Source organism: Eschrichtius robustus, chromosome 8 (assembly GCF_028021215.1).
Source record: "Eschrichtius robustus isolate mEscRob2 chromosome 8, mEscRob2.pri, whole genome shotgun sequence".
NCBI classification, from domain to species: domain Eukaryota; kingdom Metazoa; phylum Chordata; class Mammalia; order Artiodactyla; family Eschrichtiidae; genus Eschrichtius; species Eschrichtius robustus.
In genome coordinates this window covers 59,362,214-59,506,392 of record NC_090831.1, presented here as the reverse complement: position 1 = coordinate 59,506,392, position 144,179 = coordinate 59,362,214, and the positions used below count along the sequence as shown (strand labels likewise).

Sequence of the window (144,179 nt, the reverse complement as noted above, 5' to 3'; positions counted from 1 at the left end):
TCTTTTTTTCTTAATTCTGAGCATTCAAGTTTTTAATAAATTAACACATCAGTATATTCCTCAACATGCCTACTTTTCTTCCCTGGCAAAACCATGTATGCTGTGGATTGTACTGTTAGACTGAAACAGAATAGTGCATTTCTAATGCTAACATGAGGAACAGTGCTAAAATAAATGCCTAACTTCTGGCATTCTTGCTTTTTTTTTCTTACTTTTCCCATGAAAGGTCTACATATTATCTACATGTCCTGCTCATCTTGTAAACCTTGAACCTCTTAATACGGTGTCTGGCAAACGTTAGGTTCTCAACAAAAACAATTGTTGAACATTTCTTAAGGCTGAAGAGATTTCTTTTTTAAGTTCTTTTTTCCCCATTCTTCAAATAAGTACCTATTGCAAATTTACAGATCTATTTAAAGAGAATTGGAAGGTTCCAGAGTTAGCTGTCACATAGATGAATTTTCAGGTTGGCATTTATCTGATCTAACATTGAGTAAGCACCCTTTACCAACCTAGCTTTGGGACATGACATTGCCAGTTTCCCGAGCTCATGCTTCGTAGACACAGTTCCTGCCAATTGTTGTAATGTTGATATGAAAAAGGCAGCTACTGGATTTAGCAACTGTTCCAGTAAATCATTCTACAGCTGGCTGAGAGACACAATCCATAGTCTTAAATAGATATATCTGTCATTAGTTTTATTAGCTTCTGTTTTATATGCGTCCTCTGTTGGTTTGGGGTATAGAAACTGGTGTGGGCAAATGTTTTTCTCAAAATCCATTTTTAAAAAAATGCACCGATTCATTTTTGTTCCACAAACTCAGAATTCACAAGCAATTTTGTATTTCTACCTATATAATCTTTCACATTACTGAATGTTCATTTTAGATCCCAGAGTCCAGCCGAGGCTATCTGAGATGGATAGAGGTCTGTTTGTCCTGTGTCATTTCCTAGTTGCCTCTAACAACTAGGGAAAGCCTCTAACTGTTGGAGAAACTGTAACTGAGAGTCTATTTTCATCAAATTGCGAGAACAAACGATTGACTGACTAACGTATATACAATCAACTTAATGAATTTGAGGTTGTTTCCACTCTAAGCCCAGATATGCTGACTTGAAATAATTACAGAAAACAAAGAGGAAGAGGAGAAATGCTACATTAAGAAATCCCAGACAGGAAAATGTATAAGACAAGACACAAACCTTAGTTCTGAGCTTCCTACTTCACAAGGGGAAAAGAGAAACATGATGATTACTTCATTCTCATTGTTTGGAACAATGACCCTCAAATTGGTCCTCCCTGAGGAAGGTTAAAGACCACCAGCCAGGACCAGGACCTCTTAACCCTGAGCCAGCAAGAACAGCTCCAGTCACCTGCTCTCCATTTTGGGATAAGGCACGGGCTTTAGATAGACCACAGTCTATATGACTTTGTTTTCTTTTTTAACTTGATAAATGACTCATCTAATTTGAGGAATCATATAGTTCAAGAGAAGAATTTTTTTTTCCTGGTTCAGAGTTCTAGGAGTAATTTTCCAGCTATGGAATATTAAAAAATCTATACCAGTTTTTCATAAAAACACAGAGGCATATACAGTAACTTATGTCTATTCCTAAAAGTGTTTCTCAGTAAAAAATCCATGGCATAACATTGAAGTGTGGTCCTGTAAAACAATTCCAATTTGCCTTTATTTTTGTATTATAATAACCTCCTAACTGGTCTTGTCTTTTCCTATTCATTTCCAAAATGCTACCAGTTATTTTTCCAAATATAATTTGTACAATATCATGGAATTCATTAATAACTACTTAGTGAAAATCTATGGACCTGTGAACCTAAAACTGCTCGAAAAAAATAGTCTTATTTTAAAAAAATGAAACCTGTGGACCTCATAGACACAAAAAAAAGCTTTGCCAAAGTTTGTAAGTCGCTTTATGCTCTGCTCCCAGACTATTTTTCCAGTTTCATTTGACAGTGATTTCCCCAGGATAAGTAAAGTTTTTTTTTTTTTTTGAAGCCAGGCTGCCCCTTCTAGACCACGAGCTCCAAACAAACATCACAAATTAATCACAGCAGACTTTCACATGACCAAGGATATAGCTTCAGATTTTTCATTAATCAACTATTGCTTCCAAGTACTTACCTACAAACTCATGGGAATTTGTTCGTAAGATGCAGAATATTTGGCAGCCCATTTATGCTCTCTCCCACTTTTTATACCACGACATTGAACCGCTTGTAATTTGAGGAACACACCGTGCTTATTTATGCCACCCTGACTTTGAACATGCTGTTCCCCTTACCTGGAATTCTCTTCCCCTTTCATGTCTTTCATGTAAATTCATATTTCATCTTTCAGATGTTTTCTCAGGTGTCACTTTTTCTTTGTGATTTCCATGATACCACTCCATCCCCATAACCCTAAGGAAGCTAAACTTGTTCTCCTCTGTGAATTATAATTATCTATATGTTGACTCCTCAACTAGATTGAGTGAGCTTTTGAAAACAGGAGATGTGCCATATTCATCTTTGTCTTCTTAACACTTAACAGATTTCCTAGGACACAGGAGGTTCTTAATAAAGACTGGACAATTATTGAAATACGCAAGAAAACACATATCTGTCCCTAGTGTATCCCTTCACCCTCACCACAGCTTCCTTGACTAATTCATTTTAGTTGTGTATAAAGGGCAGAACAAAAGTCAGGTCCAGGCTTAGTCTTTACTACCAGTTAAAATAAGATTTAAAATGTCCACAATGGATTAAACTGGTTAATTACTAAAGCATTCTGGCCTAAAGAAATGAGCAGAATCCAATTAATCTATAAGAATATCCTCATTTCATCAATAGGAACGAGTTAGAAATACAACTTTAAGGACCTTCTAGCCTTTCTTTCCATTTCTTTTAAAAAGAGGTGAGGAGATTAGGCTGTAAAACATGGAAAACAGATTTAAATTAGGCAGAAAGAAAGAAACATCCCTTTAAAAAAGATTTTTCTATCACTAAGTGTACATAAACCACTAGGTCTAAATAGGATTTTCTCATAAACTTGAGAAGTAGAAAACATTCTCTGCACAGGCTATGGGCTTGCCATTCTAATGATGATGAGAAACATGCATTTGAAAAACAATATAGATACAATATACTTTGCCTGATGTCTCCTCTTTGTATTTGACTAGCAGTGTAGTCGGAGGAGATCCATGAAATGTTGACGATGAAGTTGTCAACACTGCAAGAGTCTTTCCCTTGCCCAATTTAAGGTTGCCAGGTATTTGATTTGAACTTGGTTATATCGATAAATAAGGATCTCCATCCAAATGCTGAACAATTGTTCTGATTTCCTATTCCACATCACCAGCAAAGATTCTATGTTCTTAAATAATCACCACAGGTACAATCTAAATTAATATATACCCCAGTGTGGACTTTTTTTCTTTACCTACTCTTTCCAAGTCTCATATTTTTATTCGTCATTATTTCCTTACTTCTTAAACCAGGGGTCCTTGGGACGAGTTTATGGTGTCCCTAAATCCCTAAAACTGCATACAAAACATTCTACAAATGTTCATATTCTCCTTGGTAAAGGGTGCAGAGTTTTCACAAATTTTTCAAAGGTTGTGTGCTCCTAAACCATGAAAAACTACTCCATGGAAAGTTGCTTTCCTCTCAGTATTCCCTCCTGAGCAATCTTCACTTTTTATTTTCTGTTCTCTCTGTTGAAGCTTTACAATTGTCAGAGCTTCATTTCATATTTCTATTTGGATGACATCCTGATTCATAGCCATTAGCTACCAGGCCCTAACTCACTCTTAAGCTTTAGATCTGTATTTCCAAATGCTACTGGACTGACCCCTTAAACTCATTATGTCATTCTAAAATATTGATTGAAGTCCCACTCACTGCATTTGGCACTGGGAAGACAGGACAGTCTTGAAAGACATTTTTATCTATATTTTCATAACTGTCATTTCCTGAGCATGTAATATGTTCCAGGTTTCACCTGTATTATTTTATTTAATTCTCATCACAAATCTGTGAGGTTTACAGATGAGAAGACATAGTCTCAGAGAGATTATATGACCTACTGAAAATTACCTATCTGTGTAGTTGGAAAAACTCACTTTGAACTGGCATATGTGTCTCTAGGATCCAAGTTTCAGACTACCTTGTTACACAGTCTCTATTATGGTATAATAACAGTTTAGCGTTGGAAGCAGATCACTGCAATAACATATAAAATATGATAAGCACAGGATCATTTACTACTTAAAAACACTCTATGATTTCCAGTGGCCAGAGGATTAAGTCCATACTCTAGCCCAGTTTACGCTGCCTCTCAGTTCTCGGTTGTCACCACATTCCCAACACATTCTGGCATCTAGTCACACCAAACTACTGATCCTTTTCTCAATACATCATGCTTTCCTCTTGTACTTCTCTTCCTCTTGTACTTCTCTGCCTTGTATGCCATTCAGTTGGCTGGAAAATCATTTGCCCGTCCCTCTTGTCTTCTTAGAAGAGTTTTGTTTTATTCTCAAGATCTATTCATTGAGTGCCACCTTCTAAGTAACTCCCCGAGACAAAACAAATTTCCTGTTCTCCTCCAACACTTGTGCCCCTACCACAGGGCTAGAATGTAATCTTATGTTTACTGATCTTTCTCCATTCCTAGCTAAGTCCCTTGAGGAGAGAAGCTGTGTTAGAAGCTTCTCTCCTCAAGTCTTCCCAGCATCAGTGATGCTTGTGCCATGCTAGCTATTCAACAAATGCTTGTGTACTGAATGGTATTCAATCTTTATCTGCCTTTGAGGTTAAGCATCTTTATGTACAGAAGAAACCACAACAGAACATATATTTGATAAGGCCATTTTCCCTCTACACATATATAATTTAAATAATATCACGTAAATGCTCCATAAAATATAGTTATTTTAAAACTTTAAAATTTACACTTATTACATTATTTTCTTGAAGTTTGCCTTTAACTCTTTGACAAGCTGGCACAAATCTGAAGGGAAAATGGATTGTTATAAGGGGATATGAGTAAGATGATATTTCTTAACTTGTTTACTTGGTGTGATAATTGTTTTGTGCAAGAGATAAGATTTCAGAAATGTCTAAATAAAAAGTAAGAGAAGTCTTGGAAGTGATATGAGAAAGCCTGTGTAAGTCTGTTTAAAAAGAAGACAATGACTTACACTGGAGGGAGGATGCCAGCACAATTCGATGGGGGAAAGAATCGTCTTTTCAACAAAAGTGCCAGGACTCCTGGATATCCAGACGCAAAAGAATGAGGTTGGACCCTTACCTCACATTATGTACAAAAGTTAATTCAAAGTGGATCAAATAAATACTGAAGTGTAATAACTAAAACTATGAAACTCAGAAAAAAAATACAGGGGCAAATCTTTATGACCTTGGATTTGGCAATGGTTTCTTAGATGTGACACCAAAAGCATAAGCAGCAAAAGAAAAAATAGACTAATTGGACTTCATCCAAATTTAAAACTTTTGTGCATGAAAGGACACTATTAATTAAGATAGTGAAAAGGCAACCCACAGACTGGAAGAGAATATTCTCAAGTCTTATATCTGATAAGAGTGTAGTAGTCAGAATATATGAAATGCTCCCATAACACAACAACGAAGTAACCTAATTAAAATGGGCAAAGGATTTGAATTGACATTTCTCCATAGAAGATATACAAACGGCCAATAAGCACATAAAAAGATGCCTCACGACATTAGTCGTTGTGAAATTAAAATCAAAACTACAGTGAAACACCACTGCATATTTTCTAAGATGGCTACAATAAAAAAGAGCGGTAATAACAAGTTTTGGCAAGGATGTGGAGAAACTGGAACCTTCATATATTGCTGGTAGGGATGCAAAATTGTGCAGCCACTTGGGAAACAGTTCCTCAGAAAGTTAAACATAGAGTTACTCTATGACCCAGCATTTTTACTTCTAGATATATACCCAAGAGAAATGAAAACGTTATGTCCACACAAAAATTGTATGTGAATGTTCATAGTAGCATTATACAAAACAGCCAAAAAATGGAAGCAACCCAATTGTCCATCAACTGATGAATGGAGAGTCAAAATGTGATATACCAACACAATATGTTATTCAGCCATAAGAAGGAATGAAATATTGATACACGTAGGGCGTGGATGAACCTTGAAGATATTATGCCAAATGAAAGAAGTTAATCCAAAAGGCCATTTATTGTATGACTCCATTCATATGAAATGTCCAAAATAGACAAATCCCTAGAGACAGAAAGTGGATTAGTGGTTTTCTAAAAGCTGGTAAGAGGGGGAAGGGTGTGCGACTGATAATGAGTCCACGGTTTCTTTTTGGGGTGATGAAAATGTTCTGGAATTAGATAGAATTCGTGGTTTCATAACCTTGTGAATGCGCCAAAAAGCACTCAATTGTACACTTTAAAGTGGTGAATTTTATGGTATGTAAATTTTATTTCATTTTTTTTAAAAAAACACCCGTTTCATAGGGTTGTGTAAGACTAAATGAAAGGAAGTATGTAAAATGCTGAGGGCCTATATCTGATAAACACTAATTTTCATCTTTTAAAAACTGATTAAATGGAAAAGATAGATTTTATTCATTGTTGAGAATTGAAAACAATTGTGCTTTACAAAAGCTATAGAGAAAGTGAATGCTACATAGAAAGTTTTAAAACTTTTTAATCAAAATACTCCTTACAGAGCTAATAAATCCAAAGGAAGACAGTGGGCCATTTAATCAGCCTTTTTCTGACTAGTACAGTTTGTACTAACATGAATGCATCAAGCTATTCATGCTCCTTGTAAGTTTCATCACAATAACAAAGACAGGTCATTGGCTTGCGGATGGACACACAACACCCCATCGAACAGATGAGTAAACCAATTACTGAATTCCCATTATGACTAATATTTTGGTTGCTATACATCACACAACAGATATTTAAAAATAGAATGTAATCACAATAATCATGTCAGAGTTTTATATCATCATCAATGGAGCCCCTACCTGTAGCAAAAAAAAAAAAAAAAAAAAAAAGTTCAAAATTATTAGAGCTAAATTAGGCCAGCCTGTAATGTCTTCACGGGTGCAATACCTCGTGGTGAGCACGTAAACAGTAGCACGGCACATTGTAAAAGTCATCTTATGTCATAAGAAGTGTATATAACTAATTGTTTATGATTCTGCATTCTTGAAAGATGTGTGTGCTGCAGTAAATGTTTTATGTGTTCTTGACCAAAGGAGAATGCGATATTAATTTTGTTTTGATGACAAGTTGACTCCATACAGAGATAGGTAAGCAACTTAGCTAAGTACAAAAGTTTTAGGAAATACTGCTCCCTAGGTTATGGGATATCTAAGGAACTTTCCTTTCTCAAGAACATCGTTTCAAAGAACATTCTATAAACGCATCAAAGTGGAATGATGATGAAACACAATAAATTTTATTCAATTTATTGGGGAGGTACTTTGGAAGTATATCAGAGATTAAAATTCAGAGAAGACCGCAATCATGAAATGGTTCACAGTTTTAGGTGAATGTAAAGTGAAAAAAAATAAAAACATACTTAATTTCCTAAAACAATGTGTTTCTTCTGATTCCAGGTTTAGCTTTGCTCGTTCTATGACAGGCAGTTTATAACACTGGGAAAAGAAAGAAAGAAAGAAAAAAAAAAAAAAGGAAAGAGGGAAGGGAGAGAGGAAAAGGAGAGAGAAAATTATGTAAAGGGAAAAATAGAATAAATTAAAAAAGACAAAAGAAAAATCATAGGAAGAAAGACTAAAGAAAATAAACTAAGGCTTTGTCTAAAAAAACAACTATAAAACAGTTCATGACAGTGTGACTCTTCTTTTCCAACGTAATGGCTAATGTCGGTTTTGGCAGGTTTCTAGTATATAATAAAACTGAGAAGAAATGACTGACCTCACCAAGACTGAGATCATACTGTCATATTGCTGTGTCTTAGGCTACATATATAGCACATAAAACAGAAGGAAAAGAATTTTTCCCTTGAGAACATTTTAGAAATAATAATTGTTAATGAAATATTATTTTAAAATATATTATTCTCAGTATGTTCTTTTGGTTTGAGGTAATTTTGTTAGATGTTAAGATACGAACTAGAATCAAATGAAATCTGAATCAGAACTGAATATAACAGCAGAAAAATGTAAGTAATTAAATAATTTTGCCTCTGTCTTTAAACATCTCATGAACCTAGCAAGACTTTCCTTTCACTGCCTTCAGACCTTGCACCAGGTTTTTTCTGACTTCCTCAAGCCCTGTTTGCTGGGTAATGCCTGGTCTTCAGCAGTTTGCTTATCACTTCAGAACCCCTGAGGTTAGACTGGGCATCCTTTTTACATGCTTTCAGGGTACCTTGTGTTTACCATAATCCTCAAACTCATCACACTGCACTGTGATTTCCTGTTCACTCCCCTCACCCCAATACTCAGTATATTTTCTGAAAACGAGGCAAGGACCATGTCTTATTCTTGATGCTATCCCCATTACTCAGTGCGCTCAGGTACTTAAATATTTGTTGCATGAATGCATCCTTTATGCCTATCAAATAAATATTATACTGTACAATTAATGAAATGATCTGGCTTCAGCATATAAACCAAATTACCTAGATTATCTCGAATTACAAGCAATATATCAAACTTGTTATTGACATCTGAAAAAAAGAAACATTGTAGCTGAGAAAACTTGACAGTTACCAAACCAATAATTAAACACAGCATGAATGCAATGTTTAGGTTGTTTAAGTTCAACAATCAAATGTTCAGGCAATGTTGTGTTAAGTATATAAATTCAACTCAAACACATATTGATTAAGCACTTAACATTTCACCAACATGGTTTTTAATTGCATGAGAATTATGGCTTATTAATGAAAAAAATTATAAATAATATGATAAAATTAAAAAGTTAAGGAACAAACACATGGCACAAGCAAGTACTTTATGAGATTGATAGAATATTCTTCAAATCAGTTACGTATTTCCTGACTTTGCTACATCACTCTGGTTTCAGCCTGGCTCCTGACTCTTCTCCATTTCTATGTGTGTCTTCTTCTGTGCCCTTGAGACAGACAGACAGACACACACACACACACACACCCCTATACATCTATATATATATATAGATGAAACTAGGAATGGTTTTGATCCCTCATGACTTAAATTCATTCACTTGGACCTCAGTTATGATAAACACTCTCCAGTTCTCCCCTAAATGTCCATCGACAGATGAATAGATAAAGAAGATGTGGCACATGTATACAATGGAATATTACTCAGCCATAAAAAGAAACGAAATTGAGTTATTTGTAGTAAGGTGGATGGACCTAGAGTCTGTCATACAGAGTGAAGTAAGTCAGAAAGAGAAAAACAAATACCATATGCTAAGGCATATATATGGAATCTAAAGAAAAAAAATGGTACTGATGAACCTAGTGGCAGGGCAGGAATAAAGATGTAGACATGGAGAATGGACTTGAGGACATGGGGGGTTGGGGAGAGGGGTAAGCTGGGGCGAAGTGAGGGTAGCATCGACATATACACTACCAAGTGTAAAATAGATAGCTAGTGGGAAGCAGCCGCATAGCACAGGGAAATCAGCTCGGTGCTTTGCCAAGACCTAGAGAGGTGGGATAGGGAGGGTGGGAGGGAGGATCCAGAGGGAGGGGATATAGGGATATATGTATGCATATGGCTGATTCAATTTGTTGTACAACAGAAACTAACACAGTATTGTGAAGCAATTATACTCCAATAAAGATGTATTTAAAAAAAATAAAGAATACTCGTGCCTTAATGGTGGTTTGGCATGTGGGCTGGTTTAAAGATAAAAGGTCTCTTGGCTCCACAGATGCAACAAAAACTGTTTCTGGGGGGGAAAAGATGATAAAAAAAGATTATTTTCTTACTTTAGAAAGTATGAGGTCAGAGAGCACAGAGCAAAATTTTTCCAAATCTTCTCAAAATCTGACAGACATAGAGTTATGTCTGTCAGTCCGTTTCCACTTACAGAATCATCATAGTGCTTCTGATTATTATGATAAAAATGTAACAATAACAGGAAAATATAAAATTGAAGATTTTTCATTTCACTTATAAGAAAGGTATCATTCAAACTCTTGGGCATTCTTAGGACTAGAGACTTAGAATGTCTAGATACCTATAGAATGTGCAATTGCTGCTCCTGTGTTATTTGCCCAACAGAACCAATATTTCACAAAATTTGTTTAAACCAATATTATCTGAGTAAAATTAATGACAGGAAAATACCATAAGACATTTTTAACAGCCGCTTGTCATGTCATGAATACCCATTTTTTTTTAAAAAAAAAGGAAACAATATTAAATACACTTAGATAGTACAGTTTGGTTTTCTCAAAGACCCTATGAGGTTTGAATGAAATTTGCATACGTGTGTATCAGGACAGGAAACAGAATAAACTCCAGGTTCTTTAAGTAGATGGAAACTAAATACAGGGCGTTAAAAGCTTACAAAATAATTGGAAAGGCTAGAGATCGAGGCTCTAGGCTGGGCATCCAGAAATGTTTCCAGAACATGGCAGAACTGACCTATTAGGGGAACCACTACTTCTGCTTCAGTCAGGAAGGTGAGGAATCCAGAAGTCACTACAGAATTTGAGTTCAAACGCGCACCGCTGTAGCTACAAGTAAGGAATCAGGAAACCACCACTGCTGCCACTGCAACAACCTCTCAAAACCCATGAAACGCAGAACTTGGATGCTGGAACCTATCACACAAAAATCACGTCTTCACAATCTTTATTAGCAGAAAACAGTGCAAGCAGCAGGAAGATGACCTCCACTTGACTTCTGCCTTCTAAATCTCAACAAGGGCATCTAATTGGCTGAACCTAATTTGCATCTGCAACTTTAATTGCGCAGGAATCTGGGAAGTGCAGTTTTTAGCCTTCAAGCTTCTGCAGTACAGAGATGCACACTGCAAAGTAGACAGTGGTTTCAACCAGCCACATCCACCTTAGGCGATTCGAAGATTTTAGAAATTTCTTATCCAAGATCGCAGAACTAGCAAGTGCTAGAGCAACAAACTTGAATTCAAAGATTTTTGGCCACTTGCCCAGTGCCCTTTCCACTACATCAGTCTACAGCACTCATTACTCTCTGAAGACATTTGCCAAAGGAGACATATTTTCAAATCTTGTGCTAATTATATTTTCAATGAAGCATTAATTCGGGCATCTGTGAATATTGTTACCTTTTAGTCTTATGTCAAATCTAGTTCTTCTTCCAAACTAAGACTTAATCTTATTTTACAGTACTTACAGTTAAACCAACACTGCAAGGGTTTAATACCTTTGAGTATTTTTCTCAGCAGGCTTGCTGCTTAATCCATTTAATGTCAGAACAACACAAACCTTCTTATTAAAATGGGGGAAAGGACATCGTTAGAATACATTAGTGGCTCTCTTTCTGCTGGGTAAGACAGCCAATATGGCAATATTTGTACCTCATCTTTATTTTAATTTGCATTTTCTGCTAACGGTGCAAGGAAAACATTTAAAAAGAAAAGATATGGGGTGCTAAATCCTCTTGAATTTTAATCATGCATAAAAGAAAACTAGAAGACTGAAACTCCTCTTTGAGAAGTCTTCTTAAGTGTATACTTCAATATTGAAATTAAAAATATGGAATATGCAAATAAAGTACTTGGACAAATGGGAAATTTTTAATGTATCTGTAATATCTCATTAATATAAATTAAATCACAACTTTCATTCCAAATGCTTTTTAAAGCAACTTTGGGAACATATTTTTATATGCACATTTAATGATATAAGTACAGAAATTTCTTATCTATACATTAAAAGAAAAATATAAATTACTAGATAACATGTATATTTAGACTTGATAATACTAGGTGAAAATTAAGAGAAGGGGTTAAATTCATGTTACTACATAAAAAATCATTCAGTTCTTGCCCAAGTTAGCATTTAACTCTGAGCTGTTCAAGAATAAAAAGAGTTAAAGTTTGCGTTTTTTATCTTTCATATGCTTTTCATCTACTGTCAAAACACTCTAGCAGGATTTAGATTGGTATTTTGATTAACACAGGTGTATGTTTTGGTGCTGGTGGTAGTGATGCTTTGCTTCAAAGAATCATGCAAAAAGTTGACATAAATCTTAGATCACAAAATCTTAGTTTAAATAAGTAAATATGGAAAAATATAATGTTTAATAAATTAAATAATTGAAAATCCTATTTCCTGAAGAGTTTAGATAAGGATTGTTTACATTATAAAATAATCCAGTTGGTATTCCATCAAATACCAGTGTACTCCAAAACAATTATTGATTTCCATGCTTTTTTTCAGAAACACATTTGCTTTATGTGATTCTTTATTTATAGACCCAGATAACCAGAATGGATTCAACCTGAAGTAGGGACGAAAAGAATGTGCAAGGTTTATCCAAAAGCTGGGAATAAATTGAATCCTTCTAAGCCATTCACATCAGGACTCCTTGCCACTCTAAAGGCAGCAGGATACAAAATTAATGCACAGAAATCTCTTGCATTCCTATGCACTAATACTGAAAAATCTGAAAGAGAAATTAAGGAAACACTCCCATTTACCACTGCAACAAAAAGAATAAAATACCTAGGAATAAACCTACCTAAGGAGACAAAAGGCCTGTATGCAGAAAACTATAAGACACTGATGAAAGAAATTAAAGATGATATAAACAGATGGAGAGATATACCATGTTTTTGGATTGGAAGAATCAACATTGTGAAAACGACTATACTACCCAAAGCAATCTACAGATTCAGTGCAATCCCTATCAAAGTACCAATGGCATTTTTCACAGAACGAGAACAAAAAGTTTCACAATTTGTATGGAAACACAAAAGACCCCGAATAGCCAAAGCAACCTTGAGAAAGAGAAACGGAGCTGGAGGAATCAGGCTCCCTGACTGCAGACTATACTACAAAGCTACAGTCATCAAGACAGTATGGTACTGGCACAGAAACAGAAATACAGATCAATGGAACAGGATAGAAAGCCCAGAGATAAACCCACGCACATATGGTCACCTTTTTTTGATAAAGGAGGCAAGAATATAACATGGGGAAAAGACAGTCTCTTCCATAAGTGGTGCTGTGAAAACTGGACAGCTACATGTAAAAGAATGAAATCAGAACACTCCTTAACACCATACACAAAAATAAACTCACAATGGATTAAAGACCTAAATGTAAGGCAAGACAGTATAAAACTCTTAGAGGAAAACATAGGCAGAACACTCTATGACATAAATCACAGCAAGATCCTCTTTGACCCACCTCCTAGAGAAATGGAAATAAAAACAAAAATAAACAAATGGGACTTAATGAAACTTAAAAGCTTTTGCACAGCAAAGGAAACCATAAACAAGATGAAAACACAGCCCTCAGAATGGGAGAAAATATTTGCAAATGAAGCAACTGACAAAGGACTCATCTCCAAAATTGACAAGCAGCTCACGCAGCTCAATGTCAAACAAACAAACAACCCAATCCAAAAATGGGCAGAAGGCCTAAACAGACATTTCTCCAAAGAAGATATACAGATTGCCAAGAAACACATGAAAGGATGCTCAACATCACTAATCATTAGAAAAATGCAAATCAAAACTACAATGAGGTATCACCTCACACCATCATCAAAAGGTCTACAAACAATAAATGCTGGAGAGGGTGTGGAGAAAAGGGAACCTTCTTGCACTGTTGGTGGGAATGTAAATTGATAGAGCCACTATGGAGAACAGCATGGAGGTTCCTTAAAAAACTAAAAATAAAATTACCATATGACCCAGCAATCCCACTACTGGGCAAATACACTAAGAAAACCATAATTCAAAAAGAGTCATGTACCACAATGTCCACTGCACCTCTATTTACAATAGCCAGGACATGGAAGCAACCTAAGTGTCCATCGACAGATGAATGGATAAAGAAGACGTGGCACATATATAGGATGGAATATTACTCAGCCATAGAAAGAAACAAAATTGAGTTATTTGTAGTGAGGTGGATGGACCTAGAGTCTGTCATACAGAGTGAAGTAAGTCAGAAAGAGAAAAACAAATACCGTATGCTAACACATATATATGGAATCTTAAAAAAAAAAAAAAAGTGGTTCTGAAGAACCTAGGGGCAGGACAGGAATAAAGATGAAGACATGGAGAATGGACTTGAGGACATGGGGAGGGGGAAGGGTAAGCTAGGACAAAGTGAGAGAGTGGCATGGACTTATATACACTACCAAATGTAAAATAGATAGCTAGTGGGAAGCAGCCTCATAGCACAGGGAGACCAGCTTGGTGCTTTGTGACCACCTAGAGGTGTGGGATAGGGAGGGTGGGAGGGAGATGCAAGAGGGAGGAGATATGGGGATATATGTATATGTATAGCTGATTCACTTTTTTATAAAGCAGAAACTAACACACTGTTGTAAAGCAATTATACTCCAATAAAGATGTTAAAAAAAAAAAAAGGTATTACTTTTTTTTGGCTTCTGACTATGACATTGTGTAGCATATCCAAGCAAGGAAAGAGGGCGTTATGCATTTAGAAATAGCTCTTGGATACCTATGTCTGTTATTTTGTGTTAGAGGAAGCAACTCGTAAACTGATTATTTTTCAAGAAATGAATCAATCCAGTTCACAGTGAGATAAATTATATATTTTTGACTGGACTAGAAGTCACAAGACCTGAATTCTAGGCTCGGATTAGCAGGGTACTTTATCTCAGGTTTCTCATCTGTTAATGAAGGGTTTAGCTATGCCAAAGATTCCCAGACTTTCCCGGTTCATGGCTCTCTTATTGTCTCAGAAATGTTTTCATGGTGTGGAGGCTAAAAGAAATGCCTAACCTAACAATTCCATTTATTAAGTAGCTAGGTCCAAAGTTATTATGTATGTCTGTCCTAACAACTTTGTTGCTATTTAAAAAAAATAATACACATACATTTTTAAAACTTTTTGTTCTTAATGGCATGTGCATGTTTACTGGGTACTTTACAAATTCTGAAACCTTGGAATTGGGTGGGAAACCAGTGTCCTCATTTCCTGTTCCACAGGCATTTTCCCATGGTTCTTGTGTTTTATAACAGCAACTTACAAAACCCTGCCCCAAAAGATGTCATCAAAAGGACTGAATACAATTTCATGTTGAAGGTCTAATCTAATTGGAGGTAGTGTTTTGCATGGTGTCCAACTGATGTCACTGTGTTGGCCTTGAAAATTTTAAATATCCCGTGAATGTAAGCTCTAAGAAGTGCCCCTTTGAGTTTGTTGTGGTGCCCTTGGGGTGCCCCAGTACACAGTTTGTGAAGGATGAGCTATGCTCTCTAAAATATTTAATGCAAATGTAATACATGATGTAAAATGTAGAAGCAGAGGATAAGTGAAATAGATCATTCTGAAGGCCTGGGGTAAGAAGCTGCAGGATTGAAAAGAAGGTAAAAATTGTAATAAATGTCTGTCTGCTTGGGGTGCACTTTCCCTCCCCACGTCACCTGCAAAATGCCTACCTGTGTCTCACAATTCGCCTCAGGGCAGCCTCCGTTAACCAAGGCAAATTCACCTATTACACATTCTCAGAGCACTCATCTCATAGCACTTATCATAGAGGCAATTATATATTTATTTGTATAACTACTTGTATAAAACTTCTCTCTCTCATTAGATTGTAAGCTCTAAGAGGCTAGGAATATGTCTGGTACCAGCACCACATCCCACGGTCTGGTATATTATAGAAGCTAAAACCTTGCTGGATGAAATGAATAAATGCACATAGTCTGTGACAGTTAGCATTCATTTCAGTTAGCATTTCAGTTTGCAAATGAAATAACTGACAAGGAATTGCCAAAATATACAAACAGCTTGATATCAAAAAACAAACAAACAACAAAAAAAACAAAAAAACCCAAAACAAAGAACCCAATTAGCATTTATTTCAGTTCTTTTTTATTGTAAAACAGCTGCTATTTATAGTACCATTCCTAAAACTTATTTCTTTTTCTCGTAACATTTAGCAGGAAAAAAGAACCCATAGATACAAAGCTGCATTGTAAACCTCAGAAAGTAATCTCACCTAAACTAAATAAAATGATAATGTTGCTTTGGAAAAGGCAGTCAAATATTCATAAACTCTTAGAGGCAAATTAATTTTATAAGAAAAAGTCATTTTTTGGAAGGTGTGATCTTATTTTTTAATTAATTTTTATTGGAGTATATTTGATTTACAATGTTGTGTTAGTTTCTGCTGTACAGCAAAGTGAATCAGTTATACATATATCCACTCTTTTATAGATTCTATTCCCATGTAGGTCATTACAGAGTACTGAGTAGAGTTCCCTGTGCTATACAGTAGGTTCTTATTAGTTGTAGTGTGTATATGTCAATCCCAATCTCCCAATTTGTCCCTCCCCCCTCTCCCATGGTAACCATAAGTTTGTTTCCTACATCTGTGACCCTATTTCTGTTTTGTAAATACGTTCATTTGTACCATTTTTTTTAGATATCACATATAAGCGATATCACATGATATTTGTCTTTCTCTGACTTACTTCACTCAGTATGACCATCTCTATGTCCATCCATGTTGTTGCAAATGGCATTATTTCACTTTTTTTATGGCTGAGTAATATTCCATTGTATATATGTACCAGATCTTCTTTATCCATTCCTATGTCAGTGGACATTTAGGTTGCTTCCATGCCTTGGCTATTGAAAATAGTGCTGCAATGAACATTGTGGTACATGTATCTGTTCGAATTATGGTTTTCTCCAGATATATGCCCAGGAGTGGGATTGCTGGATCATATGGTAGCTTTATTTTCAGTCTTTTAAGGAACCTCCATACTGTTCTCCATAGAGGCAGTACCAAGTTACATTCCCACCAAGAGTGCAGGAGGGTTCCCTTTTCTCCACACCCTCTCCAGAATTTATTTTTTGTAGATTTTTTGATGATGGCCATTCTGACCGGTGTGACTTAGTATCTCATTGTAGTTTTGATTTGCATTTCTCTAATAATTAGTGATGCTGAGCATATTTTCATGGGCCTTTTGGTCATCTGTATGTCATCTTTGGAGAAATGTCTATTTAGATCTTCCGCCCATTTTTTGATTGGGTTCTTTGTTTGGGTTTTTTTTGTTGTTTGTTTGTTTGTTTTTCGATATTGAGCTGCATGAGCTGTTTGTATATTTTGGCAATTACTTGTCAATTATTTCATTTGCAAATATTTTCTCCCATTCTGTGGGTTGTCTTTTCATTTTTTTTTTAAACATTCCTTTTCATGATTTTTTAAAAATTTACTTATTTATTTATTTTATTTATTTACTTTTGGCTGCATTGGGTCTTTGTTGCTGCACACAGGCTTTCTCTAGTTGTGAGGAGCAGAGGCTACTCTTCGTTCAGGTGTGCAGGCTTCTCGTTGTGGTGACTTCTCTTGTTGCGGAGCATAGGCTCTAGGTGCATGGGCTTCAGTAGTTGAGGCTCATGGGCTCTAGAGCACAGGTTCAGTCGTTGTGGCACACGGGCTTAGTTGCTCTGCAGCATGTGGGATCTTCCCAGACCAGGGATCAAACCCGCGTCCCCTGCGTTGGCAGGTGGATCCTTAACTACTGTGCCACCAGGGAAGTCCTGTCTTTTCAGTTTGCTTATGGTTTCCTTTGCTGTGAGAAAGCTTTTACGTTTAATTAGGCCCCATTTACTTATTTTCGTTTATATTTTCTTTTTTTTTTCCACACACACACACTGTATTTTATTTTTACAAGAGATAAATAAACTGACACCAAGCATTGTAAATGGATGACCACAACAATAGCAACGATTGCAATTACCAAACGCGAAACACACTCATACTATGTCATAATATTGACATTCAGTCCAGTAATCCTCCACTGTAACAACTCCTTTGCTTTGCAGTGAAGATTGATTTGTATATTTTTTGCCTCTGAGTCCTTGTGGGATTTTTTTTTTTTATTCAAACTGAAAGTCACAAAAATTATAATCATCCTCATCAGTTCACTCAGTCCCATGTAATTAATTTTTTTATCTTGATTTTTGTTAGCACTTTTATGAATTCATCAGTTTTCCATTAGAGTTCTGAAAAATGCTTATTCATTCAGTTCAGCAGTATAGTCAGTTACCAGAAACCTGTACTTGTCAGTCTTTTCCATGAATTCCTTGAAGATGAAGCCCTTTTACAGGAACATATTTGCAAAAGCATCAGAGTACACCCAGAACTATCTGTAAATGACAAAAGGCTTCAAAATGACCACAGTTAAAGATTTGATGAAAGTTCATAATAATGCAATTGACAAGGAAATTTAGTTATTTCTGAGATATACATTTTAAAGTAGTAACTAGAATTATGACTTATAACATTATACCAGAACATATAAGATTTTTAGAAATTTCATGTAATGTCTGAAACACTTTTATTAACATATTTCCATACAAATAACCCAAAGAAAGTTTAGTATTAGTTGGTTTTTGTTTGTTTGTTTGTTTTTTATACTGCAGATTCTTATTAGTCATCAGTTTTATACACATCAGTGTATACATGTCAATCCCAATTGCCCAATTCAGCACACCACCATCCCCACCCCACCACGGTTTTCCCCCCTTGGTGTCCATACGTTTGTTCTCTATGTCTGTGTCTCAACTTCTGCTCTGCAAACCGGTTCATCTGTACGATTTTTCTAGGTTCCACATACATGCGTTAATATACGATATTTGTTTTTCTCTTTCTGACTTACTTCACTCTGTATGACAGTCTCTAGATCCATCCATGTCTCAGCAAATGACTCAATTTCATTCCTTTTTATGGCTGAGTAATATTCCATTGTGTATATGTACCACAACTTCTTTATCCATTCGTCTGTTGATGGGCATTTAGGTTGCTTCCATGACCTGGCTATTGTAAATAGTGCTGCAATGAACATTGGGGTGCATGTGTCTTTTTGATTCTTTCTTTTTCTTAAATTTATTTATTTGTTTTTATTTTTGGCTGTGTTGGGTCTTTGTTGCTGTGTGCGGGCTTTCTCTAGTTGCGGCGAGTGTGGGCTACTCTGTTGTGGTGCATGGGCTTCTCATTGTCGTGGCTTCTCGTTTCAGAGCACGGGCTCTAGGCGCGTGGGCTTCAGTAGTTGTGGCACGCGGGCTTAGTTGCTCCGTGGCATGTGGGATCTTCCCGGGCCAGGGCTAGAACCCGTGTCCCCTGCGTTGGCAGGCGGATTCTTAACCACTGCGCCACCAGGGAAGACCTCGTTTATATTTTCATTACTCTAGCAGGTGGATCAGAAAAGATCTTGCTGTGCTTTATGTCAGAGAGTGTTCTGCCTATGTTTTCCTCTAAGAGTTTTATAGTATCAGATCTTGCATTTAGGTCTTTAATCCTTTTTGAGTTTATTTTTGTATACGGTGTTAGAGAATGTTCTAAATTCATTCCTTTACATGTAGCTGTCCAGTTTTCTTAGCACCACTTATTGAAGAGACTGTCTTTTCTCCCTTGTATATCCTTGCCTCCCTTGTAATAGATTAGGTGCCCATAGGTGCGTGGGTTTGTCTCTGGACTTTCTATCCTGTTCCATTGATCTATATTTCTGTTTTTGTGCCAGTACCGTATTGTTTTGATTACTGTAGCTTTGTAGCAGAAAAAGCCATGTTATTACATAAAAATTGCTCATAGAAAATTTTAAAATCTTAGCAAAGGCCACAAACCACACTTTGAGAACCATGTTCTACAGTGGTGATATTAGAAGTAGAAGGTGATAGTTTCTAGAAAGTGGCAACTCATTCTTTTCTTTTTAATGGCATTCTACTACAAAGCCTGATTTTATTGACACAGTAAGCACAAATTTTAAGGGAAGTGCATGATGTCACTATTAAAATGAAATGAATTCTGAAAATCTTATTGATATTCTATTTTAATCCTGGTATAAAGATCAATTAGTAAAATAAAGTCAAACAGAATCCTAAAGTCAAACAGGAAATAGGGATATGGAAGTAGGACAAAATAAGATAGCAAAGGATTGTATTAAATAACTAACAACCTTAAAAACGGTGGACTTTTTTTAAAACAGTAGTTTAAGATTGATTTACGGGATTTTGTACATTTAGTATATCCCTTTTCTGAAAAAGCACTTTAAGATACAGAATCGATAAATTATGTTTTGTTATGCATTTTTCACCCTTAAAGTTCCTATGCAAGGAGAAAATTATTTGTTTACACTTTATACATTTTAGACAGAATGGCTATGGATAAAAATACAGAGATGGGGAAATAAAAGAGAAGGTAAGATAAAGATGGTTGATTCTGTGCCCCTGGAATTGCTAATCCATAAACAGCAAACTCCCCTGCATGCACTGTCTTCTTTGTGAACTTGTTCTACCTTTTGCCTTAAACTAAAAGCTAGCTCTCCCCAAGGCTATCAACTCCCAAATGTTGCCTAATTATTTTCTTTCATCACATATACAGGATATAGTGTTGATGTCCACCTAGTTTCCTATTGCCACATCCTGGATCACTTTTACCTTACAGTCTTGTAAAACTAAAATAAAACAAAAACCGTCACCCACAAAACACACCTGTCCCTTTGTAGGTCATGCTACCTCCTCATCACACCTTCTTCATCTTTCTGATCCAAAATTACCAGCCGACTCTATCTCACCCACCACTCTTCTGTCCCCCAGCTTCTGTAATGTTCCTCAAACTTTATGTACCTTGGAATCACCTGGGCAATCTTATTAAATTCAGATTCTGAGTCAGTAAGGACACCCAGAGATTCTGCATTTCTTATAATTCTCACGAGAAGCTGTGGACCACTTCGAAGAGTAAAGCACTAAAGGAGCTGTTTCTGTTATTATCTAAACTACAGTTATCCTAACTCCCCCTTTCGGCTTTGGCACTCTTTCCCTCCTGCCTTTACTATTTTTAGTATCAGTTCTTCTTCTTAATGTTCTTTGTGTTTTTTACACAGTCAATTTCAATCTCTCTCTCACCTCTCTCTCATTTGCTTAAGTACCACCCACTTAAAAAAAAAAAAAAAAAAATATATATATATATATATATATATATATATATATATATATATATATATATATCTCCCAATTTAACCCTTTACTCCCCCTAGCTGCCATCCTAGGTCTCTCACTTTCACAAACTTTTTTAAAAAAGACAATTGTCTGTGCTTGCCGATGTCACCTCCTCATCTCCAATTCAATTCTGTTCCCACTTCCATGTGATTTGTAGGTCCATTAGCCCACCAACGGTGTTCACTAAAGTTACAAATTACCCCATTTTGAGAAGCCAAAAAGGACATTTCCAGTTCTCATCTTATTTGAACCTCTCAACAGCATTCAATACTGTGAACCACTCTGACATTTTTCCACTTTGTTCTCCGTGACAAAAGTCTCCTTATTTTCCTGTTAGCATTCTAGCAACTCTTTTTCAGTTTTACAGCACCATAATCTTCTATCCAGCAATTAGATATTACATACTGAAGTTTTTTGGTGCCCAGTCCTCCTTTTCTAGCATATATTTGCACCCCACAACCTTCATAATCTCTTCTTTGTCACTTAAATGCAAATGATTTCTGAGATGATATTCTCCAGCTCACACATCTTTGAGTTACAAACCTATATATCCTACGGCCTACTTGACACCTTTGATGTCTCAGAGGTACCTCAAACATAAGAGATCCAAGCTAAATTAATAATTTCCCACCAGCACATGTCATTATTACATAGCCTGATACATAGTCCAAAAAGCTATTATTGTGTTTTTGACACATCCTCTTCCGTCACTTTCCATCTTTCAAGACCTCCTCAAATTCTATGGAACCTATTCACTTTTTTTCCATCTACACAATCACCTCCACCCTTGTATCAGTAATTGTCATCCCTTGGCTGGGCTACTGCTAATGGTTTCCTAAGGAGTATCATTTCCATTCCTTTCTGCTCCTCCCTCTTTTATCTGTTCTACACCCTGCAGATATGGTGATATTTTGAAACACAAATTTGATCATTTGTGCCCTTCTCCCCTGCTCATCCTGAACTTGTTTTCGTCCATCATACTACTTTTACCAGCCTCCTTCCCACTAAACGATGTTGCTTGTACTATTTCATTGGCTTGGAATACCCTTCCCCTCTTTTCTCCTAAGACTTTATCCTTCAGACCGCAACTCAACCGTCATGATTTTGGGAAAGCCTATCTTTGTCTCAATGACTGGGTCAGATTTCTCTACTAGGAGACCATGCTGAATCGTGTACTTCTCCATTACAGTATTTCCTGAGAGTATGGTACTTTTCTGTTTTTGTTCACCATTGTCTCCTCAGTACTAGAACAATCTTGGCACACAGACATTGCCCTCAAAATATCTCTTAATTGAGTTAATGTGTGGAGGGGATAATTATCCACAATATTTGGGTAGGAATCGCAAATGATATGGCATTTGAGTTGGGCACTCTCGGTGTTATCATTGAAGAATAAGGTGGAGGAAGATGAATTAGGGATGTTGCTAAGCACAAAATTTAATAGTAGTTCCTGGAATATTTAGAGTAAGTGGTAGGGGAGTTGAAGATGTTTCATAGGTTCATTGGAGAATGGTTGAGCCAATGACAGAGCAAGGTTTCAGCTAAAGAAAATGATGTTCAATTTATCAATGTTCTGAATTTGAGGTAACAGACTCACCAGGTGGAAATGGTTTGATGACGTTTTGAAATGTAGGAATGGATATGGTGTGAAATTTCATCTAGACATCTTAGTCTGATTGCCCTTCTGCTCCTGACAAGCAAAACATACTCCGCTCGTCATCTCTTTCCTTATTAGCTATTCTTTCTTTTTTTTTCTTTATCCCACTGTCACTTCCCTGGACTTTTACCTGGACTACTTCAACAACTCCCTAACTACTCTCCCTGCATCCAGTCTTGCTCTCCTGTAATCCAGTTTGCACTTTCATTCCAGAGTGACTTTTCCAAGACACCAGAATGTCATTTTCCTGCTGTGGATCCTTAAAATGTTTCCACTGACTGCAGAATAAAATCTGGACTCTTGATCAAGGCTTTATGATTTGATCCTAGAATTCCTGAATTTCACTTCCAGCTCCTCTCTCCCACCATACCAGACTACTTAACCTCAAATGCCTCCTGCTGCCTTTCTTCCTTCCTTTCTACCTTACTGAAATCTGACTATAGATGAACAAAGTTATTCTGGCTGGGGAAAAAATACTATACTGTCTAGTATGGAGACAAAAACCAAACCCAAACAAAAAGACAAGTAAACGCATAGCCTTCAAGTTCAACTCAGATGTGGCCTCCTGAAGATTTCTTCTCTAGGGAAATTTATAGTTCCACTGGTTATCTGCCAGCTCACTGTAATTCTTAGCCCAAAGTTAGCTGCGTCACTGTCTCTTACATAGGTGAATTTAAGCTCACTATTTGGCATTTCTATCCTTGAGACTGTCTAATTACAAAGCGTTTGGCTACACATAATTTGTTGTCACACGTCTATTCTGGGCTGGAAACGTGTCCACAGATTCCTTCCCTTGACCTCAAGAACATGGATACCGGGGGTGGGGGAGGGGGTCATTACGCCTTGCGTCATCACGTGCTGGGAGGGTGGGGCCCTCAAGGGAACTGTAAGGAAGGGCGGAGTCAAGTAGAATGGGGCGGGGCCACGAGGGGCGGGGCCACGAGGGGCGGGGCCACGAGGGAGGGGCGGGGTCAGAGAGGAGTCGGGGGCGCTTCTGCCATTCAGCCGGTGCAAGCGGCGGCGGGAGGCAGTGCCTGGGGAGTCCCCTCGACGCTAGGTTACGAGAGCGTCCCTGGGACCACCGGCTCAGACCAGAGGCAGACGCGTAGTCGAGCGGAAGCTGGTGGCACCGAAAGCGGCGGCCGCAGTCCGAGCTCCAAAGGCGGGAAGTAGCCGGGATCGGGGAAGCCCCGAGAGCAGCGCGGCGGCGCCTCCCTTACCCAAGGGGCCGCGGCGACGGTCACGGGGCGCGGCGCCAGAGCGCGCGACCCAGGCTGGGATTCCAAACAGGCGGCCGAGGCTCCTCCTCCATTCGGGCCGCCTCACCTGCGGGCAGCGCGGCGCCGCCTCCGCTGGTATAGACGGCACCTGCGTCGCCCGGCTCACCGGTCTCCGCCCCTCGACCGCCGGCGCCAGGCCCGGGCGGCGCACCTGGACTCGGGGCTGCGGGAGCCGAGGCTCTTGGGGTGCGGCGTCTTCGCCACCGCCCGGGGAGGGTGCAGGTGGAGTGGGCGCGGCTGCGTGGAACCCGGCGCCGGCTGCTGCCGCCGCCGCCGTCCCGGTCGCCGCCGGGTCCCGGGGACCGGGCTGTCCGCGCCCGCGCCAGGAGCCGCCGCCAGCCGGGCACCATGAACAGCAGCAGCGCCAACATCACCTACGCCAGTCGCAAGCGGCGGAAGCCGGTGCAGAAAACGTGAGTGTCTGGTGCGCGTCCTCGGCGCGGGGGTGGGCGCGCAGGTGCGGGAGGCCGCCCCACTCGTGCCCACATCCCCGCGGCCTGGGGATTAGGTCCCTTCCCCACGCCGTCCGTGGAATCGCGATTTGGAGGCCGGTCGAGAAACCCAGGCCTTGGGTTTTTCCGTGTTTAAAGATTGCATTTAAAAAATTGTGCCCCGCGTTCCCCAGTCTCCAGAGCACGCGCACCCTCGCACCCCCCTACCCATTTGTAGCACTGTTCACCGTGCTGTGGTCCTAATTTGTTGACAGCTCTGGTCTGCCCTGTGGGGCTGGTGGATTAGTTAACCTAAGCCCGTCTTGAAATCCCCTTTCACATTTAATATCCTCCTCGGTTAGGTTAGAGGACGGTCACCATTCTCACTCCTGGTTGGGGGAGATGCTTTTAAGAGCTAAACACGTGCTGTCTGCAAGAAGGGGACTGAGTGCTTCTGAAGGTATTTTTTAGTACGGTGCAGCTGGCTTTCTGTTGCCCTCTTATTTACTTATTTGGCAGTAATTTTGTAGCGCTCAGCGTGAACGCATCGGTAGAAAGTATAGAGATGGTAGCAGTTTTGAGTGAGTGTAGTAGCCAGAATACAGTAGCGGATTTGTATTTTCAGTCACCTTTTGGGGGAGCTTTCTTATCACTTTGGAGGTGGTTTTAGGGTCTGTAAATGATTTGGAGCTGGAATTATTGAAACAGACGTTTTCATTCTTAGCATCTTTCTCTAATTCCCTTTTCCCTCTACTTCCAAGTTTAGTCAGTTCTGATAGATTACAAACTTAGATTTTTTGTTTGTTTGTTTTGGTGGGATATTTGTGTGAGATGGCAAATACTTTTTTTTTTTTTTTTTTTTCAGAAAAAAGAAAAATCCGTGCTTGAGACAGATTTACTTTTGTGAATTGGCAGTATTCATGTGTTTATTCCTAATTATTATCCCTGAGTTATTTTACTTCACAGTTTTCAAACTTGCATAAACAATTTTCAGAACACATTAAACAGTTACCCAGAACAAATCAGAAGTGTGTATTTGGCTTAAAACTTAATTTAGGTCGCTAATCCGAACCAGAAAAATAACAGTTTAAGATTAATATTTAAGACCAGTTTAAAAGTTTCATTATTCTGGAGTTTTAATTTCCTTTTAGAATTTCAGTGATTATAGGTCTTCAGATCTAGACTTGGCATTAACAGAGGATATTCATCTATAAATAGACTGATTAAAATTTGGAAGACTTATCCTGCAGTGTGGCCGACATTAGGAATACTGCCGAGTCAGCAGTTTTTGTCTTGGCAGTTCTGTTGACATTGGTTTACAATACTTGCGTTTTATAGAGTGGTTTCTTATATAAAAATGTATTTGTCTAATTTGACTTTGTCCTTAGTGGTTATTTAAAATTGAGAGGCGTCACAAACACTTCTATGTATTTATTAATACAATAGTATACTTGGCACTATATATAATAGAGATATCATAGGTTTTATGTATATGGTCAGATAACCTGAAGATGTCCCTGATGGATTTTTAAGTTACTGCATTTCAGTCCGTGTGTTACAGAAAGACCTAGATGACTTTAATAGAATGTTTTAATTTTTATTCATCATAAAGTTTAACATTTTTGGCTTCTCATTAATGTTTTATTAAAGATTTTTCCTTTAAACATAGTACTGTACATTTTCTTTTATTTATGTAAGACGTACCTTTTATTATTTTAGCATTTTAATATACTTTCTAAGATGTTAGTATATTTGTATTTAATAATCTTCTCTAATACAACTAAAGCGTTTCCACATTCACCCTTATTTTATTTAGTTAGTATAAATGTTTATCAGATCTTTATTGAGCATCATGCGTTGCTTTTAATCATATAAATGCCTTAAAATGTCACTGCTCCATAAGAAAAGCCTAGTGCTGGCATTTACAGAATCACATGAAATTGTTTATAAATTGTTTTTACCAGAATGAAAAAATGGTTGACTTAAAATGCAGTTAATCAAAGTCCATTTTAAGAATGGGGCCATAAACCCAATATTAAGTTTAATGTGTTTTTTTAGTTAAATTACTAGTTTTTGGCTAATAGGCTCTATAATATGTTGGCACATTGTCAGAAAAATTCATCTTGTTTGAGCTGAAAATGTTATTGAGATCTATTTCACTTTGACCCCTTAAGTCAACCATTGTATCTTACTTAAAGAGAAAATATGTTGTAGCATAATTATAGGACTGTTAATAAGATGGCCATTTAAATATACAATTCCATAAAATTTTGGAATCAAGTGGGTGACATAATTTTAACCTGAAGCTCTTCCAGTCAATATTCAATGGAATTTATTAAACGGGATAAACGCCCCCTAGTGGCAAAGTCCAACGTTGAAAATTATCTTAGTACGAAATATATTTTAAACGTGTTAAATTTCGTCCCACTAAAGTATCTTGTACATAGCAGACACTCAGTAAACGTTTCTTTTCTTTTCGGAGTAATGAAAGCTAGAAGATTAAAGGATATGAAGCAACCTTGCATCTGATCCATGTTCCTAAAGAAATTTTCAAAGGTACCCTTAGGAATAGGTTCTGTTTCCTTACATGTTCCTTAGAATAACCCTGCTCAAAAAAAGAAAGAAAGAAAAAACAATTTGTTTTGACTTAAATCTTCTTCTTGTTTTATTTTCTTTGGAGATGAAAGCCTTTTTGTACATTTCTTTAATTACTTTGCTGCATGAAGATAGGTGAAAAGCACACTATTGAATTAAATAGTGTCTGGGGTTTTTTTCCCCTAATGATAATAACTTTGGATGTATTTTTGTAGTTTTTAAGTTCTATTAATACATAAAAAGTTTTAGTGGTACTTCAATTTACCATATTTTTAGAAAATTAGTGCTGAATATTGGCAAATAATAGGTGTTGAGTAAATGAAATCTACACTTAAAAATGATATCAGCAGTGGTGGTGACCAAGCCAGCCATCATGAAGTGTCAGAGTTAGAAATAACTTCTCAGCCTTAGTTGACCCTTTTTACTTTGTTAACACACTAATAACATTAGTATAAAAGCAGTGTCTTCCTTGCTATGTTTGCTAAATTGCTATTCATTCTATTTAAACCTAATGAGCCTCACTTATACAATACCTACTTAGTTGAATAAAATTATGTTTTACTGAAAACGTTTGATATAAAGTACTATGATAAAATTTCCTAAATAGCTTCTAAAATAAAAATATAGGTATTTTTAGTTACATAATTGTTTCTCCACTGTTGTTTTTCTTTCAAGTAAGCTTTGTTCAGATAGTTTATACATAGTGACTATAAAGGCTTTCACATATTGGACCTATGAAATAAAGTAAGTGAAAGTGATTAGTTATTGGTAACATTTATAAAAATAAATGGTGTAAAGACGAAACAGTGAACACTAGTTGAAAAAGCGCTAGTTCTAAACTAAAATTGAAAAAGCACTAGTTCTAAACTAAAAGATGAGGTCTAGTTTTCTCACTTGTGTAGGTCTGGGCAAGTGATTGACCAATAAGGCAGGCGGTCAACACCTACATTGCCACTCTCACAACTAAAATTAGCAGAAGAAGAGTATTTTATAAGCTGTAAAGACTTCTGACAGAAATATAGATTCTATTCTTAAATAATTTCAGCTTACATTATCACAGAGCAATCAATTCTCCTGTGAAACAGTAAGAGGCAGTATATGATTGCATTCTCAATTGTGGGTAATGAAATGTGCTACTCCACTGGTGAGAAAACTTACACAGTACATGCTTATTGGTGCATATAATTTAGACACTTACTTAGAAATTAGTACCATGCAAATCTTTAACAACAGTACCTTTCTACTTCCACTCTTCTTTTAAAATTGATATTTTTGCATACTGGTTTTATATAACAAAAAAACTACTGTTTGTTAGTACTTATTGTGACATAAGCATGCACAGTGCTTTACAGACATCATTTTATTTCATTTTTATAATAGTAGTATGAAAAGGTATTATTATTTCAGTTTTCCAGATAGGGACCTGAGGTTCAGATTCAAAATTGTTGGGTAGTAAATGAAAGGATGAGTTGTAATATCAGATTCCAGGTCTTTTGGCTCCAAAGCTTACGTTCATTCCAACTTCGCAGTGCTGTTCAGGTGAGTAAGTTCAGTGATGCGTATGGTACACCCATATACTAGGGATTTCCTTAACGCTCACTGTTTCTTCTCAGATAGTGTACTGAAATAAATTATTTACCTTTGCCCATACATGATTTGTGCTTGCTTGACTCCACACTTGCATTCATGCCCTTTCTTCTTAGAGTCTTTTCCTCCTATTTTCATTGATGTGCTAGCTACCTCCCCTCCTTTAAAACATTGTTTTCAGTGGCTGCATGGTACTCCCTTCTGTTAAAGTTCTGTAATTTATTGTGAGGCGGAAATTCTGTTATTTCCAATCTTTAAATATTTCAACTAGTACTTCAGAGAATACCCTTGAGATATGTGAATTTCTATGCAAATTTTTAGTTCATTCCTTAGGAAAAATTCCTGTAAGTGGAAATTTGGGTACAAAGATATGATATACTTTTACGGTTGAGCCAAATATTATGCTCTGAAACATGCTGTCAAATTACTCTGCAAAAAATTTCCAATCCTATTGGTAGTCTGTAGGAGTGCCTATATCCTTGCATTTTTGCTTTAAAAATATTAATTGGCAACTTCATAAGCAAAAGAAAAAATGGGATAGATAATTGAACTTCTATGTTGGGATTGTATGTGTGGAATAATAGTGAGTACGTTTGCAGATTTTTCTACTTGAGATGTCCTTTACATACTGATTTTCTTTGTCTTATGTTTTTTAGTTGTTTTTCAGTTTGCTCTTTTACCTTATTTTTAACGAAATACTATTTTCAAAAGTATTCGTTTTAAATAACACATGCACATGAAAAAGTCAATAATGTGTATAATGTTATCTTAAGTTTAGCGTACTAGGCATTATCTGTTGATGTTTTATTGTGACTATTAGTTATGGTTATTAGTGCTATTTAATCTCTCCTCATCCTCCCAGTATAATTTTATCACAATTCTGGATTAAATTCACATGCAGTGTTTCCTTAACTGTAAGTATTGTTTATTGCTGAGTTAAGTAATATACTATGATTACATTTTCCTTTCTGTTCTCCATTGTCATTGATTTCACTTCTTACCTAATTTTCATCTTCATATTATTTATATCTGGGTTTAGCTGTGTCTTAGGTTTATCCAAGACAGATTTTGTGTTTCTATCTCTGATTTCCTTGTTTGGCATGATCTTCCAGAGAGAAGGGTAGTTGCAGAAAGCCATGTACTCTGCCATCATGAAACTGGAAGCAGTTTACCTATCTTTAAGACCTAATGTAGAAGCCACATTTCCATGAAACCTTCCCCCATTACTCTACCTGTACGTGAGCTCTTACCTTCTTGAACCCTCCAGCATCACTTTTATGGCATCTACATTATTGAGCAATACATTATGTTTGATTTTTGCCTTGTTATAGAATGTATCTCCTCCTAGTAAGAAAGACAAGCTCTGTAAAGATAGGTCTATCTTTTATTTGTCTTTATAGCAACCAGAGCTTCCTAGTACCATACACATAGTAGGTATTTGAGAATATTTACTAATTTAACAATTGGGCACCAGTTAAAATTTTTCATGTTTTAGTGATTTATTCTATGTGGGTTCCAAGGGAAATACAAAGAAAAAAAGTGTATATTTGAAAAAGAAGAGGAAAAAGGGAACATTCTTAATGATTTTTTTCCAGGATTTTGGAAGTAACAGTGATTTCTAGGGCATATTTCATGTTCCAGTTTTCATTGTTAAAGTCTTGTGCTCAAGATTATATGCTGTTTGTACCTCATCACCACTCCTTAAGCATAGCAAAAGAGGGAAAGGGAAGAACCCATCACAACTGTAGAGTGGCTGCAGGAGAGTGACTGAAGAATTCAGACTCCTTACAAGTAACTGCCAGCCAGAATTCTCAGAAGTTTTTGTAGACATTTTTTTGCCTCACATAGGGAAGTAAAATATCCAGCTGTATTCAGAGTAGCAGTGAAATTTGACTTAATTTGTGTCACAGATCCCCTCTCCAATATCACATTAAGTATATAATTTATGATGATAAACATTCAACATTTATATTCAGAGATAAATAAGTATGCACTGAAGCCATGGGGAGGAAGTGAAGAATGAATGGGTTTAAGAGTTGGGCTTAATGGGGTGTACGTGGTATGGTAGAGAGATTTATCGAGAAATACTTCAATTTCCTAGCTGTTGGAATGAGAGTCATACCATAGTAGATGCAGAGAAGCAGTGCCCAACTTCTGAAAAACATGAATGTGAGGACATTCAGGCACAGGGGCTGGAAATAAACAAGTTATTGGTAAGAAGACTGAAGCAGTGAGAGTAGATTAAATCACCCACAGGAAAAAGCCGATAGAGCAAAAAACTCAGTACTGTGATAGGTAATCTTCGTTAGAAAATGCCACCTTAATCTCAGGATTACTGAAACTTTGTCTTTGCCTGTCATTTTGAGGTTTTATGGTAAATGTCATAAAAATATAAACATTTACAATTACAGTAATTTATGATTAAACTAGGTTGTTATGTTTTTCAACTTTGTTTCAAACCCTGAGCACAAGTGATGAGCCTAAGAGACATTTTAGCCTGGGATATTAAAAAGGCATTAAAGAGAGCATGCAAGCTGGCACTGGACATGCTATTGGGCTTGTTACCGCCAGTACTTATGGCATGCAGGGCTTCTAAATCAGAAGCATGGCATGCAGTCAGCTAAAGTCTTGCTTTCACAACAATTTTGATTTACAGGTTGGGACAGGATTTTTGAGGTTATGGTTTTAAAAAATAATAAATTGCTCCTTTACCTGATCGACATCTACAGTCTATTTCAGGAGATGTCTGAATTCCAGATATCCCAAATCCAATCTTGCGGGGACACTTATTTACATTTCGGATGTAGCCTTTTATTTAAATAGATGGTTGGCAGTATGTTTTGGCATAGGTTTAAAGACAATACAAAAGTAAAAGTACCAGCATAACTCAAGTGTAATTGGTGTAGAATTACTCTCTATTTTTAATTACTTGGTGCACTTTAATAGGTGTGGATAAGTATGAAGTATTTTCACAAAATAGTTCTGAATATTTCTCATAAAATCGGTGAAAAGGTGTCGCAGATCTATTACTTCAGCTTTAACAACAGTGGATTCGAAATGCCAAGTCCAGTGGGTACTTCTCAGCCCTGACTTTCCTTAATAACTTGGTGCATTTGACTTTGTTCTGTGACCGCCAAAATCTTCTGCCCGGGTTCTTTTCCTATCTGCCTTATCATTCCTCCTCCGTCCTCTTTGCCCGCGGCCCTTTCCTCGACATTATACCTAAATGTTGGCATCACTGAGGTCTGTCCTCAAGTCTCGTCTCTCTTCGTTTGGCATACCTTCCATTAGGAAATAGAGTTGTGATCCTAAGCTACGAATCCCAGTCATTTGCAACCTTTCCTCACTCACCGTTTTTCTCTCCCTTACTTCCTGTACCTAGGAAGGCAGCACGCCAGTTTAGCTGAGTGAACACTTGAGTCTGGCTATGTACCGAGCTCTGTGGTAGGTACAAAGTGCTGTGTTTAAACATCTCAAGCCAGGACTTACTTGTTATCTTCCCACTATCACTCCCTGTGGTCGGGCTCCAATCATTTCCTTTCTGGACTCTTCTGATCAGCAGCCATTAATTGAGAGTCCACTCTGTGTCAAGTCCTATGGCTGAGCACTGGAGATACAAAATGATTAAGTTGATATCGTAATAAGAGAACAAACAAGTGTATGCAATATAGGTTGCATAACACTTAGGAAATTCAATCTCAAGCTAAATATTCCGTAATGTGCATAATAATACATTAGAGCTGTGGCCAGTTTTGCATTGTGTATAGACATAGTCTCATCTACTGCAGGGTTGACTACTGCAAAAAGCCAGCACAAGATAGGCAGCAATATCACATGGAGAAACACCTCTAAACCTCTTTATCCTACTGTTACTGTTATTTCTTTCTGTGTCCTAGCAGCTTGTCTTGCTTCAGTGTTTGTGTTACTGTCTTCTCCCCAGTGTTTTATAATCGTTACTGGAAAGCTACCAAGAGTGCACGACTAGATTTTATTTTCAGTTACGGGAAACGCTGTCTGCACAGAATATTCCTTAATGGAATGGTGCTTAAGGCATTTGCGTAAGATGCATAAAGTACAGTAGTCACCTGGGAGGAATCCAGTGGGAGTAGGTCAGGGAAGACTCTACAGTAAAGTGATCTAATTGAGCAGCGCTTTGAAGCTGGTTCACTGCTCAGTGTTCTGTGCTTGGCACGTGGTGGGTGGTCACTGTTTACTAAAGGAAGGTGGCTCTAACTAGCTTCCCCTTCTCTCTCTTTACCCTGTGCCTCACAGATAGGCCCTCGCACAGTTCACCTTTCCTCAGTTACGCCGCCCCCTGAAATACTGTTCACCTTCCAAGATGTAGCTCAGATACCACCTTTTCTATAAAAATCTTTTTTTCAAGCAGTTGCTCACTAGACTCAGTTCCCGTCACACTTTTTGAGTATATAGGAGAAGAATGTTTTCCTGGACCACCCGGGACGTAGGTGCAAATAAATATTTGTTTTAACAGGCGATTAGTCAGTAGACAATTATTCAGTGAGGTAGACATGCATTATAGGTAAAAGTTGAGATTCAGTTGATTAATTGGAGAGATGCAGTAATTAGGTGTGACTTGAATTTGATGATACACGTGAATAGGGAAAATAGCTAGAGAAATAGTCACCAACTTCTGTGTATGTAATTGTAGACTATGTATGTAGCTACACACATAGTCTAGAGAAAGTATCTACTGACTTGTTTTGTATATATGCCACTTTACCAGTTTCTTACTCTTATTTATTGTAGAAATAACATGAACTGTAATAGAAAAAAATAGAAATAGACAAGTTCTGAAGAAATTACTGGGTAGGGACATTGAAAAAAGCCTGTTAAGTTTTCATATTACTTTCTATTATCTTTTTGCATAAACTATTACTTCTTCATGTTCATATAACACTGAAAACATGTTATCTAGAAATGTTTTGATTGAATCAAATTAACAGCATTATACTCAAGCCAATTTCCGCTTTTTCAGATGTAATTAATTTGGATTATCAAAAATGTCTTTGTCTTCTCAGTAAAACTGGAGGAAAAAAGTCTTTGTCGTAAGAATGCTCCGGCTAATTCTTTATTTTTCTGGTAAATGGAGGGGTACAGAGACATGATCTAAAAATTACTTTGTTTGGTTTTTTAATATCTTCTCTTTTCATTCAACATTAGGTGTCCGATGATCTGTAAATCCACTTTAATGAATTTCTGTTACGAAATCCTGGCTAAGGCTTTTGTGTGAAGTTCAGTTTCTCATTTCTGAACTCAAGTTATGCTCCTAACCATAAGTATCTTTTCTCTCAGATGAAAATCATGCTAAATATTGGGATTTCATTGGATTTTCTAATTGAGACACAAACTATGATGGCTAATAATTAAGAAGGATTACTGACCAGTTCATAAAAGCAAAATTTGCTGGCAATTGCTGGTAAACAGTTAACCTCTAATATTTGTCACAATCAACAAATATCAATAACTAAAGTCAAATTTTTTCTTGCCTTAATATTGGAGGACCCCATTAGATGGCTGGAGGACCCTGTGGAGATGCCACAATGGCTTTGAGAAGTTGTCACTGACAGGAAAGTGTTAAATATAGGAAGCTGAGGATGATGAAGAACAGCTTTTTATTTAGGGTCGCTCCTATTTATTTGCAACATAAATGATGCCAAGATGATTTTTGTGGAAGATAGCAAAGGAGGCATAATTTTCACATAACTTACTGCAGATTTCTTTCTTCCCCCTAACAATAGATGTGTCTGAAGGGGAAAAACTCCTAATAGATTTGTTAATTGGGAATCATGTACCACAAATGTATGAGGTATATAAGAGGTACTCAGCATTCTCCTGTGATGGGTTCATAAGTTTTTAATAAAACATTATGAAGGAGTTTACCCATTCCCTTGTTTTTCTTAATTAAGATATGAAGGGAGCATTTTGAAAGGATTTATGTAAACTTGGAAGTAGATTTTAGATGTTTGTTTTGTTAGAAAAATAGTTGAGGAGATGTTATAATGCGATCGAAATTTTTGCTTTATAGATTTTAATGTGTTCTATGGAATTTTGTTTGTTTTTTAGTGTCAAGCCAGTCCCAGCTGAAGGAATCAAGTCGAATCCTTCAAAGCGGCATAGAGACCGACTTAATACGGAATTGGACCGTTTGGCCAGCCTGCTGCCTTTTCCACAAGATGTTATTAATAAGCTGGACAAACTTTCAGTTCTTAGGCTCAGTGTCAGTTATCTAAGAGCCAAGAGCTTCTTTGATGGTAAGACAGAAGGGTTTAATTTTTCTACAGTCGCTTACAAAATACTTACGTTGAATATGGCTGTTTCTGCTTCTGTGTTGAAAACTGCAAAAATTAGCCTTACGTGAAAAAGTTCTGTTTATTGCTGGATAGTAACACTTAGGTAGCAAAGCCAAATTTTTAATATTTCTAAAATCAGTTTTCCAGATTGATTCATCAAACATATGCTGCCACTTAAATGATATGTGGTGTCATTCTTTGAAAATCGTAACACTCATATTAAGAAGGACACTTTCTGGTTCTTCTCCTTTCTACTCAATTTTTTAAGGTCTTTTTTTTAATGGAAAGAATAAAACACATATTAACTACTATGATATATTTTTGCTGGATTTCCTTCAATATGTTTCACAGATGCATCATTTTATTTGTCCTTTCAAAGTTACGTATACTTCTACTGCTTTATATTAACTATATGTTTGCTCCAGGAAAATGTAATTAAAAAATTGTTTTCCATTGGAAAGAGCATTTTGTCACTGGAGTCAGTAGAGTTGGATTTCAGTCTCCATTGTGCCACTGACACCTATTTGACTTTAACATGTTAGCATCGGTTTACTCTGCTTTAAGCTAGGGATTTGAACTAGGTGATATTTGTTACACCTTAATTGCACAGTATATCGTAGTCATAAATTATTTTAAATGGAAGTTTTTGTTTGAAAATAATGCTTCAGTGTGTCTTCTCATGTAAAATAATTCCTCGATTTCTCTTTTGGTCTGTTTATATGTCAGAAATAGATTTTTTTAGGAACTGTTCCGTCTTTTAAATATACCATGTCATTTTACCCATAGTAGTAAAGAATTAATGATAAAATCTCAGTGACATGTCAGTGCTCTTAAACTTTAACGTGCTCGTAAATCACATAGGGACCCTGATAAGCTGAAGGTTCTCATTCAGTAGGTTTTGGTGTAGCCAGAGATTTTGCTCTTCTTACAAACTGTCAGATGATGCTGATACTGCTGCCCTTGACATATTTGCAGATACTTGAATTTGCGATTTGTCTGTAGAATATTGCAGAACAGTTACTTCCCCTTAGGTTTATGTTTAGGTGGTTTGCTGTGTTTAGTCTGAGCATCTTTTTTATTTATTGGTTTATTTGCACGCTGTATGTTCTTCATTTTGGATTAAAAATTATATAGTTTTTTTTTTTTTTAGGTGAGAAATTCTTTTATCATATTTAGAATTAAAATATTTGCATTTTACAGTAAAAAGGATAGCAAAACACAAGATCATGTACGAGCTTAGGTATTCAAGTTTTTGAAGAGGGAAAAAGGAAAAGGAGAATAATGGACTACCACAAAGCTGTAGTACAGTAATAAACGCCTTCAGTGAGTGCAGACTAAAGCGATAAACGTACTCCTTGGGTTTCTGATTCTTGGTCAAAAACTGCTCGACTAAATGATTAATATAATCCGATTAAGAAGTTGCTTGGCTTTTTGTTGCTCCTACCCTGAGAAAACCAGAATTCAAAAAGAGTCATGTACCACAATGTTCATTGCAGCTCTATTTACAATAGCCGGGACGTGGAAGCAACCTAAGCGTCCATCGACAGATGAATGGATAAAGAAGATGTGGCACATATATACAATGGAATACTACTCAGCCATAAAAAGAAACGAAATTGAGTTATTTGTAGTGAGGTGGATGGACCTAGAGACTGTCATACAGAGTGGAGTGAGTCAGAAAGAGAAAAAGAATTACTGTATGCTAACACATACATATGGAATCTAAAAAAAAAAAAAAAATGGTTCTGAAGAACCTAGGGGCAGGACAGGAATAAAGACGCAGACGTAGAGAACGGACTTGAGGACACAGGGAGGGGAAGGGTAAGCTGGGATGAAGTGAGAGAGTGGCATGGACATATATACACTACCAAATGTAAAATAGATAGCTAGTGGGAAGCAGCCGCATAGCACAGGGAGATCAGCTCGGTGCTTTGTGACCACCTAGAGGGGTGGGATAGAGAAGGTGGGAGGGAGATGCAAGAGGGAGGGGATATGGGGATATATGTATATGTATAGCTGATTCAATTTGTTATAAAGCAGAAACTAACACACTGTTGTAAGGCAATTATACTCCAATAAAGATGTTAAAAAAAAATTGTATAGTTTAACCATTGTGATCTGGGCAATATACACTGATTTGAGGATAATAATTGCAGGGAAGATTATATATTTAAGTGTTCATAGTAGACACTTGTGTTTTCTCTGATCTATATAAAAAGCCTTTGAATTTTTAATCTTCATGTATACCAGACCCTTCATCATCTAGGTGAGTCACGTGATGTTCAGTGGGGTGTGTGTGTGTGTGTGTGTGTGTGTGTGTGTGTGTGTGTGTGTGTGTGTGTATGTATGTATGTATCAGCTATATATTTATTTTGTGATCGAGCTAGAACTAGGTTTCCACATTCCATCTGTTGTTTTTGCTGACCATATCTCAGTTACTTCTCTTTTCTGGGAACCATATATATAGCAAAATCCTGAGAACTTTTCCCCAGATCTGTGATTCTCAAAAGTATAGATCCTAGACAGTCAGCATTAGTGTCACCTGGGCATTTGTTAGAAATGCCAGATCTTGGGCCCTACCCTAGACCAATGGAATCATAAACTCTGGTGGTGTGGCAAGTTTGGGAACCCCCGTTGTAGATTGTAACCCCAAGGTCAATCCCAGCTTCTTGGGATGCAGTCATGATCTTCAGCATTTATTCACATGCTGTGCTGACTGTTTGACCTTATGATGGAGGGTTCCGTGACATGTAAGATGTGGTCTCTGTCCTTAGAAGGTTTATAATCGAGAAGCCAGGGAGGCACTATTCCTTGACTCTGGTCAAGATGTATTGACATGATCATTTTGCCTTTTCGTTTCCTGCTCCTCTATAATGGGAAATCAAATTATATGTTAAAAAGAGAAAAAAAATGTATGTGTTGTTCCCTGTTTAGAAGCAGTGGAGCAGAATTGAAGCTGCTTGGAGAATAGCCAGTGTGCCATTTCAGTATTAACATACTTACTGCTTTCTAGGTTGTCTCTATGTGTGTGAGTATGTGTATATGCTTACACACATGCATACACATACATATACATTATTATATGTATATTTAATGTAAAAAGCGGTCTCTCTCTCTGTCTCTCTCTCTCCCTCTCTCTCTCTCTCTATATATATATAATTCATGATTAGATGTGTATCCTGTTCAATACCTCAAGTAAAAGCGATTCCCAAATCTACCTTATAAAGAATGTCATAGTGTAGCGGGGCTTATTGTGGAATTCTCACTTGTTAAAAAGTATTTTCTTGGCTTTTCATTAATAAGTTTATTTTTTATTCTGGCTCTGTATTCGACAGAAAGATCTTATTACCCTATTTGTGTCATTCCTTCATCAGTTATCTTTTTTTTTTTTAACATCTTTATTGGAGTATAATTGCTTTACAATGTGTGTTAGTTACTGCTGTATAACAAAGTGAATCAGCTGTATGTATACATATATCCCCATATCCCCTCCCTCTTGCGTCTCCCTCCCACCCTCCCTATCCCACCCCTCTAGGGGGACACAAAGCACCGAGCTGATCTCCCTGTGCTATGCAGCTGCTTCCCACTAGCTATCTGTTTTACATTTGGTAGTATATATATGTCATTGCTACTCTCTCACTTCATCCCAGCTTACCCTTCCCCCTCCCCATGTCCTCAAGTCCATTCTCTACGTCTGCGTCCGTATTCCTGTCCTGCCCCTAGGTTCTTCAGAACCATTTTTTTTCTTTTTAGATTCCATATATATGTGTTAGCATATTGTATTTGTTTTTCTCTTTCTGACTTACTTCCCTCTGTATGACAGACTCTAGGTCCATCCACCTCACTACAAATAACTCAGTTTCATTTCTTTTTATGGCTGAGTAATATTCCATTGTATATATGTGCCACATCTTCTTTATCCATTCATCTGTCGATGGACACTTAGGTTGCTTCCATGTCCTGGCTATTGTAAATAGTGCTGCAATGAACATTGTGGTACATGACTCGTTTTGAATTACAGTTTTCTCAGGGTATATGCCCAGTAGTGGGATTGCTGGGTCGTATTATCTCTAATTTTAGGTCCTTTGAATTACTGGTTTTTATACTTTAGTTTGCATCAGCATAACCTCGAAAGCCTGTTAAAATGCACATTCTAGGACGTGCTCTTTTTATGCTGATTCTTTGTAGGTTTATGTAGAACCCAGGAATCTGTATTTTTATAAGCATTCTAGATAAGTCTGAGGCAGTGATTTAACCTGGTTTTGATTATATCCTGAATTATTAAAAAAATTTTTTTCTTTGCCTTTAGAAAGACAAATCCAAATGTACAAAGTTTTAGAAAGACTCTAAGTGTGATTTCAGGGTAGTGTGTATATCTAAGCAGTTTTGTAGGGTTGTTCAGTACACGAACAGAGTTTGATGGAAGGTGAGGGAAATAATGTGTGAAAAATCCCAAAGTCTTCCCCAGACCACCAGTTATCTAGGAAGGCAATGCAATATGTTGAGAGAATAAAATTTGCAAGTAATTCTTAACGACCTGAACAAGTACTAAACGCAAACGAGGAGACTCGGAGCAGGCGGACAGTGATGAGGACTTGTGTGTGCGGTTGAAACCACTCTCCCACTATTAGGGAAAGAGTAGAGCGAAGTGAAGGGAAGCTCCAAGTGAATAACAGGATGCAAACGGGGGGGTGTGTGAATTCCTGCGGAAAGAACAATATAAACGAGTAATCATACAATCTTGTTAGAAAGGAAACTCAAGTTTTACTGTAACAATAGATATTTTTCCAAGAAAATACATCTATTTATTGTGAGTTTAAATAATCCAGCTTGGATGGGATCTTCTTAAACTTTGTGGAGCCATGACTATACTTCTAAGACTGTCCGAAAAGCAGCACTTAAGTTTCAAGTACAACATTAATCTTTATCCATTTCTAATTAATCAAAACATTCTAAAATACAACTTTGAAGTACTTGAACAAGACGCAGTCATTATGGTAAAGTTAGAAGGTGTTTCTTTGACGTAATTAAACTGAAATTATTTTTTAATACATTTTACAATTCAAGATTGTGCTGTGTTCTAAATAGTGTGCACTGTGCTGAATTCATGAAGAAGAGAAAGAGGGGAAAAAAGGCCTCTGCCCTCTAATAACTCAAGGTCGAGCATCTCAGAAACTGTGACAAATACTGTATGTGAAATCCTTTAAAAATGTGCACATTAAATATTTATAATGCAACATTTAGGGAGCATTTTCAAGGGAGGGAGAGGGATTAGAAGTTTCATTAGTTATTAGTTTTGGTTTCAGCTGAGGAACAGTGGGAACCTTTGAACGTTTAATCCTTGAAAATTCTTGAGCTATATATATTCTAGACGGTAAAGCTCAGAGAATTGTTTTTTAGTTTGGACACTCTTTGTTTTACAGATGATGAAGCAATCATTATAAAATTTTCATTTTCATAATATGCTTTTTTTGTGATGCACTTAAATATGCCATTTATTGCCTATTTTTCTCACTAGAATGGAAGGTCCTTGAGAATATTATCAATATGTTTACTGTTACACCTTAAACACTTAGGACAATGCCTGCCCCAGAGTGAGCACTCAATAATTATTTATTAACTTAATTGTATTAACATATCTGAAAACAATGTGGAAATTCTAAATTATATACTTAGATATATGGCTCTAGGGCTTAGTTTTTGACATTAATATTTTGCTATTTCCAAATAAGCTTTCTGTTAAAAGCCAATTATAATTATTGGTTCTATCAATTATATTCTTCTCTATTTCTAAATGTACAAATGCAAGGAATGTTTGTTTTAAGGAATCAGAGCAGTAAGAAACTTTGTACATGGTTTTTAATTAATTGATTGGCTGGATCATACAGTGAAACGTATAGAAGTATTTAAGGATTCAATCTTCTTTGAACTAACTGTATCACTGTGCCCTTTCTTGGTGCTTTCAGTACTGCCCCTTACGTTCTTATGCCATCCTCTTTGCTCCTTTGCCTTCACTTTGTGTTTATTATCTTGTTCCTGGGCCTATGGTCGTTTTCTTCTTTGCTGCATGTTCCTGTTGTATTAATACTTCCCAGTCGTCTGGCAGTCTTGGTGTGTTTTTCAGTTTTGTCAGTGTAGATGGGATGGACAAATAGGTCTCTGGATTTAAAGGAAAAAAATGACTCCCTTTGTAAATTTGATAGATTAAAAATTCCAGAATAAAGTGATACTTTATTTTTAATTTCTGCACAATGGACACATTTAAACATGTTTAAGGATTAATAACAATGATATATTAATAATAGATTAATTGAAATTGTAGAAGGTGTTTAAGTTCTATTCAGTTTCCTCAGTAACACTGCTCTTCTGTGTTACCGTCTATTCTTCCCTGCTTGTTTTAACTGTTTAAAGACTTTTCTAAATTATGTATCTTTGAAGTACTTCTGTAGTGTCTTTTGTATTTTTAGGAAACAAATTTTAAAAGTTCAAAATTGCTATTTTCTCATGTTGGTAATTAAACATAGTGAAGTGCAAATTTTGCATCTTGATAGATTAAATCAAAGTTGAGGGGAGCCTGAAGACAGAAAATTACCAAGTGGAGCTATGACCTGGCAAGTCAGTGTGGACTTAGGTCTTGGAAGTACAGACTGAAAGCCTAAAATCTTTAACATCACGTTCACACTTTTTCATCAAATTTCAAATTGTTAAAATTAAACTATCCCCTTCTAATTTAAAAAGAAAAGTAGAGAATAAAAAGAAGACCCCAGTCATAAAATGAGTTTTAGACTCACATATCACGTTACCTTTGAGATAGAAAATATTTAATAAGTTTAAATTACTTAATGACTATGATCAATCATAGTTTATTAAGAGAGACTTAGATTTGGGTGGTTATACATAACCCAGTCTTTGAAATTGGTTGATGTGAAAGGAAAGGGTTGTTTCCTCCTATATTGTGTCTCTTAATGCCAGGATCAAACAGTGGACATTGTGCTTGTTAACCAGTCTGAATCAGTATGGTAATGTTTTATTCTTAGCAAGAGTAATTTCAACATGTAAAAATTTTGAATTAGATTTCATTATCCGTTTTAAAAATATTCATCATCATGTAAGGATTGTTTAAATTATTCTGCTTTTCGACAGCAATCCCCAAAATTGATGCGAATGACTAATCCACGTTCTTTGTTGAGACACAAATACCTAATGAGGTAAAAAAGGCAGAAAAGTTTTCTTTCTTTGAGACAATAGTAAATGTCAAGGGCATGTAGTATTTGTTAATTCTGTAAAATATTCATGGTAGTTATTATACCATTAAAATATAGTCATTAACTGTGAAATCTTTTATATCCTTCATTAATCTCAGTCATGAGTTACTCTTTATGACATCTCTATAATTGAGATGTACAAATTTAATTTGTGGGAAGGAAAACTTATAAACAAAAAGTGATTTTTGTGTAGGCTGCATTAAGCCTGACAGAGGTGAACTTGAGGATCTGAGTTTCTAATTCCAAAGTTCTGCGCTTGTAACTGTCATAGGGAATAGTTTTCTGGTTATTTTTAAAACTAGGCAGTGCAGGGGCAATGAGTCATGAATCATTATAAAATGGTGATTATTTTAAGCATGTATTAAGTGTAAATATTTTACATATTGGAGTATTTTAAATTCACCAAGTCTAAAAATGCTGTGAGAGGAGAGGATGGTGAGAGTTAACTTACATTATGTTGTGTTGTGATCTAAGATTTATTCAACCTCATTGTTTACCATGGATCTTTCTTGACTTTATTTTACATTAAAAATTATATGTGCTCTCTTCTTGGTCTTCCTTTTGTAGATACTTTAACAGTTCATTTCCAGTTCATTAGGTTTTCAAAAAGAGCTATTGTGTTTATTCATCTTCAGCTTGTGTGTTTCTCTGGATTTCAGAACATTATCTTGAAAAACAAATATATATGCATGTATATATATGAAGAATGAGCTTGAACGAGCAGTAAAAATGAATTAAATAGAAAGCCTTTTTAAGGGTTGATGTTTTATAAAGTTTAAGGCGTTTGTATGTGCGCGGTTTTTTACATTCACAGGGTTTGGGTACTAACTTTATCTGTGTTTTTTTTTTTTTTTTTTTTTTAATTACTGTGTGTCCAGTAATTTACAAAACTTTCAGTATCGCAGCAATTGTGCTTTTTGAATTCTAGAAATGTCCGAAGTAGGTTTGTTTGCCTAAAAGATCAGCACATTTGAAATCATCAAATAGTGTTGAGTTTCATTAACCCATGGTGCTATCCATTTTTAGATGGTAATTTAGCTATGTGTTTTTTTCCAGAATTTACATTCGAAAACATGAAACTCTAACATTCATGATACCTTCCGTAACTAAAACTGTAAGATTTAGAGATTCTTTTAAATTTTAATTTATGAACTTAATATAATCAAATCCATGCAAATTGAAACATGGATGGATGAAAAGAATGGTAGGACATTCTTATTGAGTCAGGGTATCGTGGTATTCAAATCCTGGCTCTTATAGTTAATAATATGGCCTCTTTGGATCAGGAATTTAATGTCTCTTTTCCTCAGATATCCTAACTTACAGCAGAAGAGTCAAATTCTATGAATAAGTAAAATGAAAAAATAATTTTATGATATTTTACATAGGATACTTTTATCTCTGAGTGTTTTCCTTTGCTTTGACAAGTATTTTTTTAAAAACAGTTACAAATATATAACAGTTTCAAACTGAACCTACACTCATTATATCCTTTATTATATGTTTTGCTTCTTTCTTGTCTCTTTTAAATTTACTGCTTTAATAGGTTTTCTCTTTGATCATTTCCTAGTGTTATATGACTCTAGGATCCTTGATCCTTAATTGCTTGGCCATGAACAGTTCCAGTTGGTCATAAATTTATGGGCTTAGCTTTCTTTTTTAAACAGAGATTACCATTGGGGGAATATTAAAGACAGCCAACTTTCAGCAATTTTCTCTTTTTTTTTTCCCAGTACAGATTTTAAATGTCTGTAGTTAAATTGTTTGACTTTCTGTGAGTCTTTGCTGATCTGGCTAATGGAAATATACATCTGCCATGTTATAGTGTTTTAGAAACTATTTTCACATGTAATGTAAAATTAATCACTTGAGGGTCTGTAATAAAACACATTTATATTACCACTAATCATTTTTATTTAGTAATTATATTTATGTGTTCTTTTTTAATCCTGCTCTTACGGCTTTTTGACTTTTTGATCAATCATTTTTAATCAGTAGATCAAATTCATTCATTTGTTTGTACTGGAGATTTAGATTTTGGAGTCATCATAATGTCATTGGAATAGTATTTTAAACTATGAAAGTGAATAAAATATTCCTGGGGAAAGCATATAGAATAAGAGGGAAAATACCAAAGATGAAATGTTTTAAGGATGGGCAGAGATAGAGGAAAGCACATCTCTGTGTGTGGAATATGAAACTGTGCTATGGTGATAATGAGTTTGCTCAAACATGACTTCATTTGGTGTTTCAAGTTCTTAAAGGGGCAAAGAGAAAATTGCACATGAAAGTGTAAACTAAAGGGAAATTAAAGTCTACAGAAAAATAATAATACTAGAGGAGGTAATTTCTGATTCTTGGTTGTCCATAGAAGATATAAAGCCATTCAGGTGTCAGCAGTGGGAGGTTGAGAGAAGAGACAGTCAAATTGGATCAACTTAATGAACCTAGAATTGTCTGTATTGAATTCTTCTAGCCTTAAATTTGCCCACATGATGTGGGAGTGCCTTTATGGTCAGTTTTACAGAATATTCTGTTGCCTCCTGCATCTTTGATAGTGTCTAGTTTCAAGTGTCTAGTCTCTGTGTTACAGAGGCAGCTTCCCTCTCTTTGTCCTGGCCCAGTAGATGGAGACTGTGTCGTGTAAGGGGAGCACCAGCAGGCAGGGGACATGGGGGTAGTTCGGTTACTAACCCTGTGGCTTTAGATTAGACCTTTGTCATCACTGGTCCACAGAGTCTTCATCTTCTCAGCATGGGCAGTAAGAATGCTTGCCTGCCTGATGTTTTAAGTGTGTAGTGGGTTTATCCTAAAAAGTAACATCTGTGTGAACCACAGTTATAAAATTAAAATTGTATACAGTTGACCCTTGAACAACACGAGGGTTAGTCGAAAATTGGCATATAACCTTACAGTCGGCTTTCCATATCCATGGTTCCTCCATCTCCAAAATTCTGCATCCGTGGATTCAACCAATCATGATCGTGTAGTGCTATATTATTTACTGGAAAAAACCCACATGTAAGTGGACCTGCCCAGTTCAAACCCCATGTTTTTCACAGGTCAACTGTACATACAGAATTTTCTGTTATTGCCCTGTGTTGCAGTAGTAAATTATGTGGTTCTACTTTCACCTTTATAAAATTGGGATTAGAATTACCTCCTGAAGACATATTAATAATGAACTCTTTAAGCAGAGGAAAGGTAATTTTAGAAAGTACGAAGGAATGAGATCCAGAACATTTGTGAGTTATTTCCTAAATCCTGATTTTCTAAGTCACTAGTTCTCAAAATGTGCTACCTGCTCCTCAGCAGCCCTTGGGAACTTGTTAGTAATGCAGACTGTGGGGCCCCATCCTAGACCTCCTGAATCAGAAATTCTAGAGGGTGGAGTCCAGCAATGTGTTTCAGTAGCCTTCCAGATGATTCTAATGTCTATGAAAGTTTGAGAATCTCTGCTCTGGCCGATTAAATTTTCCTACTTAGAATGCAGTTTTAATTCCACTCTTGTTTATGTGGAAAGCTAAATGCAACTCATTCCTCACTGGAAAGGTAAATTAATTGCTCTAGTTGGTTTCATTAATTCAGAGACCTAGCATATCGTTAAAGTAGAATTGCATGTAACTAAATGTAAAACTGGAAAAATGTTGAGTAACATCTTTGGAAGTTAGTTTCCACTTAATCGAGAGTGAGAATAGATCTAACTTTTAAGGATTTTTGCAGCTTTAGAATGATGTGTTTTTTTAGATTTGCTAAAAAGACAGTAACCGCCAGTTATGCAACCTACATTCATTCATAAAGATATAAACTAACATGTGCCTTTTTAAAAACTGAATTTACTTTTATTCTGCCTTGGTGAGTAGAAACTTATAGTCAGAAAAAAATCTGTGAATATCATCAGAAAGCACTGAACTGTGTACACCTAATGTTTGTCTCCTGAAAACTTAGAATATAACAGTTTTTTAAAAAAATTGGAAATTATTTGTAAATACTCACCCATACTAGACTGGGGATGTTTTCCTTATATTCGAGATATACTACGTTACTTAACCCTTTCTAATTTATAGATGTAGTTGGTTGAATTTCATAATAGGTGATAGCTTTGCTCTCCTTTATGCTTATATGAATGTGGGACTGGAATTTAACTTTTCCTACCAGAAGTAATAAAGGGGGATGATAAACATTATTGTAAAATAAATTGAATTTATATCAACAATTAGAGATTAAAAAGGCTTATGCTTTTTCCTGGCAAGACATTTACCATGTCATCTTTCTGTTTAAATGCCAACTACAGTAACAAAATACAAAGTATAGTTTACCACATGCCAATATTTGTTCCCCATGAATTTCTCTTGAAAAATTCAGAGCATGTTTTTTGAAGAGGAAATGTTTGGCTTGTAGGGAGAAATGGAAATCTGGGCTTAGATGTATAAGGAAGGAAAGTGCCATATTAGGAAACATGGATATGATTAAATGCATGTGGGAATAAGACTTGAATATGGGAAAAAGACTTGAATCAGTTGGTAATAATTATATGGATAATATTACAATCTGATAATGCTGTGATATATTTACAGTCTAAATTCCATTATCAATTAAATTCTTGTTTAATTGCATCATTGATCTCTCTAAAGAGCAAATAGTTGAAATATTTTGATGGTTTATTATCTTAATATTCCGCTGAATGCTGAAAGTCAGAGCCTTACACTTTGGAAGGTGTGCCGTTCCTGCACATGTGGGGAGGATTTTAACAAATGTCTCTTCAGTACGGCCAGCGTTTCCCAAGTAGCAGAATTGGCTCATGACTTATTTTCAGATATTATATTTTGTTTCTATGAACTGCCATGTATTTAATTCCAGGGGTGTAATGATTAAAGTGTCTTCTGCATCTGATGATGCATATAAATTTTATAACAATTTACAAGTTTGAAGTACCTTCAAATTTATGTTGCATAGTCATCATATTAGTCCTGTTAGACACTCATTAATGCTCCCTGTTTAGAGAGGAGAAAACACTCAATTATCCCTAGTTTGCAACTTTTAGTGTCAGCTTCCATAATGGTTTGAGGGTGTGTAAACTCAGCATATAGCCCATTTTCTCCATCCTTGACTGTCAGTTATAGATTCAGGCATTACCCAGGTACTCTACATGTTATTTTAGCTCTCACAAGAATTTGTCTCCAGAGGTATCACTGTCCTAATTTAAAGATGAGGAAACTAAAGGTCAAAGGTGGTTAGCATGGGAGAGGAGTCTGGTAGGTGGTTAATAATAGCTCACGCATTTAGGATTAGGCTACCTGGGTTCTTATCTAGGCTCTACCACTTAAAGCTAGAACCTTGGGAAAGCTTCCTAACCTCCTTAACCCTCAGTTTCCTAATCTACTGAAAGGACAGTAAGGCCAGTCCCATAGAACTCTTGTGAAGATTAAATAAATAAGACGTAATACATGGAGACTGCCTGGCATACAGTGTGGGCTCTAAGTATCCCATATTATTATGAAGGAAGTTATTCAAGGCCACTCAGATGGTAGGAAGTCATAGCCCCACATCATCTTCTTACTCTTCTATTGCTTTCTGATCAAGGCAAGAAATGTATATGTGAAAGTGAGTAGTATTAATTAATACATCTTCCAGTAACTTTAAGAAGGGAGAGGTGGTAGGTATGAGATCAAGAAATAGAGGACAAACTTCATGGAAAGGCAAAAATTACATAGTTTGAGTCAGGTGGCTAGGACATAAAATAAGTTTTCTAAAAAATCATATTAGTATTTTTTAGATGAGAATGGAAAGGGAGTGCACCCTTCCTGGACTCATCTTTGCACAATATTTACTTAAATTCTTAACTGATTAATTATTAGCCTTAAACAAGAGAGCAACAGAAATACTTGTTTGCTTGTTTTTGGAAGGACGCTCCAATGATCCTTCCCCCAAATGCACTTACCACTTTTCCTACTTAAGCAGTAGTTATACATACATATTAAATATTGTCCCTCTAACATTTAGAATTGTAAGCATTGTTGTTTAGAAAGAATTTATTCTTTTTCAAGTTCCTCTAATGCTTTAATTAAATTCCATCCTGGTACTTAATATTTTTGACATTCTTTTCTGGTTCTTCATTTCCATAGCTTATATGCCCTACTTAAAAGGCAGAGTCTGTCTAATGTCTAATTACATTGGCTAATATCCCCAATACAAGACCAGAAACAAATTGTAAGTTACTGAGATGAATGGCCTCTTTCATTTCTTATTCAGCTTCTCAGTGGTCCAATAACTCTAGTGGGAACTGACATCATTCCATTGATTAAAAGTTAATTTTAAAAGATTCCTAAGAAGAAAATTTAGACATTGTAAATTTGACACAATTAATATCTATCCATTTTTAGGATGACTTTGCTTCTTTCATAATGTCAGGGTTTGGGTTTTGTTGTTTTCTTTCTATTAGCAAATCTTATTGATATTTGGTATAAGTCTTAAATTGTGCCTCTTACTGGAGCTTTTGGAAAAGTAGGAGAGTGTAGTTAACCCTTACATTGTGAGGTTTTAATGCGTTCAAGCAAATGTGGCCACTGGAAAGCAAGGAACAACAAAGCTTACAGGACAGAAAGGGAGGAAAGGCCTCTCTGTCCTTTACCTTTCAACGAGAAAAGATTAAGCCTTTCCTTTGGTCTTGGTTAACTGTTACATCAGTTAATTTACCTCAAACTATATTTTGGCCTAAGGAAATCTGTTCTGTGGCCTTTTGGAATTGTTATATTCAGAGGCCAGGTTTTTGGCTTCTTCTTTCAAAGAGATATGCTTCAAGTTCTGCAAAGGCAAGGACTTGGCATAAGAGTCCAGTGTGACACATGCACTGATGGTTTACCAGAAAATATGCTTCACACATGAAAATGTTTTATATGTGATGCTTTGCTCAAACTGAGAGAAAAATCTGGTTATTAATATATCTCCAGCGTATCACTGAGCCAGATTATCCTTAGCACATAAAAATCTAATGAAATAAGAAATCTTAAAAGGAACGTCACAGTTAGTTTGGCTTAATGGTTTCTCTTATTTTAAATATCACAGGTTAAAAAAAGATCAGAAAAATAGAAAGGTGGTGTAATAGTGTCTAAAAGTATAAACTTTATAACAGGGCAATCGATGAGCTTTGGGAAATACTGCTAATAATTAAAGCTACCAACTAATATTGAGCTGCTCTACGCCAGGAACTTCACATATATTCTAATTATTCTTCACAACGGCCCTGCAGGGTGTTTTTTTGTTGTTGTTTGCTTTTTCAATTACCACTTTACATATTAGGAGACAGGCTCAGAAAGCTCACACATTTAGGAAATGGCAGAGCTAGGATTTGAACTCAGCTCTGTCAGATACCAATGTCCATCTACATGTTTTAACTGAGAAAACATTTGAGAGTGCTTGGAAAAATGCTAAATAAGTAAATGGTAGCAAGTATTATTTCTATTCAGCTGTGCTGCCTCCCAGACTATAAATGCTTGCACACACACACACGATGTGGAGAGAGATGGGAAGGTGGGGAGATGCAGCATTACAGCATGCTACCCTCTATAGTAAGCACCCCGCCATCCCATCAGACTCCCGTTCACATATGCAATCCATAAGCAACTAGAAGATGATAATGAAAGAGAAGCCACGTTACAAGGTGTAATACCTAGGAATAGACATAAAAATACTTTTTTGTGGAGAACTTCAAAACATTCTAGTGGGACAAAAAATACAGACTTGAACAAATGGGAAAACAAACATGTTCTCAGATTGATTCAACATCATAAAGTCATTAATTCTCCATGAATTGATCTATAAATTTAATATGAACTTAATAATACTACTAACAGTTTTTTACCTTAAAATTAGACAAGAGGATCCTAACCTCAGTGGACATATATTTCTTAATAAGGCATTTGGTTGATTCTTCTTCTCACCACCCGGTAGTTCACAGATGTTAAGATAAATACGTAGAGACATATTAAAAATATTTTTATAGGTTAGGTTGTGAGGAACCTTATTCTCCTAAATAGATAAGAACTGGGGGAGTGTTTATAGCATGTCATGGCATGTCCTTTAAACTCCTTAAGTAATATGCCAAAAATCATATAGTGAACTCATCAAAAATTATCTTTAAGAATCTGTCAGGGACTTCCCTGGTGGCGCAGTGGTTGAGAATCTGCCTGCCAACGCAGGGGACACGGGTTCCATCTCTGGTCCGGGAAGATCCCACATGCCGCAGAGCAGCTAAGCCTGTGTGCCACAACTACTGAGCCTGCGCCGTAGAGCCCGCGAGCCACAACTGCTGAAGCCCGCGCTTAGATCCCGTGCTCAGCAACAAGAGAAGCCACCGCGATGAGAAGCCCACACACCAACGAAGAGTAGCCCCCACTAGCCGCCAACTAGAGAAAGCCAGTGCAGCATCGAAGACCCAGTGCAGCCAAAAAAAAAAAACACCAGAATCTGTCAGCTGACTGGAAACCACCCATTGGCAAAGGATTGTTCACTTAGTTACTGTAGTACCAGTAGATACCAATTTTTCAAATTATCTCTGTGTTTGGTGTACAGAGGTGTTTTATTATAGCTCTTTGAAACTGCTTATTTTAAAAACCACCTATACTATATCATTGTTTTTCCCTTTTTTTCCTAGTTGCATTACAGTCCACTCCAGCTGACAGAAATGGAGTCCAGGACAACTGTAGAACAAAATGCAGAGAAGGCCTGAACTTGCAGGAAGGAGAATTCTTACTGCAGGTAAATTGTAGTAAATATAGTTCGTTTTCATTAGGACAATTATAAATGGAAAATTAATTAACAGCCTTTTAATTATCCCCAGTTTATTTAGGACTCACCCAGCATTTCATACCACTTTCATCTGAACTGCAATAGTGGTATAATGTTAGTATTGTACATGAAAAAATGGAATTTTATGAAGCATATATATTAGAAGTCTAGTTACCACTTTCTGTGTTGCATTTCTTTAAATAGCAAGAACTCCTAGATTATTTTAAAGGTTCTCATTTAAGACATTGGATTTACGTATATGTTTTGAGGAATATAGCTCCATTAAAATAATTTTATTTGTTAAATAGTTTGAAATTGTTCTTAACCTGAACTTTATTTTTTTCAATGTGTTCTTATAACTATATTTTCTTTTAGCAGCTGTGTGTGACTTATCAACTTGCTACAGATTTTTTTCAACAACCGTTAGCCCTATTGTCATGCGCTAGAACTTGGAGAGTTTCTAGTAGATTTGTCTGTAAAAGTATTTTAAATCTTTTCCAATTTTTCTTTGTTTTGGATCTGATACGATGCTCGATTCTCAGTTAAAAATTCTCAGGTATTTATCTTGTTAAAGAAAGATAGAATGAAGATGTGTGCTATAAAGAATATATATATATATGTATAACTGCATCACTTTGCTGTACACCTGAAACTAACTCAACACTGTAAATTAACTATACTTCAATTAAAAATATGGTTAAAAAAAAAAAAAGAAGAAACTAGTTAAATAAAATAAAACAAAACAGAAAAGATGTGTGCTATAATCTGTGCTATTACTATTACATAATTTTCAATTCTACCCAGTGAACTGAGTGGAGAACTTAATTTGCCATTGTGACAAAAAGTAGCTGTAAGTTTCAGTAACTCCATTCATTCAGTAAACGCTTAAGTGTAACCTAACAATTTATAAGATTTTATTATAATTTTGTAATTGTGTTCAAATCCCTGATAGCGGAAATTAACTTTTGCTTCCATTATGTTAGAAAAATTTAAATATATTCAACCGTGAGTCGTCCTCCTCCTGCCTCTAGCTGAGGATTTTTATGTATATTAGCTGAAACGTAAAGACCCCTTATTCAGGTCACAGGAAGCATTCTAATAATTGCTGCTTAATGTGATTAAACACGCATCTTAGTTTATGTAGTAAAGTAATAAGGAAGTTCTTCATCTCAAGTGAAAATAGACAAATGTGGCATGCTTAACACTTGTAAACTGCTTTAAATTATGGGCCAGTGATTATTTTTTTAACATCTTTATTGGAGTATAATTGCTTTACAATGGTGTGTTAGTTTCCGCTGTATAACAAAGTGAATCAGCTATATGTATACATACATCCCCATATCCCCTCCCCCTTGCGTCTCCCTCCCACCCTCCCTATTCCACCCCTCTAGGTGGTCACAAAGCACTGAGCTGATCTCTCTGTGCTATGCAGCTGCTTCCCACTAGCTATCTATTTTACATTTGGTAGTGTATGTAAGTCCATGCCACTCTCTCACTTCATCCCAGCTTACCCTTCCCCCTCCCTGTGTCCTCAAGTCCATTCTCTACCTCTGCGTCTTTATTCCTGTCCTGCCCCTGCGTTCTTCAGAACCATTTTTTTTCTTTTTAGATTCCATATATGTGTTGGCATACAATACTTGTTTTTCTCTTTCTGACTTACTTCATTCTGTATGACAGTCTCTAGGTCCATCCACCTCACTGCAAATAACTCAATTTCGTTTCTTTTTATGGCTGAGTAATATTCCATGGTATATATATACCACATGTTCTTTATCCATTCATCTGTTGATGGACACTTCGGTTGCTTCCATGTCCTGGCTATTGAAAATAGTGCTGCAGTGAACATTGTGGTACATGACTCTTTTTGAATTATGGTTTTCTCAGGGTATACGCTCAGTAGTGGGATGGCTGGGTCGTATGGTAGTTCTGTTTTTAGTTTTCTAAGGAACCTCCATCCTGTTCTCCATAGTGGCTGTATCAATTTACATTCCCACCAACAGTGCAAGAGGGTTCCCTTTTCTCCACACCCTCTCCAGCATTTATTGTTTGTAGGTTTTTTGATGATGGCCATTCTGACTGGTGTGAGGTGATACCTCATTGTAATTTTGATTTGCATTTCTCTAATGATTAGTGATGTTGAGCATCCTTTCATGTGTTTGTTGGCAATCTGTATATCTTCTTTGGAGAAATGTCTATTTAGGTCTTCTGCCCATTTTTGGATTGGGTTGTTCGTTTTTTTTTGATATTGAGCTGCATGAGCTGCTTGTAAATTTTGGAGATTAATCATTTGTCAGTTGCTTCATTTGCAAGTATTTTCTCCCATTCTGAGGGGTGTCTTTTCGTCTTGTTTATGGTTTCCTTTGCTGTGCAAAAGCTTTAAGTTTCATTAGGTCCCATTTGTTTATTTTTGGTTTTTATTTCCATTTCTCTAGCAGGTGGGTCAAAAAGGATCTTGCTGTGATTTATGTCATAGAGTGTTCTGCCTGTGTTTTCTTCTAAGAGTTTTATAGTGTCTGGCCTTACAGTTAGGCCTTTCATCCATTTTGAGTTTATTTTTGTGTATAGTGTTAGTGAGTGTTCTAATTTCATTCTTTTACATGTAGCTGCCCAGTTTTCCCAGCACCACTTATTGAACAGGCTGTCTTTTCTCTATTGTATATTCTTGCCTCCTTTATCAAAAATAAGGTGACCATATGTGCATGGGTTTATCTCTGGGCTTTCTATCCTGTTCCATTGATCTATATTTCTCTTTCTATGCCAGTACCATACTGTCTTGATGACTGTAGCTTTGTAGAATAGTCTGAAGTCAGGGAGCCTGATTCCTCCAGCTCCATTTTTCTTTCTCAAGATTGCTTTGGCTATTCGGGGTCTTTTGTGTTTCCATACAAATTGTGAAACTTTTTGTTCTCGTTCTGTGAAAAATGCCATTGGTACTTTGATAGGGATTGCATTGAATCTGTAGATTGCTTTGGGTAGTATAGTCGTTTTCACAATGTTGATTCTTCCAATCCAAAAACATGGTATATCTCTCCATCTGTTTGTATCATTTTAATGTCTTTCATCCGTATCTTATAGTTTTCTGCATACAGGCCTTTTGTCTCCTTAGGTAGGTTTATTCCTAGGTATTTTATTCTTTTTGTTGCAGTGGTAAATGGGAGTGTTTCCTTAATTTCTCTTTCAGACTTTTCATCATTAGTGTATAGGAATGCAAGAGATTTATGTGCATTAACTTTGTATCCTGCTATTTTACCAAATGCATTGATTAGCTCTAGTAGTTTTCTGGTAGCATCTTTAGGATTCTCTATGTGTAGTATCATGTCATCTGCAAACAGTGACAGTTTTACTTCTTCTTTTCCAATTGGGATTCCTTTTATTTCTTTTTCTTGTCTGATTGCTGTGGCTAAAACTTCCAAAACTATGTTGAATAATAGTGGTGAGAGTGGACAACCTTGTCTTGTTCCTGATCTTAGTGGAAATGGTTTCAGCTTTTCAGCATTGAGAACGATGTTGGCTGTGGGTTTGTCATAGATGGCCTTTATTATGTTGAGGTAAGTTCCTTCCACGCCTACTTTCTGGAGGGTTTTTATCATAAATGGGTGTTGAATTTTGTCAAAAGCTTTTTCTGCATCTATTGAGATGATCATATGGTTTTTCTTCTTCAGTTTGTTAATATGGTTTATCACATTGATTGATTTGCATATACTGAAGAATCCTTGCATTCCTGGGATAAACCCCACTTGATCATAGTGTATGCCCCTTTTAATGTGCTGTTGGATTCTGTTTGCTAGTATTTTGTTGAGGATTTTCACATCTATGTTCATCAGTGATATCTGGGCCCGTGATTTTTATTTTTCCCCTAGAATGTTTAGACAAATTGTTAACATATCCTATGTCAAGGACCCAGAATAAAAATATACTGTTGCAAAACTAGTGTTAACTTTTTAATTTTCTGAAAATTGGAAACATTTAGGTATTTAAAATAAATGGTCTTGTCATTAATTCTGTTGGATGCCATTTGTATAGTATGTGATGCTTCCTCTCTAGTAGGAAGCATCACACACTATACAGTTTGCTTAGGGCCATACCTCTTATCTCTTATGAAGCAGATGAGCACATTGTAGACATGTGAATATGGCATATTTCATTATACACAGTTGCCATAATGGCATCTTACTTTATATTTCCAACGTGCGGTTATCACCTAGTTACCACTTAGATGCAGAGGATGTTTCCAGAGGTACAGTATACCATTTGGCTTGAAACTTTTGAAACGAAATCTTTTCCTTTGGTTTTTAACAAAGGAGGCACATGAAGAAAATGTTACAAGATGTTTAAGGAAAGTTTAAAATATTTATTTTCTTGATTAGCTTAAATTTGTTACTGTTTTATGAGGAATAAAAATAAAACAATAAAATAACTTTTTGTATCCTTTCATTATCTGTTATTTGCTTTTGTTGTTTATTTTCATATATTTAAATATGTTCTATCCATTGCTACGTAATACTGTGCTTATTAAAATCTGTAGCTTCATTTTTGAGATAACAGCAGTTGAAATTATAAATAACAGTATTAATTGCAGTTTATTTCTCTTATTAAATAGTAAGTGAAGCTCAACGTGATTTTCAGATAGAGAGTTGTGACTTAGACCAAAGAATAATAATCTCTTTTATTAATATGTAATGACCAAATTAATTCCTTCTTTTAATTTACTAAGATAATAATTCAGTTCAAGTAATAACCTTGGTGCACATGGTATTTAAGATCATTTAATATCCATATAATTGGTATGTATATATTCTTTTAAGATTGGTATGTATATATTCTTTTAAGAGGCTTTTTGTTTTATTTCTGACAGTTAACATTTGTCTAAAAGTGTTTATCTGTCATACGCTAAATTATCTTTGTTGTCACCTGGCATGCACTAATGAGCTTACTGTACAGTACTAAATTCGTTCCACTGTTCGAAAAACATGATATTCTACAAAACAACATGCATATGATCAATGGATACTATTTTCTAGAAGGAAGACATTTGCAAGATAAAAAAATGCAGTAATGGATATATACTATTACTGCCAGCTAAAACTTAAGAATACTCAGTTTTGGGGGTGTTAATCATTAAACATTTAAGTTCTTGGTGGGTGCCATCGCCATTTTTCATCCTGGGGAAATTGCCAGGTTTTATAAGGCATAATATCTAAAGTCAAGGATCTTAGATCCCAGTTGTGATTACATGAGTTATAGGCGTGCAACAGTTGGTGATCAGTAACACATAAAAGCAGTAGATCATGATATAACGTTAAGTGTGCAGGCTTTAGAGCTAGACAAAGTTTACCTTCTGGCTCAGCTTTTTCCTAGCTGTGTGGCTGTGGGCAAGTTACTGTGCAGCTCTTTACCTCAGTTTCCTCGATTTAAAAACTGGAATATGACACCTACTTCAGTGGATTGCTGAGGGAATTAAAGTACTTGAATGCATTTAAAAAAGCATTTAGAAAAGTGGCTGTTAATTAGTAGGTGCTGTTTGTTGTCTGCATAATCAAGTTCTCAGAAGTATAATATAGACCAGGGATCTTGAAGGTGAAAGGACTTTGAGGGAAAAGGAAGACAGTCACCGTATTTCTTTTACCTCATCTAACAGTGAGGGTATCTGCAAGACTGTGTGAGCATCATAAGCACAGGCGCAGTAGCTCCTTCAGTTTTGAATCTCAGTACTTAGCATGCATCCTCTTTGGTATGCAATATTTCATTAAGTGTTGAATGAACTACTTGCTCTCGTTTATATCTCTCTCTATAGTTCACAAAGCATGATCATGTAAATCTTTATCTGCTCATCTCCACAACCTCATATTATAGTAATGGTGCCTTACATGAATTGAGTGCCAGCTCTGTACCAGGCACTGCACAGTGCCTGTTTTTCGAACAATGACACTAAAGCCTGAAGGGGTAAATAACTTAATAAAACCACACAGTTAGTAAGAAACAGAAGAATCCAGTCCAAATTCTGACTCCAAACTATGTGGTTCTTAAACTAAACCATTCCACGTCTCATCTTACATGAAGAAGAGTGTCTCAGGAGGGTTTAACAATGATCACATAGCATAGAGTAAAACAAGTATTGAATTAAACTCAAGCAGGAAATAATGAGGGCTTTAGAATTAAAATATGTGATCACAATTAATGTTTAAGTTGATCTAGACACTTTTATTACCTTAGAGTATAGAGATATTAGCATTGGACTTGAACCACCACTAAAAGAGTAGGAAAAGAGAGGATAACTTCTAAACTAAAAGAAAGAAGGAGTAATAAAAAATAATTGGCCCAAAGCAGGCAAAATGGAAAGAAAAAGCGGCATAGTATAAGTGGAACAGATAAAAATAACACCTATAAAATGATAGCTTTAAACCTAAATATATTAGTAATTATATTAAATTTAAATGGACTATATTTGCTGTGTACTTGTCTTACATGTATTTGTTCTACATGTGTATTTTATGTAGAGTCCATTTGCGTATTCCTTTTCTAATAAAAAGTTTTTAAAAGTTTTATAATACTTCGAGAGCATCCACATTTCAAACTGTGTCAGTGCTTAAACTGTCTTTGCACAGAGCTTTTCTTCTATCAAATTTTTTTATGGTTCTAATAAACATCTTTACACGCTATCTTCCTTTAAAAGCAATGTGACAGATTACAGTAAATGATGTGTATACAATTATATTTAAAAAACATGTACAGTATATTTAAGACAAAATCTAAAGCATGAGGAAGAAGAAGAAATAAATATTAAAGTTATTGTGATTGAATATTAAATTAGCTCTAAGCTTTTCTTTGGCAGAATCAAAAGGTGTGAATAGATTCTTCTCACTAGTGGGGTGTGTGGTGTTTCTGCATTTGTGGAGTGTAATAATATTAACCATTTTAAAGATGTTTTCATCAATAAAAGTAACAGCCTTAACTGAAGTCAATATTTATGGATGATAATATTTTTATTTAGTCACATTACTCATTTTGTAACTTTTTTCCTTGTAGGCACTGAATGGCTTTGTATTGGTTGTCACTACAGATGCTTTGGTCTTTTATGCTTCTTCTACTATACAAGATTACCTGGGGTTTCAGCAGGTAAATATATTTTTCTTAGGTCATTAAAAAAATTTTTTTGGAAAATTAATTTTCTACTTTTATCTTACACTTAGGGACACAAGTGATAGTTTGTATATATAAAATGTAATTAAAATACATATGCTATAGAATAAAAAAGTATATGTTTGTAGCTAATATATTTTTATACTTTTAAAAATCTACTGCATTATAATTTCCTTAAGGGTATATGTGATTCATGGATTTTGTGTTTCTTCTTTCACTTATGAAGAACTCTTACGTATACGAAACTTTAGGGTAAGGGGCAGATAGGGTTTGGACAGGGGCAGACAAGAGAATATTTACCATCAAATTAGTTATGGATACTGGAAGGTATATGACAACTATGAAATGAATGAGGTGATATGTAAAGGTATGAGCAAAATACTATGGCTTCTCCCTTTAATTCCGACTTGTATGGATTATGGAAGCTTTCCTGAAGGAAATGGTATTTAAGCTAACCTAAAGAAAGTGTAGGATCCGGATGGGTGGACAATTGTGGAGGGAACACAGAGAAGAAAAGCTTAGACGTACTGTAGACAGTAGGTTGGAAGGCCTTGAAGGAGGCGAGCGTGTTTGGTTTAATGTTACTGAGTGTATAGTGAATAAATGGAGTAATAAGGTGTTCGGCATATTTGAGGGGCAGGAACATCCAATATGATTTGAGAAGTTTGTAAGTACACTTGAATGCTAACTACTCTTATATATCAGTAGTTCTTAAATTCTAATGTGCATAAGAATCACCTGAAGAACTTCATAAGATGTCATAAAATTGATGGGCCTCATTCCCATATAATCTGATTCAGTACGTCAGAGTGGGGCCCATGTATTTCATTTCTAACAAGCTGGCAGGTGATGCCAAGACTGATGGTTGAATAGCACCGTCTGCACCGTTATATAGACTGAAGTTTAAATTATGTCATACACACTATAGAAGCCACTAAATGTTTTTGTTAAAGGGAACGGGTATGCTCCAATCTATATTTCAGAAGATAACTCTGGCATTGTGTAATGGATGGCATAGAGATGACTTCATGCTAGAAGATAAAGTTCGTAGGAAGATTTAAGTCCAGATAGCTAAAGTGGTGGAATCTGGCTACTGACACAAAGCCTAACTTCAGTATTTTTGAATTTTAAAGAAAATATACTAATGTCCATGGAAAAGCCTGTTTGCAACTTAATTACATAACTAGTTTAATTATTATTTGATGTGTGATTCATAACAGTTAAGAAATCAGAAGGATTAGCTGTTTCCCAATCTGTTTTTTTTCTTCATATATACATATAACCTGGATATTCTTTAAGAAAACATTCATATCTGACATTGGTGGTGGTTTATGGCACCATTTTCAAAACTGCATCTTGTGACTCATTAGTGGGTTATGAAATTGATGTAGTGGATCACCATCAATCATTCCTTTTAGTTGCTTAAAATGAAATAAAATAGAAAACACAATATTGCCACACATATGTGGAATCTAGATAAATGGTAGAGATGACCTTATTTGCCAAGCAGAAATACAGACACAGACGTAGAGAACAAATGTATGGACACCAAGGGGGAAAGGGGTCGGGTGGGAGGAATTGGGAGATTGCGATTGACACATATACACTATTGATACTATGTATAAAATAGACAACTGATGGGAACATACTGTATAGCACAGAGAACTCTACTTAATGCACTGTGGTGTCCTAAATGGGAGGGAAATACAAAAGAGAGGGTATACATACATACATATATATATATATATATATATATAGAGAGAGAGAGAGAGAGAGAGAGAGAGAGAGATGGCTGATTCATTTTGCTGTACAATAGAAGCTAACAGGACATTGTAAAGCAACTATACACCAGTAAAAATTAATTTAAAAAATATTGTCACACATAAAAGAAGTGTTCTGTGGAACTTTTTTCCACGTGTGTATACACACACACACACGATGGATAGGAAATGTATTTCTTGCCATGAGTTGCAATAAAAAAAAGTTAGAGCAATTCTGGTGGAAGGGCTAAGGGCTCAGCACTGTAGTAAATGCTGAGAAGCAAGAGGTGAAGGAGGGATTCTGACCTGGTGATGGCATAATCCCTTACTCTTATGGAATCTACTAGAAGTAAAAATTTCGTATAAGGAAAATGATTAGAGAGCAGTGAAGGAACTACAGAATACTATGAAGCTTAGAGAAGTCAAATGCAGCTGGATGTTCAGACAAGGTTTTGTGGAAGAAGGAGGATTTTAAAAGATCAGTAAATAGATGAAAATCAGCAGAACTTAATGTGCTGCAATTAAGGAGTGGGAAGGTGACTTATTTGACTGAAAAGCTTTCACACAGGGAAGTGATGGCAAATAACTTTTGACTTGTCAATTACAGTGCTAGTCTCTTTCTAGCTTTTCCTATATTGGATTCCTGGAGAGCTTTGCAATCATTTCATTTGCGTTCATCACCACTAACAAGCACCCACTAATCTAGCAAGGTTTTGAAATTAGTAAACCACATTTTGAAAAAATCAGTACTCCTTGTTAATTTCCTTGTGCTTTTTTTCTTTAGTCTGATGTCATCCATCAGAGTGTGTATGAACTGATCCATACTGAAGACCGAGCTGAATTTCAGCGCCAGCTACACTGGGCATTAAACCCTTCACAGTGTCCAGACTCTGGACAAAAAATCGATGGTAAGAATGTTTCCCAAAAGATAGTGTTGGGGATTTTTTGATATAATTCTGTGAAAGAAGGCAGAGAACCTTTAGGGGCATAGAACTCCATGGTGAAGGTTGGGAAGAAGGGGAAAGACGTGAATCTCTGGCTGTGGGCCAGAGCCAGGTCACAGGGAGCCTGGTGACCTAAGGAGGATTTTGACAGATGACAGCCATTGATGAATTTCACGTGACAAAGCATAGCCATATACTCACTACTATATTGTATAAAAAGAACTCTTACACTATTGTGAAAAGGGGGAAGGAATGTACAAGGTTGATTCTGGAGTGTGTGTAAATTGTTCTGTGTTTAACATGCACCAAATACAAAAGCAGACTAGCATATGCAAGGATAAAAAACCTTCTTTCAATGCAAGCAGTGTTTTCACACATCTGTGAAAATGTTAAACAGAAAAAAAGGCTTAGAAAATACAGAAATTGTTGACAGGATAGCTCAACAGAAATAAAAACAGCCGAATAGGTAAAGTTCTATGTAGTGAAAATGTTATTCAATAAGTTTTCATTTCTTTTCACTAGCTCCCCTTCTGAAAGCGATTTTTTTTTGTAATCCAAATACAGACTTCGGTTTAGAAATCAACAAAAATTTCAGCTATTCAAACACTTAATTTTACAGCAAAATGGAAAGTAACTTTGTGTTGCTATTATTTCTACAGAAGCTAATGGCCTCTCACAGCCAGCAGTCTATTATAACCCAGACCAGGTTCCTCCAGAGAACTCTTCGTCTATGGAAAGGTGCTTCGTTTGCCGACTAAGGTGTCTGCTGGATAATTCCTCTGGTTTTCTGGTAAGGTGCAAAATCTTTTACTGACATTTACTATTAAGTTTTAGAAAATTAAAAAGAAAAGTGAAACCAATTTAATTTGAATGTATTTGAGTTTGGGTTATAAAAATCTACTTTATTAAATAATTTTATAAAGGACAGTAACTTTTTAAAATCTTTCTAAAGTTTTAAAAATATCTTCTATAACTCAAAATCTGTGTCCTTTAGGATGCAGTAACAAAGACTGAGTGGAGTAACAGGGAACTCTCTATATTTTTTCCCCTTTTTTTGGACTTTTTAGGTATAAGATAGAGAATTATGTAGTACTTCTTTGGCAGCAGGCTGCTTACCCTCCTTGGATTTAATGCCTGCCAAATGGAAAAATGATCACGGCCTTTTCCGCACGGCTGGAATAACTGCCGTGTAAAAAAGTGGCTGTGTCTTCACGATTGCAGGATCCTCCTCTAGTATGAGATGCTCTTGAGCAGTGTGAACTCCTGAGCGGGATGGCCAGGGAGCAGCGTAGGCAGGACGCTAGGAGTAGAGACGGCCCGGCCTCTCAGGTGCCTGTGTCCTGAAGACGGTGCACTCCACCAGGTACAGAAGAAGAGACAAAGCATGTTGCGTATCACTTTTGTGACTTCTCAGGAATTGGAAACAGATAATCAAATCTATTAGCAAACGATGATTCTTGTTGGTGTGTTTATTCCTGAAGATAGTTTTGCTGACCCAGAATTAGAACTGTGCTTTGAGCTAGTTTCCTAGTACTGATGATCAGTTAGTATGTAAGTCTAGGTGGAATTTCTCTGTGTAATTGGGCCTTTTCTGCCTTGTGCTGCTCTCATATTGATGTCAGAATCATCCTTTGGCCTGGTACTGTTTTAAGCAACCCAGATTGATCATGGTCATGATTAAATTGTCTCTGTTTCCTCTGTCTTCTAAAATTATTCTCTAATAGAGTTCTGTGTTCTTTGTATGGTTTTATGATTCATTTTAGTGTTTTTAAACAGTTGTGTTTTATCTCTCTATAAAAGATTCCCATGAATTTTGAAATATACTCTGAGCTGTGGACTAATCCACAGACTATATCTGAAAATTAATATGTACCTGATGCCTGTATCACTATTCATTCGTTCAGGAAATAGAGTTTGAGTGTGCGGTGTGCACGGACCCGTGCTAGGCGTGGATGGTAGGGCAACCGCAAGGTCAGAAAACCATTAGGTCTTCCTTTTGTGACCTATTTTAAAGCACCGAGTGGCTCACTTACCAATCCCTTGAGGATAGTCCTCATACTACCTTTTAGGATATTTTTAATGGGCTTCCTGGGGAGAAAGGAATTAAAGTCACATTTGATAGCCTCATGAACTTTTATGGAATCTTCAAGAACACTGGAAATGGCCTTGATGGAGCCTTTTAAAAAGGAGCCATTTTAAAGTGTTAATCTTAATGAACTGTGTTTTGGTTTTTTCAGGCAATGAATTTCCAAGGGAGGTTGAAGTACCTTCATGGACAGAACAGGAAAGGGAAGGATGGATCAATACTTCCGCCTCAGTTGGCTTTGTTTGCAATAGCTACTCCACTGCAGCCACCGTCCATACTTGAAATCCGAACCAAAAACTTCATCTTTAGAACCAAACACAAGCTAGACTTTACACCTACCGGTTGTGATGCCAAGTAAGTGAAACCTTTTCAGGTTTACTTTTACTAAATGTATATTTTGTTGCAGTAAGTGTGTCTTAGCATGTATATATTTTCCATATGGTGTTGACTGTAGTATTGTTTATTATTATAGTAGCTATTATTATTTCATACTTTACAGCATAGCCTTTTAAAATAAAATTTCATCACGTTGACAAATCATTTTATTATTTTACAATATTTGACGTAATTTCTGTATTGTACAGATGATGTGTTTATATAAGATTCAGTATCCTGATGACATTTATTGTTGGCTTGTTGTACATTTTTAAATTATACAAACTTTGACTTTTAGCCCTAGAAGTTTAGCAACCAAAACATGTTGCTGCTTTTCTCCTTCCTAATACGGGAGTGCAGGCAGGTTGGAGAAACCCTGCCCCTCAAAATGTAGTATAAGTATTCTAGAATTTAATTAGAGAGCTTGTGTTTCACCTATATAATCTACTCTGTTAGACTCATCTTTAGCAATAATTTTCATGGTCTTTCTTCAGGAGAAGAAAGGAGTCTAAAAGTGAAATTTGCAGCCATAAGCAAAAGAGAGCAGTTACAGAATTGTGTGTGTTTTGCTACCTGCTAGTGTGAAATTCTGAATGTCAACATAGTACAGAAACTAGCACATAACTAATGAATTTATGTTGGCTACTTCATTTATGTTAAATTTTAATTTCATTCTTACGTTGCCTTGTTTTTAAACAGAGGAAGAATTGTTTTAGGCTATACTGAAGCAGAGCTATGCATGAGAGGATCAGGATATCAATTTATTCATGCTGCTGATATGCTTTATTGCGCTGAGTACCATATCCGGAGTAAGTTGTAGTTTCTTATGAGCTTGGCTGTGAAAGCAGCTTACGCTCTAGTACGTGTTTCAGATTATTACTAATGTAATGTGTTTAAGGAAACTATTTGGATAAACGTCTCCTTAGTGTCACGCAATTACGATTAAGCCTGAGTTACACTCTCTATTCATTAGCTGCCACACAGGAATTAAGTAGTTTAATTACTCTGAAAATGACCATTTTGCCCATGTTTTTGCTCAGGAGTTGTTTTAATAGCATCATTTTTAATTCTAAAATTTATGTTAATACAGATTATGCTTTAAAATTGTATAGTAAAATATTAGGCTGTAGGAAATGTTCCCTTTTTTTTTTTGAAACAAAAACAATTTTCCCTCCAAACTCTGTACTCTCTTTTCACATGTTATGAGAATTGTCTGACTTAATCTTTCCTTGAACCACTTAAATAATAAATCTAATACGAAAGAGGAAAAAACAGCAATGCTGAAGAAGTATTTTGATACATTTTAATATACTGTGCTTAAAAGTCGTCAATATATTTATCATCTTTGGTGATATGTGAATTACATCTAGAAATATTACAGAGATTATTGTGTTGATTTTGGATTTGATAATTTAATTCTTTTTTGTTTTAGTGATTAAGACTGGAGAGAGTGGCATGATAGTGTTCAGGCTTCTTACGAAAGACAATCGGTGGACTTGGGTGCAGTCAAATGCACGCTTAGTTTATAAGAATGGAAGACCAGATTATATCATTGCAACTCAGAGACCTCTAACGTAAGCACAAAGACCTAGAACATTTCATGTTTTGGTTTTTTATTTTAATAACACTTTGGTTTATAAGTTCTCCTACATGAAAACCTAAAAATAAATTTTAAGAGAATTTACACTGGAAATAAAAATTGAAAGGTAATATGTATAGAAAGAAGGCGGCATAGGGTAAGGACATGGAGAAAACAGAGTTAACAAACTTTCTTGAAAAACTGTGTATGTAGAGCTCCAGAAAGAGAATAATCAAAGAAAACTCCAAGGGTTTATCCTGGGTATATGAAGGAAAGATGAAAAGCCAGTGCCATCTGTCAAATAAAATAAAAACGTAACAGTGCTTTGTTTAGCATGTTTGCTAATAAGCAGGCAGTGATTTTTAAGCTTCTCATATATTCTCGAAGTGAGTAGTTTGTCAAATATTTGTATTGCAAATGTTTTCTCCAGTCTGGAGAATTGATTTTTGTATGTGATTTTGAGGGGCAAGGATCAAAATTATTCCTTTCCCTTATATGGCTATCTAGCTGACTGGTAACATTTATTAAAGGTGGTTTTTTGAAAAGACCATCTTTTCCCCACTGCACTGCATTTCAATCAGGGGATTGTATCTGGGGTTCTGTTTCTGGGTTCCATTGGTCTGGTTGTCTATTTTTAGACCAAAGCACATTGTCTTAACTATTCTGTACCTTGATATGCCTTGATATGCCTTGATATCTAGATGTATGCCCGCCATCTTGTTTGTTCAGAACTTTTGTTCTCCTTCAAGAGAATCTTGTCTCTTTACCTTTCTATGTAAGTAGTTTAGGACTCAGTTGTCAATTCCCATGGGAAAATTTGTTGAGATTTTTGAATGGGACTGCATTGAAATTATAGTTTCTTTTGTGAGAATTAACATCTTCTATAATATTGAATCTTCCAACCCATGAACATGGTGAATGTATATATGTGCATATGGGTACATGTGTACGCATGTACCCATGTCTTTATCTCAATAATGGTTGTATGTTTCTTAGTTTTATACATCTTTTATCTCAATAATGGTTGTATGTTTCTTAGTTTTATACATCTTTTAATTTTATTCCAAAATATGTTATGTTCTGTGATGTTGTTTTAAATGGTATATATACATTATATATAATTTTTAATATATAGAAATAGTTGATTTTTTAATATTGGTTTATTATATCCAGTGACCTTAGTAAAAATTCACTTGTTAATTCTAGTAAGGTGTCTGTAGATGTTTTTAAGGTTTTTTCTGCTATATATACCATGTTGTTTGTTTGCAAATAATTTTTTTCCTTTCCTCCTTTAGACTTAGTTTTGTTGTTGTTAATTCTCTTATTGCACTGGCTAAGCCCTCAGTAAAATGTAATGGAAATAATAATTCATTTTTGTCCTATTCCCAGACTTAAGGGTGAGAGAGAGCCTTTAGTATTTTACCGTACCATTATGAATCGTTGTTGAATTTTACTGAATACTTCCTCTGCGTTCATTGACATCGTGATTTTTCTCCTTTATGCTCTTCTTTTCTTTTTACTGTATAAAGTCTGTAGTGGTAGAATTTTAAGAAGCATTTCCTGGTATTGGGAATTTGTGCCCTCTTTTAATCACTATTACTAGGACATTAATTTTATTCTTCTTCTCAAGGAGCCAGCTTTTGGTTTGTTGATTTTTTCCTGTTGTCCATTTGTTAATCCATTTTATTTATGTCTGCTCATTATTATTTCCTTCCTTCTACTCTTTCGGGTATAATTTTAATTTCTTCCCAACTTTTTTAATATACATGGTTAATTAAGCTAAGCTATCACTTTTCCTTTAAGTATGAGTATCTACAACCCTTATGTTTTGGTATGTCTTCTTTTTATCATTCAATTGAAAATATTTGTTTTAGTATTTATTTTGACTTTTTTTAATTCATGAATTATTTAGAAATACAGTGCTATTATATATCCTTTGTGCTATTTGTTTGTTAGGAGATTTTCTAGTTGTCTTTTTGTTACTTTAAGCTTAATTCCACTGCAGTTAGTTAGAGAGAGGATAGTCTCCCTATGATTTCAGTCCTTTGAAATTTGTGGTGGCTTACTTTACTTTATGATCTAGTAATATGGTCAATGTTAAAATAAATATCCCATGTGCTCTTATCAATACATGTTCTATTGTATGTATAGTGTATTTTATATATCAATCATCAGTGGTCTGGTTTGTGGTGTTCATGTTTTTATACATTTGATATTTTTGTTTGCTTGTTCTATTAGTTTAGTTAGTTATTATTAAGAGGTTATGAGATCCATTGGAGCTCTTTACCTAATATGGATATTAAATTTTACATATATACACTCTGTGTAGTACATATGAACCTATAACTATGACATTTTCTCCGTGCCTTGATTTATGAATTCCTTTCCCATGCAAAAATTTTTAATTTTCATGTGTCAATCTTCCTTTAGAGCTTCTGGGTTTTATATTTCAACAAGCCTCATTTTTATATTGGGATCTTTATTCCATTTGTAATCCATTTTTTCAGGTAGGGATGGAACCTGAGTGTGAAATTAATGACTGTATTAAGTTTTTGACAAATTCTAAATTATTTAAATTTGTCTGAAAAACAATTTTAAGTACTTAACCATCATCAGAACGATTTCTCTCAAAGTTCATGTTCCCTGCTGTGAAACTCAACTCCAGTGTATTTTGCTTGCTCTTATTTTTTCTTTTCTAAAACTTCTCATTTTGAAATGTTTATGATGTGACGCTTCTTAACATATGCCAACTTTCTTGTGCACAATTTTAGAGATGAAGAAGGAACAGAGCATTTACGAAAACGAAATATGAAGTTGCCTTTTATGTTTACCACTGGCAAAGCTGTTTTATATGAGGTAACCAACCCTTTTCCTCCCATAATGGATCCCTTACCAATAAGGACTAAAACTGGTGCTGGTGGAAAAGGTTCTGCTACCAAATCAACTCTAAGTAAGGATTCCCTCAATCCCAGTTCCCTCCTGAATGCCATGATGCAACAGGATGAATCTATTTATCTCTATCCTGCTTCAAGTAGTACACCTTTTGAAAGAAACTTTTTCAGTGACTCTCAGAATGAGTGCAGTAGTTGGCAAAGCAATGTTGCACCAATGGGAAGTGACAATATCCTGAAACATGAGCAGATTGGCCAGTCTCAGGAAATGAACCCCACAGTCCCCGGAGATCACGCAGGGCTCTTTCCAGATAATAGAAATAGTGACTTGTACAGCATTATGAAACACCTGGGCATTGATTTTGAAGATATCAAACACATGCAACAGAATGAGGAATTTTTCAGAACTGACTTCTCTGGTGAAGATGACTTCAGAGATGATATTGACTTAACAGATGAAATTCTGACCTACGTCGAAGACTCTTTAAATACGTCTGCCTTTGGCTGTTCAGGTTACCACCAGCAACAGTCCATGGCTCTGAACGCCAGCTGCATGGTACAGGAGCACCTCCAGTTAGAACAGCAAGAGCAGCGACAGCACCGTCAGCAGCACATAGCAGCAGAGCAGCAGCAACAGCTGTGTCAGAAGATGAAGCACATGCAGGTTAACGGCATGTTTGCAAACTGGCACTCCGACCAGTCCGTGCCTTTTAACTGTCCTCAGCAAGACTTACAGCAGTACAGTGTCTTTTCAGACTTACCTGGGACCAGTCAAGAGTTTCCCTACAAAGCTGAGATTGACACTCTGCCTTACGCACAGAACTTTATCCCCTGTAGTCAGTCTGTGTTGCCGCCACATTCTGAGGGTACACAGTTAGACTTTCCCATTGGGGATTTCGAACCAGCCCCATACCCTACACCTTCTTCTAATGTAGAAGATTTGGTCACCTGTTTACAAGTTCCTCAAAACCAAAAGCACGGACTCAATCCACAGTCAGCCCTAGTAACTCCTCAGACGTGTTATGCGGGGGCTGTGTCAATGTACCAGTGCCAGCCGGAAGCTCAGCACAGCCATGTGGCTCAGATGCAGTACAACCCCACGATGCCAGGCCCAACGATGCCAGGCCCGCAGGCGTTTTTAAACAAGGTAAGGGTTTTATCAAACTGAATCAGCCCTTTAGATGATTCTGCGTACATTATAAATCGAACCAAGTTATAAATTTTCTATGTCAGTGACTGATTTTAATCTAATCTATTATCTGTAGCATTCATGTGAGAGAGCATTTTTAATTTTATCTGTGACTACTATTTTTTTTTTTTTATAAGCCAGTACTTTTTTAATATGTTAGTAATACAAGTATATCATAGTTACCTGAAAGGAGAAAGAAATCAAGGAAAAAAGCAACATGGCCTTAAGTGACGACCAGGTGAAATTAGTTAAAAGTATATTATTTAGAATAATCTTGATTTTTAAAAACGGGGCCTTTTAAAAATTCGGACTTCAAAAAGATTTAAATTTTAAAAAATATTTTCTTCAAAGCTCAATTTTTTTGCTGACATAGAATTGATTTACAATTACTTTCAGGTGTACAACATAGTGACTTAATATTTTTATAGATTATTGGCTCGATTTCTGTTGAAATTGGATTAAAATCAATATAGTTGTGCTTCCTTCAAATGCTTTTGTCCTAGATGATCTCTGGAATTCAGTGCTCGGTTCCTTGGTGTTCTCTGGCAGTCCCTCCATGTGACCTGCCAGATGCTCATGTTTTCCTTTAAGATAGAATAGTTTTTTTCCTGGCATGCTTTAAAAAAAAAAAAATTGGGTAACTCAGCTGGCTTTCTATCACGGAACTCAAACTGGATGTCTTATGTTTGTTTAAATGTGTCATTCGAGCCCTTCTAGCACCACGGTAACTTTAAAAAAAAAAAAAGTGCTTGCTGATGAGTGCTGCTCTCTGTGGCCACCCAGGGATATATCATGTTTGCATTTACGCTTTTCCATGAGAAAATATTTAGTTCATTTTATAGTATATTTAAGTTTAGTTTTGAAGCAAATCCTGGTTATAAGAGTACGTATTATAATAGTTTATAAATGTTACTTGAATCTTTTTCACCAATTGTTTTTTCTGGCCGTTCTTTATACACGTGGTTTTGTCTGATTATATATGAGGTTTGTCTGATTATATGAGCTTATTAATCGAAAATGGCTGTGAAAGGTTTTCTTATCCTCATTCCTGACTTCCTTCAGTTATTTAACAATTGGTTACGGTCTATCTCACACCATTGCTGTGAAGTAAGCCTGGGTAGGTAGGTAACTTTGGTACAGTTTACTGTACAAGTTAATTATGTAAAATTAATTACATTTTGAACAGGGCCTGCATTAGCATGAGTTCCTTACAGTATTTTCTTCCCCCACTGTTTTGTATTACTTCTTTATGAATGATAAGAATTCTAGACCTACATATTCCCCCTAGGAGTTATTAAAACTAAAGAAAATTAAAATTCCATCTGTGGCTCACATTATATTCTGGTGGACAGCACTGCTGTAGACAATATATTTAAAGAGAATTGCTGATGTGCATTGTATTATGACTGATGAGAGTAATTTATTCAAAACCTACCATTCTCTGGGCAATTACTATATTCCCTTTGAAAGCTCGACGAAGTGTAGAAGCAGTCTGTTTTGATTGCTGAAACCTAATGTTACATAGGCTTTAGAAAGGTAGCTTTCATTCGAAGCAATTAAGGGTATGATTATAATGTTACTTTCACTAACTATATTCTAAAATACAAAAGGCTCTCTAATCTATAAAAATCCTACAGAACTAGGTGTCTCTGTCCTCCCTCCTCCTTTTTTTCAGTAGCAGTTATGGAGATCAGCCTAATTTCATTGTTACACGGCAAGAGCAAGTATTCTACTTTGGTAACTTATTTCCATAATTAGGACAGTCATTTTAGCAGTAAAGCATGTTATGAATTAAAAAACTTGGTTCTAGCAATCATGTACCCATGGTGTAATATGTTGTTAGGAATGTTAAGAAGCCTCTTGCAAATCAAAACTTAACCTCCTTTGAGAAGGTTCTAGGTTCTCTGTAGTCCAGTGTAGTGATCTTCAATGTAATTAAAATTCATTGGTACCTAGAACTTAGATAAAATCTGGTCAAAACAAACTTAACTTACGACAGAGAGTTCAGTAACTGTGATGCACGATTGGTACTCTCTGATCCATCAGTTCCTTTCCAAACCAAAGGCAGCTCGCTGATCAAGTACTCTCTCAGTGTATGGACTGCCAAATCTGAAGTGAGACAATGCTATTATTCATCCGTACCATGTAATGGAGAAACCAAAAGGCTGTAAACGCAACTAATACAGAATATATGTTCAGTATGTCTTCACTGAATGATTTAAAATTTAACGGCAGGAGAGGAATTTGAAGTTTAACAGCGTGCAGGACAAAGATGTTAAAAATACATTTTCATACATCTAATGGCTTAAGATATACGAAGGATCTGTTCTAATAAGTTGCATTGCAATTTTTGTTTTCAGTTTCAGAACGGAGGAGTCTTAAATGAAACCTATCCAGCTGAATTAAATAGCATAAATAACACTCAGCCTACCGCCCATCTTCACCCGTCAGAAGCCAGACCTTTCCCTGACTTGACATCCAGTGGATTCCTGTAATTCCAAGCCCACTTTTCATCTTGGTTTTTTGATTAAATTCGTTTGTGAAACATCATGACGGAGTAATAAAACTGTCATTGTTGGATGTTAGCAAGTTCACGTGGAGGCATTGACGTATGTCGTTCTGTTATTCCAAACCGGATTTTAATGTTTTTCTAAGAGGAGTTAATTACATATATTACCATCATTAAAATAGAAAAAGTATGCTGCCACAGAGGAGTGAAATAATCTACACTTTATAGTATTCTGAGATACCACAGAATATACAAAACTTATTCAGGGGGACATCATGACACTTTTAAATAAGAAAATTTTCTCTGTTGGAATTATTTCTGTCAGAATAAAATGAAATACTTTGAGTTTTGAACTTCAACATTCTTATTAGTTAGTGTACCAAATACGAACTATTTCCTTTTATTTGTAGCTTCTGCTTTTATCTCAGATGTTAAAACGAGTGGTTTGGTGCTTTTATAAAAAGATTATCTCAGTGCTCTCCTCCTTCCTTGGTAATGTAAGAAGTGCCTCACTATTTTTTCTACCTATAACACTGTAGGAGTATGTTTTATATAAAATATACTTTCTCTTTTTAAAATTAATAACATTCTGCACACAAATATTATCGGTGTTTCTTAAATTCAGTCATTTTTATTAATCCAGGCATGTTTTAACTGCACTACTCACCCACTTTCTTCAGGTAAAGGGCAAAAAATGGTTGAAAAGATAATTAATTATTTAATCTAGTTGTTTCTAGACTTTAATGTTGCCGTGTGCCTTATGTTGAAAAATTTTGAAAGTGAAGATGTCTTTCCAAATTATTTTTTAATTATCATATAAATAAGACAGCAGCACTAAAATTTCAAGTTTTCAGAAGTAAGAGATATACCACCATTTAGCTTTACTAAAATCTCCACCTTAATAGTTGAATGTTGCAGTGTAAAGAATCTGCTGTTAAATGCAACAGCATTTAACTTAACATGTATATTAACTTAAAATGAAGAGAAGCAGCTTTATTTTTAGCTCTTTAATAAGTAAAGCACCCATTTCAATATGTATAATTTCTTTAAAAACTGTTTTAGATCTATGATCCTGTAAGATGTTGGAGTATGTTGACTTTATAAATTTCACTTCTTAGTACAGTGGAAACTGTTTTTCTCATATTTGAGGAGTGTTAAGATTGAATATAGCAATGTTTGGTGCAGAGTGTTGGTATGAGTGAAAATAATGGTGCGTTTTGTGTAGTTTATAATGAACAAAATTATTTGTAAAATATTTTCAGTCTTTCATTTAAAGATAGTGCACACCTTATATATGCACGTAAATAGTTTGTTTGGGTCTTCACATACTTTATCAGTGTGTCTTTTTAAGATAGCAAATAACGAATCCAACTTCTTTCAAAATTTGGTATTAAGGAAAAGACAATCATGCAGTTCTCTTAACTTCCAATATTAGGTTGTTGCTATGATATAATGACCTCTATTATCAATAAGGCAAATTAATCAGGCTACTAATTTAACCATCCTCAGGTGACTGAAAAGTGCCACCATCTGCCTTTCTTTTATTTAACTATGACATCTGAAAGGCATAGACATATTTTGCATGTGTTATATAAAAACATGATGGAATCCCACACTGAAATGTAGTATTAAAGTACATTTTTTATTTTTATTTTTTTAGTAAATTAATGTGCATAAAAGTGACTTCAGACAAAATATCTTCTACATCAGTTTTATGCATTTTCAGACAAAAGTTTGAACCTGTAGAATCAATTTAAGTGTTGAAAATAATAAATTTGTCTAAAACATTTCATAATTTGTTTCTGGCATGAGGTATCACTAAAGATTTAGACCAGTGATCCAGATTACTATTCCATTTTCACATTTAAACCTTTCATTAGAAGTCTTCATATAAACCATTATTTGTTAGTCTCTTCCACATGTTACTGAATGGTTTAGTGTAGTGGGGGAAAAAAATAGGCTTTTTAAATTGTGAATATGACGACAATCAAGTATACACTTATAAAATTTAAGAAACTTAAAGCAATATTGTATATTTTTATCTATAAAAGTAACTAAAATTTATCTAAGAATAATAAAATAACATTAAACCAAATACACCTTTGTCTGTACTGCTAAGTGCCAAACAAAGGAAGAATGGTTTGTGTACTGCTGTATTGAGGGATTTATTTTTAGATGATGTGCACTTCTGAGGATGTGGATATGCCTCATTTGATCTTTTTCCTAGGCCAGGTTGTTCTTACTGTACCTGAAGATTTACCAGTGTTCCAATGTATTATATAGCTTTCAATCATTGCTATGCACAAACTAGTGTTTTTCAGTATTACTAAATTTGAGGTAAATGTTTTCATGGGTATTCTCTCCTTCAAGATGTTAATGCTTACATATGCCGTGAATACATTTTTGTTTAAAATGTGATTTATAATAAATATCCTTCCTTATTATCAAAAAATTGTATACAATAATATATATGGTAATAAAATAATCACCAAGTATGAATAATATGTTTTAATGCACATTCTTCTTTCTGGTCCATATAAAGGAAGTGAGTATTCATAGTACAGTGTTTTATATTAGACGAAAGCAGTCTTCAATATTTAAGGATAGGCTAAGTCAATAATTCATAAACTTCTTATAAAGTTCTGCCCCTGGATATTTTGGCCTTGACAGGAATATAAAAAAAACACACTTCAAGTAACTTCATAGGTTAAAATGCTTCTGAAATGGATGTTCTTTTAAACCTTGTCTTATCAGTGTTAGAGTCTAATGGTGTTTTTTAGTATCTCAGATTAAAATCCAACATTCCATTTTAATAGACAATATTTTAAGAATATTTATGACAAAAATGTAAACAACCCATGTTCTATTTTATGCTTAGATTAGAAAAGTTATTGCCCAAACTTACACCTCTAACAAATACAAATGGCATGCTAAGCCTTTGGTGTTAAATTCATCACTATTAAACACTCACCAAGAATTCTGCAGTTAGAATTGAAGAGAAATTCCCGGGAAAAAGTTTTCATTCTAGTAACAATTTTTTACATTAATTGTACATTTATTCTTAATCATTAGGTATTTTTCTCAACACGTCGATAAAAACATAGCAAATTAGCATCATACTTAATTCTGAATATTTGCGAAAGACTAACACTGTCTTTTGCCTACGTGCATAAACATATTCAGTTTTAACTGTTGGATCTGAAAGAATCAAGAAAAATCCAGATAATATTTCTGATCCCTACTTTCAGTCAAATGACTTCATCAGCATGAATGACTTCAACTTGCCCCCTTTGTCACCAAGCCTGTCGGACACTGACCAGGGATGTTAGCTACTCGCTCACAAGACTAGGGAATATCTCTCAAGTTCCTTCCCAGTGTCCGCAGAGGACCATGCTTCCAGTTCCACTAATATGACTGAAACCATCAAAACCCCACAGCACATCCTAAGTGTGTCTGTACTTTTACCTCAACAATACCACCGTCCTCTGCTCTTAGGCCAACCTCCAACATGGGAGGAGGAGAAGCTCCCCGGCCTCCAAGATGGACACTCCTCCCTAACCACAACCTGCCCCTCCATCCCTCCCCCCGCCCCTCCCACTTGGCAACCACAAATCTGTTCTCTACATCCAGAGGTTGGGGGTAGCAGATGTAAGCTAACGTATTTGGAATGGATAAACAACAAGGCCCTACTTATACAGCACAGAGAACTGTATTCAGTAGCCTATGATAAAGCATAATGAATAAGAATGTAAAGAAGAACGTGTGTATATATATTTAACTGAATGACTTTGCTGTACAGCAGAAATTAACACAACACTGTAAATCAACTCTACTTCAATAAAAAAAACAAACACCCTTCCTTTCCAGTTCTCATACACTCAGCTACTCCATCTCCCTCTTCCAGAGTCTCTTCTCTCTCCTCTGGGCACCCCTGTATACAGGTCATCCTCTATCCCAGGAAAAAGAAAAATTACTTGATTCCGCATCCCTTTTCTTATGAAATTACTTCATTGCCTCCTTTCTCTAAAATAATGTTGGTCTCCTGAAATCTTGTTTTTTTCCCATTACGCTGCTTTGTTGATGATGTTCACTTAACTTCCTTCTTACCATAGGCTGATTCTCTATGGCCCTGCACCCTCAGTGAACTTTTTTCCTCCCTTAGGTTCTGTGACATTAGTTGTCCTGCATCCTGTTTATCCCCTCATTTGCCTTTGTTAGCTACTCTCCTCTCCTCCCACCTGGCAACAGGCTTAGTTCTGACCGCCGTGTGTGGTTCTTTCTCTACATACTGACCCTTTGGAAGCTCATCCATTCTGCAGCTACTACCTTTATGATGAATCCCCTGTGATCTCACCTCTGAAAAAGGGTGAAATAAAGACACCTTACCTCTGATTGACTTTCGTTGAGCATCCTTTTCCTCTAAGAGCAGCATAGCAAAGCTAAGCACACAGACTCTGAAGACTCCTGGCCTCCACACACACATGACGTGAATCACTGGGAAGGTTTCTTACTCTCTCTCAGCCTGAGTTTCCGTTTCTACAAAATAAGGATAACAGAAATAGGCGCCTCACAGGATTGTTGGAGAATTCAATAAGTAATTTATGTAAAAACAGTTCCCCAATTGCCAGAACTGGAACAATTTGAGCAAAAAAATAACAGCATTGGATTATAACCCAAAGAATAAAATATCCATGAGTCCATCCTGATACAAATAAATGATTGAAGAAATAAATGGGGAAGAAGGGGCAGATCTTCCTTACAGGAAAATCACAAATATAGATAACTGTGCCTTCCAGTAGATGGAGCTTAATACCCCTCCCCTTGAGTGTGGGCTAAACTCAGCCTCTTGCTTCTAAAGAATACAGTACAGAAAGGGGAAAAAAATGTTTATATTGTAGAAATCTGGCAAGCACCACTTTAACCAAGAGATCGAGTTTGACATCAATTATGTCGTGCTGTTCTCACAGATATGGTGCTATATGATCAGCACACTTCTGCCCTGTGGTATTCTCTCAAACGCACATAGCCCTAGTCTAATCATCAGAAAATGTCAGAGAAACCCAAATTGAGAGACATCCCACAAGATTCCCGGGAGTATTCTTTAAAGTGTTAAGGTCAAGAAAAACACGTTGAGACGTCACAGGTCGGAGGAGACTAAGGAGGCATGACAACGAAATACAAAGTACAATAGGGTATCTTGGATTGCATTCTGCAATAGAAAAGAGGCATTAGTGGAGCAACTGCAGAAAGCCGAATAACGTTTAGTTAATAGTATTGTACCACTGTCATTTCCTAGCTTTACCAATGTACCACGGTTATGTTAAGAGGTTAAGTTTAGAGGAAAACGGATGAAGGGAAGAAACAAAGTCTGTATCTTCACAACTTTTATGTAAATCTAAAATTATTCCTAAGTAGTTAATTTAAAAATCATTTTTATATTAAAAACACAGTTTCTTGTTTGTCGCATAGCAAGTACTCAATAAATGTCTGCCATTTCTAATATTTCCCTGCGATTTCCAATCAACCTCTCCTCAGTTGTAGGTGAATCTCTACATTGACCCTACTTCTCATTCTGTTTACTTCTGATCTCATGAATATTTAGGTTTTTAGTCTCTAGTTCAGTGTTGCTTTCTACTTTAAAGTCCTGACATCATCCTTATCAATGATCCTTCTAGCCTTGTTTCCATAACTACTACACATCAATATAATAACCTATTTTTCCATTCCAGCCAAGAATAATCACATCTCATACTTCGAGCATTTGTAACTGCCTTATTTTTGACAACTTGAAATTTCCTCTTCTCAGCACACCATCTTTCTTCCACTTTCCCCTTCCTTTCTTCTTTATTCAACTAGCTCTCTGCGCTCCTTGTGATCTCTAGCCCCATGAGTACCCATTGTTCTTTTTCAGCCCATCCGCCTGGACCTCAGTATCAGGGTTTCGGCAGTACGTTTGCTTGTACCCTAGAATTGCTCACTTCCTTATTGGAAACTGCCACTCCAATCCATAGCCCTGGCCAAAACATTTCTTTTCCTGATAACCAGTTTTGCTAGAAAAAGTGACAAAACTGGAATAATGGCCTCATCACAAATGTTTCACCATGTCTATGGCAGAAACTGACAATTACCAAACACCACCATCATCTTCCCTTCCTTCTTTGTAAGAGAACCCTGACATTTCTCTGGTCACAATGAGGGAACAGAACTATATTTTCCAGCCTCCTTTGCAAATAGGTGTAGCTGATAAAAGTTCTGGCCAAATATATGAAAGCAAAACTTTTGTGATACTTCCAAAAAGGCTGCTGAAAGAGACCTAATGCAGCTGCAAGGAGCCGTTTTTGCTTTTCTGCTTTTCCTTTCTAGCCAGCACACATGGGTGTGATCAATGGAGATCCAGCACCTCTCTTGAACCATGAAGACAGAAGCTATAAACTAGGATGGTGAATTGAAAACAGGATGAGCCAGGGTCCCTCATGACTTGGAGCCACATGTTTGGAACCACCAAATAAACCCTGTCTGTGTACCTTGTGACTTCTTTTATATGAGATAAAGAGACTTCTGCCTTGGTTAACCCATCATTCTATTATCTATCCCACCCCCACTGCCAGCCACCCACGGTATCTTCATCTTCTCAGTCTCTCCAGTGATGTTATCTCCAACTTGACTCAAAAAAGTCTGATGTAATTTTCAGTTTCCTCCTTTTTTACTTTTATGTTGCTATCAATTATCCTCTCAGATTTTCCTTAACTCCTTTTTCTTGCATTTTCAGTCATTGAATGTGTTGGTTTCTCCAGCAAGCATCATCCATTTTCTTCTAAGGACAATAAATCAAACTGCTACTTCATTCTTTTCTCTTTTTCCAGGCATCCATTCACTCATTCATTTTTATTGTTTTACATCTGAATAGAGCAGCTTGCTACGATTTGCTTTCTTCATTACTGACTTCTTATTTCTTAAATCTTCAGTGTGAACTTACTACCAATTTGTATGTACAAATGTTCTATTAAGTCAAGAAATCTTCTTTCCTTGATACTTTCTTACCTTGGCTTCTGTAACATTGTACTCTAATTAGTTTCCTGATTTGATTACTCCTGGTCCCTCTCTCTCCTTCTATATTGCTACAGATAGGCTTTTTTTTTTTTTAACGGTTCGATCTGTGTCCTTTTTCCTACCCTCCCTATACCTCCCTCTCTTTATAATCTCACCTGCTCAAATCACTGTGTATAACTCAATATGTAACCTAGACCTCTTTTCTGAGTTCCTGGCCCAGATTTCCAATGGCGTATTTGGTACAATATGTAATATAGTATAGTTTTCTTCTAAATATCCTGCCAGCACCTTAAATTGTCTTTGAACAAAACTGAATGACTCATTTTCCCTCCCGAGTCTAGGGATTCTCCTACCGTTTTTGTTAACACCGCCATTTCCATCTTCTAGGAGCTCAAACCCAATCCTCACATCTGGCCCTCTCTATTACCACAGTAGTCAGTCCCACTGGACAATGGAATTCTTTGCTTCTGTACTTATAATCTGAGACACTTTAGATTGAAACTATAGTTAGGAACTCAGCAAGAGTGATCTGCCGACTTGCAGTAAGAAAAGACAGAATGGGAAGAAAAAAAAACTTCTACCGAAGATCTGACAGGAACGTGTAGGGAGAGACTGGTTGTTGGGATTGAGAGAAGTTTCAAAATTAAAAACAAAAATGGGTTCAACAAACAAGGATTTGGGAGTGGTTAGAGAGGAGGAGCAGGGAGTCATTCATTCATTCAACAAACATTTAGCCATCCAGGCCTACAGGGAGCCATTCTAGGTTGACCGTAAAGCATCCAGCTGAATAGTTCTCTATTTTACTCCATCATGGGGGGACCTATGGTGGGGTCCTCAGGATTTGGTGTCTCTGATGTCAAAAGAACCAGAAACTGTATTTTACTGAGTGTCCATGGGCCATCTGCATATCTATGGAGAGAGCTATTGAAAATTAGATTTGTGGACACCCCATGCTCACTGAATCCAATTTGCAGGCCTGAGAATCTTATTTTTAACAAGCTACTCTGATGATATGATACGAAACCACCAGGATAGTCTTACAATTTAAGTATTAGACTAGGGAGGCCTGCCCAGGCTACACTGTTCCTTGCGTGATCCCAGTGGATCCTCTGGCTCCCAACTGAGGAGTAAAATCACGTTTATTACGTGAACTGCCCTTCTCTCATGGTATGTGATCTTTAGGATATCACCATGTGCTTGGATAGAATTTAAGTCTGCCCCATCAGCTTTCCTGTGCTGATGAGCTTAGACTTTTAAAACTCCAGGAGGCAGAACCAGCCCTGGCTTCCTTTCCCCATCTCCAACCCCACTGCCACCATCTTGGACACGATCCACAGCCCCTGGAGATCAGTTTCTGATACTAGTTCTTCCACCTCTAGCAAAATTTTTCAGGAAGAGCAATGGACAGAACTCTATTTGTGCTGTCTAAAGTACACAGGCCTGCATGAAACAGCTTACAATTTAAGACCAACCAGAATTAGGAAGGAACACAAACTCATATATAGAAGAATTTATAGGAATCAGGGATTAATAGATTAGCAAAGAGTGATCTCTGATGTGATTACCTACTTCAAATAACTAATATGCTAGCAAGGGTGAGGGGGAAGAGATTATTCTTGTCATTTATGGTCCAGAAGTTAATCCAGGATCAATGATAAAAGTTACAAGTTAACACATTTTACCTCAATATAAAGAAGACTCTATTATTGAAAGATGTCTGGAGAGGAAATAGGCTGATTTGAAATGTAATGATCTTCCTCTCTCTAGAAACGCCACTTAGAATTTATGCTGAGAAAATAATTCACTACTGTTTCCTTCTATTTCAGAGAGTCTATGATTCCATTGACTTCCATGTTAGATGTGAGCTTTGAGATGTATTTCAAACCCCCTGTTTTATGCTTGAAGAAAAAACAAGGCCCAGATACTATCCTGTGCAAGTCTCACAATTAGTTGATAAAATGATCTCACCTATCTTGAGTTCTGGTACAGTATTCTTTCCCCAACACAAGAAGTTGGCTTTATTCCCCACTTAGGGAAATCAAAATATTCAAATAACTATTTTTTAATCTTTATGTATGAAATTTTTGTTTTCCTTCTGTTCAGAATTATAGTTTCACCCTCCTTTCCAACAGAGCTGGATATCCTACTGCTTGTGGAAAGTCTAAAAATTTATCTCAACTCCATTTCCCCATCAGGTTGTATCTTCAAAAAATTTTAAACTACATATTTGTTGACATCTTAAGGTACTGAAATCTAATTTGGGGACTTTGCCATAAACATTTAGAACTGACTGAACTCTGCGTTTCAGAATTAGGTTGACATGAACTCTGACTAAATGAATATCTATTTCAAGGATGTTAATTTCCATTGTCTGGGAAGACACTTCCCTTCCTCCTTATTCAATCAACTGACATGTAGAAAATCCAGACCAGCTGCCTTTGAATATTGAGTGTTTCATTGCACTTAAAAGGGGATAGAAAAATTTACCTTATTGTCAAGGTAAACTGTGAATGGTCTGAGATTCTACCCTACATTCAAGCCAACAGGTTAACCAGCTGCAGAAAGACATGTGATTCCTGGGTCAGAGTCAAAGGGCACTTGATAACTTACAACAGTAGCAGCAACCAGTGACAGCACTTGTGTTGGTTGCCCACAAGGCAAAACAAACATCCCCACATGCAGTTACAGGAAAGGAACCCTGACCTTAGGGAACCCAAATCTTTCATGACAGCAGTACACATGCCTGACCCTTTACTCTGAAGGGAGACACTGTCACTATCTTCTAAGGCTGCTCACTATACAAACATCCTTGGAAAGATGGTTCAGAACAAAAGCAGTCAGTGCCTCTGCTTGCAACACGTGCAGAAACACAAGAGACCCTCGGAGAATGGTCTCCAGCACTTACCCTGATGGGTTCTGCTTGCCCTTTCAAGTAAAATGTTCATCTTTCCTCTGTTGACTGCCTCCTGTTTTGACTACAGAGACGATTGTTATTTGAGAGGGGGAGCATGGCAAACCTGAAGCATTTTCTATCCTCAAGTTACATTATTCTGACTTTCCATGGAAATAGCTCTGAAACCCTGCCTTTAAGTCTCTGTTCCAAGTCCTTGTAAAGGGCAAAGACACCACGATGTTTAAGATTCAGGGCAGGGGGCACTGGGTTTGAACTCTGACTCTCTCCCTTGCTAGATGTGTAGTATAAATTGCTCATTTAACCTTCTGTGCCTTCATTCCTTCCTTTGTAAAAAGAAGATGTAATGACTTTACCATAAAGATCTTCATGAGACCCAAATGACATAATACATGCAAAGTGCTCAGCACAGACACTGGCACATGACAATAAGTGTTAAAGAGGACCAATCACAAGTACAGAAATTGAAACTGTGGTTTTAAAACTCCCAGCAAACAAAATTCCAGGACCAGATAGCTTCACAGGTGAATTCTATCAAACATTTAGAGAAGAGTTAACACCTATCCTTCTGAAACTCTTCCCAAAAATTGCAGAGGAAGGAATTCTCCCAAACTCATTCTATGAGGCCACCATTACCCTGATACCAAAACCAGACAATGATAGCACAAAAAAGAAAATTAGTGACCAATGTCACTTATAAATATAGATGCAAATATCCTCAATAAAATACTAGTAATCCGAATCCAACAATATGTTAAAAGGATCATACACCATGATCAAGTGGGATTTATCCCAGGAATGCAAGGATTTTCCAGTATCCACAAATCAATCAATGTGATACACCACACCAACAAATTGAAGAATAGAAACCATATGATCATCTCAATAGATGCAGAAAAAGCTTTTGACTTTGGCAAACATTGACACCCATTTATGATAAAAAACTCTCCAGAAACTGGGCACAGAGGGAACATACCTCAACATAATAAGGGCCATATATGACAAACATCATACTCAATGGTGAAAAGCTAGAAGCATTTCCTTTAAGATCAGGAACAAGACAAGGATGTCCACTCTCGCCAGTCTTATTCAACGTAGTTTTGGAAGTCCTAGCCATGTCATTCAGAGAAGAAAAAGAAATAAAAGGAATCCAAATTGGAAAAGAAGGAGTAAAACTATCACTGTTTGCAGATGACATGACACTATACATAGAAAATCCTAAAGATGCTACCAGAAAACTACTAGAGCTCATCAATGAATTCAGTAAAGTTGCAGGACCCAAAATTAACACACAGAAATCCATTGCACTTCTATACACTAACAATGAAAGATCAGAAAGAGAAATTAAAGAAACAATCCCATTTACCATAGCATCAAAAAGAATAAAATATCTAGGAATAAACCTACCTAAGTAGACAAAAGACCTGTACTCCAAAAACTATAAGATGCTGATGAAAGAAACTGAAGATGACACAAACAGTTGGAAAAATATACCATATCCTTGGATAGGAAGAATCAAATTGTCAAAATGACTATACTACCCAAGACAATCTACAGATTCAGTGCAATCCCTATCAAATTACCAATGGCAGTTTTCTCAGAACTAGAACAAAAATCTTAAAATTTGTATGGGAACACAAAAGTCCCTGAATTGCCAAAGCAAACTTGAGAAAGAAAAACAGAGCCAGGAATCAGACTCCCTGACTTCAGACTATACTATACTTCAGACTACACTAAAGTCACCAAAACAGTATGGTACTGGCCCAAAAACAGAAATATAGATCAATGGACCAGGATAGAAAGCCCAGAAATAAAGCCACGCACCTATTGTCAATTAATGTACAACAAAGGAGGCAAGACTATACAATGGAGGAAAGACAGTCTCTTCAATAAATGGTGCTGGAAAAACTCATTAACTACATGTAAAAAATGAAATGAGAACATTTTTTAACCTCATACACAAAAACAGACTCAAAATGGATTAAAGACCTAAATGTATGACTGGATAATATAAAACTCTTAGAGGAAAACATAGGCAGAGCAATCTTTGACGTGAGTCGCAGCAGTATCTTTTTTGAGCCATCTCCTAAAGTAAAGGCAATAAAAACAAAAATAAACAAATGGGACCTAATTAAACTCAAAATCTTTTGCACAGCAAAGGAAACCATAGACAAAATGAAAAGACAACCCACAGAATGGGAGAAAATAATTGCAAATGATGCGACCAACAAGGGATTAGTCTACAAAATTTACAAACAGCTCATGCAGCTCAATATCAGAAAACAAACAACCCAATCAAAAAATGGGCAGAAGACCTAAGAAGACATTTCTCCAAAGAAGACATACAGATGGCCAAGAGGCACATGAAAAGATGCTCAACATCAGTAATTATCAGAGAAATGCAAATCAAAACTAAAATGAGATACCACCTCACACCAGTCAGAATGGCCATCATCAAAAAGTCTACAGACAATAAATGCTGGAGAGGGTGTGGAGAAATGAGAATCCTCCTACACTGTTTGTGGGAATGTAAATTGGTACAGCCACTATGGAGAGCAGTGTGGAGGTTCCTTAAAGAACTAAAAATAGAGCTATACCATATGATCCAGCAATTCCCACGGCTGGGCTTATATCCCTAGAAAAACATAGGTCAAAAGGATACATGCACCCCAATGTTCACTGCAGCACTGTTTACAATAGCCAAGACATGGATGCAACCTAAATGTCCATCGACAAATGAATGGATAAAGAAGATGTGGTACATATATATAGTGGAATACTACTCGGCCATTAAAAAGAATGAAATAATGCCATTTGCAGCAACATGGATGGACCTGGAGATGATCATACTAAGTGAAGTAAGTCAGGCAGAGAAAGACGAATATATGATATCACTTATATGTGGAATCTAAAAAAAATGATACAAACGAACTTATTTACAAAACAGAAACAGACTCACAGACTTAGAGAACAAACTTATGGTTACCGGGGGAGGGATAGATTGGGAGTTTGAGACTGACATGTACACACCGCTATATTTAAAATAGATAACCAACAAGGACCTACTATATAGCACAGGGAGCTCTGCTCAATATCCTGTAGTAACCTAAATGGGAAAAGAATATGAAAAAGAATAGGTACACGTATATGTATAACTGAATCACTGTGCTGTACACCTGAAACTAACACAACATTGTTAATCAGCTATGTGCCAATATAAAATAAAAAAATTTTTTTAGAAAACTCAAAAAAAGTGTTAAAGAATTGTTAGCTCTTATTGTTTTTGGAGTCTGTATTAGCTAAAGACCAACTTGCTATAATGAAGAGATCAAAGAATGAGTTGTTTCAAAAATAGACTTTTGTCTCATGTGAGTGGGCTCTGCTCCAGAATGCCACCCAGGCTGGTGGGGCAACTCTTCTATCCTCAATATGCTCCAGCCACTGCTTCTTCCTACCAGGAGAAAGGAAAGGAAGGAACTTGTCCGGGCCAAGGATCTTTGAGAGCTTAAGTTAGAAGGTGCATACATTGCTTCTACCACATTCGGTACCTAAGTCCTTAGAACTTAGCCCTATGGTCACACCTGGCTGCCACCATCTGCCCAGCAACAATTCTATTTCTTTGGAAAAAGAAGAAACAGATTTTGGTGGGCAACTGAAAGGACCAAGAATAAAAATAAATATCACTTCTCTATTCCACTTGAATTTTGAAGCTATTGAGAAATAAGAAAAAAGTGTAAACAGGGAAAATGTCATCATTATTAGAAACTATAACTTGGAAGAGTCACATGGGGATTGACCACTCCATTCCCCAGTCTTTAATCTAGACCTTAGAGTAAACTATTCTGGGATATTTTCAGTGAGTAGAGCCAGCCTACTTTTCCATGTCACTGCCTCTTGCCATTCCAGAGAGAGAAAAAGGGAAAAAGAGACCCAATTCCTCATGCCCGGGCCACTGATAGGTGTGCTTCACATATGTGAGGAGAGTGGAGAGTGGCTGTCACCCACCCAGGCTTTCTACCATAGGGAGAATTAAGGAATAAGGCAAGAGGCTAGGAGCGCTCATCCTTCCTCATGGAAACTCGAGCAACAGGAAAAAGATTTTCCTGGCCAGACATGACCACCATCACCACCATCATTATTATTATAAGGCAAACTACTTTGGTAAAAACTTCTCTTAAGGGCCTTGTCCACTGTCCATTATTTTGTTCAATGACACCAATGAGATGCAGAACTAAGTCAGAGTTTAGACTGAGAAAAAAGGTTTGTCTCTTCTGTCAAAGCGCTGCATAATGTCTTTCATTTACCTGTTTGCTCTGCCAGGAAGCACAGAATTCAGTTTTGTACTTAGTGCAACAGTTTCCCTCTGCCCTTATTTCTGGCACATTTATTTGTGCTTCTGCCTGACTACTCTTCCTGCTTCATCTGTTACTTCCCTCTAGACGTCACCACTTTTAAGTTTTCATGTCAGCTGCCACAAATTCTTTTTAGGTAGGATATAAATTATCCTCATAGAGATGCAATCAGTAAATGCAGTGATGTAGGAAAAAATGTTGAAGAGAAACATGCTATCCATGAGTGCTTTTGGAGAAGGTGTTGGCCAATTAAACTTGGGAGCATTTACAGGAGACAGATTGGCTCAGTACAGAAGTAGCCTTAAGATGAAGCGATGATGACTATGAATCGTGGTTTCAATCTTGTCTGCCTTTCTGGAGCTGTGACATTTTTTCATGATCCTTCTCTCTGACACTGCTAACTTGAAATTATTTGCACTGTCCATGAAATTCTTTACTTTTTGACCCCTCTAATATTCCCCATTGTGGTTGTCATGTCTTCGACTATTTCCTACCCTGCAGATTATCTGCTTTCTTTTCTGGACCTGAGTAAAAAGGGCCCAGAGTGGGAACACTTGGGAGAACTGATGTGTGGATCCATGCAAAACACCGCCTTAACACTCCTACAAATGAGTAGGTGACACTGTAAGAAGGTTGTAAGTGCTTTCTTTTATAGGTGGAGTCATATTGCAATTTGGGTCATTATTCACAGGCTGATGAGAAAACTCAGGTGACGCACTTAAAGATGCAAAAACTGAGGCCAAAGAGGCCAAGTGGCCTGTTCAGGTAACACAGTCGGTAGTGGGTACAGAATCTAGACTCTGCACCTCTGAATTGAGAGCACTTACAAAAAGTAAATCTTCTAATGGCCACCATGCAAGCACTTTGCTGTGATGCTGAAGCCAACCTATCCCATGAACTCTTTATCTCCAGGAGGTGAATATAATTGTCCCAACTTTACACATGATGAAACTATTTTAAAAAGTAATCAAAACAACCAACATGGTGGCAGTAGATAAAACAATGCCCCACCCCTCCCACCAAAGATGTGCATATTCTAATCCCCAGATTGGATGGCAAGAGGGTCTTCACAGATGTTACTAAGGGAAGAAGCTTGAGATGGAATGGTTATCCTCTATTACCTTGGTGGACCCATGTAACCACAAGAGGCCTTATAAGAAGAAGACAGGAGGGTCAGAGTCAAAGGAGGAGATGTGATGAGAGAGAGAAAGAAAGAGAAAAAGAGAGAGAGAGAAGATTTGAACATACTCTGCTGCTGGCCTTGAAGATGGAGGGCCACAGGCCAAGGAATGCAGGCAGCCTCTAAAAGCTGGAAAAGGCAAGGAAACCAATTCTCCCCTAGTGCCTTCAGAAGGAAGGCAGCCCTGTCAACACCTTGATTTTAGGGTTTCTGACTTCCAGTACTGTAAGATAATTAATCTGTATTGTTTTAAGCCACTAAGTTTGTGGTAATTTAGGAATTACCACCAATAGGAAACTAATCCGTTGGTTATCGATTTTAAGAAGGCAAGGGAGGCATTTGGGGAAAAAAACACTCCTCTGTTATAATCATGTCTAGAGAAGAATAGAAGAGCTGCTCTCTGTACCTCTCCCTGACCATTCTGCAGGAGAGGACCAGGAAGGTCTGGCAGTACTCCCCCCATCCCTGCACTCCACCCTTAGATACATCTGGGCCTGAAAAAGAACCTCCACTTTACAGATGATAGCGGTGCCTTACGGGCGCCAGCCTTGCCTTGCCTTTGCAAAGAAATGTGGAAGAACACAGCCAATGCACAGTTTCATTACAGCTTTGCCTTTTCCAGATGTTTAGCTCATGTCAGAAGCCAGGAAATACATTGCTTACAGCCCACATGTGTTTCTGAAGAAGGGTCCTGATAAATGTGTCTGGTCTTTGCAAATAACCCAAAAAACTGGCCTGATTCCTAGGAGAAGAATGGTTTTACTACAGTAAGTTCGACATTACACAAGCAGTGTCAGTTATACAGCTTTAAGTGTTTGTTCTTATTTTAAAATTAATAAAGCCTTTTTGACGATGCTATTTGCAACTATGCATCTAAGGTTCTTGTACATGGGGAAAAACACATTTTTACCTAGACCTTGACGGTCTCACACAGGTGGATCTAAGAAAAGACCATTAAAAGAGACTAAGTGACCCAGAAGTGTCAGAAAGCTTTTCTTTTCTGAACACAGGGCAGCATATATCTGGTCAGTGCTTTATTTACCCAGAAATTCCACAACCATTATCAGAATTGATTCCAACGACTATGCTACAATAAGGTGAATTTTTATGGAAAAGGAAGACTCCAAGAAGATTATGCAACACCATACAGCCAGTAACTGGTAGCATCAAAAACTGTGCTCAAGTCATCTGACCTCCAAGTTCAAAAATTTTTTTAAGGATATTTCAGGTCTTCAATAGGATACAACAGGAATTGAATCACTGGTTTAACTACACACATCAAACAGTTAAAATTTCCCTTGAAGTTGAGATGCTACACTGTGGGTTAATCTTCAGAGAGCAGGGCAGGAATACGTGTGTGGAATCTGTTGAGGAAAGACTACTGAGGAATTCCTACAGTGGAGGAAACTGAAGCTAGAATATGAGATAATCAATGCTTGTTCTACCTAAAATGCCCCTTATTGGTCTAGTAAAAATTAATATAACCAGATTTAAGAATCATCTGGTCATTTGACTGACCAATCTTTTAGGAGGTTTCTCTGCTTGATTCAAGATATGAGATATGAAACTGTTTCCCACTGAACATTCATATCAACTAGGATATTCAAGATGGCTCTTTGCTCTTGACAGAACTTCGCTGTTCCCAGAAAATTAACATGTGCCTCTACACAAAGGCCATTGACAAAGTATAGTCTTACATTTGTGTACGTATCAAAGAAAAGTCCTAAGCTGCAAATTGGACTTTTAAAAATTTATGAGAATACCTCACTTAAAAAACAAAGAAAACAGACTCCCATATTTTCCCTGAATTCACAACCTACGGCATTTGAAAATTCATTTAAAAATCAAGTTACCCAACAGATTTTATAGTATAGAAAAGAATTTTGACTTCTGATTACCTTCCATGTTATAAACATCCAATATATAAATTTTCATTAGCCTTTTGAGGTTCTAAGGAAGCCATATGTCCATTTAATACTTGTTTAAAGTAGATATACCAGAATCCTATTCTGGCTGTGGGTGTGCAAGAGCTTTGAGTTAATGTCTACTGTTTTGTTTCCTAGAACATTCTTCACAATGATGTTTTTTAAAGTGATTTTAATCTTAATAACATTGAGTCAATGTCATCAGAAACTATGAGATATTTTTCAGTGTCTGTTTTATAGACTATTAGTCACACCAAATGTTAACGTGGATTTGATGATCAAATAAGTTTGGGAAACACTAGGCAAAGAAAAGTGAATCAGATTCCTTTATGACAGATCTCTAATGTATTATTGTGCTGTGTAGTATTGTGTAGTACTACCATGTAATACTACTACTAATTTTCCAAGAGATGGAACTGGTATGCAATATTTTCCAAACTTATTTGACACTGGATCCATTTTCAGACCTTATCACATGATGTTAGTATGCCAAGGAAAATACTTTGAGAAAATTTGATCTATGGTAAAAGATCCCAGGTTCTTCCCTTGGATTGTTCCTAGGGCTCAGAGTCCTTATTTTACAGATATGGTTTGGAATACCTATGACGTACCCATCCACATTGAAATCATCTGCCATTTCTCTGCCTAAGCACACGGATTCCTCCAATCCAGCTTTTCACTATGTGGAGGAGTTTAATGTTATTTTTATACCTCAAGTACTCACTGCAGGGGCTCTTCTCTATATCGCCTATAAAAATATTGTACGCTTTTCTTCTGATCAAGCTTGACCATCAAAAATCTCTGTAGTTTAGCCACATTATTTTGACTACATGCACAAAGAGTTTCACCGAGTTTATTTTGGAAGGTTTTGATCTGAGTTTTTGTTGAGGGGTAGTAGGAAAAGCAGTCCTATGAGATATATTATGGCAATTACTGTAGAGATTGTATTTAAGTCCCTTTGCAAAGATCCATATGCGTTTTTTAGTATTAGAACTAGGAAAACAGCATGTTTTCTCCTCATCAAACTATAATTGAGTCTCTTTTTATTCTGAACACCAGGAAGCTTAAAGCCAAGTAAGAGCACAACTAGATCAAGGATTTATGCTCTTACAGACTGCACATTTGTGTTATATTTTCACCTCTCTCTAACTTGTGTTAACCTCTCCCTCTAATTTATATTTTCTCTGCTGTTATCTTGCTTTTTTTTTTTTTTTCCTGTTCCTGCTATACTATTTTATGTGTTCTCATTTTAATCAGATTTATTTTTTCTTTTTGGAATGATTTGATAAAAGAAGAAAACAAAGAATGTAAAAAAAGAAAGAAAAATAACTCTGGTTCTAGTAATTCTTGATGACTAGAAGCAGTGATACCAGATATAACTGATACTGGGTGAGTACTTAACATTCATAGTTCAATTTGGAATGCATGTCAACAAAGTTCATGGTAGCTAATTTTTTTCTGGTTTTATAATAGTGCTAGCATACACATTATAGGAACCAAACTCTTCAATCCTCCTTAATTGCTTCAGTTAAAAATCCATGAGTATCTAAAGGGGTGACCAAGATAGTTATGAACAGGGAGGTCAACCAAGATGGCAATACAGGAGGCTCCTGAATTCCCCTCCTATGTACACACTGAATCTATGGCTACACAAAGAGCAATTACCTCTGAAAGAAATCTGAAACTAGGGAACAATTCCTACACATCAAGCAAATTAGAAAATTACCCACATCAAAATGGGTAGAAAAGGCTGAGATACACACATGCCATAAACTCCACCCCTGCACAGCACCATACAATTGGAAGGGAACTCCTCATTTCCAGATTCTCCATGAGGAGCAAAGAGTTTGCTCCAACATTTAATACCCAAACTTTTAAAACTCTCAGTTGAGGTACAGGCCCCTAAAACATCTATTTCTTAAAGCCAATGAGGCTTGTATCTGTAAGACTATAGCAAACAAAGGAATAGTTGTTAACAGGTATGCAAGTGCTTGCAATAGAGCTATTCTCCCAGGGTTCAGTACAGAGGGAGCAGGCAAAATTGCCCAAGTCCTAGTCTTTCCCCCAAAAGGAGTCCATCTGCATACTTTGAAAGCTGCTGCCTGAGATTTAGGCCTTTTGATTTAGCACACATACAGGGGCTAGCTGGAAATTCCTGGAAACCAGGGAAACTAACAAACACCTTTCTCATTGACTCCTGGTACCCTGCTCCAAGTCACCAGTATCTTCCTGGAAGAAGCTTCCTGGAAAAGCATCCCAGCTTTTGCAGCTGCTGCACAAGGGGCAAGTCCCCGGTATGTCTGGCACTAATAGCCAGTGGGGCTTCCCTTCACAGGTCCAACAGGGCTATGGCAATTACAGGTAACTCCCGCAGCTATACACCTGGATCCAGTACAGAGGAAGCAGGAAGAAAAATACCCATCTCTGGTTTCTCTATGAAACGGACTTACCTACATACATTCCCTTCCACCTAAGGGGGTCCACATTCTAGACACTGAATGCAATCCTCCCTCTAGGGACACTGACAGGTCTTGGCACACCCTCAACTACTGTAAGTCACTAAGAACAAAGAGGGCAGCTTGGTCAATTACAAAGTCTTGAGAGAAAACCAGGATCCTAGGCTGGACTGATTGATGAGGTTCATCTCCTATATGAGAGCACTCTGTCAGGACTGGGAAATGTGGCTGCTCTATTTCATGCATAGAAAACAACACAGACAGTCAAGGAAAATGAATAAAAAGGAATGTGTTTCAAATAAAAGAACAAGATAATTCTCCAGAAACAGATCTTAATGACACAAACTTTAGTAATTAACCTGGTAGAGAGTTCAAAATAATGCTGGTAAAGATGCTCATCAAGGTCAGGAGAGCAATGCATGAACAAAGGAAGAATTTCAACAAAGAGAAAGAAAATATTAAAAAATACCAAAGAGAAATCACAGATCAGAAGAATATAATAATTGAACTGAAAAATTCAATAGAGGAGTTTAACAGCAGACTAGATCAACCAAAAGAGAAGATCAGCAAACTGAAAGACAAGGCAGTGGAATTCATCCAATCGAGGAGTGAAAGGAAAAATGAATGAAAAAAATGAAGATAGCTTAAGGGACTTACGGGACACCATCAAGCAGCCAATATTCAAACTATAAGGGATCCCAGAAGTAGAGAGAAAGGAGCAGAAAGCTTATTCAAAGAAATAATGACTGAAAATTTCCCTAACCTAGATAAATAAACAGACTTTCAGATGCAGGAAACCAATAGAATTCCAAATAAGAGGAATCCAAAGAGAGCCACACCGAGATACACCATAATTAAGTTGTCGAAAATTAAAAACAAGAAAAAAACGTTTAAAAGCAGCAAGAGAAAAGCAACTTTTTACATACAAGGGAACCCTGTCATCAGAATTTTTAGCAGAAATTTTGCAAGCCAGAAGGGAGGGGCATGATTTAGTCAAAATGCTGAAAGAAAAAAACTGCCAACGAGAATACTCCACTGCAAAATTATCTTTCAGAATTGAAGGAAAAATAGTTTTCCAAGCAAACACAAGCTAAAGGAGTTCATCACCACGAGACCAGACTTACAAGAAAAGTTAAAGGGGATTCTTCAGCTGAAACAAAAGGATGTTAATTAGTAACATGAAAAAAAGATGATAGTATAAAACTCATTGGTAAAAGTAAATATAGAATTAAATTCAGGATACTTTAATGTGGTAAAGGAGGTGAGTAAATCACTTATAACTCTAGTACAAAGAGCCAAAGACAAACGTATTAAAATAACTTAATTACAATAATTTGTTAATGGACACACAAAGTAAAAATACGTAAATTTTGACACCAAAACACAAAATGCAAGGAGGGAGAGTTAAAATTTAGAGCTTTTGTGTGCATTTGAAGTTGTTACCAGCTTAAAATAGACTGTTACAAATATAACATGTTTTATGTAAGCTTCATGATAACCACAAAGCAAAAACTTATAGTAGATACACAGATGATAAAGAAAAAGGATTCTAAGCATATCACTACAGAAAATCATCAAATCACAAAGGAAGAGAACAAAAGAGGAAGAAAGGAAGAGAGGATGTATAGAACAACCAGAAAACAATTGACAAAATGGCAACAGTAAGTCCACACCTGTCAATACTTACTTTAAATAGAAATGAACTAAATTCTCCAACCAAGAGACATAGAGTGACAGAATGGTTACAAAAACAAGACCCAACTACACACTGTCTACAGGTGACTCACTTTAGCTTTAAGGGCACACATAGGCTGAAACTGAAGGGATGGAAAAATATATTCCATGCAGATGGAAGCAGAAAGAAACAGGGGTAGCTATACTTATATCAGAGGAAACAGACTTTTAACCAAAAAAACTGTAACAAGAGTCAAAGAAGGTTATTATATAATGATAAAGGGGTCCATTCATCTGGAGGATATTACATTAATAAATATTCATGCACCCAACAGAGGAACACCTAAATATTTAAAGCAAATATTAACTTATCTGAAGAGAGAAATAAATTTCAATACAATAATATTAGGGGACTTCAATATCCCACTTTCAACAGTGAATGGATCACATAGACTGAAAATCAATAAGAAAATGAACCCAAGCTATGTTAGAGCAGATGGACCTAACAGATGTTTATAGTACATTCCATTCAAAAGCCACAGAACACGTTCTTCTCAGTCTTAATAAATTTAAGGAGATTGAAATCATATCAAGCATCTTTTCTAACCACAATGGTAAGAAACTAGAAGTCACAAGAAGAAAACTGGAAAATTCACAAATATGTGGACATTAAACAATACACTTCTGAACAATCAGTGGGTTAAAGATGAAATCAAAGTGCAATAAAAATATCTTGAAATAACTGAAAATGAAAGCACAGTATACCAAACTCATGCCATGCAGCAAAAGTAGTTCTAAGAGAAAATTCATAGCGATAAATGCCTAGATTAAGAAACAAGATCTCAAATAAACAACCTAAGTTTACGACATAAGGAACTAGAAAAAAGAAGAACTAAGCCCAAAGTCAAAATAAGGAAGGAAATACAAAGATGAGAGTGTAAATAAATGAAATAGAGACTAAAAAGACAATAGGAAGGATCAGTGAAACTAAGAGTTGGTTCTTTGAAAGGGTAAACAAAATTTCCAAGCCTTTAGCCAGACTAATCAAGACAAAAAAGAGAGAGGACTCAAATAAACAAAATCAGAAATGAAAGAGGGGACATTATAACTGATACCACAGAAATAGAAAGAATCATAAGAGACTACTATGAACAATTATATGCCAACAAATTGGACAACCTATAAGCAATGGATATATTCTTAGAAACATACAAATTACCAAGACTGATTCATGAAGATATTGAAAATCTGAACAGACTAATTGCTATAAGGAGGTTAAATCTGTAATTAAAAACCTTCCAACAAATAACCATCCAACAGATAGCTTCACTGGTCAATTTTACCAAACATTTAAAAAAGAATTAATAGCTATCCTTCTCAAACCATTCCAAAAAAAATAGGAGAGGAGAGAAGACTTCCAAGCTCATTTTACGAGGATAGCATTAACCTCATACCAAAACCAAAGACACTTCAAGAAAATAAAATTACAGGCCAATGTCTTCAATAAACATAGATGCAAAAATCATCATCAAAATGTTAGCAAACTGAATTCGACAATACATTAAAAGGATCACATGCCATAATCAAGTGGAATTTACTCCAGAAATGCAAGGATGGTTCAACATGCACAAATCAATTATTGTGATACACCACATTAACAAAATGGAGAATAAAAATCATATAATCATCTCAAGCAACACAGAGAAAGCATTTCACAAAATTCAAAATCTTTTCACAATGAAATATCTCAAGAATCTTGCTAAAGAAGGGATGTACCTCAACATAATAAAGGCCATATATGACAAGCCCACAGCTAATATTATACTCAATGGTTAAAAGCTGAAACTTTTCCTCTAAGATCTGGAACAAGACAAGGATGCTCACTCTTGTTACTTCTATTCAACATAGTACTGCAAGTCCTAGCCAGAGCAATCAGGAAAAAAAAAAGCCATCCAAATCAGAAAGGATAAAATAAAATTTTCTGTATTTACAGATGATGTGATATTACATAAAGAAAATTCAAAAGACTCCACCAAATAATGGTTAGAACTAATAAATGAATTCAGTGAAGTTGCAGGATACAAACTCAATATACAAAAACCAGTTGTGTTTCTGCATACTAACAATGAATTATCAGAAAGAGAATTTAAGAAAACAGTCCCATTTATACTAGCATCAAAAAATAATAATAATAAATACACTACCTAGGAATAACTTTAACCAAGGTGCTTAAAGAGCTATACACTGGAAACTATAAGATATTGATGAAAAAAATTGACAAAGACACAAATAAATAGAAAGATATTCTGTGCTCACGGATTGGAAGAATATTGTTAAAAAGTCCATACTACCCAAAGCAATCTCCAGGTTCAATGCAATATCTATCAACATTCAAATGGCATTTTTCACAGAAATAGAAAAAAACAACCCTCAAATACGTATGGAACCACAAAAGACCCCAGATAGCCAAAGCAATCCTGGGAACTAAATACAAAGCTGCAGGCATCACACTCCCTGATTTCAAACTATATTATAAAGCTATTGTAACTAAAACAGTATGGTATTGGTATAAAACCAGCCATATAGATGAATGGAACAGGATAGACAGCCCAGAAATAAACCCTTGCATATATGGTCAGCTAATATTTTACAAGGGATCCAAAACACTCAATGGGGAAAGGATAGTCTCTTCAATAAATGGTGCTGGGAAAACTGGGAAACCACATGCAAAAGAATGAAACTGGTCCCCTATCCTACACCATACACAAAAATCAACTCAAAATGGATTAAAGACTTGAAATTAAGATCGGAAACCTTTAAAATCCTAAAAGAAAACATAAGTGGTAAGCCCCTTGACTCTGGCCTTGGCAATGATTTTTTGGGTTTGATACCAAAAGCAAAGGCAACAAAAGTAAAAATCAACAAGTGGGACTGCAGCAAACCAAAAAGCTTCTGCTCAGCAAAGGAAACAATCAACAAAATGAAAAGGCAAACCCCATATCCAGTAAAAGGTTAATATCCGAACTATACAAGGAACACATACAACCCAGTAGTGAAAAAAACAAATTACTCGATTAAAAAATGGAGAAAGGACCCGAATAGATGTCTTTTCCAAAGACGTACAAATGACCAACATGCACATGAAAAGATGCTCAACATCACCAATCATCATGGAGATGCAAATCAAAACCACAATGAGATATCATTGCACACCTTTTAGGATAGTTATTATCAAAAAGAGATAAAAAATTCTGGCAAGGATGTGGAGAAAAGGGAATCCTTTATACTGTTATTGGGAATGTAAACTGGTACAGCCATTATGGAAAATAGTATGAGGTTCCTCAAGAAAAAAACAGAACAACCATAGTATCCAGCAAGCCCCCTCCTGGGTATTTATCCAAAGGACATGAGACCATTATCTCAAAGAGATGTCTGTACTCCCTTGTTCACTGCAGCATTGATCACAATAGCCCAGGTATGGAAACAACCTGTGTTCACTGACAAATTTATGGATCAAGAAAATGTGGTATATACATACAATGGAATATTATTCAGCCTTAAAAAAAAAAAGAAAATCTTGTCATTTGCAACAACATGGATGAACATGGGGGGTATTATGCTAAGTTCAAGCCAGACAGAGAAAGACAAAAACTGCATGACAGCACTTAAATGTTTTAGAAAAAGAGAAAGAGAGAGAGAAAGAGAGAAGGCAAGTGAGAGAAAGAAAGAAAGAGATAGAAAAAGAGAGAGAGAGAGAAAGAGAAAGAGAGAGAGAGAGAAGGAGACAAAGAAAGAGAGAGAGAGGGAGAGGGAGGGAGGGAGGGAGGAAGGAAGGGAGGAAGAAGAGAGTAGAAAAGAGGTTGCCAACGGATGAGGTATGGGGGAAATAAGGAGGGGTTGGTTAAAGGGTACAAAATTTCAGCTATAAGAAGAATAAGGTCTTAGGATCTAATGTATAACATGACGGCTATTGTTGATAATTCTGCATGGTGTAATCGCTATTTGCTAAGAGAGTAGAACTTAAATGGTCTCACTACAAAAAAGGGAGGGGGGTAAATAGGGCTATGTTAATTAATTTGGGGGGAATCTTTCCTCTCTCTCCTCTCTCTCTCTCTCTCTCTCTCTCTATATATATATATATATATATATCTCAAATCCTAATGTTGTACACTATAAATATCTTAAAATTTTATTTGTAAATTATACCTCAAAAAAGCTGTGACAAAAAGATAGGTGTGAATGGTAGAAGCTAACCTTTTGAGGCAGGCATAGAGTCTCCCCAGCAGCTTTAAAAAATGCCCTTTTTATCTTGATGCGGAGCAGGGCTTCTCACTCATGGTACTATTGACATTTGGGGACAATTCTTCCTTGTGGGAAGGGCTGGCCTGTTGCACGATGCTTGGCAGCATTCCTGGCCTCTACCCACTAGATGATAGTAACAGTCCCACCTCCAGGTGTGAAAACCAAAATTGTCTCCAGATATTGCCAAATGCCTCTAGGGATCGGGGGGTGGGGAGGGAGGGAAACACCCTTGTTTCAAAACCACTAATAGAAGAAGGAGGATTTCCAAAAGGACACAGTTTTATGTGCTGGAGACGGTCCAGGAAATGAAATTAAATGGTGGTTTCTGAGAGGTCCTACCTAACTCATATCTTTCTCTTTTCCAACAGGCCCCTTGAAATTAGTGAATAGCTGTTTGCTCTCTGGAGCCTAGCTGTAACAGATCATCTAGCAGAGAGGGTCAGTCAGAAGGGAGCCAATTATTCACACAGAGACCAAGAAGAGAGGCCTTTGAGACAATAAATTATGCACAATGAGTAAGGGTTGATAGGATGTTCATTACAAAACAGTGGTGGGATTGGTAACATTATATAATCAAAAACTGTTCATCTTTATTATTTGTTTCAGGTTATAGATGTAAAAAGCCAAATATTAACTATGTTTGCAAAAGTAGTTCCTGCTACTGCATAATATTTAGAGTAAAGGAATGCATAAAACAGAAAGTGAAAGTTTCATCTCTCCAAACCATTCTCCATAGGTTGTCATTTTTAATGGCCTGCTGCACAGATGTATATACTTTCATACTCTATATGCAATCGTTTCAGTGTTTCGTGTGTGTGCGTGGGTGTATGAAGCTTTTTCACGTACCACATTTTCTACTGAATGATTGTATATAAAACTCAATTTTGGGCTTCCCTGGTGGCACAGTGGTTGAGACTCTGCCTGTCAATGCAGGGGACATGGGTTCGAGCCCTGGTCTGGGAAGATCCCACATGCCGCGGAGCAACTAGGCCCGTGAGCCACAACTACTGAGCCTGCGCGTCTGGAGCCTGTGCTCCGCAACAAGAGAGGCCGCGATAGTGAGAGGCCCGTGCATCGCGATGAAGAGTGGCCCCCACTTGCCGCAACTGGAGAAAGCCCTCGCACAGAAACGAAGACCCAACACAGCCAAAAATAAATAATAAATAAATAATAAATAAATTAAAAAAAAAAAAAAAGAAACAATTTTTCCTCACTAGGAATTTGGGTAGTGATTTACTATATGCATATGCCACGAATTATTCAATCTCTCCCCTATTAATGGAAATTTAGGTTGTTTACAATTTTTTGTAACTATTTTACAAAGAAGAAATAATCATCTTTCTGTGTACATCTTCATACACTTTTGGAGATATTTCTGTTTGATAAGTTCTTAGTACAGTGAAGTATATGTACATTTAAAATATTGAAAGATAACAGCCAAATTGCCCTCCGAAAAGATTGTAGCAATGTAAATCCTGCTACAGTGTTTAAAAATGCACCAAGTATTAATAATCATTTTATAATTTTTACCATTATGATAGAAGGCAGACTGGCTTGTGTCAAGGAATGAAAGAAAGATCCCTTTTTTCCTTCTTGAGGCATGGAAGAGCTGGTCTTTTCTAAGGTCTGACCTCCTTCTCATGGGACAGTGGAAGTGGACTAACTCCATCTGTGGAGACCCCCCTGGCCTGGGCAGGAAGCTGCACGTAGATGGACTGCAAGGCCAGGCAGACGGTGTGTGAGCAGACAGGAGGACCCCTGCTAGGTCTGCAGTAGCCACAGTCCAGATGCCACCCCAGGCCTCCCACCTCATCACCTGCCAAGGCACCAGCCCGGTGAGTTCTTAAACAACCCTGGGAGAGGACATTGATACTGAATGTTTTGCTCATCCGATGGTTGGCAGCTGGACCCAGTTCTAATTTAATCTGGGAAGTGAAGAAACGTGACATTATTTTCAACTCTCTATTGTAGAGCAGTCTACACTGGCTACCTAGACAGTAATAAACTATTATATTTTTTCTATGTTCTGGTTTATAGTAAAAATAAATCTCACTTTTCCACTTGATTATTCCATCGTTTCCAGAGGAAAAAGAACTTCACGGGTCCCTCCTGTGCTTCAGAGGTGTGGTGGTATCTGTGATTGGGCTGGCGTTTCTGATCTTGTGGTCTCTTGAATTGTGCAAAACAAAAAAGCCAAAGTACCGTCTCCCCAAATCACACTCCAGAGGTAGCTCTTGAAAGAAGCTGAATTGCAGACACTTTTCATCGTTGTGAGTTGTGCTGAAAGATCTTCCTACACCCAGGCTTTCTGTTTTCAAGTGGTGCAGACTGCAAGAAGGGAGCTGGGTGGCCTCTGCTTTGGGATTTAAGTGGGGTGATTCGGAGCAGGTAGACATTGCACAGGGGCCCACATGGCACACCCAGGTAGAGTCTGCTTGTACACACAAGGCTGGTGCTTGGTGATGGTTCATTTACACAGGATGCTCATTTAACCAGGGAGGCAAGGAATGCTCCTGCAAAAAGCAGATCCAAGTGCCAGTCAAGAGGCAGCCCCTGACTTCAGTAGGTTCAGTTTCCAAGTTGGAGGTGGAATATTTTGCATAAAAATTCAGTGACTATTAATTGACAAGGGTCTATGCATATGTGCATCTATGGTATGTACTGGCCAGAGACCTTCTTTTTCTTAAGTTTACATTCACCAGGATAACTCGGGCAGTTATAAATGATGTTTACACTGGAGAAAAAATTCTATTCCTGACAATGTTAGAAGTGGGAAAGACTTAGAGATCCTCTCATCGTCACTCCCTCTTTTCAAAAATGAGATTACTGAAGCCCAAAAGGTGAACCAATTTGCCCAATACAACAGAACTAGTCATAAACAAATGCCCATATACTTTGAAAAGAGTAAAATACATTTTATTCACAGGCTCAAAAATTAGGGCTTGATTACCATAGAATGAAGATCATCTAGCAGCACTTCTTGATCTTGAACATGCATAGCCATCTACCCCACACCCCACTCCCGTCTTGTTACAATGCAGATTCAGATTCAGTAGGTCAAGTCTGGGCCTGAGATTCTGCACTGCTAACAAGCTCCCAGGTGGCGCCCACGTTACTGGCCTCTACTTTTGAATATCAAGTGTTTATAGGCAACGCCCTGGCCTTGTGTGGATGGACCTCAGCCTCCAGCAGAAAGGTATGCAAGACTTCCCACTGAGAATTAATTCTTTCCTGGTAAGGTAAGGAGTTCTCATCAGAAAATTATTTTGCTGTGCCTAAGGCGAACAGAATTTCTTGTGAGTGCTCCTTTCAGAAAAAGAAGTAAAACTAAGAGGATGGATGAATTTACACGTCTCCTATTTGTGTAAGTACACAAATTGCATTTCTTAGTGTCCTTAGCGCAGGAGGCTCATAATTCAGAAAGTGCACGCCTGTGTCTCCCACTCACTCGGAGCATGCTTTGCTTCCTCTTAAGTAATAATCAACATTGCAAAATTGCAACTAGGCAACTAGAGAAATGTTCCCAGGAAATACAACTGCTGGCTTTCGCTCATAACAAGTTCCCTTCCCTAACCCACTCTGTTCTTTCCTGCGGGCTCTCATTCACGGGTTTCTCAACTTCAGCACTAATGCCATTTGGGGACTGGTCATCCTTAGTTGTGGGGAGCTGTCCGGTGCATTGTGGGGTGTTTAGCAGCATCTCCGGGCTGTGGTCATGTCTTAGTTTAGGCTGCTATAACAGAATACCCTAGAAGGGATGGCTGAAACACGGTCCACTTATTTCTCAAAGTTCTGGGGGGTTGGAAGACCACAACCAGGGTGCCAGCATGATCGAGTTCTTGGTAAAGGCCTTCTTCCTGCTTTAGAGAGAGGTGTCTTCTCAGATCCTCACTTGGTGAAAGCAGATCAAGAGCTAGCTCTCTTCCTCTTTTTATAAGGACAGTAATTTCATCATAGGGGTTCATGACCTAATTACCTCCCAAAGGCCTCATCTCCAAATACCATCACATTAGGTATGTGAATGAATAAGGTATGTGAACATATGAATTTGGGGGGGGGGGGGCACTAACAGTCCATTACAACCCACTAGATGCCAGTAGCACCACACCACCAGTTGTGACAACCAGAAATGTCTCCAGAAATTGCCAAATGTTCTGTAGGAGGCAAGATCACCCCCAGCTGGGAACCACTGCTTTAAAAAGTAATAGTACTATGTTGGAAAAGACAACTAGCTTAAAACATAAAATTATACAATTTTAGATCTGAAAGGAATCTTAGAGCTCTTCCTGCATCTTGGGGTCACACACTGAATTTAAGTCAGAAGGACCGTTATTACTATCGGACATGTTTCTTTCTGTTCAAACAGTGAAGTCAAGGTATTATCGATATTGCATTTTTCAATGGTACAAACTTCAGTTAAGCAAAATCTCAGGTTCCAGGTCAAGATGGAGTCTTTGCTGATGTGGTAGGGAGTGGGGAGGAGTCAATACTTTTCTCCATGGTCATCAGTACCTGCTTAGAAAAGGTGAGACCAGAGCTGTATGGAGGCGACAACATGTCCCCAGATCAGGGACTATCCAGCTGGGGTGCGAAATGTCTTCAGTCTTCTCTAAGGTACAAATGTACAAACATTACTTCAAGAAAAAATTCCTCACCCTCTGCACACAGCTTCTTAGCCCTCTAGTCAGCTAGCTAAATTCTGGAGCAGCTTGTGTTTGTACTTAGCCACAGTAGGTCAGCTTACAACATGCACCACAGGATTCTGAGAGAGGTTTTCTCGCTGCAGTATTAGTGACAAATGTTTTACTAATACTCTATTGACAAAAGAGAGAGCAAGAGAGAGAGAGAGAGAGAGAGCAGTTAATCAGACATTTGCCTTTTGGCAAATGCTGAACAACAATGGTCTACTAGAAGAACCACTTGTAATTAGATTTGTTAGCTCACTGTTAAGAGAGCTCTGAAGTAAAGCACATATGTTAAGTATTTAAAAACTCATTTCATGTTCATGGCTTCTCTAACATTATGAAAACGTGATGGCCTAGACGTGTGTCAGTGTCAACACAAGTTATTTATGGTAGATAATGTTAATAGCTAAAGGCCCTGGCACAGGGCCAGATTAAAGGGGCCCTAGTTCCCCTCTCCTCTACTGAAAAGAAAAAGGAAAAGCTGGTCTCTCTCTCAGCTCTAAGCTGGGGATGACATCCATCGCCTTCCAATAACCAGTCTGCCGCCCTGTAGCTTTCACACCATCTCTATTGGCACTCAACTAATATTACTTATACACCTACCATGTGCCAGATGCTAATCCAGGCACCTCCACAAAATTTATCTTGATTTTTACAACTCAATATATTTGGGCACTATTGGGGAACATAAGGAAAGCATTAAGGCTAATAAAGTCAAACCTGTTTTAGAGTTCTCCGTGCTCAAAAAAAATTACTTTCATTTTAAAAAAAATTTCTAATTTTATCTTTATTTATCACTTCCTTCCTTGCTTGATGCCTTTATGCAGTAGATGTGCTCCCAAAATTGGGAAGCAAATTGCAATTTTCTAAGTTGACTCACTTTTGAAAAGTTTTAGTATGGCTCAATATTTAAGACTGATGAAATAAATCTGCCTTTGATTAAACAAGACATCCTTTGGGAAAATGACGGGCCACCCTTTATCTGATTTTTGTCTTATTTTTTTGAATCACAGTAACTAGTTTTATTTATTTATTTACTTATTCATTCATTCATTCTTCATATTAAATATTTTTCCCTTCCAGTTATGCTGAGATATAACTGACATGCAGCACTGTATAAGTTTAAGGTGTACAGCGGAATGATTTGACCTACATACAACGTGAAAAGATTACCACAATAAGTTTAGTGAATACCCATCGTCTTATCCAGATACAAAATTAAAGAAAAAATATTTTTTCTTGTGATGAGGACTCTTAGGATTTACTCTCTTAACAATTTCCACATATAACATACAGTAGTGTTCATTGTATTAATCATGTTTATATATAACATCCCTAGTATTTTTCTTTTCTTTCTGATTTTTAATTCTGAACTTTTAAAAGTTTTCTCAAAGATGGACATATATAATATTTTCTCAAGTCATCAATGAAATCTAAACCAACAACAGATTATGTTTTTACAGTGATGAATTAGATGGTGTAGGAATCAAATATTAACACCAATATTCAGACCAATCTAATGGAAGGTACAGCTGTCTGTCCTGAATGTTTTTTATTAGTTTCCTATTGCTGCTATAACAAATTGCCATAAACTTAATGGCTTAAAACACCACAAATTTATTATCTTATCGTTCTAGAGGTCACAGATCTAAAAATCAGTCTCACTGGGCTAAAGCCAAGGTGTTGACAGGGCTGGTTGCTTCCGGAACAGGAGAAGAAACAATTTTCTTGCCTTTGTCAATTTCTAGTGGCTACCTGCATTCTTTGGTTCATGATTTCTTCACATCACTCCAGACTCTTGCTTCTGTTTACTACTACTCATCTGATCTCCTGCCTGCCTCTTATAAGGACTCTCATGATTACATTGGGCCCACTCCGATAATCCAGGCTAATTTCCCCATCCCAAGATCCTTAATTTAGTCACATCTACAAAGTCTCTTATCATGTAAAGTAACATATTCTCAGGTTCTGGGGATTAGGATTTGGGCATTTGCGGGGCTATTATTCATTTTATCACAATGCTGAAACAAACTTCAAACTAAACTTAGTTAAGAATTGGTACGCATCCAACTAATTACCTAAACCAGTTTAAGTAAGTAAGAAATAGGTCTGGAAAAAATTCACTGAGTGATTAATTTTAATCCAATGTACCTCTGGGAGTTTTCAGTGTTGTATTAAACCCAGGAGTGAGGCTTCCTGAGAAGATTATTGAGACGCCCTATAATTGTGACTTGTCCCATGGAAATGAAATGAAAACTAAAATATGATCCAAAAAACCCAGAACTTGGCTCCATTTATCAAAGACATTGCTAAGTAACAATACCATACAACCTTGGCTTTGAGTTATTTTCTAGATAGATTGATTAGTTTGATTTGAACCATTCTTTTTACCCAGACCCCATTTATAACCAATGCTATACATTTATGAAAAAAAGGGTTTGGAATTAGAATATAGTGCAGGTATCTTTTCACTAAGTACTCTGCTCTGATTACCTGAGTGAGCTGCTTAGACGTTTTGCTTGCTAACAAAGTGTACTTTAAAGAATTCAGTTCTATTATCTTCCAATAGATGTAAAAAATCATTATAAACTATGGGACATCAGCTGTACTGGTTCAACAAATATTTAAATACTTCCTATTAAGGTAGGCATTATGTACTTTGAGGGAGACATAAAGATGGATTTTATTCTTGAGTCTAAAAGCACCTGTGGGGTGTTGGTCTCCTCCTCCGGTCTCTGAGCAGGTTTGTGTCTGCTTCAGTCAATAGAGTTCAGCAGAAGTGATACAGAGTGACTGTGCACAGCTGGAAAGGTCACTGAATATCAGGTAGAACTTTTGCTTTCAGAGCCCTGAGCTGCCACATAAGGCAAAGCTGCAAAGGTGTGAGGAAGCCCAGGCCACATGGAGAGCCCACGTGTAAGGTACCAGTGACAGACCCAGCTGCAGCTAGCCTTCATGTCATTCCAGCCCAGGCCCCCGAGACCTGAGGGAAGAAGCCTCCAGATGATTTCTGCCCACTGCCATTCAAGTCACCTGCAGCTGTTGGAGCCCACACCATGGAGCCATCCCTGCCCAGATCCCTGACCCATCGAATCTGAGGGGGTCATGAGACGGTGGTGTTTTATGCCACTAAATTTTTTTTTGAATTTTATTTACTTTTTATACAGCAGGTTCTTATTAGTTATCTATTTTATACATATTAGTGTATACATGTCAATCCCAATCTCCCAATTCATCACACCACCACCCCACCACCACTTTCCCCCCTTGGTGTCCATACATTTGTTTCTCTACATCTGTGTGTCTATTTCTGCCCTGCAAACCGGTTCATCTGTACCATTTTTCTAGGTTCCACATATATGCGTTAATATACGATATTTGTTTTTCTCTTTCTGACTTACTTCACTCTGTATGACAGTCTCTAGATCCATCCACCTCTCTGCAAATGACCCAATTTCGTTTCTTTTTATGGCTGAGTAATATTCCATTGTATATATGTGCCACATCTTCTCTATCCATTCATCTGTCGATGGACACTTAGGTTGCTTCCATGTCCTGGCTATTTTAAAGAGAGCTGCAGTGAACATTATGGTACATGACTCTTTTTGAATTCTGGTTTTCTCAGGGTATATGCCCAGTAGTGGGATTGCTGGGTCATATGGTAGTTCTATTTTTAGTTTTTTAAGGAACCTCCATACTGTTCTCCATAGTGGCTGTATCAATTTACATTCCCACCAACAGTGCAAGAGGGTTCCCTTTTCTCCACACCCTCTCCAGCATTTGTTGTTTGGAGATTTTCTGATGATGCCCATTCTGACTGGTGTGAGATGATACCTCATTGTGGTTTTGATTTGCATTTCTCTAATAATTAGTGATGTTGAGAAGCTTTTCATGAGCTATGCCACTAAGTTTTGAGGTGGTTTGTTACACAGCCATAAATAACCAGAAAAGTCTTCAAAGATGACTAAAAATTAATATAATGGGATGGGAAATGAAACTTTTGTGTTAACCTAGAATTGTGACTAAAGCCATAAAGCTGGAAAAGTGAGGTGTTATAAGTATATCAGTTATAATGAGAGCTGCCCAAAATAGGCACAGACTAAGAAGCAGCAGAATAGGCCGTCTGCAATCACCCCGATCCCCAGCGTATTTAAGGACAGGATAGAGAAGTAGGGTGGGGAGGAGGTAGAGGAGAATTGTGATGGATCCTTTGTGATTTGTAACAAGCAGCTTTCCCCTCCCTTCCTAACGTCCTGCCCGATGAATCCAAGGCAGGTAAAAGGTGGTTCTAAGAAAATTATTCCTAGATATCGGCAAAGCTCACCAAAGAGGAGACTGAAATAACTTCAGTTGTCTTAGCCCAATCATCTGTGCTTAGAGTGGGAAGGAGGTGGAGGGAGGAGGGGGAGAAGGATTATGTCATGTCCGGAGGTGACAGTAACCCCAGAAGATGAGGATCAGGACACTTATTTTGCAAAGCATCATTTCTCACTAAGAATAAGGAAATGCTTGCCCCACCTCCACAGGTACTCAACATAGGGTGATTTTAAAAAATACTAGGGGCTTCCCTGGTGGCGCAGTGGTTGAGAATCTGCCTGCCGATGCAGGGGACATGGGTTCGAGCCCTGGTCTGGGAAGATCCCACATGCCGCGGAGCAACTGGGCCCGTGAGCCACAATTACTGAGCCTGCGCGTCTGGAGCCTGTGCTCCGCGACAAGAGAGGCCGCGATAGTGAGAGGCCCGCGCACCGCGATGAAGAGTGGCCCCCGCTCGCCGCAACTAGAGAAAGCCCTCGCGCAGAAACGAAGACCCAACACAGCCATAAATAAATATAAATAAATAAATAAATTTGAAAAAAAAATACTAATGCCAAGTCCCAACCCCAGACTGACTGAATCAGAATCTCTGGGGCAAGGGGTGGGGGTGAAGCCCCAAAGTATTTTTTAAAGCTGCCTAGGTGATTCCAATGTGCCAGCAGCTTTGATTATAAATACAAGCAAAAGTAGCTCAAGGAAGCTGTCCAAGGACTAGGTTCAGTGGAATGGACTAAAAATACTTGAGAAGGTAAATGTCAGCATTATGATGGGCAGGGGTATGGCATCCTGGGGCCTGGTCTTCTGCTTGCTAGTCCTCTAACCCTGGCCTCTGGACCTCAGGTTCCTGTCTTTAAAATGGCACTATGATGCCACCTACCCTCTGTGATTGCAGTGACGAATAATGAGGTAATCCATACAAGCCATGAACTGTTTCTGGTAATGTTTAAAGACTCAGAAATGAACTGGTATTCATATAGGGTTATCTTGGACGTTTACACTGAAATACTGCCATGCAATAAAGTCCTCTTGGGTTTTTCAAGCACTTTGTAAACGTATTTCATTTCAGGTATACTTTAGTATCCAAACAACCATGCCAGATTGACCTGCTGTTTATCAGATTTTTCTCAATATCAGGAAAAGCTGTGCTTCCCCTAAGCAACTAGTCTGTTTTCATTTTTCTTTTATTTTAATTTGGATGCTATGAATCTTGTGGTCAATCTCTCTCTTTGCTTTGGCCATTAGAAAACTAACGTGACCCAAATCTCAAGAACTAAATAAAACTGACTTTATTATTTTCTCTCCCTTTTTTCCCTTTCCTCCTTAAAAATCTCAGCTTTTGCTTTATACTTTTATATAATATTTATGTACATTTTACATACATAAATTTTATATAATTTTATAAGAATGTCTGTGTTTTTGTAAGGTGATTCAAGGACTTTGTGGAATGGTACCAGCGTAAGTTAATTACATTAGAAGCACTTTTCTATGATGAGATCCAGGCTAATAGATAATTGATTCATTGAAAAATGCAATTAAATGCAGCGTTTTATGAAAATATGATGTATACACACCTTAAAATTTTTATTTTAACTAAAAACATAAAAATTGTGCATCTTTTAATTGATCTTTTGACATAGAGCCAAGCCCTTGTCTTTAGAAAAAGATCTACTGATGGAGTTTGTCACTGTCGTTCTTATATCTATCATATCTGTACTAGCCCCATTTTTAAAAAATGGAATGAGAACTCAGAGACACTTGTAAAGAAAGCAGAGTGCAGAATCTCTCTAGAATCTTAACATTTTCTTCCCTGATCTCTAACAACTTTCTTGCCCACACTTAATTCAAAAGCATTTTTTAATGACTCCCTTTCTCAAAAACATCTTAAAATTTTTAACTGAATTTTTACAGGCACAGCAAAATTCTTCCTTGTTACACTTACTTCATTTGTAATATTTGTAGTTACAGGTTTGAGACAAATTAAAATGAATTTCAGTCAAGGCACAACTGAATTGCTTGGAAACAAAAGTGCATGAAACCTATTAATTGTGAATGGTCTGTGCTCTAGAGCTTTGGTTTGTGTGTTTCAGACAGAGTGAAGAGCTCTGTATAAATTGTTGACTTAGAAAAACAGCTAAATGAATAGGCCCATATAAAATACACAGCTAAACTTAGCAATGAGAACATTCAGAGGTACAAATATACACATGTGTGGAGGAACATGAGTGGATTATCATGGGTTACTGTGTAGATGTCTGTGTGTGTGGATGTGCATATGTTTTCCCAATGAAGATTATTTTCCTCCCACCCCTCTCATGGCGCTGCTCTTCCAAGGACCTGGGAATACCTTTCATTTGGTTGTCATTTCCAGAATTGATGCATCTTTAGTTTTTATATTGGTGGTGCAAAGGGTGTTTCCTTAACTGCTATTTGCTGTTCTCTAATATTTGTGGGAATATTTGATATTTTTCCCAAAGTAAAAAAAATAATAATAATAACAGGGTTATACGTAGCAGAGCATATTCTACCTCTTCATGGCTCTCTTTTTAAATTTCTTGATCTTGTGCCTCAAACTATAAAATAAATAATTATCCACTTGGGGGATCGACATCACAAAACAGTGGATCTCCTTAAACTGGAAGGTAGGTTTAACATTGAGCAATGAAAACTGCTAGATATTAGGGAAAGAGTTAAATTTCTACCCCTTCTGCAGCCAAGTATTACATGCAGCAACATGTCATCTGAGACTTTCTGTGACTCTCATAGAAAGGGAAATTTCACGGGAGGGTGGGAGGATAATCCTGGTGATGAGTGTGAAATTTTTTGAGGTGCACTCACAATCAAAATCGTACTCAAAATGACAAGCATTTAAGGCAAAAGATTTCTATCTAATGGCTGTTACATCTGCAGTAATGCATAATGTTATAGGTTTATTTAAAATATCATGGAATTTGGACCAAGAATATGCACCTATACGACCTTGAAGTGTATGTTAAAATTGTCAAGCTTAAAAAGGTAATTTAAAAGAAAGTTAGCCAAGTTTATCAAATAATGAAGTACTCTTACCTTCTCTCTACCAAACATTAAGGCGTGTATACTTTTAGATATCTACATGCATCCACCACTGCCTATCTTAATGATTAACATGACAAACTGAAAAGGACATTTACAGAAATATAATTTATTTGGCTACATCAACTTGAATCACAAAGTTCAGTTGAATGAGCACCCATCTCTCGGCTCTAACAATGTGGTCAGTAGATTACTAGACGGTTCTGAGAATTGCTGGGCAGCATGTCTAACAGACTGTGTTTTACTATTTTTAATCACACAGCTCTTAGGATTTATCCTAAAACCTCTAACCCAAGATTTATCCCGAAGCACTTTCTTCCGGTGCAGTTTTCAGTATGGGTGGTATATTTCCATTAATAATGTCTTTCTATGAATTATAAGTTACCATATATATCCCCAAATATTTTAAACATGGGGAAAAGTGTGAAGTGTTTAGGTAAATTACATGCAAAATAGTCAAGCATCTTTATTTTTCTTCCCCAGAGACCAAAGGATTAATATGAATATGTTAACTGGCTAATGTTAAGTATTCATATTAAGGAAAAATTGATCATTAGTCACAGAAGGAATGTTAGCCAGATGAAAAATTAACATTATTTGGATCAGAGTCTAATGAATCAGTCATGGACTGACGTGTTACAGTGACCAGATCTTAGAATTTTAAAGCATGAAAACACCTAAGAGCATTAGTCTCTAAGCATTGTTCTTGCCTCCCAGGAAATGCACTGAAGGATCCAACAGAGCACAGGAAGTTAATATCAGAACTTAGATTTAAATGTACTGTTTATGTGAATAGAGAACAAGCTACACTTTACTAATATTTGGTCCACTGTCTGACACCAATGCCTGGATTCTTAGTGCACTTCTGCAATTACAAGTCATGGACTACACGTGACTGTCCTGAGGGCTTTCCACAAGCCAGTAGCATTCTTAGTCCTTCACAGTCTTTTAGAATTTAGAGACGTAACTGCAGTTTACCCAGGAAAACTTTTTGTTACAATCTTTTTCTAGGTGTCGGAATAATTTATCTTGACTTTACTATTAGACTTTACTGCTTTTGTTATAATTTTAAAGATTTTATCGACATTCTCCCTTAGTTCCGTAATAAATCTCAAGATGACCAAATAAGATAGGTCAAAAAAAGGAGTCTATAGTTTCTCGTCTGTTTTATCAAAATGTTCTAAGTATCTTTACAACTTACAGTTTAAAATGGTGTATTTGAGCTTTATTAACTTTTTAAATAAATGTTGTATCTTGTTTGTGTTTGAGGTTCCCTGTTTTTTTAAATATTCTTAAAAGTTCTCATCACAAGAAAAAAATTGTAACTAGGTATGATAATGGATATGAGCTAGACTTATTGTGGCGATCATTTCACAATATATACACATATCGAATCATTATGTTGTATAACTGAAACAATCATGTTTGTGTCAATTATATCTCAATTAAAAAAAAAAAAGAAAAAAGGTATCACCGTACCTCTTTTCCAAGGCCTAAAAAACTTTGCAATGGGCAAACCACCTCATTATATTTAAATTCTTTAAAGGAAAATCTAATTTGGCATGTGCGTTTAAATACTCCATTTTTAAGACAAACATGAAAAGAAGACATAAATATGTAACTGTTGCAACAGTTATATAAATAGTCTACAATTTCAGGTTGCCCTGGAGGTGGCTCTTTCTTTAATGAAATTTAGAGAATGAGCTGCTCCTGGACATATTCTGTGTATTTATTTATGTGTTTAAAAGAATGCTGTCTATACTTTTCATTACTATCAAAAGACTCATCATAAATGCTGTGAGTCTTTCAATTGCGGGTACAATTGTCCAGAGCTCCTTGGTTGAGTAAAGTCACAGAGGGGTTTTAGTTGGCAAAAAAAAAAAAAAAAAGTTAAAAAGGCTCACAGGATTGTTCATTTTAATAGCTGCACACAATAAGCACCAATTGACTGGTGCTGGTCACATTCAGGACAGAATCTGCAATAACGGACTCATATTTGACGTTTAATTTATTTATTCTATTTACTACTTCATCTGGTTTACATTTTCCAATTATTTTGATTAATTCTAACGAGTTTTTTCGGGTAAATAATATTGGTTTTCGAAACTTGACTTTTTCCCAGCAACCTTTGTAAAAATATATCCAAATCAGCAATTCGTTTAATGATTCTATGATATCCATGAAATTTTCATTATTTGAAAAATGCCATATTTTTATCATGCCTCTGAAGGGCCAATCTTTTTCATTTATAAATGTAATAACTACAATAACCCTTTTTAGCACCTCAAAATAATACCCAATGTTCTGTCTCTTCCATTATTCAAGATATTAATCTGATACATTTTTATTTGATTTCCATGTAATCCAAGCAAACACTATTCTTTATTGTCTGTCCTACCAAGACTTTGTCAGGTCCTTTGGTCTACAGAAAGCAGGCAGCTCTGTCTGCTTTATAAACTGGTTTAAACCATAGCCTCATTTCTTCAGAGAAATTAAAAAACATTTTAACAATAGATGCATCTGAAAGAAAAATGAGAAGACTGAAAAGTTTAATATAAATATTCTTACAAACCTTCAATTTTAATTAAAGTTTCTACCAAGTGAGCCCCTTATGACTCTAAGTCTAACCTGCTTTTCATTAAAAGGTAAAGTCTGATAGAACTTCAGAGATCAAATAAATCCTAAAAATCCCTTAGGCAGAGCCAAACTAAAGCAAAATTTTACACGAAGTGTTTTTCCCCTGGACTTCCTCCAAAACATCCATCCTTCCCTTCTTCTGTATCCCCAAACGTGTACTTACTCCAAATCCCACACATAACTTAATTTCAATTTTGTGGTACAACCGCTTATAAAAATTTAGCCCAGTAGAGGTCAAAGCCTTCTCCTTTTGCCAAAGAACGTTTGCATTATTAACATTACTTTATTTGCAAAGGAGTTGTTCCCTTCTCCTTAGACCTTCTGCATCTTTAGTGAATTAACCAGCTGTGTGGTTCTATCACATTTCTCTCTGCTGCTACAGCAAACAACCAGTGTTTAGAGATTAAGTCAAACTGATTTAAATAAAAAGAAATTCAGAATCACTATACAGCGTGATTGCAAATGTGCATTTTCCTTTGGATTATTTATTAACCTCTTATCAGAAAATGGACCAAAGGCCAAAGTGCTTATTTCACTAGGAAGAAATGTGATGATTCAGTGAGTTGCTCCCTACTGACGCAATAGAAAGCAGATGTCTTATTTTTCTTCCCTGGCAATCGGTACTATATAAGTCCTCTACAGAAGATGATGTTTAGCATGTTTGCATCTAAATGTGGATTTGTGTCAACTGGCAGTCACGTGTGAAAGATTGCTGCCCCACTCCTATTTGATTTTAACACTAGGTAAGTGAGTTGCATTTTGTTTATCATAACACTGAGCCAAAATAAATCTGCCCCGATCTATGCACGGCCATCATGTTAAGTCCAGACCTAGTTTCTTCAGCAAATGTGCAACTCTACACTACCCTTAGGCTTCCATAGAATATCTTAACTAGGTTAAATGAATTACTTCCCAATCAAAGAAAACAGCAAGATAAGAATGACCTGTAAAATAGGCCGTTTCAGTCATACAGTTGGCAAAACATGCTCTACTTATTTTCTAGAGTAAGACCTTATCTTTGTTACTGTAGGTAATCATTTTGGGAAACTGCCACCTAAAGCATGTAGATGAAAGTGGTATTTTATTACTAGATTACCTTTCATTTTTTCTTATTAAAAATCCATGTTGATTACAGAAATACTAGACTATTACAGGTAAGCAAATACAATAAAGTAAAAATTAATCTGTAATCTCACCAGTAGGAAATAACCATTATTAGTTAGCATTCTGATACACATATTTATAGACCTTATAAGCTCGTTCCTGTCCAAAGGCCTTTCCACTGCTGTTTCTTCTGCTTAAAATGTTCTTCCCCAGATCTACGTGTGCTTGCCTCATTCAGGTTTCAATTCAAATGTCACCTCTGTAGAGAGGCCTTCCCTGACAGGTCTGGACAAAGCAGCCCCTCTCCAGCCTCCCTGTCACTCTTTATCACATCACCCTAATTTTATTTCCTTTATAGTCCATAGCGGTACCTGAAATTCATTTGTTTGTGGTCGTAGTATGTCTCTCGACCTTTTTATATCAGCTGAGCCTACAACCAACGTCAAGCACGTTTTTGTTTTTCAGGAAGTATTTGTCGGTCTGTTAATTGGAACTGACCATACCACGAACATTTTTCCAAGTCAGAAAATATTTTCCCAGAACATCATGCATTGGCTATATCCAGTGGCTCTGTGTATATAGGTGTGTATGGGTGTGTCATAAATTATTTTTATCAATCATTCTAAAATTTCATAATTTCAAATGCAGGACATTTTGGTCGTTTCCAATTTTTCACTATGTTAATCATGCAGTGATAAGCATCTTTTTTTCTTGTTGTTTTTATGCGTTTTGTTGTTCTTGTTGTTGTTGTTTCAATAGAATTTTATTTACAAAAACAGATGGTAGGCCAGATTTGGCCCATGGGCCATGGTTTTCCAAATAGCGGTTGTTTTTGTTTTTAAACAACTTTACTGAGACATCATTCACTTACCTATCTATGTCTAGTCTCTCAATGAAATATACAATTCCTCCATTTCAAGCGTACAATTCAGTGTTTTTCGTATTACATTATTAAATTTTTTTGCCACTTCGAATCATTTTTTCTCCCAGTTTTGTTGTGATATAATTGACATACAGCGCTGTATAAGTTTAAGGTGTACAACACAATCATGTGACTTACATACATCCTGAAATGATTAACACAGTAGGTTTAATGAACATCCATCAACTCATATGGACACAAAATAAAAGAAAAAATATTTTCTCCCTGTGATGAGAACTCCTAGGGTTTACTCTCTTAACTTTCATATATAAAGTACAGCAGTGCTAAGTATATTTATCATGTTGTACATTACAGCCCTAGTACTTCTCTACTCTTGTAACTGCAAGTTTGTACCTTCTGACCACTTTTATTCAATTCCCTCTCCCCTTCCCCCCCCCCCCCACCTCTGGTAACCACATATCTGATATCTTTTTCTACGAGTTTGTTTTTAAAGTATGATTGACCTCCAACACTATGCTAGTTCCTGGTGTTCAACATAGTGATTTGATATTCTACACATTACAGAAATGATCACCACAACAAGCATCTTGATAGCTACATCTGCGTGCACATTCAGAATTATTTCCTTCGGAAAAATTCCTAGAAGTAAGACGGCTATATTAAAGGATATGCTCTTTTTAAAGCCTCTGGCAACATGTATTCAATTATGCTGCCGAATATGGAACAAATCAACACCCTCACTAGTGATGTAGGAAAGTGCTCATTTAGTACACCCTTGCCAATCTCTGAGTTCTGTCATTTAAAACTCCTTGCCAGTGCTATTTTTAATGTGAAACTGTGTTGAAATTACAAATATTTCATGCGCATGCTTGTGTCAAGGATACAAGGAAAAATGATCAGCCATAAGTCTCAGTGCGACTTCTCAGGGCATTTATCATGACATGAATTTAACTGAGTATCCTCCCACTATCAACTAGACCTTTTCTCGGTTTTATACATCTTTTTTTATTAGTTGCAAAACTGAAGCTGAATTTAACTGTCTCCAAATGGGCTGCTTTACACTGTAAATATTATCCAATGCATTTAAATCCAGTAATATTCTAAATATAGATCTCATCTTCATTTACATCTAAAAATCATACAAGGAGAAATAATCCTGGACTAGAAACCAATTTGGTTTGGCTATGGTATTTGGAAACGATGGCTAAATATCTAAAGCTCTTCATAAGAACTGCAGAAACATTAATGACATCTGAAAATTACATGGATTTCATGAGAAAATTAAGTCTATTTCTTGACAGACCTGAGCAGGAACAGAATGGGATCCATAAAGTTAGCTCTTCTTGTATATCCAGAGTCCTGCTCAGTAATTTATTGACAGGGGCAAAGATATAAGCACTGAAAAAAATGAGCTGAACACTGTGTGTAAATGATTGTCCACGGAAGACACTAAGAAGCATCGCAAATGACCCTGAACCCAAGTATACTTTTAACTCCTAAAAATGAATACCAGGCCCTAAACATAGGCTCATGGTAAGAATATTGAGGGATCTCAAGGCAGTACACGACAGACTAAATGTATGTGTCTTAGGAGAGAACAAGCACAAAGTCACAGAGGACTGCCCTGGAACTAAGAACTGAGCTGAGTGTGGAAATAAGTCAGCATTGCAGTCAAAAAGATAAGCAGGATGACAAAAGGGTTTCTTGACCAAAGTTGGAAATGTGGGAAGGAGTATTTGTTCAGGAGATGGACGGTAGGCGTGAAAGTGTGGGTAAACACAGAGAGGGGTGGGGAAACTGCGTGCAGGCAGACCCCAGAGGACCTTAGCTACTAATGTAAGCAAGCTCACTAAGACTTTCTTCATTGTGAAGAATCAAAGGGCTGCGGCAATGTTGTTTGTTTTATGGTTTAATATTCTTAGGTAGAAGATAATATTTCAGTGAGAGTTAAACCTCATCTATAGCCTTCTCTAAATAGATGGTGGATAATAAAAACCTGAATATACCCAATTGCTTTCAGAAGATTTTTAAGACCTTCCACTACGGATTCCAAACAGCTTTTTCAATTTTTGTCCAAGTATTGTATGTTCCAACCAGCCCAAGTGACTTGTCGGCAATTGTTCCTTTTACATTCTTGCCTTTGTCCTCATTGTTGTCACCGTTTGGAAAGCGTAGATCTTCCCATGTACTTAAATCTAATTCAGTCAGGCCTTAGCCAAATGCTACTTCCCTGCGAAGCATCTCATCTGTCCTCTGCTGAATCAATCCCCTACTTTCTCTGTGCTAGTAATTAATACATTCTGCCCTAAATGACAGCTCTTCCTGTTCTTAACTTTAGTCCTCTGTTGAATTCTTAACTTCATGAGGATAGATATCATGCCCTTCGTTATTAAATTACATCAAATGCTTCAATAATTTCCCCTCTTTTAAACTAAGACAATCATTGTCTGTTATGAGCTTATGACACTTGCCCAAGGACACATGGCTACTAAGTGGGGATTTGAAAAATGTCAGGCTTCAGAGAACACTGCTTTCTAAAAGAATCAAGCATCCTTTTTAAGTAGAAGCAAAGTGTTCCGTCATGTTGATGTGCCATAATTTACTTAACCATTTTCTTGATATTGACATTTAAGTTGCTTTTATTTTTGTCATGTAAAATGGCACTGTAACTATCATTTTGGTGCCCAAGACTTTTTTTTAAGATAAAGTAACAACCCAAGTGAACTACTGGATCAAAAGATGTGATTATTTGAAGACTTATAATGCATATTACTAAATTGTTTACCAACAAATTTTTTAAATTATGGTTCCTGGATACAGTCACTAAAGAATACTCTAGTGAGCACATATCACTAACACTGAGGTTTTTTTTAGAACTTTAATTGGTTAATTTCATGAACCTATCTTTATATATATTTATGTCCCTTCCATTGCTAATAGAGATAAATATGTTTATGCAAATTGCCTTTTTATATCTTCTGTTGTGAAGTCCATTCCAGTTCTTTGACCATTAATTTATTAGACATCTTACTATTTTTCTTATCAGCTTGAATAAACAGTTCTATAAAAGAAGTAACATAATATTCCCACTGGAATTACTTAGCCAAACTGTTAAACATAGATATAATCTATCTATTTCAGTTATTTCCAGAAATATAAAAGTTTAAGATTTTTATCTTTTGCTTTTTTAATTGTGATTTCTTCTACCCTTTTTAAATCTAGGAAGCCCTTGCTTCTTCAGAGACTTATGAAATATTCATGTCTATTTTCTTTCACTTTAAAAAAGTAGATATAATAGGTTTTTAAATAATTCTTATTCAACCTCTAACCAATTTATTGATTTGGCAGCATGGTTGAGAAAATGATCAAAATGTAAGAAAAACATATTTCTTTTCTCTAAATATTTAAACACTTAATACCAAGAGCTCTGTCTTTACCACATATGTGCACTGTGGAGGGCTCAATAGAGAGTCTTACAAAATCCAGGTACAACAAAAAAGCTTATTACAATTGGCCTGGGACTTAAATTTTATGCCATTGGGGGTGATTTGAAGAAACTAAAGTCATCAAGCCAAGAGTTGGTGCTGGTGCAGTGTCTTAGTGAATGTCACAGGTTTTTGCCAAGAAGAAATGGAATAAAATCTGTATTTTATACAAATATCATATATACCTAAGAAACTTTTGATCACGATTTTAAGCCCTTAAGTATTTCTACCAGGTCTTCTCCAAATATTCTACCTAAATTTTTTTACCGTAAAATGTCATGCAAGGCAAAGTATTTTGCCAACAATGGTTTAATAATTCTGGGTAAGCAAAGGACAAGTCTCACTACTCATCAAAAAACAAAAACAAAACAGAACAAAAATCCCAAAATATTTTAAGTCTGAGGTTGAAATGATACATAAACTCCTAAGAATGGAGGAGAGAACAGATTTATTATAACTCTAATCAGGATTTTAAATTAGATATCCAGACAGATCTGATTAACTTCAATAATGAAGAAAAATGGCGTAAATAATTATGGAAGTACTTCCACAGAAAACACATTCCCAAATGCATACCTATGACACCTACACCAATACATAAAGACTATGCACTTAGAAGCACAACAGATAAAAGATCAATTCAGGTGTGAAATTTGCTGAATGACTGCCAATCTAAAGTCTTTGTCAAAGAAAGTTCTCGTTGGCAGAATGATTACCACCGTTAATTAGTAGGCAGAGCTTTTCATAGATAGAAAAAAGCATTCTCATAGCCCATGTGACAGAGTATGTTTTGTCCTTTCCATGTGCCCTTACCCCCCTTATCTGTAATCAGAGATTGGTTTCTAAGTAAATTTGTGATTTTAAATGACACAAATTCTTTCTGCATCTTGTTTCCTCTGAAGTCTTGCTCTGACTTCGGAGCTGAATGAGTACTAGAAGCCTTCTGAGCGGCACACTCAGGCCTATTGTTTCCTCCTCCACCACTACACGAAGAAAAACACATTTGTATTGGTATTAATGTATCCCGAAACGATACCATGATCTTTCTGAATACTGAGCCATCTTCTGAAGCGTCAATTCAACCCTAGATTTCTCTGTTCATGTTTTATCCAAAATACGTTTTCTTTTGAAGGTCTCATGATTTTCCAATTAACGTGTGCTTCTGTTTACTACGTCATCTGCCTCTATAAAGCAGAATACACATTCTGTGGGAGCAAGGTCTCTGTCTAATCTACAGATAAGCATTGTATTTCCAATGCTTGGCATCAAATATTTACTTCACGAATGAAGACAACATGCCTTTATTCCGATGATGTAGCATTTTCAGAGCAGTATGTGTGGATTGCCTTATTCCTATTACCCATTCTTCTCAATCATTATCTGAATTCTGCACTTGAGAGCACTGAACACAATGCTTCTTTCCTAATTCCCAGCCCCGCCTCACTCTAGACAAGCAAGTATCAAAGCACGGTCCAGGGACCCGTGGCGGGGTTTTGAGATCCTTTCAAGGGGTTCGTGCTGTCAAAACTATTTTCATAATAATGCCAAGATGCTGTATGCCATTTTCACTTGTTTTCACTCAAGCACACACTGGAGTTTTGCAGAGGCTACATGACACGTGATGATGTCGTCGCTCTGACGTCTAATGTGACATGTGCTTGTGTACTCTTTTGTTTTAAAAGTTTGTTTTAATATGTTAAATATCAGTAACTGTGACTCACATAAACACAGGTCTCTGAGGTCCTCTCTGAACCTCACGTATGATGATTATACGTGGTTTTTAGGCAACATGATTTCAATGTTCCAAAAAGTAACTCACAAGTGGACCTTTAGATAAACCATTCATAAACACTGGATCTCCTGTTTATGTATGGAATAGGTTGTCGAATTAGACCTTCCCTGTGATCAAGTTTCAGCAGAGGCCCATAAAACCAGTTAAGTTCCAAGCAGCCCAAGATCCTAAATGGAGGTGCAAGACCACCTATGCAGCACATGCTACATTGTTCAACTGATCACCCACATCCAGCTTATACAGAACAAATCCTTGCATCAAGAAGAAGGTAGTAATAACTTTGTAGTAAATGTGGTATGTATTTCTCCCATGCGGGAGGGGAAATGGAGTCTTCCCATTTGTCTCAAATCCATGAAGGGAGCTTTGAAAGAACCACTTGAAGAACTTGTCATATTTCCCTTGGAGTGTGGGGCTAGGGAACAGCCTAAAAATAATCCAGAGCAATACACTGGCAGCATTCTGAGAAGGCAAAGGGAATAAATAAAGGGCTCCCCTTCGACCCACAGTATATAAAGGATGCACGTTTTCCATGGGCTAGGAGGGGAGGTGATGGCAAGCTCTCTTGAAAAGGAAGAGGGCTTCTGGCTGTGAGTACAACAAACATCCATTACTGAAACTGAGCAGGCTTCAGGTAAAGGCAGTGGAAGGTCTGGGAGGTGATGGAGGCACAGGGTCCAAGGAACTCTTGAAAGTCACCCACAAGTGAGTCAGCTTTTGTCATCTACCACCACTAAAGGGTACCAGTGCCCTATTAACTGTACCGATCCAGAAAGACTTCCCTTCACTTCCCTCTTCTCTCTGCCTTTCTTTGACCACCAGAAAATGCAGCTAGAAAGTAAGGGAGGAACTGTTTCAAGGGAGAAAAGCAGCCAGCTATTCCCTATCCCCCACTGCAAGATTCCCAGTCCAGGGCTTCCCTGGTGGCGCAGTGGTTGAGACTCTGCCTGCCAATGCAGGGGACACGGGTTCGAGCCCTGGTCCGGGAAGATCCCACATGCCGCGGAGCAACTAAGCCCGTGAGCCACAACTACTGAGCCTGCGCGTCTGGAGCCTGTGCTCCGCAACAAGAGAGGCCGCGATAGTGAGAGACCCGCGCACCGCGATGAAGAGTGAACCCCCCAGCTCGCCGCAACTGGAGAAAGCCCTCGCGCAGAAACGAAGACCCAACACGGCCAAAAATAAATAAATAAATAAGTAAAGAATTATTTTTTTAAAAAAAAAGAAGATTCCCAGTCCATGGAAATTTGGATGAAGCTGGTCAAAAGGTACAGATTTCTTGTTAGAAGATAAATCAGTATTGGGGATATACAATATGATGACTGTAGCTAACACTGCTGTATGATCTATTTGAAAGTTTCCAAGAGAGTAGATCCTCAAAGTTTTCATCACAAGAGGAAAAGTTGTTTGTTTTTTGTTTTTTAGTGTCTGTATGAGATGACGGATGTTAAATAAACTTATTGTGGTCATCATTTTGCAATATATGTATGTCAAGTCATTATGCTGTACACCTTACATTTATACAGTGTTGTATGTCAATGTTATCTCAGTAAAACTGAAAGGAAAAACATGGTTTTTTCCTGGAGAAAACAGCCAGGCTCAGATGGCTTCACTGGTGAATTCTACCAAACACTTAAGGAAGAAGTAAATTCTTCCAGAAAAGAGAAGAGAATGCATTCCTCCTCAGTCATTTTATGACTCAATCATTTTATGAGGCCGGCATACACTTTATACCAAAACCAGGCAAGGACATCATTAGAATAGATAACTTCAAACAACATTCAGAACATGTCCACTGTAATTGCTAAAATGGAAAATTCTCATACACTGCTGCTAAGAGTGCAAAATGGTAGAGCCACTTTGGAAAATATTTTGGCAGTTTCTTATATAAATTAAGAACATACTTATTATATGACCCAGCAATTCCAGTTCTAGGTATTAAACCAAGAGAACTGAAAACATTTCTACGTAAAGACCTGTATGTGAATGTTCATAACAGCTTTATTTCATAATAGTCAAAAACTGGAAACAATTCAAATATTCATCAACCTTAAATGGATAACTAGTTGAGGTACATCATACAATGGCATACTACTCAGCAACGAAAAGAATGTACTGATATATGCAACAACTTGGATGAATATCCAAAGCATTATGCTAGAGGAAAAAACCCAACCCAAAAATACATACTCCATGATTTCATTTCTATGACATTCTAGAAAAGGCAAAACTATAGGGACAGAAATAAGATCAATGGCTAAGACTGGGAGAGGGAAGAGACTGCAAAGGACTGAGAGAAAGCTTTTTGTTAGCGTGGAAATGTTCTATAATCTTGATCACAGTGTTGTTACAAGACAACATAAATTTGTTAAAACTCATTAACTGAACACTGAAACACAGTGAAATTTGTTATATCTATATTATACCTCGATAACCGTGAAATGAAACCCTGAATGAAAATAGATAAGTGTACATTTTTAAAAAAAGATTTCCAGCCCAATAAAGAACAGCAGTTGTAAATTGGATGACAGCTTTGGGTTTTGAAATTACACTGGACAAGGCGTTTCAATAAATGGAAAAAGAGACTACTTATTTATTACCTGGGTAAGTTACCAGATCTATACAAGATTCCATCCAGGAATGGAAGGGTGAAGTCTACGGAGCAAATTCAAAGGGTCAGAAGTAAAAAAGGAAAAAAGAAAACAAGGCATCTTCCTAGAGAACATATGAAAGGCATGTGGGTAGTATGTTCAAGCAGAAATGCTGGAGACATGCTAACTCTTGCTAAATGTACCACAGCTTTCTCATCCTAGCTTTCAACATGACCCCAACCTCTCTTTCCAGCACTGCCTCTCTTGAAACGCTTACTTACATCTTTTTGTCAGCTCTGCTACCCCATCCCCAACCTACCCCATTCTTCTGCATACCTGTATATGCACTATTTCCTTTTTCTAGAATGTTCTTCCTCTTATTGCTGCCATTTGAAATCCTTTGTGACTTTCAAGGGTAACTTCAAAATATCTTTCACAAAGCTCGTAAAGAAGAAACAGCTGGGATGCCAAGTCCTAAAATCCTTTATGAGCTGCCAGTGGCCTATGACAACACCTCTGCTTACTTCTAAGGGTTATTTTCATGGGATTTACTCCAAAAAAGTGATAGGTTCCCGATTGCCAACTAAGGATTAGTAACAAATCTTCAGCTCTCTCCTGCTCTAGCACACAGAGCTGGGTCGTTTGTAATTCACCCACTGTCCTTATCCCTTTATAACAAGGCCAAGAGTAAGAGGTGCCTCCTTTTCCAGGAAGCCCTATAATGGATGCTGCTTCAGAACCCTGGACACTCCCATAAAGACCACATCAGCCATATCAGAATTCATGGAAGAAAGCACCACAAAGAGGAAATTTAAACTCTTTTATCCTCCCCTGAAATGAATGAATGCTCCAGTCATTATTGTAATATCTTACATAAGCATATTTGAGGATTTCCTTTTCTTCGTCCTATACTCGTTCTCATATTGCTTTTCTGTCTTTGGAGAAAGGGATCTTATTTAGTGATTCATGTTCTGGTGTTGGTTGTGAGAATGGGAATAGTCAGCTCTTCCCTAGAGATTAGAGAGTGACACCAGCAAAGCCTTTTCCTCACCCACTACCTGAAACATAGAACTATTTTACCTCTCTTATAAACCTACATTATTCTGCCTATAGAACTGTTATGGCTATATGCCTACATGGGAGACCATAAAACATAAATTCTACAAAGGCAGGGTCTGTCTTTTCTTACTAATATTTGTATCCTATATAGATACTAGCACATAGGAGGTATTCACTAAATATTTGATGTTAAATTAAAATATTGCTATATGGCAATCCCTCTTAAATATAAGATAAACTACGACTTTCTTGAACTATATTCAAAAGGTTCATTTATTGATGTTCCAGGGACCCTTCTCTATAAAATAATCTCTCTTTAAGACTCTCTTAATATATGGAAACTAAAAAGGTTACAGTGGGATTCAACGTAGTAAGTTGCTTACCACCTCATTATATATAACACTGGGAAAGTCTGTTATCCATTGTGAAAGTTCTTATGAAAGTGCATGGGCCAATTTCATTCTACAACTCTTTTGCCAAGTTCAAAACCACAATATCTTAGCAGCTTTTATTTTTCTTCCAAACACCATAAGTTATTACACTATATGATGCATTGCATACTTGCCAAAGCACTTCAGCCAGATTTTTTTGTTACATAAGCACGAAAGCATCCAATACTAATAAACTCCTATTTTTCTTTCCACTTTTTTTTTTTTTTTAATAAATTCAAAGAACTAAAGCATGTTTCTATGCCCTTGGGTTAAAAAAAGCAGCAATCACTGACATTTGAAAAGTATTGTGCCAAAAGCCAAAATTGTGAGAATGTTTCTCAGCTGACAAACTTCTTCCTAATTGACCTGGAATTATACAAGTTTTGTAATAATTTTTCTTGGTAATACATACAAAATGTATTGCTTATGGATCCAACACAGTGACTACTGGTTTGTCTTTTGTTTGTTTGTTTGTTTTTCAAAATACAGCGTGTCGGAGTTAGTAACTTGGTTTTTGTTTTACTGCCCAGCTACAAGATTAATCCTCTGTGTGTGAATTTTAAAAACTGAAATGCATAACATACACATATTTCAACAACAATTTGGGAATTTTACTTGACCATCTAAAGAAAGATGATGATAGTTTTCTCTCACCAAATGTAGCGTAACAAGCAGTGGTCCAAAGCTTGCCTAAAGATTCTGCATAAGTTTCTCTAAGGTTTGTACACTGTCAATTTATCTATACATTTTTAGAAGAAAATGTTTCTCTTTCTTAATACTTGCGCCATTAGTCTGAAAAGTAGGCTTACCACAAGACAACAAGCAAGTACTGTTGAACTAGTAATGGCAGGAAAGTCAGCAACAGTAGCAGTTCTCTACTGAGGAACAGCTAGAAGATGGTGTTAAGGAAAGAGAAGCCATTCAGAGGATGGATCTAAGGTGCATCAAGAGTTATTTTTCATTTTCCAAAAGCTCAATCAAAGATGTTTGTACTGTAAGGAGAAATTTATTTCTATTTGTGAATCAATATGGCAGCTGAAATATGTAAAGTGATCCAATTCACGTTTTTCAATGAAACGATGGAAACTTTCTCTAAGATTCTTCAGAGCTGTATTAACAGACAGATGTTCTTTCCTGTGCTTTAGTAAGTAGCAGCCATCAACAATGTGACCATTTTGAAATATGACAGTTGGAGTGACTACTTTGCAGAATGTCTAAAGCTAAAGGCAGGGTCAATATGGCACCGTAATAACTAGTGAAAAATGAAGAATTTGGCCAACTTGCTCCTTGGCCTATACAAACAAACCATCAGGTGGACTGGTTTTGTTTTCTACTTGCCCATTACCAGAATAAGTTGGGGAGTCAATATGGATGATACAATCAAAGTTCAAAGTAGTCATTGCAGTACAATAAAATCTGAGTTTTGAGGTCTGGGCTGACCCTGTCCACCATATCCCAGATAATCACAATGAGACTGACCAAAATTTCTGGTTGGAATCCTTCCAGAAAAAGTTACATTGCTAGTAACAACATAATCTCCTTAGTTAACCGGTTGTTTTTCTGTCTTATAGGTCCACCAACAGTTATGTTAGGCGTCTTGTATTGCCTCACTTCACTGTAAAGTTCACTAAAACTTCAGTTTCTTGTGAGATAACTGGAGACAGTATGAGGTGAAAATGGAGGGGTGTTAGAAGCCAGAAACAATTTTTATTTGAAAGGAAGTTGATTAATTAAATAATTGCCTGTGCCTATACACACATGTATCAACGTGCTAGGTTCTGAATATACATGGAAAATAAAGGAGATATCGTTCCTGCCTTCTTTTAACTGATATTCTAGCAGAAGAGACCGACTTTAACAAGTACAGGCAAAAATGAGAAGAGAATATCATGAGAGAACAGTAGGGAGAGACTTCAAATTGGATGGTCACAGATGACTTCTCCGAGAAAGTAACCAGGAAAAATGAGGAGGAGCCAGCCATAAAAAGAGAACATTTCAGGCTGACGAAAGGCTCAGAGGTGAAAACAAGCTTGGCCTGTGAGAGAAACAGCAAGGAGACCTCAGTGGTGGGAGATCACAAGCAAAGGGTTGGAGAGAATAGTAAGAGCTGAAGAGGCTAACAGCCAAATCACGCCAGACCTTGATGGCCAGAGAGAAGACTTTGTCTTTTATCCAAGTAAAACTGGAAGCTAAGGAGAGCATGGGATCGACAAGATACAATTTATATTTTTTTCAGAAATTACTCTGGCTATTGAGTGGTATGTAGTGAAGGCAGGGAGACAGAGTCAAAGCTGGAAGATGTGTGTGTGTATGTGTGTACGTATGTGTATATGTGCATTTGTGTATGTGTGCATGTATACATGGATGTGACCTATATCTTCTGCAGTCAGGGTATTAAAACGCTTTTGTGTCTGAACACTTAAAAATGGCAAATAATCATGTCAAAAAGTACTTAGAAGAGAGGAAAGCCAGGCAAAAGAATTTTAGGTCTTAGTTTCCAGAAACTTCTCCTTTTTCAAAAAAACCTATAATTTTCTCATAACCAGGGTAGGCTGACTTTAATGCATTATTTGTATTTATGTGTCATATACTCATATATCCAATTCAAGGTACTGAGGCAGGAGACAGATGGGCCCCGGGCTGAACAGTTTCTCCCCTGGGGACAGAAACTCCATAAAAGCAGGATGATGGAGGAGGCTGGGCCCTGCCCAGATAAAAGACCACATATTCCTCATTTTCAAAGTCAAGGAGACCTCCCTGACTACACATGCACAGAAAGGCTCCCTGGAGGTCAAAAGAGAGGAGGCGCCACCCCATAGTAAGTGATGTCAACTACCCATAGGCCTCTTCACTGGAATCCATCTTGGCTAAGAGATGCGCACGCACACAAGGGAGGACCCTGAGATATACCAAGTAGGGACCCAGAACCCAGCAAAGCAAGATGATTGGTCAAAGGAAGCCCGGAATAAATGCCCTATAAAAGTGATTCAAACTGCCACGAGGGCATGACTCTCTCTCTCTGAGCCCGCCCATGCATCTATCCACACGTACTGTACTCTTTTTCCTCCTAATAAACACTTTACTTGCTTCACTACTCTCTGTCTCTATGTGGAAATTCATTTCTACACAGCTGACAGGCCAGGGCCTTGTTCACTGGCCACTGATCCCTTGGTGGTCTGGTAGCTAGGATTTAACGCTCTCACTGCCACTGCCAGACCTCAATCTCTGGTCGGGTCGAAAACCTGCTTCAAGCCGCTGTAGGCCGAGGTCACCCGAGATCAGTACAATTATTCATTTCCTCTCAGTGTGCTTTCCATAAAGAAACACACACTGCATGCAGGTGAATATATTTCTCGGGGCAGCCATACGCCTTTCTCGCCTTTCTAAGGCTAATCAGGTTGCATTACTATTTCTTCTCATTACATGTTGTCAGATAACCCATGTGAATAACATGTGTGGTAATATTTTTTTGAGAGGCAATTGTTCAAAGTACACTTTTTATTCGTGTTGTGGTGTCCATTGAGGGACTTTCCAGAACTCCACGTTCTTAGACTGCTAGAAGTTTGCAGTTTAGATGTCATCAATAGTATTGTTTAAAGCTTTAGGTTGTTAAGAAGAATAGTGACTGAAACAAAGTTTTATGATATGTATAAGTGTTTGTGTATGTGTACATGTGTATGCGTGTGATATACATCTCACTGTGGAGACTTAAGAGTAGAAGCTGGAAGGTGTGTGTGTGTGCATGAATGGAAAGATAGACAGTCACTGAAATGTCAAGACCTAAAGAAAAGAAATGTCCTCTTTCTTTTACATATTCATTCATTTTCTTAGTCACCTGGAAGAACATGATATTGTTTTCAAAGTCCACCTGCAGATCTACAAAAGCCAAGTTTTGAAACTGTGGAATGAGAAGCTAGAAATAGAACTCCCTGTGTCTTTTTGGTCCATTTCATTGTATCTTGAGGGTAACTTATGTCACATTTCATGACACGTGATGTTCAAAGATGATGAATGACAGGGAGTCTATTCTGGTGTCAGATCCTGTTTTGGTCATCTCCAGGATCTCTTAGATTTGGGAAAAGAAGGAAGTAAGTGAGTCTCGCAGCATAAAATCTTCCCATTTAATTAGAAGGGTGCATGGAATAGCCTTAAGGAAAAGGAAACATTTTCCAACTTCAAATCCCTCTCTGGACACATCTCTTTAGGAGGAAGCTCTAGTGACATGATCCAAGTAACATTTTCCCTGCAAAGGACAGCAATATAGTTTTCCCAGCGGAAAACTAGTCCAGTCAATTCAAAGACAGGACTTTAGGATATATTACCCATGACTGTGCTTTTAAAAGTCTAAGTATATGCTTTTAAACTCTAAATACAAAATTGTGTCGATGGTTCCATTTTCAGATTAATATAAATCAAGCAGGTGCTTTGAGGCAGAGCTTAAATAAATAAATACATAAATTTATTTATGTATTTATTTATTTGGGGGGAAAAAGAAATCTCAGGCTTAGAGGTCAGGCAGCTTCCATTCAAATCCTGGCTTAGCCACTTATTTGCTGTATGACTGGGCAAGTCGTTAAATCTCTGTGTCTCAGTATCTTCAACCTTTAAATAAGGATAAAAATAGCACCGACCTCCTAGAGTTCATAGAGGTAATCAAACTATCTCATGCATAGCACTTAACACAACTCCTTATTCATTATATTCACCCGATAATAGTAAATATTAGTATAACAAGAACTAACGTAACAAATTATTATGATCAAAGAATTAAATTCTTTAACTCTGTACTGTCAGGGCCTAAAGTGTTGATGTGACTTCCAAGTATGTTAGGTTATTCTTAAGGAGAATGTAATCCCTGCTGTGATGGGGCAGATGCAAATTATGCGAACAGCTAGAACTTTTTGCTTCTTCCCTGTAGCCCATCTCAGTATCCCACAGCAAACCAAGGGGCACCTACAAACCGCAGCTGAAAAGCAGTTTAACTGTCTATGGAAGCATCTTGAAAAAAGTGTCCAAGGGACATTTGATCATGATGCAGAGAATTATTATTTTTTTAATTCTCTTTTCCCATCACTCCTATAGTGGTCTCACCAGAAAGACAGCTGCCTTCCCGTTCCTCAGTTTGACCCAAACTCTTTCTTAATCCAGACCAAGATGTCTCCTATCTTCTCTCTCTGCACCGAGGCAGCTATTCGAACTCTTCTGGTTTTCTATTTAGTAACCATCTGTCCTTTCCAGTCCAAATCAGATCACACTGTAATGAACTATTTTGAATTCCTATCCTCCCTCCCTCTCTCTCTCTCACCTATTACTCAACATCTACCCCCAAAAAATTTAAGACACATAGAAATAAGACCCAGTAACCTGGATACCAAACTCAACCTCCATCTCAGCAGAAAGAGTAAACTGTGAGACTATGACGATCATACTTGTTTTCTAAAGCTATTTTCTACTACTATTTTCTTCTTGGCTCATTTTCTCCTAAGGCAGACCTTAAAATATTAAAAAAATATAAAAGAAATGTGATCATATTGTTATTGTGCTCTCACATGGAATTCAAATAAAGCAACATGGAAAGGTCACTAAATTCTTCCTATCTTCAAAAAAGGGAAATGATAAGCAGTCCTGAAGAGCTCACCCGGCTTCCTTTCCAAAGGGCTCTGCTAACACGGTTGCCTACACCCTTCCTGTTGCCCCAGGTGCTTAAGCTGAAAATATTTAAACACTTGGCAATCCTGAAGACACTCTGTGAGGTGCCTATAAAAAGACTGGTCTTGGCTTCTGCCAATACAGCAGCAGGCACTTCAATTTTATTTTATCTTGAGAGGAAGTTCATCGAGTTGCCGGCCTCGCCCACAACACCTCAACTTCTCTTTTTTTATATGTGTAAATTTTTTTTTCTACTTCTGTCTTTCAGGAATAGGTTTTTAGTGGTCCAGGCATTTGCCACGATTTTACCTGAATGTGGGCAACCTCAGCAGCAGAGGAGCGCAGAAATATCCTCCACCTATTTTTCTCAGAAGATGTGAGAACCGTTGACTGGAGTTAGGAGGGGGAAGTGGTTGGTGTATACAGCTGCGAAAGGAGCAGTGGAAAGTTCTTTATTGATTTAAAAATAATAACAGCTCATATTTATCTTGTGACCATGGCAACGTAAGGAATGAAGTCTCTCTGCTTTCCTTTACCTCAAGCAGGAAGTGAGAGAGATGTTGGGCTCTGGGAAGCCAATGGTTTGGGGTTATTTTTCTTCCTGCCTATTGTCTACATTACTTAGAGATTTAATACTGGCTTCTGTCTTTATCATTAAATCTTTTTCTTCAAATTAAGCAATTCTAGTGAGATGATTTCTTTTATACATACATCGATGTTTTATTCAAATGAAGCTTTTAGCAGTATCAGTCATGAGAAGCTTAGCTGTAAACCCAGAGGTGATAGTAAATCCTCAAGGTTAAGGGGAACTTAGAAACTGCAAAAACAAGTTTAACTTCTTTACTCAGAGGTGAAGAATGGTACATCTCTCGCATCAGAAACTACTGAAGTTGAGGGCAAAATTACAAGTAACGATTAAGCAGGATGGGTTATTCCTTGGCCATATTTAGGCTTTCTTTAATTTTATGGAGCAATTTGAAAGGAGTGAACTAGTAAGAGATTTTATTAAGTGTTGGTGTGATGAGAATTGACAGCTGACAAGTAGGGAGAGAGTTCAAGTTCAGTCATGCTGAATTTTAGGTGCCTCTAAATGAGATAACCGGGAAGAATTTGAAATTGCACCTTAAACTCAGATGGCTATCGGAGCTAATAGCACACGTGTGGGAGTCATGAAAGTAAATCTGGTGCCCAGAACTGCACATAAGGAGCTCAGGTGGAGCGAGAAGAGATGATGACTGAGAGCACACACACTGTGGGAAGAGTACTATTTAGAGGACAGAGTGAATGAGGAGCCGGGGAAGGAGCCTGCAACTCCGGAGCTGGAACAGAAGGGGACACTGGCTCTGTGTGCTTCTGGTCCAGAGCACAGGCTTTACCTGTTTTTTTTTTTTTGCCAACTGCTAAAGCAGTAAGTCCAGATCTTACCATCTATCTGATGTTCAGTGACATTCCCTGAGTTTGAAAAAAAGTAACATTCCCAATTAAGTATCACTTGATTAACATAATTTATAGATTTTTATTTAAAAGGACATTTTACTACAAAACATGGAGAGGTACGTATCATAGGGGTGTTCAGAGTGGCACCAGGTGATCCTCTTTACTAGCCATTGCTAAAGAGTCACTAATGATCCTGCCTCCTGACTCAGGGACACAGCTGAAAAATCAGACCTCAACCTGATGTTCTGGTGGTGAAGTGACCTATGACTCTGGAACTTCCACCCCAATCATTCCAACAGGAGCTTTACTGAAGTTGACTTTTACCACTTCTACAGAATTGGAAGGTTGCCGTTAAAACCAGCACCTAGCCATTTACTCGCTGGTAATTCAAAGCAAGTCAATCAACTGCATAGCAGGATGCAATAAAATCAGGAAGTGATAGAATTTTAAGTAACAAGCAACTTCTAAGATGGGCTGGTGCATTTTTGGAATAGATGAATGACAGAGCAGCCTTGAGAGACAAGCAGTTCTTGCAATAAGAAATAGAAGTATTGGGATGCATGGCCAATAGCCCATTGAACACACATAGGGTTAGGAAAATGTCCTTGGTTTGGTAATATTTCTTATAGACCTTATTAGGATAACAGACAGTGTGAAAATACCATCCTAGGAGTTGGCAGTGGCAAATTCCAAATTAGCGTGTGTCAGTGTGCATGCCTATGTAATATGAGGCAGGCATCAGATAATATATGGAAGAAGAGGAATTCATGGAGAAAGTGAACAATAGTTTCAGAGGCTGCAAAGTGAGAAAAGATCTGATGAGCATTCACTTTATTTAGGAATTATGATGTCACTGGTGACCTGAGCAAGGATAGATTCTATAAAGTGCTAAGGGCAAACCTTGGTTACAGGAAGGTGAAGAGTAGACAGAAACTTCCTTTTCCAACAATACTGGCAGAGTAAATATCCTGAAAATGATCCTGCTGCTTATCCTAGCTCCTAATTTTGTATCCTAGTAGATACAAAATTAAAAACATATTTTAATGCATGACTGAGTTGGAAAGAGTAAGAGAAACTACCAGAATCATCAAATGCCAAAAGTTCTGGGGAGAATCAACTCAAAGAGTTATTAGCACCGAAATCATCTATTAATTCCAGAAACCTAGAGCTTTGGTTTTGACCTTGACAAACTCAGGTCTGCATTGTCAGGAGAGCTGGAATTCAGTTCTGGGACCTGTAAAGAATTGCATCTTCAGAGAAAGTGTGAATTAGAAAAAATTTCAAAATAAATAAAATATGCCTTGGATGAAGAAACAAACAAAATATCCCCTGGGAGTTCATAAGCCCAAGCTAGTCCTCATACAGGCTAGGGTCTCACATCTCACTGCCTGCATTGTCTGAAAAAGACTCAAGCAACCCCAGTCTTAAAGCTTCCCTAAGTGCCTGTCAAAAGCAAATGATAGCTTTCTCTAGATGAATCAACCATCAAATCAAGCCTCAAAGAATTTCCACGTGTAAAGTCCTCATGTCACCTGAGAAATTAACTACGAAATAAACAAGGAAACAAGGAGTAGGAGTAAACATCAGCAGAAACAGTAAACACAAAATCAAACTCAAGAAAGAGTTCTGATGTTGCAACTGTCACATTCACAATATGAGATTAGTGTGTAATCATTTAAAGCAAAACAAAAAAATCAAATGTATGAATAAGGAAGAAGTGACTATAAACATAAGCAGTCGGAATAAAAAATCAAAAATAAGTTGGACATACAGAAATAAAAATTGGGAATAAAAACAATAGGTGTCTACTTAGTCTATTAGACATGACTGAAGAAAGAATGACTAAACTAGAAATACAGACATAAAGCAATTAGCCCCAAGAGAGCACAGAGAGACATAGATGGAATATAAAATCAATTGAGACATAAAGGATACAGTGATAGATGTAACACAAGTCAAATGAGAATTCCAGAAAGAAATAGCAGAAAAATAGGAGAGACATTATTTTGGAAGGCAAAATCTCAGGGAAATCTCAGAATTCCAGATGATTTGAATCCTCAGATTCAGGAAGCAAAACAATCCCAATCTTAACCAAGCTGTAGAACACAAATGCCAAAGAACTTTTAAAAACCCAGAGAGAAAAACGTGATATCCAAACAAAAAATGAGAACGATAACTGAATTCTAAATGACAACAATGGAAGCACAAAAACTGTGAGATAATATCAAAATTATGAAAAAATTATTCATAGCTACAGACTTAGAAGTGTTGTATGGTAGTATAATGAAACTTTGAGATACAACTAAATCAAATTTCCTACAAGCAGCTCCTCCCTACAGAAACTTCTAAAATATATACTTCAAGAAAAAGGAAAATGATTTCAGAAAAACTACCGAGTTCAAGAAGAAAAGGTAAGCAAATGAAGTGGTAAATATAAGTGAATCTAAACAAATATTAACTCTATAAAACAATAACAATGAAGTCTAATTTGACAATGTATTAGTTTTCTGTTGCTGTGTAATGACATACCACAAATTTAGTAGCTTAAAACAACACATATGTGTTGGTCCCTAAGTTTCCAAGGATCATGAGTTGGGACCCAGATTAATGGGTCCTCTGATATGGGTATCACAGGTCTGCAATCAAGGCAGATATCAAGCTGTGATCTCATTTGGAGGGGCCACTGAGGAACAATCTACTTTCAAGCTCATTCACATTTTTAGCAGAGTAATTTCCCTGAGGCTCTATTACTGAGGGTCTAGACCTTTAACTGGCTGCCAGCTAGGGGTCACCCTTAGTTCCTAGAGGCCATCCCATTCCATACACCCCCTCACAATAGGGCAGCTAATTTCTTCAACCCAGTAAGGAGAATCTCTCCCCAGTCCATATAACATAACACAATAACTGAAATGACATCCCCATCACCTTTGCTATATAATGTAATCTTATCAAGGGAGTGACATCCCATTATTTTTACAATATTCTATCAGTTAGAAGCAAGGCATAAGTTCTGCCAACACTCAAAGGGAGAGAATTATGCAAAGGCATGACTCATCGGGGGTCACCTTAGGGTGTGTACTGCACAAAGAAGTTGGGACAAAAAAACAAGATAAAGCTAAAACAGTAAGTCAGAAAGAGCATGATTAGAGTTAAAGCATGCTAAAGTCCTTGTATAAAGTTCAGAAAGATACAGATTAATTTTAAACTGTATTAAGCATGAATACAAAGAACAAAATAAGATGGTAGAAATTAACCAAAATATACCAGGAATCTAAAATATAAGCACACAAACATCTTTTTAAATGAAATGGTGAACAAAATTTAATGTGGCTATACAAAGATCAGATAAAATAGTCCTTAAGGTATAAAGCAGTATTTCAGTTAGAGGGTCACACTACCTAATGATAAAAATATCCCATGCACCAAATTTCATAATTCAAAATGTATATAGTAAAAATTAGCAGGAGAGAGTCACAGATCATAGTTGGCGATTTTGAGACATATTGCTTGACAATGGATAGATCAAATTGACCCCCCCCCAAAAAAAAAAAAATCAGTAAGATACCAAAGACTTTGAGAATACAAATAACATGCTTGAACTAATTACATTATGTAAAGTATGAAACAATTAGAGACAACACATAATTTTCAAGCACACTTGATGCGTATTGCCTATATAAATATACAGAAACCATGTAATAAACTATAAAACTAGTTTTAACAAATATGAAATATTTGATACGATATGGGTCACATTCTCTAGCCACAATAAAATTAAGTTTGAAGATCATGAAATGACTCATGTTTAGAAATTTGAAAATACTTATAAATAACAAAGCAATCAAAATGGATATTAGAAAATTTTAGAACAATTATGAAAAATTATATCACATAGCATACAGATAAAAGAGTTCACAGAGAAAAATGTATAGTCTTATGTACTATGTTAGGAAGGCTGATAATTAATAAATTATTAAAGCACCTAATTAAATTTAGAAAAACAGTGACGAAATAAACCCAAAAATTAGAAGAAACTTAACAAAGATAATAAAAATTAATAAAGTAGAAAATAATTAAGAGAATCAACAAAAACAAGTCTGTGTTTTTTAAAAACAAAATCCAGATGTCTCTGATAAAATTGATCAAGAAAAAAGAGGAAAGATACAAACAATATTAGCAAAGTTAAAGGAAACATAGCTACAGAAGAAACAGAGCAGAATGTTATAGACGACTTCAGATCATGACAACTTCGATGAAATGGGTGCATTTCTAGAAAATTATTTCTCAAAAAAATTGATTTATGAAAGAACTAGAAAACCTGTGTGATCCTATAACCACTGAAGAAGTTAAACTCTCATCTTCTCACCAGAAAAACTCAAGTCCACAGTTTGACAACAAATTCCACTAGATATTTAAGGAGCGAACAATTCCAACATCACATAAATTCTTCCAGAAAGCAAAAAACAACGACACACTCTTCCTTGACTTGTTTTATAAGGTCATTATTATAATCTTGATTCCAAAAGCCAATAATGAAAGTTTCAAAGGAAAAATTATAGGTCTCAATTATGAACACAGCTGTAAAAGTCCTATATAGAATATTAGCAAACTAAATCCAGCAATATATTAAAAACACACACACACACAGACACACACACATATTACTAAGTTGGCTTTATCCAAGAAATAAAAAGCTAGATAACATTTAAAAAACTATTAATATAAATTAACAGAAAAACGCTAAAAACCCATAAAATCATTTCATTTTTTACAGATAAAAGAGACACAACATTCATTCATATTAGAAACTCTTAGCAAACTAGGAATTGAAGGAAACTTTCCTAATTTACAAAAGAGTATAATAACTTCACAGGAAACATCATAGTCATTGGTAAATGGTAAAATCATTCTCTTTAAATAGAGAAACAAAGAAAGATACCTACTATTACCACACACATTAACATTGAACTGAGGATCCCAGAAAGCACAAGAAAATAAGATAATGAAAAATATGTAAGGACAGAAAAAGTACAGAAGAAATCTCACTTACTGAAGACAGTCAAACCCAAAAGAAAGCTACAAAGTATTCAAATAAAAGAGCTTAGTTCGGTGACCACATAAGATCAATAAACAAAAGTTAAACAAAAACAAAATATAAATTATAAAAATTATAAAAATATATATAATTAGGAATCAATTTAACAAAATATGACCAATCCTTTCATGGAGAAATTTATACTTTTTAAAATGCATTTTAGAAAACCTAAATTGAGAGATATAAATAACAATATTTTAAATATATCAGTTTTTCCTAAATTGATATACAGAGTCAATGAAATTTCTTCCAAAATCTAAACAGAATATCCCTGGAAATTTAAAAGACTGATGTGAAGATTTAAGGAGAAGGGTTAGAGTCAAGAAGAAAAACACGAAGTATAGATACTAGTTGTCACAGGTGTCTTAGCTTCTTTGGTCCAGAATTAGACAAATAAACCAGTGGAAGTGAAGAAAGAAGCCTGAATTAGACCAAAGCTTTTAAGGAAACTTGATAGATTCAGCACAGACATGTATGAGTACAAGATGAACTATTCAATAGATGGTGCTCTGGAAATCGGTATCTGTATTTTTTTAAAAACTGAAAATGGATTCCTACTTCACATCTTACACAAAAATCAGTTCTAAATGGATTTAAAGATAAAGCATAAAAGTCAAAACTAACAATTTTACATAGCAAAATAGGAAACTATCTTTATGGTTGTAGAGGAGGAAAAAGGAATTCTTTAACAACAACAACTAAAGAAAATAATTGGTGAAATTGACTCCATTAACACTGAGAACATTACGACCTTCATCAAAAGACACCACAAAAATCAAGGAGGAAAAATATGCCACAACTGGAAAGATATATTTGCAATCAGTATCACCGGGAAACAATTAGTATCCAGAACTCGTAGACAAGTCTTACCCAACAAATTTTAAACAGAAAAAAAGGGCATAAGCATAAAGCAAAGAGGAAACACAAGTGGCCAATAAAAATATGAAAAGATAACCTCATTACTAATTAGGAAAATGAAAATTAAATACATAAGAAAAGCTGGTTTTGCATACAAGGAGCTTGGAAGACATCACTCCATCCTAACAACAAGTAAGGCTGAACTTGACTGAAAAATTAACAATTCTTGGGTCCGTAAAAGGGAGGAGGGCAGAGGGGAAACCGCTGCCCCCAAGACTGGAGAGACAGAGTAGGGAAGAACGTCTGTTGTCACTTACCCGAGCAGAGACTCACTAGCAGAATCACCCGTGGGAACCAGTGCCAGGGTCGGAAGGCCTGAGCCATAATTGTGGAACTGATGAGGGCTCAGTGTGCACAACTCTGAGAGTTAAAAAATCCCTGGGAGCCCAGACATAAAGGCGCCCCACCATATTGTGAGACTCACTTCCGTAAGCTCAACCAGACTCCACAGTAAATAGGGGAGAAAAATCCCGACATGCTTCTGGCAGGGGGAGGAAAACCACTTTAAAATAAACCAGAGCACCTTTGTGCTTCTTAACAAGGCCTGACCTCAGGGGAAACTAATTAACCAGAGCCTAACCTGCTGGGGTATAATCAGGACCTAACTGACCTGGGGGGAGGGGAAATCTCAACTGCAGTCAGCTGTACCTTCCACGAGGGAGTAGCAAAATATCAACTCCAGCCTTCTCTAGTCATCCTGTCCCACTTAAAGGGGTAGAAAAAACCAGAAACACTAGTGAAGTTCACAGTCCAGAGATATAGGCTCCTGAAAAGACTTGAGACCTAATTACTCAACAATAAGAAAGTAAACAACCACATAAAATGGCCCAAAGACCTTAACAAACTCTTCACCAAAGAAGGTATACAGATGGAAAATACGCATATGAGAAGATGGTCCACATTATTTGCCATCAGGGAAATGCAAATTAAAACAACAAGATACCTCTACACACCTATTAGACTGGCCAAAATCTGGAACACCGACAACACCAAATGCCAGCAAGGATATGGAACAACAGAAACTCTCATTCATTGCCGGTGGGAACGCAAAACAGCGCAGCCACTTTGGAAGACAGTTTGCTTGTTTCTTACAAAACTGAACATACTCCTACGATACGATTCAGGAATCTCACTCCTTGGTATTTACCCAAAGGTGTCAAATCCTTATCTCCACACAAAAATCTGCATGCACATGCTTATAGCAGCTTTATTCATAATTGCCAAAACTTGGGAGCAACCAAGATGTCCTTCAGTAGGTGAATGGATGAACTGTGGTACATCCAGACAATGGAATATTATTCAGTGCTACAAAGAAATGAGCAATCAAGCTATGGGGAAAAAAATGCAGGAAATTTAAATTAATAATTTAATTAATTTATTAATTAAAATTAATATTACTAGCTGAAAGAGGCCAATCTGAAAAGGCTACATATTGTACGATTCCAAACATATAATATTCTGGAAGAGGCAAAACTATGGAGACAGTAAAAAGATAGGTGATTGCCAGGTGTTGGGAGAGGGGAGGATTGAACAGACGGAGCACATCAGAGTTTCAGGGCACTGCAATGAAACCATAATGATGGATACCTCTCATTATACATTTATCCAAACCCACAGAGTGAACCGTAATGTAAACTACAGGCTTTCTGTGGTTATGATGTGTCCGTGGAGATCCATCAGTTACAGCACATGCACCACTCTGGTGTGAAGCGTTGATGATGGACGGGGGAGGCTATGCATGTGTGTGGGCAGGGAGTACATGGGAAACCTCTGTACCTTCCCCTCGATTTTGCTTGAACCTGAAACTTCTCTTAAAAAAGCGGTCTTAATACAAAAAAAGTTCAAGACATAGTGAAGTGTAATTTTACATATCTCAGACTTGCAAATTTTTTCCTCTTACACTATGTGTTGTTGAGAATATGAACCAGTGAGGACACTTAAACATTAATGGTGGTGACGCCGACTGGAACAATAATTTTGAAAAACCATTTGACATTACGAAGTAAACACGGAGATGTTTATTCTGTTGGAACAATGAATTCCACTTCTACCTTGACCTCGAGAAATTCTCACACATGGCATAAGAAGACATGTACAGGAATGTTTGCAGCAGAGTTGTTTGTAGAGGTTAAACCATACTAAATCCTGATAATCACATATTTTTAATCTACAAAAGCTGCAGTTTCATGCGGCTCAAGGTAATAACAGCAACAACTGAAAACAATTTCCATTCATAGTAAATTCTCATGATGTAATGTATTACTAACCACAGTCACCTGGTTTATCAATATAACTATAAATTGAACAGAGCTAATATGGAGCAAAAACAGCAAAGAAAATAAGATACAGAAGAATACCAACAATATGATAAAATTTACATAAAACCAAAACAGGTAAGACCATACCATGTATTGTTTAGGTAGGTATAAATGAAGAAACAAATGAAAAATAAGCAAAAATTCATGACTGCCTTTATAGGGGAGGGGCATGGATTGGAAAGGAAAACACAAACTAATTTTAAAGGCACTGGTAATATAATATTTCCTAAGCTGAGCTGTGGAGACATTTAAATTATTATATCTTATATATGCACATTATTTTATACATATGGAATATTTTATAATAAATGATTGATAAAGCATGGGTGGAAGGTGAGGACACAGAGGCTGAGCGTGTATGTTCCTTTTTTGGGGGGGGGACACTTAGGTGTGAAAGGAAGAGAAAGGAGAAAAGTAGCTGGAGTAGGAAACAGAATCAGAAAAGGGTCTTGTTTTTTTTCTTAGAGAAACCTGAATGTTAATGTGCTGAAAAGGAAAGGCTGACTACGGAAGAGAGAAGGCAATTGATGAATCAGGTGACTGAGGCTACAGGTGGAAATGGGAACCACATGAAGGTGGAGAGAATAGCTTTCATCAGAGGTGGGTGTCTCTCTTCCCACTAAAACTGAAGGGACAGTTTATGATACATACAGATCTAGACCGAAAGGAAGGTCAAAAAGTCAAAGAGGTTTGATGGTCACTGTTTTCTCGTGAATTTGGATTTCAGTCATCTGTTGAAACTAATAGGTAAAACAGCAAGTCAGGGCATTAAGGAGACTGGCAGAAGTTTAAAGTGATTTCTATGAGTCTGGGAAAGAGAACAAGGGTCTGCATCAAGTTGGAGACCATGAACATATCATCACATCCGTTTGTTCCTTCTCTCCAGTTGTGTCAAGATTCTCAGGTGTAAGAGTAGAGGAAAGGTCTGGAATGAGCTAAGCTTTGTGTTTTCCTCGGAAGGTGCCGCAACAGGCACACCTGGGCTCAAGTGATACATTAATGAGCCTCTGGGGTTTAGGCAGATGCAAGTCAGAAACAGAAGAGAGGGTGGAAGGATGGAGAGAAAAGGAGAGTAAAAGTGTTGGTGTTCTAGATGTGGCCAAATAAGGGGAGTGATGAAAAGAAGGGGTTGAGAGAAATGTGAGGAAAAGGAAGGTACTGCCAAGAGTTTAAGAATCCGAAACAGGAAAATGGAAGGATGCTGATGAAGTCTGGGTGGGATCTGTTGTATGTGGTGCTGGTCCCTGGCATTGAAGAGATCAGGGAACTGTGAAGAAAGTTGGTTGGATGGGGTCATCTGCCCTGACGTTGAAATTGGCCACGAAAAGTGGCAAGAAAAAAAAAAGTGATCAGAGTCTAAGGCCCTTGATGAAAGTGGAGGAGTGACAAGGGTGTTGGTGAACAAGAGCCAGATGGAAGGTAGGAAGTGGTAACCAGTTGGCAAGAGCCCCAAAGTCAGAGAGGTTTTCATCTGAGGAATGAGAATGAATGGTTTGAATCTGAGGAATGAGAATGGATGAGCTGTGTTGGGAAGCTAGGAAGCTTTGATAATCACCTTTTGTATGGGGTACACACAGTGTGGGAGAATAACCAGGCTTCCCTTGAGGATCAGGAGAATGCCAGGTCCCAGCTCTACAATGTTTTCAAATGCAGTAGCGCCAGGCTCCTGCCTTCATTCTTATTTTCGATTTTTAAATTTTGTTCCTAGCTATCCTTCCAGCTCAGATTTATCTTTGCACTTACTTCACTTCATAGCACCTGATCACTATGCATTGTAATACTTAGTTACATGCCTGTGTTAGTCACTGGACTGCACTCTGCTTAAGGGCAGAAAAACATGTAATATTTACCTTTAGGTCCACAACACTTAGCATAGTGCCCAGTATATAAAAGGTGCTCAATAAATGTTTACTGAATACATGAATGGAAGGAGTAGAGTAATATTTATAAGTGGAAAGGACTGTGAAAGCCATGGAATGGCAGGTGTGTGTTCATATTTGTGAATGAGTTTGCGTGTGTGTGTTTCTTGCATGAGCTGTTAGAGATGAAATAAAGATGCCCCAGAGGGCAGTTACAACAGTTTAATTACCTGAGAGGGTTTTGGATGAGAAATACCATGTTAGTCTAAAACTCAGGAAAAAAGTCAGTAGAAGAACAATAAACCATCATGGACATGATAAAACCATCACAATCGCTTTGTGAACAACAATGAAGGGAAAATGCTAATACAGTCCTCACTGGTATATTCTGAAATTAATAATGATCTAAATACCTCCTATGAAGTTTTTCATTAAAAACACTTCCGTAATCTAAGTACCGTAGATGATGGATTCCACAAAGAAAGCTTTGCTTTATAATGTTGGAAATTAGAGTCCTATGAAATCGAGTTTATCTTTAGAAGTAGGTTTTAAGAAAACTGAAAGGATTGATAATAGTAAAGTAAATATGGAACAGATGTTGCCTGAAGCAGGGTCCTGGATAAAATTTTATTTCGATATGAAGTTAATGAAAAAGGGTGGGGTCACTGGTATGATTTTTGCAAAATGTATACATTTGCTTTCCAACCTGTAGTGTGTAACTTCCTTTTAGTTTCATAAATAGCTGAACATTTTTACTGAGTATTAAGTATGCTTTGAACTTAGATATGATAGGTTATATATTTTACAAAAATACTAGATGAGATTTTGGAAGTGCAAATCTTGCTTTTTATTCAATGGAAGGATTTCCCATTAAACAATTTGTTCTAGTCCTTACAATTAAGTCTGCCTAGAAGGTATGCCTAAAGAGATAATAAATAATAATCTAATAGTGTATATGATATGTAAGTTTGTAAACTGTAAGGTACTCCATGATGTTGTAACATTGGGGTGCTAGTATCCTGGAAAGATTTAAAGATACATAAATTAGTAAACAGAATATACTGCTCTCTAATACTTAGGAGATTTGTGGAATTTGAGAAATACACGAAAACTTATATTTTGTCTCAACATGAAAAAATAAAGGGAGTTTAAGGAAGATTAACAATTGATTGATGGCAGAACTGGGACAAAGGTCAGATCTTCTGCACTCCGGGCCTGTATTTTCCCCCCTTCTCTTTTTCCTTATATTCAAAAACTGTATTCATTATACTAATGCTTGATATCTATACTAAAATTACCTTGGCTTTTACACGCAAGCAAAATGATTTTTAAAAATTAAACTTTAAATTTTATTATAGAGGTATGAACATTTAATAGAACTAACAAGAATAAAGAAAATAAAGTTTCAGGTGTAGAAGTAATTGTTTCATTGGAGTAATAGATCCAGAACCAGAAATCATATTAGCTTAGACTTAAAACTAAGCAGAGAATTGAGATTCATAATGGTTCTCCAATATAATACTTAATTGATCTTCCCGCCTCCCAAAAACAATCACAAATTTTTCATAATAAAGAGGTTCATATGTGCAATGATATTCCAATATTATAACTTGTATAAAGGACTGAATGCTAAAATGTTGTGTCCAAAGTTATACAGAAGCAGAATTGACTTACTAGAGGGCCTCTTTGGGTTGAAAAGGGTTGGAGATTTAAATAGAGGCATAGCTAAAGTGGATCTATCCTTCTGACTTCCCCTAACAGCCACATAATCTTGGAAATTTCTTTATCTCCTTTCTCCCCAAATAAAACATTTCAAAGTAGTGTTGAAAGCAGAATTTAGAATTTCAAACCCACAAAAATGCTATGGTTTGGCGTATTTAATCTTGGTAAAGTGTTAAAAATATCTAAGTAGGTATTTGGTTTTATTTGGGACTAACAGCAGACTTCAAACCAGAAAAACTCATCAAGAAGTCTAACAGCTGCTTCAAATAAATTTTGGCTTAAAAAAATTTAAAAACAATATTTAAAAAAACAGCATATGATAAAACATTATATATATGTATACATATATATATAATTACTTTCCACCACTGAAATTTTGGAAGGCTTAAGAAATTATCCAACTTTGATCTTCAAATATTAAGTATTTTTTATCTATGTATTCCTATCTTCCTCCAAAAGAGAAGATAAAATTTAGTTAGTTCTTTCAGCTGAAAGAAACTTCCAGCCTAATCTTTGCTCCTCAAATCCCCCCTCTTGGTGCAGGAACAATTAATAACCTGTTCTGAGCAAAGCTATATGGCTCTATTCTCTCCTTCTGACTTTAAAATAATTTCTAAGAATTTGGCTTCAAGAAAATTAATCTCCAGGCTCTTATTCAATGAGTCACTAAGTCATTTATTATGTACTTGGTGCCCTAATTGCAGAGCAAAGTGTATTTTATAGCATAAAGTACATAAAATAAAGGCCAAGTTCTTGACGTCAGAACAAGACATTTTTTATACAGTTTTATATCAGTTGGCTCATCAAACCACCTGTAAATAAAATAATGGGCAAAAATTCAGAGCAAACTTCTCCGGGATGTTGAGTTCCCTGAGATGAAAACCCATACATTACTCATTGCTTCGTGCCAGCTACAGAGAGCCAGACACATAGTTGTGCTTGATGAACAGTGAATGTGGAAGGAATGGAGCCTTCCTTACTGCTTCTGGACCTGTGGTGTCATCTTCAGATAATCGTTTCTAGTAAGGGCTGGCTCACAGACATCATTTGGTGTTTCCTTCTTTTAGCTTCCTTGCATGCTGTGGGCCACATGAATGAAGAAGTTTTGCACCTGCTAAATTTTCTATTCTGTAATTAGGTTATTTATCCTAAAATGATTTTTTTTTTTTTCCTACAAGGAAAGTTAAAGGCTGACTCTTTTTCTCCTTCTTTTTAAGAATGGAAGTTCTGCATTTACTCTTTGCTTCTCAACAGAGTATGTTTGTATAGTTAAGAGCGCATTGGCCACCCTGTCAATTCTATTGTTCTTCACTTCACCCAGGAGGAAGTATATGCCTACATCAATTTTTCCTGGCAGTGTCTATTCCTGGCAAGTTTTCCTCGTCAGTGTCTATTCTTTTTCTTTCCATTACTTCTATTCATACTAGATACCACAGACACTTGCCTGATCCAACCTGCGTTTCAAACCCATCTCTCCCCTGTCCACAACTGCCACAGGACAGTAAAAGTTAAAACTCAGTTTCTCAGCATTTCTTTCAACTGTGAGTAGTCACATGACACCGTGCAGGCCAATGAAGTGAAAAGCTAATTAACAGCTCTGATGCTCTCTGTTCCCTTGCCTCCTTCTCCCTACCTGGAGCATGCGTAGTAGAGTGGCCCTCTTGCAAACATGAAGATTAAAATCATACGCTAAGGAAGGCAAGGCAGAAAG

The 144,179-nt window shown here is 36.8% G+C and overlaps 1 protein-coding gene and 1 long non-coding RNA gene across 2 annotated transcripts; one reads left to right on the top strand and one right to left on the bottom strand.

The window, feature by feature from the left end:
- Positions 1–24,369: 24,369 nt before the first annotated feature.
- Positions 24,370–73,992, top strand: AHR (aryl hydrocarbon receptor). Its single transcript, XM_068550560.1, has 11 exons — positions 24,370–24,534; positions 34,819–35,006; positions 50,964–51,067; positions 58,124–58,213; positions 60,782–60,905; positions 61,601–61,731; positions 63,179–63,381; positions 64,102–64,211; positions 64,835–64,976; positions 67,753–69,019; positions 71,422–73,992. Exons 1-11 carry the CDS (start codon positions 24,470–24,472, stop codon positions 71,554–71,556), a joined length of 2,559 nt encoding a protein of 852 aa, XP_068406661.1. The 5' UTR covers positions 24,370–24,469; the 3' UTR covers positions 71,557–73,992.
- LOC137768871 (uncharacterized) lies at positions 68,302–137,048 on the bottom strand. Its single transcript, XR_011074838.1, has 4 exons — positions 136,827–137,048; positions 75,957–76,106; positions 71,056–71,170; positions 68,302–68,509 (listed from the first exon to the last, which is right to left on the bottom strand). It is a non-coding gene; the product is annotated as an uncharacterized lncRNA (long non-coding RNA).
- Between the last annotated feature and the right edge of the window lie 7,131 nt (positions 137,049–144,179).

What these genes read in the sequence shown, in the direction of transcription:
- AHR (XM_068550560.1), top strand. Translation starts at nt 24,470, where the DNA reads ATGAACAGCAGCAGCGCCAACATCACCTACGCCAGTCGCAAGCGGCGG. An exon ending in ATAATTCCTCTGGTTTTCTG is followed by an intron (nt 61,732 to 63,178) that starts GTAAGGTGCAAA and finishes TGGTTTTTTCAG; the next exon opens with GCAATGAATTTCCAAGGGAG. An exon ending in CGCTGAGTACCATATCCGGA is followed by an intron (nt 64,212 to 64,834) that starts GTAAGTTGTAGT and finishes TTTTTGTTTTAG; the next exon opens with TGATTAAGACTGGAGAGAGT.